Here is a 144,179-nt window from a genome sequence, read left to right as displayed (position 1 = left end):
CACGTTACTGTGAAACCGCCGCTATTCCGCCTGCTACGGCGCATCAAGTGTCGCTTTTCCTGCTGTACTCAGTCATCTTACGACTCAGGCCACCACGAATTGTCATCACTGATCGGGGCCGACAATTCACCGCTGTTGTTGAAAAGCACATGCGTTTATGCGCCGTAACTTCCCGACACTCGACGCCATACCATGCCCAGACAAATGGCTTGACTGAGCGCGTCAACAGAACGCTTATCAACATGCTAGCCATGTATGTGGACGCAGGGCATAAGAACTGGGACACCATACTACCCTTCATTACGTATGCGTTTAACACCGCCAGGCATGAGACGACTGGGTACAGCAAATTCTTCCTGTTGTATGCCAGACCGCCACGCTACTCCCTGGATACTATCTGGCCCTTCTCAATCTGTGAAGATCCCTGCCTGGCTGAGACCCTCTGTCTCGCGGAAGAAACTCGGAGAATCGCCTGCTTACGGTCTGGTGTTTCACAAGAATGTTCCAAAGTACGATAACATGCCAGCCACCGGCGTGCCACGTACTCTATAGGCGATTTAGTCTGGCTGTGGTGTCCAATTCGGCGCCGTGGCCTACATTAAGAACGCTTGGCCCACTATGACGGCCCATATGTGGTTGTCAAACTCATCAGTGATTTAACTTATGCAATAGCCCGCCTGACAGCATCGGGTCGTCGGTCTGTCAAAACCGAACTATGCCATATTGCCCGCTTGAAGCCGTGTCAGCCTCGCACGACTCAGGAATACGCTCAGAGGGCTTCGTCTGAGTGTGTGTGTGTGTGGGGGGGGGGGGGGGGGGGGAATGTCATGCTACTGACGACGATGAAGAATTGTGATGGTGTGGCAGATTAAGAGGAAGAGGCGTTGGTTTCTGGGGCTAGTAGGCTTCACCCGGTCCCGCTGCCACAGCTCTGTAAATAAACACCCCCCTTTCTTATTTCACCATAACAATATCAATAATTTCCTAAAGTTAAATCATTTGAAACATGCGGCGAATTTGATTTCGCAACACACGACATGTTAAAGCTTAACTTCCCTTCCAAGCGTGATGTCATGTTATAACGCGATCGTTGCGGGTATTTGAATTTCCCGCGCGAAATACTGTGGCTGTGATGTCATGACTCTGTCGATCAATCAGGATTTTTTGCTCGCGGCCAATGGCGCCAACGACAACTATGACGGAGGCTTTTCCGCGACACGTAAGTCTGAACCTGTCGCGTTAATAGCTAGCTGAGCATTCTGGAATTCAATTGAATCCAATAATCGCGTTATCAGCTAATTAAAAATTCTGAAATTAAATTGAATTAGCTGTTAACGCGAGGACGTTAAGGGTCTTGTGTCGCAGAAAATGCACCGTCGATGTGGTCTTCGGCGTCCTTGGCCGTGAGCCTCATACGCTGTTTTCATGTTGTGCGAAGAAAAAAAAATATCGGATTTCCTCGTGTGGCAGGGCTTCTAGGAACGAGTTATGTTTTGTGTTTTTGTTCAACTGATACGGGATCATCTTCTCCATGGCTTCGGTGAGACCATGTAAAAGACGATGCCATATCAATTTTGGAAAAACCTCGAACAAAAATTTAAGCCATGAATAAACGGTACCATATCAGTTTTCTAAAAATTATGAAACAAAAATCTTTCCTTGAAGCTCTGCGGCGCAAGAAAATGCAGGGCAGTTTTTTCTTCTTTTTTTTTTCGCACAAAAGAAAAAAAAAAAACACATGAGGCGCATTGGAAGTCCGGTGCAAACGTAACGCTCGCTGATTACTGATTATTTATTGCATAGTATACGAAGACGAATTTAAACAGCATGCGCTGTTTCACCACGTGGTACTCTTTTTCTTTTTCTTCAGCAGTGGGTAAAAGCAAAATCAAAGTAGTTGCCAATTGTGTGTCCATTGAGACCTACGGAATAAAACCAAGTGGATGTCATGTCAAACTGCAGCAGACATTTGAAGTGTGGCACAGTATATTGCAGCTCCAAAGCGCACATTCCGCTCCTAAGCGCACAGTTTCCTATACGCGCCCAACCACCTACGCCATGTGGTGGCTGGCTGGAACGGGTGCTATATCTATGGTAGATACAAGACACGTTTTCGAGAGCAGCCCCACAACAGCCCACTAGGCTGCGAATCAGTTCCGACTTCTCGTGATTATAGAGCGCGCACTAACATTGCACAACACGTGAGACAACACGCTAGCGCGAGAGCTTTATTTTTTTTTACGCTTTTTTTTTTTTTTGCCGCAAGCTTGTGCTTGCGGTAAAACTACGCCGAGTGCTCGGAAGAACATTATCTGCGCAGTTACGCTCGTAAGAGGGTAAAATGTGATGAAAGGCCTTCGCAGTGTACAAGCTCGCGCGTAGTGTCCCGTCCTTCGTGGTCGCTGAAACCTTGTAAGAACCACTTATCTATGATTCCATTAGGTATTTTCACAGTTGCTCTCCTTGTGAGTTGAAAGATAACGACGGAATGATGGTGTAACTACAAGAGAACATAGATACTGCGATGTTAAGCGTAAAATGGATTACTGTATAATGGTATAGAATTAATGAACACTGTGTTTTGCAGGCTGGTACCCATTCATGCGTCTGGCTCTCTCTATTAACACTGACGCTGTTCGGCAAGAAAAGGATCATTTATAAGGAAGAGAAGTTGGATTCAAAAACTTTTTCGCGAGCCGATCCAAGCTCCAAGCAGTCTCATCAAATTATACAAACTTGCCATCGTTTTGATGAGAATGGTGGTATAAGGTAACCTTCGGGATGCACACACAAAAATTTGTTGTTGTTTCTTTTGTTTAAGTTGCAAATTCTATTTGTGGAATTGAACACTGATGGGATCCCTTCGTTACGCTCTTTTTTTTTTTTGTAATTTTCTCACTTATAAAGTATTTGCTTTCGAAGAGAGTGGCCTTTTTGTGAACGTATACCGTATCCTATCAATACTGGCCAACTTGTTTACATGTCCTCAGTGCCCATTTAGCAGCGTGAGAAGACACGACGACACGAAGAACAGCGCTTGCCGCTGTTTTTTTGTGCGCTCTAAAAGCACGGGCGCTGCAGTGTGCGGTCAGACGTGGATTAGGAGCACTGGGCACAGAACCACAGTGCCGTGATTCTCAGTGAACTGTGACCACGCGTTGTATGCAAAGAACTGTCTCGCACTGTATAAATTACAGGCAACCTCGGGTTGTGGTTCAAACATGTACTTATCTATTTCACAGATCGGAAGTGCGATGTGTAAGCGCTAAGAATAGAGGGAGCATCCGAGCTGCCTTTCATCTCGTGCTTCTCAAAGACAAAGAAGCACCTCAGGAGCAAAATGCCGCATTGTTTACATTGTGCTCGGACCCGTGTTCCTCCCTTTCCGCAGGTTTCTTCCTGCTACAAAAACACTCACCTTCGCTATGGCAGCCGTGTTCGGAGCGCTTATGTACTTTCGACCCGTACATGCTATCGCTGTATGCATCACCTCCCAGCCACGCAGAGATTTTGTCCCAGCCGAGCGTGGATGTGTTAAGCGCTTGAAGCGGCCTTCAAGCCTGGAATGCTGGTACCGCTGGCTCTTTCTGGTCACCTGTGCGGGCCTTGCAGGAGTGAATGACCCCACTTAACCCTTCCTTCCCTTCTGTCGAGTCCCCCGCTTCCTGTCTTTCATTTCACAATACGCACTTTTCGTTTACTTGGGGATTCTCGGTAATTGTCCTCAATTAGTGGTTTTTCCGCAGTACTGAGGCGCTGTTATGTCGCAGCAAGACATATCTGACAGAGGGGTCGAGGCTGGCCCCTTGGCAGGCGCCATGGGTGAACATCTGGAGGAAGGAGAGTGAGAGTAGAAAGGGAGTAGATAGCATATCTGGGGCCTCGGACCGCACTCACGCGTCAAGCTTGATGGCCTCGCTACAAGCTGCTTGTTGCATTTGGGCTGCGACGAGACCCTGCGACGGGATGGCCAAGAGCTTGGTTCCTGCATGCACAAAGAAACGCGTGTCCCCGAAAGCAGGATTCCGGCTGGAAGAGATAGCTGTCGCTAACAAACGCAATGTTTTTTTTTTTCTTTTCTGTGTGTGTATTCGTGCGTGCGTGCGGACGTGCACTACTCTCATAGGTGGTTGTCTATAGTCTCACTCGGCGAAGAATAAACCTTTGCCGCACCTTTCCGGGTGCCATGCTCCGCCGCCCCGGAACCGTTCCCCTGCGCAGACCCGACGATAGACTCACCCGATAACGCCCTCTTCCGTCCTAATCCCTTTCTTCTCTCTGAAAATGAAGATTTTGTGGGGTGAAAAAGTTTAACAACGAGTAGCCTTACTGGCGGAATGCCTGCCCTGGGTGCTTCTCGCGAGACGAATGTAAACAGGGGGCGTCCGTAAATAATCCCGCGTGTAAAGACGACGGGCTAAATGCTAATTTGGGGATTTCGACCGGCGTGTGCGCTACCTCGTACGTTATGTGGCCGGGCGCACCACCGCGGCAGCTTCCAGCTGCCGCGGTGGTGCGCAGGAAGCTGTGAGCGCGCGGCTATTTGTATAACCTCTATTTTTACTACATTGTGCAAATAATTGCCGCGACCGCACGCGCGCAGTCTTTTCGGACAGTGCTAAGACACTTGTGCGCGAGCGACGCGCACTTGTTAACAGTTTGTATTTTGTAAACAGTGTACAAAGCTCCCCGTATCTTTTCTTGTTATCGCTCCCCTCTGCACTTTTCCTCGCTATCCTCTCCCTGTCTCCTTTATTTCTGACAGCCACAATTCAGGTTCTTTAGATATTAGATAGCAATTGCCGTAGCCGGCAACATTCTTTTCCTTTTTCTTTTTTTTTTTTAGTGAACCACTACCACCATCATTTAAGCAGCACTCAGGTTTTCAGAGGCGCAAATCACCTGCACGTAAGTGTGGGCACGAAACTATTTCACTGATGTCATCCTTGTGCGACAGAATTGCGCAAGGAAAATATTCCCGATCGGGGGTACGACGCTCTGCCAAAACCATATCAATTCAATAACAACACACGTCCAAGGTGACCTGAACAATCGAGGTACACCGAATGCATCAATGACGTCACAAGCTGCCAGTATATACAGCTAAATAAACGGGTAAACATTTCCGTCATGAACACAAGCAGCCACACGTACTCGTGTACGCGCATGCACGGATGAGGAGGAGGAGGAGGAGGAGGAGGAGGAGGAGAAAACATTTATTCACGATGATATGATTTGGCAAGGGAGGTGCGTTTCGTTGTGGAGCTGAGTGACAGACCCTATTCCGGGACGCCATTGGCCGCCGCCGCTGCCCGAGCTCTCTGGACCAGCACACGCTGGGCCTCCAGGTCCGAGCTGGACAGGGCCGCCCCCCAGCCCTCCCTAGTTGGCTGTTTCATTGCTTTTAGTTTTGTATTTTGCTGGCAGGCCCACACCATGTGGTATAATTCAGCATACTGTCCGCAGAATTTGCACCTACCCGTGAATGTCGGGTCCATGTGTTTTATAGTATGGCGGGATTTAGAAAACATCCGGTTTGGAGCCGTCTAAGGTGGAACTCCTCAGATCTGTCGAGACCTTTGGCGGGTCCCAGGAGCGCCCTCCTGCAGAGGCGTAAATAATTTGTAATGTCCGCATAAGTTATGAGCGGGATTGGTATGGTTGCCTCCGTAAAACTGGAGGATTGAGCGGAACCCCGGGGGAGGAACGCTCGGGCAGCCGCGTGAGCGGTCTCGTTCCCCTCCACCCCACACAAAAGGGTAGAGATAGACCAAAGCTACTCGGCCGCTTCAGTCCTACTCAGTCGACAGCGGATACTCGGTGACGATGCTGCAAAGGTGCCATTTCTGAGCTCAGCGACAAACTTTGAGGCGATGACAGAAGGCACAGTTTCTAGTCCGGAAGGCAGTGGTCTAGCAGAACTGACTCTGTGTAGGTAAGTCGAAGAATATTGAACGGCACGAGGTTCAAGTAATCAATATTTATCGAAATACACACGAAGTGCGGCGTTCCGTTGGTTTTACATCGCAGGACGGCTTACCGTGGCCAAGCGTAAGCCCCGTGTTTAGTGAACTCAGTATGCAAGCTGTGTCAAGGCAGGATGCGAGGACGAGGGATGCAAAAATAATGCACTTTGTCAACCTGTTACAGTTATGTGTGCCCCGAGTGAATGCTAGTGAATTGCGCGTTAGTGCTCCTGCCAGGGAGGGAAACGCGCTAGCCTCGGAGTGAGTTTGGTGGAACGATTTCGGCAAGCTATAGGGAAAACACCCGGAAAGCTTGCACGAACAGATTAGACTTTCTCTGGCGAAAGAGGCTTATCAGAAGAAAGAGCGATTAAAAACGTCACGTAGCCCATCGACCGTTCCCGATCGGCCGCCTGCGCTGTTCGCGCCGCAACCAGATGCTGATAACAAGGCATTGGTGGAAGCACAAAGCGCTGTGCAAGGTGTAATCGGTGCTAAGTATGCATGTGGCGATCCAATGGCAAAGCAGAAAACGAACGCCAAAGAAAATAGAAGTAAACTATCGCGAACCGCAAATTGGCGTCACTCTCTGATAACGACCGACAAGTGGCCTCAGCTGGGCCTCTCGCCACGCGCCCCGCTGTTCGCGTTTCATTTTACGCCGATGGTACACTGACATCGCGCAGCAAACGGACGCGAATGCATAATATGTATTGCGAGTTTTAGTGCTCGCAGTGACTGTAGCATAAGTACAAAATCTGCATAGGAATACAAACAGCTATAAACATCACAGATGCATCAATTAAATGGTGTGTGGTTAGAATGTATCACTCAAGAACAAAAATAAAGTCATGGAGAACGCTGAAAAACAAAATGCAGCGCCCATTACAATCAACGTTGCATCTGAAGCCCTGCCGCGATGGCACTGTGGTTGGGGCGTTCTGGTACTGCAGTGGATTACAGCTTCAGATTCAGTCCCTGCAAGGTAATTGGCAGCATTTTCATGGTCATGTTCGTTCCTAACTACCCGGCTACATACAAAGAGAGGCCCAATTCTCGACACGCATGGCCGCTTTTAGTCGCCATATTGTTTTTTCTGACTGGTTCTCAGAATAGTCACATGTTTCAACTTTGTGACGCGACATTTTGAAATGTCGAAATAGCCTTTTGTGGTGACGTCAAAATGACGTGGCTCTGCAAACGATTTTTAGCAGAGCTATTCATGCTGCCTGGATGACAAATATAAGTAATTGTGGGGGAAAGTAAGGCATATACAGTAGGGAGAGAAGCACTTGTACTTGTATTACGAATGAAGTGAAATTTACTGTTTGCTTTCAAGGGTGCTTCACGAAATCTGATTGGCGGACGTTGTGTAGCCCGAAATATGTCATGCATGCACTTTATACGGAATGTCAAAACGACGTTTAATGACGTTTCAGGATGTGCTGCCATAGCAGTAAATGGCAGAATTTGGGTGCCATGTTTGGGACCACATCGAGGCGAGAGAGAGAGAGAGAGAGAAACATTTATTCCGAGCAGGTGTGCAATATTCGCCCTAGGTGGGGTAGCCTCCTCAGTCCAGGAAGCCGTGGACCTGAGCCATGTCCCGAGTCCGGTCGACCAGACTAAGCTGATCATCCAGGCTGGGGCTTGACAGCTGAGTCTCCCACTGCTCTTCGGTTAAGTCCTTGGTGGTTATGGTACCATGTGGTCCCTTGCATCCCCACACCATATGTTGTATGGTGTTTGGTACGTTACGAAATGCACATTCATATTTGTAGCTGGTGGGCGAGATCCGGCGTAAAAAAAAAAAAAAAAAAAGAAATGGCGAATTTGACGTGGAGTATAGGCGGCTGTTAGCTCACTGCTGTTTGGTAAATAATCACTTTGGGTGGGCAACTAAACTAAGAGATCTCGTTGTAATGTAGGTAGCACTGAAACGACGTCATAAGGATACTTATCAGTTGCGCAACCTTTTAGAAAATTAATTATGAAGGCGCAAATTAACAGCCGCACGAGGGCCCTATAGAATTCCTCCCGATGTAAACGCTCTGCCCTCATAGATAAACAATCGATCCGCGCGGTTGTTGCCAAGCGCATCAATGGCAGTCTGCTAACTCAAGCGGTTGATCTGCGCGACACTATAGGTATTTCAGAGAGCACCGCGATGCTTTGAAAGTTTCTGTGTGGGCGGTTCGTGAGTGCGAAAATCTGAGGAGGCATATGGTGTGGTTGGTGGCTGTGCAAGGAACTTTGCGGCGACAGGCAGCAAGGGATCATCAAGGACTGCCTTAGTGTCAGCGCTAAACATTGCCTTTTCTATCGAGCACTATGCATTCACTTCAATGATAATGAAATGAGCCTTCTCACGATAGAAAAAAAGGCAAGTAAAATTATCGACAGCTTCTTTTGTAATAAAATAATGTATATGCCATACATACGGAACATGTGCTTGGCACATGTGACGTGTTTCACATAAAAGTTTTGCTCAGATATGCACGCTGGCTCATCATTTACTTATTTTTTTTTTAGAAAACAAAACTAAGTACTCGAGAGCAAATTATGGCGATAAGCTCTAATCATACGATGTTGTTAATTCACTTGTGTTGAATGCTTTTTTTTTTTTTTTCAATGAAGCCAGAAAATATTCTTCCTTTTTTGCTTTGCATTTTACCGTTTCCTCAGTAAAGGACAAGCGCGCGCGGCGTTGCCTTAGCTTCGTGCCACGATTTCTTCAGTCATCTTTGGCTTTCCTTTTCCTCCGTTTATCTCCCCCTGCACGTGTACGGTAGCCTACTGGGCATCGTGTCCTTAACTTCCCTTCTATGCCGTTCTTCTGTTTCTCTCTCTCTCTTTCTCAGACATCTGTTGTGTTTCGCAAGAGCCTTTCGCACGCCAGCGCGTGAAAATTGGACCAATTACAAGGCGCAGCTTGTGCTTTCCGTTTAATAGGCTGACCCCCCCCCCCCCCCCTTCACACCCACACACACAAACACACGCGCGCGCGCGGACGCACACGCTCTCTCTCTCTCGCTCTCTGCGCTGCTTTCCGCACTCTACAGAACCAACACCACTCAAGCCGACATAGGATGTTAGAAACTTAAGCATACTCGCTGACCTGACAGTAGCCGGTCATAACCCGGCTCCTCGAAAAAGGTGGGCAGCACAGCCAGTAGCTAACAGTAATTAATACTTTGATACATCGAGCGTTGTCCTCTGACATGGACCATGCCGTTTGCGCCGGCGCCTTTTCGTCAGTGCTGGAGCTACTTCGCAAATCTGCCTATCCCTTCTGTTTACAAGGTCCTTAAACATTTCAGTTCCTGCATTAAAATGCCGCTGATAAGTGAGCGCGAAAATTCATCGGCGCTTATGAGGAGAATGTCATTTTCCGCTCCCATTCTGCTCCAGGCCACTGCGAATATTTCGTTGCCATCCTTGCTCTTCAACTGCAATGCTTCTCGCGCCTCGTAAACCCCTTCAGCCTCTCCGTGCGTAGCTGCTGCCAGACGTCGGACCGCAAGTCTGTCATAGTACACTGAGACCGCAATGCCGCAACATATTTTCCTCGCCCTCGCTGCAACCAGAGGCGTCCGAATCGCGGAATGCACGCGCAGCGGCTCAGTTCCTGGAGCATAGCTGTTTTTCATACTTGGCGCCAAGATACAGTAGCAGAGAGCATTGATTTTTTTCTATCATTTTTTTTTCTCTTTTTCTTCAGAATGCTTCTTTGTTTTGTTTTGTGGGGTTTAACGTCCCCAAGCGACTCGGGCTAGGAGAGACGCCATAGCGGAGGACTCCGGAAATTTCGACCACCTGGGGTTCTTTAACATGCACTTATAACATCGCGCAGCACGCGGGTGCCTTGCTTTTTGCCCCCAACGAAAAGCGGCCGCCGATGCCAGGATTCGATCCCGCATCCTTGGGGACTGTAGTCGAGCGCCGTAACCACTGCGCCACCCCGGAAGATTTTCTTCAGAATGCGTAACCCGCTTGTGTGCTTACGTAACCTGGCACCGTCCTACTGCACACATCATGCGTACGTTACAATTTGAACAAAATGGCGAATTGTCTAAAATAGGTGATTATGCGGCCACAGAATTTCATTTTGGCCTGCACTACATGCTTCACAATCGTCTTGTATTTGCTATAGACAAGTAAATAGAACCACAGATCACATATATGCACGTTACCCTTTGAGTACTTTTATCATCGATACTAGTAAACGCCACAGCAGGATGACCAGTCTGTGCATAGCCATAACATCTACCAAATACCGCCTGTCAGAGCCATGCCCAGGAGTCTTCGGTCATTACGCTGACAACGCTGACACTGAATTTTCTAAAGAACGGGTATTTTAGCGCTGTTCCATTAATAAAGTTGTTTGGTGCTGTTAACTGGTCTAAGCAGTGGACGAAGTCTTGTCTTACTTTTTTTGGTGGTTCAAATGGGGGTGGTGCTTATTTGCATCTCTTGCACTGCCAGATACGCTCCTGTGGTTACTAGGGTAAAGATTTTCAATTCTTTTTGTCTTCTGAATACTGCAAAATAGTACGAAGACTCTGCAATCTGAATTTTATAAAGGCCTACGGGTTATTTTGTCCTTTGCCCAGCCTGTGGGCAATGCTTCAATACTTCTGCATGGTGTCTGAAAAAAGCTGCTGTCAGTGGCCCTCTAATATTGTGTGGACTGGTTCAGTGTGTTGGTCTGATTATTGATTTAATGAAAAAATTTATGCAAATAAGAGATGTGAAATTCATTCCACATACTTCAGTAGGGAGAGTGTAGTGGTGGCGTAGAGGTAGAACATCCGCCTCGCATGTAAAAGGACCGCGGTTCGAATCCCGGTGCCGCGTAAATCTCCACCGGTTAAAAAAAAATCAATAAATCCGCGTGTCAACGGAATTGCATATACAGGTGTGGAGTGCAAACTGATGGCGGTGAACACCTTCGGCAACGCACTTCCTCACCAGAACCTCTCATGGTTAATCCTATAAAATCCGGCCCTTAGTCACCAGTGGCTGTGGAGCAACTGATCACGGCGGCGGTCACACCTCTGACGCAGCGGGGGGTGCTAAGAACTTCTGGCTCCGCTGGACAGGCCGCCATTGGAAACAGACACTGGCAACATTTAACGCTAGAACCCTTGCTAGTGAAGTTAGTTTAGCAGTGCTGTTAGAGGAACTAGAGGGTATGAAATGGGATATGTCACAGGGCTTAGCGAGGTTAGGAGGCCGAATAAGGCATATACTGTACTCAAGGATGGGTGTGTACTGTGTTATCGAGGTTTACCGGAGAGGCGAGAACTAGGAGTAGGTTTCCTTGTCAATAAGTATAGTGGGTAATATAGATGAATTCTATAGCATTAATGAGAGGGTGGCAGGCATCCGAATTAGGCTTAATAAGCGGTATAAACAGAAGGTTGGAAAGGCCTATGCACCTACATGTAGTTATGATAACCAGGCAGTTGAAAGCTTCTATGAAAACGTAGAATTGGCAATGCGAAAAGTAAAGACGCAGTATACTGTACTAATGGGCGACTTCAATGCCAAGGTAGGAAAAAAACAGGCAGGAGACCAGGCAGTAAGTGACTATAGCATTGGCTGTAGGAATACCAGGGGGAATTACTAGTTGAGTTTGCAGAAGGCAATAACTTAAGAATCATGAATACCTTCTTCAGCCAACGGTAGAACCGGAAATAGACATGGAAAATCCTAACGGAGAGACTATAAATGAAACTGACCTCATACGGTGTTCAACCCCCACCATTATGCAAGATGTAGAGGTAATCGGGAGAAAGCGATGCAGTGACCAGAGGATGGCGAGGTTCCGAATTAGTCTAAATCTTGAGAAGGAACAAAACAGATTAGTAAGAAAGAAGTCCATCAATGAATTAGCGGTGAGGGGGAGGGCAGAAGAGTTCAGGATCTCGCTACAGATTAGATATTCAGCTCTAACGGAGGATGGCGACATTACCCTAGAAGCAATAAACAATAATTTCAGATATCGTTACTAAGTGCGCGGTAGAAGTAGGCGGTAGGATAGTTAGAGAGGATACCGGTAAGCTGTCTAAGTAGACGAAAGATTTGATTAAGAAACGCCAGAGTATGAAAGCTTCCAATCCAACAGACCAGATCGAATTGGCCGAGATATCAAAGCTAATCAATAAGCGCAAGGTGGCCGATATAAGGAAGTATAACATGGAGAAAATTGAGCAAGCTGCAAAGAACGGGGGAAGCCTTAAAGCGGTAAAGAAGCAATTGGGCATAGGCAAAAACCAGATGTATGCGATAAGGGACAAGGCGGGCAACGTCATCACTAATATGGAAAAGATAGTCGAAGTAGCCGAGGAGTTCTATACAGATCTCTACAGTAGCCATAGTACTCAGGACCGTAATGAGATTAGCGGTAGGGAAAAACAGTCAGACGTTCCACCAGTGACGAAGGACGAGGTCAAGAAAGCACTAGGAACTATGCAAAGGGGGAAATCAGTTGGAGAGGATCAGATAACTACAGATTTGCTGAAGGACGGGGGGGGGGATATCGTGCTAGAAAAACTGGCCACCCTGTATACGCAGTGCCTGGTGTCATCGACGGTACCGGAACCATGGAAGAAAGCAAACATTATCTTAATTCATAAGAAAGGGGACGGTAAGGACCTGAAAATTTACAGACCGATCAGCTTACTGTCTGTTACGTATAAAGTATTTATTAAAGCAATCGCTAATAGAATAAGGACAAGCTTAGACCGCAATTAAGCAAAACATCAAACAGGTATTGGAAATCATATCCATACCATCTACCAGTTGATAGAAAAATGCTCGGAGTATAACCAGCCCTTATACATAGCATTCATTGATTACGAAAAAGCATTTGACTCAGTAGAAACCTCGGCGGTCGTGCAGGCATTGCGAAATCAGGGTGTATACGAGCCGTACGTGCAAATACTGGAAGATATATACCTATAATGGCTGCTCAGCAACCATAGTTCTGCATAAAAAAGTAACAAAATTACTATAAAGAAAGGTCTTAGGCATGGAGACACGATCTCCCCAGTATTATTCACAGCTTGCTTAGAGGAAGTATTCAGAGACTTGGAATGGGAGCAGTCAGCGATAAGAGTAGATGGAGAATACCTCGGTAATCTGCCTTTCGCTGATAACATTGTCTAGTAAGTAACTCATGGGATGAACTGCAAAGAATGATGATGACCTTGACAGGAAAAGTATAAAGGTAGACTTGAAAATCAATATGCAGAAGACTAAGGCAATGTTCAACAGCTCGGGAAGTAACAGCTGTTTACGTTAGGTAGCGAAGCGCTGGAAGTAGTAGGCGAATATGTCTACTTAGGACAGGTAGTAACCGCCGATCCGGACCGTAAAAGTGAAATAACTAGGAGAATAAGACTGGGATGGAGCGCATTTGGCAGCCACTCGCAGATTATGACTAGCAGCTTACCGGTATCGCTCAAGACGAAAGTGTACAACAGTTGCATCTTACCTGTACTCACCTATGGGGCTGAAACGTGGAGGCTAACGAAAAGGGTTAGTTGAGCACAACGCAGAGGGCTATGGAACGAAAATTAGTAGGTGTAACATTATGAGATAGGAAGCGTGCAGCGTGGATCAGAGAAATAACTCATGTTACTGATATTAAGCTTGTCGATATCAAGAAGAAGAAATGGGCGTGGGCAGGACATGTAGAGCGAAGAGAGGATAACCGATGGTCGCATAGGGTAACAAACCGGATTCCAAGGGAAGGAAATCGTAGCAGGGGGCGGAAGAAAGTTGGGGGGGGGGGGGGGGGGCTGATGAGGATTAGAAGTTCGCATGGGTCAAGTGGATGCAGCTAGTACAGGACCGGGTTAATTGGAGGAATATGGGAGAGACCTTCGCCCTGCAGTGGGTATAGTCAGGCTGATGATGATGATGAATAAGCGTCGCCCGAAAACACTTACGTTCACAAGTTTTGTTCGCCGGCTTTCGTGCCGAGCGCTCCATGAAAGTATATTGCTGCAGACTCTTCACCTCCACTGCTGAAATCAAGTTTTTCTGCTGATTGACAATACTAGCACAGGTCCCTGATTTTGGTCGACGCGTAAATAGCAGCAACCAGCCAGGGAATGAGCTGTTTCCTTGCAGGCCGTCGTACACACGCTTTGACGCGGTCAGCGTACCCTCGCCGCAACAAGCACTGGTTTTGTTTGGTTTGTAGGGTTTAACGTCCCAAAGCGACTCAGGCTATGAGAGACGCCGTAGTGGAGGACTCCGGAAATTTCGACCACCTCGGGTTCTTTAACGTGCGCTGACATCGCATCAAAAACAACTGAGGAGGAGATATAACTGCGCGCTTCTCGTTCTGCTGGATGTTATTGAGAAATCGTAGTGCGTTCGCAAAATTAAATATTACTCATTTAATTTATTGCGTATTCTGTGCGCCGTTTTATAAACAGTTAGCAGACGGTTCCTTGCAGGACTCGTGCCATTACCGTGGCATTGGGCTTTACCGTGAACAGATGCCACCGGGCCGGAGCCATGACCTTTAGTTGGACGATTTTGTAATCCGTCACAATTAACGCCTCAGGCTCACGTCATGGTCACGTCACTTTGACGTCACTTTCACAAAATTGTGACCGAAGTCCAATTCGGCCTCTGGTTGACGCAGCCATCATCGCCATACACACGACAATCTGTAGTTGCTCTGGAGAAGTCATTCAAACGCACATAAAGCTCAGAACATATCATGGAGACAGGCGCGATTGGAATGCACGAAACGGAAAGCTGGCTGATAGCATATGATAGCACAGGTGTGGCAGTTAAAACAAGAACAAACGGTAACCGCTTAGACTTGCGGGAGCACGGAAAGAGTACACACGATAAATTAATAAAATTGATAGATCCACAAGAAGCAGCGAAAGCCGCTGAAACGATTAGCGTTGCTCAGAGGTCGCTAGACTAAACCACACACACACACAAAAAAAAACAACGCATGCGTGAGTTATGACACCAACCACACAAATATAATGATAAAACATACCAACAAAATTGTAGGATATAGGTAGCACCGACAAATATATATCACCTGCCAATGCGCACACGTAGGTCAGCTCACATGCGAAAGCCCAGCGGGAAACGATGTAGTGTGACAGCGACTCCTTGCTGTCGCAGTATGCCCCGCGGTGCATTGCTCATTCGCATAGCGCCAAGCGCTTCGAAAGAAATTGGAAAGCGTGCCACAACGACGCAACAAGACTTCACTTTGGCAGAACGAGAAAGCAACGGACTAGCAAAATTTGTAAGTATCTTACCTAATAGTAATGACTGAGAAGCAACTAGCCTGCCAGGCGAAAACATCGCATGAAGCACATTTAACTTCGCGCCATTCCCAGGAGCGACAGTACAAACAGCGGGAGGGGGGAGATAAGAAACTGCTTCTCTGTTATATGTTACCTGCTTCGCAAGAGCCCGGCTGCGACCGGAAACCGCAAACAGGCCTGCAAAGCCGCACTGCCGTTGCAAACAGAATCATAAACAGGAGAGGAGGGGAGGGGGGGGAGGGAAGCGGAGGGGGGTAATAAGGGTTTTGCGATAAAGTTGAAAAGTTTAGCCCAAGGCTTCTAGCAAAACACTATCCGTGATTACTGAAACGTGGTATGATATATTTAATCTTTTTTTTTTCTTTTTTTTCTTTTTTTTTTAGAGCACAGTAGCTTAATTAGAGTTCAATAGTTCCTTGTAAGTGCATAGCACCCCAGTCGGTGGGTATATTCTGGAATAGCTATAAGCGAATTTTTGGCCCCCGTTTGTCCCACCATTTTAAGTCCGCCTGGGCCATCGCAAATTACGCCAGTTGCAACCAGCGATTTTGTAGACAGCCACGTGAAAGATTCTGAAATAAGGTCGATACGAAGCTCCATCGTACCGTGACCACGCAGACTGTGTCTTCGTCGTAAAAGCGAGGCGAATTCTCGCAAGCGCCCAGCAGCTGAGTCAACCACATCTCCGCGACGTAGGTGACTGTTCGCGGCAGCATTTGACAGAGCCGTATTCGTATACCAGCGCTCGGGTCGGAAAATTTTGCAGTTGCATGTGATTTCGACGCCGTAAAGAATGCGCCCGATACTTGAGAAAGCAGCGTTAGCACCGTTGGGCCAGTTTTATATGCGCCCTCTATGTGGATCAGTATAGAACTCCTCGGCTACTTTGACTATCGTGTCCGCATTAGTGATGACGTTGACCGTCTTGTTCCTTAGCACATACATCTGATTTTTGCCTGTGCTTAATTTCCTCTTCATCGCTTTAAGACTACCGCTGTTCTTCAGTGCATGCTCGATTTTCATGTCATACTTCCTTCTATCGGACACTTTGCACCTATTGATTACCTTTGATAGCTCTGCCAGTTCTATTCACTCTGTTGGGTTGGAAGCTTTCATACTTCGGCATCTCATAATGAAATCTATCCTCTGCTGAGATAATTTACCCGTATCGTCTCTAGCTATTCTACCCCCTACTTTTACCGTGTATGATATCTCTGAAGATCTTCTTCCTCTTCCTTGATAAATGGCACATACCCACGAAAGGAGAGTGGACAGCCAAATGTACTACAGATACTAGATTAGTGTAATAAATCATCTATTGACTAAACAATCGCTTCTATGCTACGGTTGTCTTCCTCGGTTAAAGCTGAATATCTATTTTGTAGCAAGATATAGAATTCTGCTACCTTTCCTCTCACCGCTAATGCTTTGATGGACTTCTTCCGTACTAATCTGTTTCGTTCTCTCTTCAAATCGGAGTGTTCATAGAAGGTTGCGGCCAATTACTACGCAAGGGTGGCCAAATCCTGAACCCTGATCGGGTGAAGGAGTGCGCTTCCGTAGGTGTTCACCGGCACCAGGTCGCACCCCGAAGCTGTTTTCTTTTTCTTTTGACTTTTCTTTTTATACGGGGGAGAATTACTCGGCAGCGGGATTTGAATCACGGTCCTCTGGTACGCGAAGCGGATTTTCTATCTCTACGCTACCACTGTACCTATATTATATAGGTATAATATATCGTCCTGACTACTTCGGCTACAATAGTAGTCGAAGTAGTCAGGACGATAATGAGGTTGGCAGTAGTGAAGATCAGTTCGATGTTCCGCCAGTACAGAAGGAAGAGGTTAAGAAAGCTTTAGAAGTCATGAAAAGCGGAAAGCAGCTTGGGAGGGTCGGGTACAGCTTTATTGAAAGACGGGGGATATCGTGTGAGAAAAACTAGTCACCCTGTATACGTAATGCTTGGTCATCGACGGTACCGGAGTCATAGACGAACGATAACATTATCTTAATTCATAAGAAAGGAGACGCTAAGGACTCGCAAATTACAGCCCAATCAGCTTACTATTCGTTACGTACAAAGTATTTACTAGGTAATCGCTACTATAATAAGGTCAACCTTGGATTTCAATCATTCAAAGGATAAGCAGCTGGTTTTCGGAAACGGTACTCTACTATCGCCTATATTCATACTATAAACCAGGTGATAGAAAAATGCTCCGAATATAATCAGCACTTATATTAGCATTTATAGATTACGAAAAAGCATTTGACTCAGTCGCGACTTCGGCAGCCAAGCAGGCATTGCGAAATCAGTGTGTAGATAAGCAGTATGTAAGAGTACTGGAAATTATCTCTAGTGTCCTCACAGCAACCATATATAGTTCTGCATAAGGAAAGTAATAAAGTTCCCATATAGAAACGTGTTAAACACGGAGGCACAATTTCCGCTGCGCTGTTCACAACTTGCTTATAGGAAATGTTCAGAGAATTGGAATGGGGGCAGTTATAGATAAGGGTTCATAAAGAATGAGTCAGTAATCTGCGATTCGCTGGTGACATTGCCTTGCTAAGTAACTCAGCGGATGAACTCCAAAGAATGATTCATGACCTAGACAGGAAAAGCGGAAATGTAGGCCTAAACATTAATATGCAGAAGACTAAGGTAATATTGAACAGCTTCGGAGAGGAATAGCAGTTCACAATAGGCAGCGAAGCACTGCAAGTGGTAGGCGAAGTGTCTGCTTACGACAGGTATTGTAACAGCAGACCTGGACTATGAAATGATAATAACTAGGATAATAAGATTTGAATATAGCGCATTTGACAAGCACTCGCAGATTATGAATAGCAGATTATTTGTATCACTCAAGAAGAGGGTATGTAATAATTGCATCTTACCTTTACTCACCAATAGGGCTGAAACGTAGAGACTAAGGAAAAGGGTTGTACTCAAGTTGAGGATTAAGCAGAGAACTATTTTACGAACACTGTTAGGTGTAACGTTAAGAGATATAGGAAGCGTGGAGAGTGATTCAGTGAAATAACTCGTGTTGATGACATTCTGGCCAAAATCAAGAAATGGACATGGGCAGGGCATGTAGTGCGAATAATAAATAACCGATGAGCGCTAGGGGTAACAAGTTCGCAGGGGTCCAGTGGAACGGGTTAATTGGAGGAACATGAGAGGCGTTTATTGTGAGTTTTTTTTTTTTTAATGAGTGATTACTTCCTCAGTATATGGGTGGGCATTACAACAGCTACGGAGGGTTGAAATTCCACGTATCCTGCATATGGTAGCATAAGAAGAAACAGATTGCGATGGACCACCAAAAAAAAAAAAAGCATTCTGAATAGAAGAAAGGATTTCAGAGGGCCAGCTAGCGTTAAGGTATACCCAATAAGATAAAAATTCTAGGGGCACTTTGGACCACTTAACTGCGATGAGGCGAAAACCTCTATTGCGCGGTGGTCCGATGCCCTCTGCTACGGCACCTCTTTCTCTTTTTTTTTTTTTTTTGCTCCCACCCTCCTTCTTTTCCTTACGGCTCGATTAATGTGTCCGCGGAGAATTGTGATGATGATGATGATGGTGATGATGGAAAACGTTTATTGAAATCCACATTGGCTTAGATTTAGGGAAGGTTGATCGGGTCCCTAGTCCGGGATACCGTTGGTAAAAGCCGCTGCCCGTGCTCTTTCGATGAGGGCTCGTTGTTCCTTGAGGTCCGAGCTTGAGGTGAGAGATACTGCGCCTTTTCTTTCCTGTAAACCAATTTGAACCGCCGCTGATGCCTGCTGTACTGCGTCTTTTTCTGAATGCTGTGTGGTGTGGCGTTCGAGGAAGCAACAAATGAAAGGCGCTGCCCGGACGTCTGAATCCGACGACCGGCAGCGTCGGCTTCGTATATGCGGGAATTACCTAGAGACGTTATGACCAGTCGCGACGCCATGACCGGATGTGACGTCATCGTGACTTTCAGTTCCGGTTATTAGACATGGCCAGGTGTGACTTCATGACAATTCGTCACAACGGTCATGCCTTGTCATGACGTCACCACGTAATGACGCCGTAGTCTGTCATCTGTCATTATCATCATCATTGTCACTATCACTAACCACCAATAACTATCATTATCGATCACTATTTACCCCTAACTAGTGGTGGCGGTCACTATTGATACTGCGCTGGTATGACGCTAGGACAAGGAGAACTAAGATACGTTTCCCACGTGCCCGGTGTGGCTACCAGGATGATTGACAGGTGTAGTGCGACAGGACGGACGCCGCATACGCATTAGGCTTAAAGGCTTTTACCTTAAAACGTATGAGTGAGCCAACAAATTGTCTGCTTGAGGAGATTTATCTGCTGTCCCTATCTTAAGGGTTAGTTTGTGTGTGCAGTTCGTATTTTTTAAATAATGACGATAATATTTTCACACACAAAATAAACATATTTATTCAGTCCTGCCAAAGCCAAGGAAGGCTAGAAGGGCAGTGCCTGGCATTTGGCTGGTGTCAATACACTTTTATATATATATATATATATATATATATATATATATATATATATATATATATATATATAAAAAAGTCAAGAAGTTTCAGCAGACCAAGAAAAAATTACAGAAAAAAAAGGGAGGGTAGGGAGGAGACGAAACTGAAGGCGATTGCCCCCCAAGATATTGTTTCATAAGTTCACAATACAGATGTTGCTAACTAATCTTTTAACTCCTTACGGCACCTAAATGCGACACGAGCTCTAGACCTTCCTGAACCTTAATTGACTTCATGGTCGTAGTAATGATCAGCATTGTCCCAATTCGTATTGCCCAACAGCCCGTCGTGCCGCGACAAATTGTGGTTTTCGCATTACGACTGCGCGGACATGAAGACAAAATGTCATATACTGAGCAAAGATGCCCGAACCCGCAGTCCTGTTTTGTTTGTTCTTTACTCTTGCGTCTACGTCACTTTTGGGCTTCGAATTTTTTAACCATGGACGCCAAGAAAAAAACAAAATGCATGCAGTGAGCTTCGTGGTCTCTAAATTATGAGAATGGTGCACTCCGGCTTTTAAAGTTTCCTTTCGGAGAATTACACCAGAGGTGCTTTAGACACTCTCGGGATTTTTTTATTTTTTTTCGTCTATTGAGTTAGTCAAGTTCGCAACCCTCCTTCCTGCTTCTGCTCCTTTTCGATGCGTCCGGTTACATTTTCGACATCATGCTACGGAGAAGACTACAGAATGACACTCCCGGTGTCAAACTTGCGGCGTATAAAACTGTGTTCGAACTAGCAATAGAATATGCAGGTATCATATTTGGGACCCTCACAATAAAACCGAAATTAGCAAATTAAAGAGGATCCAGAGGTTGGCAGCCCGGTTGATTTTTTGTGCAATGACAGAAAGCAATCGGTGACTGAACTCCTTGAGAGGGCCGGTCTACCCCCCCTGTCCCTGAGAATAAAAATAGCATGACGTAAATTGCTTTAGACCAGACCTATATCTAAGGCGTCCGCGACAAGTATCCGTACATACACATCACCCTCACGCCATACAGCCTTATACACCCAAGGGTCGGCACATTCAAATTTTCATCTCTCATTTGAACCACATTTGACTGGAATAGACTAGATTCCAGTTTGTTTACAGGGCGCCACTAAGCTGAAATGTTTCAGCGGAGGCTGGAAAACCTTTTCTTCTAAATGTATTTTAAATGCGGCTTTTCTCCCTCTGCAACAGCCCGCAAGGACTTAAGGAAGTAAAATAAATAAAAAAAATGCTATCAACCACAGCAAGCCTTCATGAATCATTCTAACGTACCATAGTAATTAAAAGTGAAGCTTCTGTTTTGCCTTTTCCTTAAAGCGAGATTCGTGGTTTTGCATTTAACGTTTACGCTGACCTGCATTATTCAAGCTTTGTAGCTAGATACAAATGGAATTTCTTTTGTATTTAACCTTAGCACGTGGCGACGATGGCAGTAGAGTGCACACAGATATACCGATGTACAAGCAACAAGGAAGACTGTTCCACAACGCCACTCGATGGCATCAATGAACCTCTACCTCACGCGAGATTCCCCAAAAATGGACCTAAACGTGACAACTAGAAGCAGTCGCTATTGTCGCACTTGGCGCACTTGAACACGCGCCACGGAGACGGCTTATCCCAGCTCCAACACCATAGTATGGTTAGCGAGCTTGGCGTACTTGGCTTTGTGGGTAGCACGTAGCGAGCTACGCAGCAAGTCCGCATCCGTTACGAGAGGTGAACAACCTGAGTAAAGAAAAAAAAAATAGCGCGCGAAAGCATTCTGGAGTGCTCACACATAGTGATACGCACCCCCACCACATAGCAAGGACTCGCGCACATTCACAAGCGAGGCGAGGTGAACGATCGCTGGTCGCTGTCCTCGTGCGCATGAAATAACCTCGCGCTCCGCACGCAGTCCATGGAACGGCGCACCCACGAAGAAAAACAAGCCTAGCGGGAAACTGCTGTAGCCCGACTCGAGCGTACCCCGCGGAAACTCGTTGACGCGTATGGCGTAGCGACGATCGCATGCAAGGTTGTTGATTGGCGACGCCGCGACGAGGGATATTTCGAAACGGCGGATAGCGCGCGTTTCGCCGCGCAGCTGCCGCGTGCTCCGATAGCGCGTAGCGTGCGCGCGTACGCCTACGGTTGCAACCACAAGTGTCAGCGACCGCGCCCACGGTCTCCACGATGTCCTCAGGGTTCGGCGACCTGACTCCGAAGCTACCGCAGCGGGTTCGATGAACCGAAGGGATCCACTCCGTTATTCGAGCGACAATCTGCTTCGAAATTGTAGTTACCACACCACATCAGCTCTGCATGTATTTGAGTGCCAACAGGGCTAGTGTAGTATATACGCATCACATTTGAGGCGCGCTTTGGGAATGCACGAAATGAATATAGGCCCACCATAGAGATTTTTTACTTTAGTCTCGCTGCTGACATTTTATTTTCATTTCTGGTGGAGGCATCTGCAAGGGCGAAATGCACGCCGTATGTTTCTACTGGTCAACCGCTTCTCGTGCTTGACTATACACTGCACTCGTAACCGCGCTCCTATCTTGCAAAGAATCACGAAAGTCCTGCTTCAAAATTGGCGGCAGAGTTAATGGACATTAAGGCCTGTTCGTAATAAATCAGTAGGGTGGACACCTTCCACTGAAGTCAGCTTTAACTCTAGCCGAGATTGGCTAAGCGTTAATGTCAACTTTATGACAAACTCAGACCAAATAATCCCAATGGTACACTAAGTATTTACTAACATTCGACAACATTTTTTGTGGCAGCGTTGAGAAAGCCTTAAGAGTTACTCTGCGCCACGAAGGGCCGCTAATGTTTCCCCTCCCCTTGGTTACTGCTTTTCAATTAACCTCTTCTCAATTGCTCTCTAGCTTCCTTCAGCGGAAGGTAAGCAAGAAATCTGGAAACACACACACTGAAAAAAAAAAAAAAAAAAGCCTAGAGCCGCAACACAACTGGTACGTGGCGGAATTTATACAATGCGCGCGGTATGCGTAGAAAAGGCAACAAAAAAGATCTTGAAGCACTGGAGCGAAAACCTGATCGTTGCTGCTGTTGCAACACTAGACGCATCGTCATTCTTATTTTTTATTATTTATATTTATTGTTTTATATATTTATTTCACTTATTATTATTTTCTTTAATTTTATTACATTTTTATTTTCCTTTACCCCCTCCACTGTCATTACGCTTGACAAGGAGAATTATGGATACGTTCACCGGGAGCCGGCGCAGAATAGTGGTTAGTGCGCTCGGCTGGGACACGTAAGGATGGTAGCTCGACTCCAGTCGACCCGACTTTTGCTACCACTCGAGCATTTCACTGTGGAACCGTTCTGGAATGTGTGACATTCGCTGCAGAGAGGAAAAGCAGGTGAGTGACATCAGAGCTTCGCTGCCGGGTGCGGCCGCCGCTGCCGCGCGCACCGTCATGCGGATGCCACGTGTTAAAGGCCGAACTCGATGGGCGGAGCGAAAATCTTTCGAATAACTGAAGAATTTTCCCCGGCGATGTATCCGCCGCACGCGTGGCGCGAGAAAGTGCTGTTCGCGCCCTATCCAAGGTATATACTATATATGCCCGATCTAACATGGTCGCTCTACAATGGCCGCCGGCACCGGCCGGCTTCGTTCTGTTGCGAGAACACTTTTGCAAATATCGTCAAAAGAGACGTTTCGTATGGCATGAATCAACACGTTTCCGATGGAGCATAATCAAATCTAGGATCGAAGCTATAGCACGTGTCCTTGCAGCGGCCGGCGCGTGGTTTGAAAAAACTGTCGATTCCGAGCGCAGGGCGTTGGCTTCTCGGGTGAAGTGAATGCAAATGGTCCTTTCCTGCAATGGCATAGTGGCTCGCTCTTTGTAATGCAAACGATGTATAGAATTCTTAGAATCACTGTTCTCGCGTCGGCTGCGAAGCACGTTGAAGATTCCAATGCGAGTAAATATGCCCCGATGATCTACGTTTTCATGGCTGGTCGCGGGGCTTCTTCTCCCGTTGCTGCCGCGGTAGTGTGCACAAAAACGTTAAAGCCAAGCCAGCTTGTACAGCTCCACTGAAACGCCTTGTAAGGCTTAATGGAAGGAAAAGCTTACAACGAATATAAATACAAACTTGTGACAAAAGCGGAGAACCTAGTGGCCGGGGCAGCAGCGCATTGGCGCCTAAGCATACAAGGTACGATGCCGTAGCCTGTCATTTTCTTTTCCAGAAGTATGCTGTAGCCGTTTCTTTAACGTTCGGTAGCCATAAGGCGTCATTACGATGGTATACAGTTCTTCAATGTGCGAGACGTGGGAGCGGCACTATGGACGGCTACACACTGTGACCGACGGCAGCGCGCCAGCAGCAATCGCTCTTTGGAGGATCGCGGAAATATTTCGCAGCAGCGCGCCACTTTACTCGGGGCGAATTTCGCCGTGAAAGTTCGCCCCTTGGAGGTCGGCCTTTAGCTACGCCCATAACTGCGCATGCGCCACTGCATGTATATAACGGAGGCGAGACACGGCGGCCGCAGCACAGTCGTTTCGCATGGAGATGGAGAGACCGCTACTCAGCGGCGGTATCGACAGGAGAGAGGCTCAATTCCTGAAATGCAGTAGTTGTCGCCTGGCAATGAGCCATTCAGCAGAGAAATAATGGATACCGAAAGGCCAAGCGAGCAGCAGAGACGTCTGAACAGAGAGAAGAGCGCCTCGCCAAGCGGAGACGCCATGGAGGATGCTGAACGTAACAAGGGGACGCATAGCAGCTCAGATGCAGCCTTTCGGAACCGCCGACAGCGACATAAGAGGATTTAAAGGCATGTTGCGTAACCTGGTTGCTGATGCCAGTCGTCTTGAACCTAATAAGAAAGCCGCGGAGTCTGCATCTACGTGAGACAAGGCGTCGCTGCTGTCAGACATTTGCTTCAATCGCAGTGAACAATGGAGAAGACAGCTCTGCAGGGTTAAACTTATGGAGAGCGGCATAGGAGTATATGTGGCGCCGCAAACGTCTGTCGAACATACCATTAACGTGGTTGCCACCTGTGTGCCAGCCTACGGCACGGTTTCAGAGTCATGTGTGACTTTGGGGGACTTCGACACCGATGAGGATTTGTTTAGCCGTCATGTGGAACAAAAATTCCACTTTAATTTTGCAACATATCCCAACGTCCATACCACACAGTGGGGGACTGCCATACTCATATGTCAAAGAGTATCTGTACATTCAAAATACTGCATACATTCAAGCAAAACGACTGAGTGTTACTATAGTGATAACCAGGTCGTCTTTCTTTTTGTGCACGGAACAAAAAAAAAATATGTGACCACCAATGTCTCTTCATTGCTAATCAATATACGCTCAACAATAGGCTCGGCAATACGTTGAAACCAGAGGAAAGTAGCTCTCGCTACGTATATCCCGGCGTATCCGAGCTGAACAACTTCTAATTATTTTTTTCTTATAAAGAATTCATGGGGGGCATGTGATGACATGCCCAGCTCCTGGTGACAGGCCCTGTAAACGGCACTCAGGAGGCAAGAAAGCTTCCCCTTAAAAATGAAGTAAACCTAATAGCTGACTAGTTTTACAAGAGGGTAAGGAAAGGGGCAATTGAGTAGGAGCAGTCAAACAAAAGAATGAGTGGTAAGCGCCGAGAAGAAAAGAAAACTCGAAACAGTTGCAATCATGTAATGAGAAAGAAGTCACGGAAGGAAGGAAGGAAGGAAGGAAGGAAGGAAGGAAGGAAGGAAGGAAGGAAGGAAGGAAGGAAGGAAGGAAGGAAGGAAGGAAGGAAGGAAGGAAGGAAGGAAGGAAGGAAGGAAGGAAGGAAGGAAGGAAGGAAGGAAGGAAGGAAGGAAGGAAGGAAGGAAGGAAGGAAGGAAGGAAGGAAGGAAGGAAGGAAGGAAGGAAGGAAGGAAGGAAGGAAGGAAGGAAGGAAGGAAGGAAGGAAGGAAGGAAGGAAGGAAGGAAGGAAGGAAGGAAGGAAGGAAGGAAGGAAGGAAGGAAGGAAGGAAGGAAGGAAGGAAGGAAGGAAGGAAGGAAGGAAGGAAGGAAGGAAGGAAGGAAGGAAGGAAGGAAGGAAGGAAGGAAGGAAGGAAGGAAGGAAGGAAGGAAGGAAGGAAGGAAGGAAGGAAGGAAGGAAGGAAGGAAGGAAGGAAGGAAGGAAGGAAGGAAGGAAGGAAGGAAGGAAGGAAGGAAGGAAGGAAGGAAGGAAGGAAGGAAGGAAGGAAGGAAGGAAGGAAGGAAGGAAGGAAGGAAGGAAGGAAGGAAGGAAGGAAGGAAGGAAGGAAGGAAGGAAGGAAGGAAGGAAGGAAGGAAGGAAGGAAGGAAGGAAGGAAGGAAGGAAGGAAGGAAGGAAGGAAGGAAGGAAGGAAGGAAGGAAGGAAGGAAGGAAGGAAGGAAGGAAGGAAGGAAGGAAGGAAGGAAGGAAGGAAGGAAGGAAGGAATAGGCTTGAAGCAGGTCACAGCAACCTAATCATCACCGGCGAGTTACATCGACAGGCTTCGAAGCTTTAACGTTCAGCATGCTAAGACCAGAGCTTCCACTCAGCCACTGCAGCCGTTGGAAGTCTGCTTGTCCTGATACAAGATACAATAATACGTCCAGTGGGCTTTGGACGCAGGGAGACAGGGGAGAGGAAGAAAAGATCAGCTACTCTGGCCAGTGCATTAGACCATTGCGCCATCACGGCGGCCGAGCATGTTAGATATATACATAATCACGTCTCTCATGCTGTGTTTTGTATGCGTTCGTATTCAACTTCCATCAGTGCGCAGTAGGTCCATAACGCACCGCTAGCATCCTCCTCCTAAGACATGCTAAGCGGCCCAAAAATTTTATAATGCGCTACCACTCAGGGCCCCAAATACCCAATTTACCTATCCTTGTCTGAAGCCTGCTTGACCGTTAACACCGAGCGTCGAACCGAAGCCGAAGTGAAACATGACGTGTTAACGGGCCCTATTCGCATTACGCCTAACCATACTTAATTGTGCGTAATTTTTTTCTTGCCCGCTGACTCCAGCTTTCTATATGCGTTCGTTTTTCGCCGCTCTGATCTCTTCACTTCGTTCTTTATTTTTTATTTTGCGGGTCATGAAACACAAGTGTTTGGAATAAACAAGCACCAGAGCGGCAATATAAAACGTAGAGAGTACAAATGCTGATACTTTAATTTCAGCTTGAGTTATGACGAGGTACAATTTTGCAAACGTTGTTGTGGTTGTATCAGGCGGCTACTGTTAAACTGACCAGTAGCGATTAAATAAAACAAAATAAAGGTCTACTGGCACCGGGTCCCTTTCTGGAAAAAATATATGGGTCACCTGCCCTGAAAATGCCGCGAACACGAAACCATGAACGTTGTGATTGGCTTATCAATGTCAATATGCAGTTTCTGCACCCAAAGCAGCCTTCTCTTGTCTGATGGGTGTGGAAAAGCATTAGAATGATGCCTCCTGGCTTCTCCATCTCGTTGGCGCTAACAAAACGGCGCACAGTCGCGCTGCCGTGTTTTCTTTTTGCCCCGAGGACGCTTTTACACAGCACCAGTAGCACGCAGTGTGATATTGCCGAGCGAGCGTAGCGCGCGCTCTTTCCCTACGACATTCACAATCGTAGCGGAAACACTGGGATCTTTTATCCTTGAGTTGCGCCCTCCACCACCGTTAGGGGCGCAACGATCACAAGCTTGCTTAGGGTGCCTCGATACACGCCGCCCCCCCCTCCCCTCCCCTCTTGCACAACGACGGCGGGCGGAAGCGTGAGCATCGAGGCACTCGCTCTCCGCCTGCGGATACGGCGGCGGGTGGTGATCGCCTGGTTCCTCTCGTGGTGAGGGCAGTACCGAAATTAGAAAAAAACGAATGGCAGTTGCTTTAGCTGCATGTCGCCAGTATAGCCCACACGTGAATGATGTCTTTATCAGAAAATTTGCCATGTAAAACAACCAAAAAGACGAATCACTAATGTTCGACGTAAGTATGCAGATATCGCGGTCTTAAATGCGCAAGGTGCGTGCGTTCGTTCATTCCCTACCTGTGCCTCATAGGCCACGCCGCACCGATAAGTGCTGGTAGTTAGTTCAGTTAATGCGATTCTGGTGTGGTTGGTGCGTTTATGGTGTTCAAAGCCTCAAAACGGCTCAGGCTATGAAAACGCCGTAGTGGAGGGCTCCGGAGATATCTGCGAGCTGGGGATGTTTAACCTGCACCCACATGGCGCAGTAGACCAATGCCTTATGTTTCGGCTCTATCAAACCGCGGCCCGGTTTCGAGCCCGAAAAAAAGTAGATGAAAACTTAAACATTTCAAATTCGGGCTCCTATCGCCCATTAAAAACGTCTAAGATATCTATTGTTAACAAATTCTGGTTTCATGAGACGGAGGCCGATCTAAATTTTACATTCTATATTAAGCATGTACATAATTAACCTTAGACTCCAATCAAGCAAAATATTAAGCAGGTTTTCGGAAAAGGTACCTCTACTATCTACTATCGATCATATCCAATCCATCAACCAGGTGATAGAAAAATGCTCGGAATATAACCTCCTCTTATACATACCACATATATATATTGTTACGATGCTATATATATATATATAGTGGCTGCACAGCAACCATAGTTCTGCATAAAGAAAGTAACAAAATTCCCATAAAGGAAGGTGTTAGGCAAGGAGACGCGATCTCCTCAGTACTACTCACAGCCTACTTATAGGAAGTATATACAGACTTGGAATGACAGCAGTTAGGGATAAGGGTTGAGGAAGAAAACCTCAATAATCTGCGGTTCACTGATAACATTATCTTGCTAAGTAACTCAGGGGAAGCATTTCAAATAATTACTGCTGTCCTAGATAGGAAAAACAGAAAGGTAGGCATAAACATCAGTATGCAAAATACTAATGTAATTGTTCAACCGCTTCTAGAGGAACAGCAGTTTAAAATGTAGGTAGCGAAGCTCTGGAAGTGGTAGGCGAATATGCCTACTTAGGACATATAGTAGCTACAGATCCGGACCATGAAAGGGAAGTAACTAGGAGAATAAGATTGGGATGGAGCGCATTTGGCAAGCATTCGCAGAATATGACTAGCAGCTTACCGGTATCGCTGAAGAGGACAGTATACAACAGTCGCATCTCACCTGTACTCACCTATGAGACTGAAACGTGGAGGCTAACAAAGAGGATTAATTCTACTTAAACTGAGGACAACGCACAGAGCTATGGAACGAAAATGAGTAGGTGTAACGTTAAGAGATAGGAAACGTGCAGAGTAGGTCGGAGAAATAATTCACGTTATTGACATTCTAGTGGAATTCAAGAAGAAGAAATGGGCATGGGCAGGACATGTACTACGAAGAGAGGATAACCGACTGTCGCTGAGGGTAATAAACTGGATATATCAAGGGAAGTAAAGCGAAGCAGGGGCGGCAGAAAGAGGGCGGATGAGGTTAAGAAGTTTGCAGGAGTCAAGTGGATGTGGCTAGCACAGGACCGGGTTAATTGGAGGAATATGGGTGTGGTATTCGCCCTGCAGTGAATATAGTCCACCTGATGATGGTGGATAAGCGTGATGGCAGTTTCTGTCCAATTCGGCCTAATGTTTACGGAGGCCAAATTTTGCGCTTTTTGGGAGTTACATATAGCCCAAGCGAAAAATTCTTGGTCGAAATACCTGAGGGAATATCGATTTGTATTGCAGCGAATAAAGTTCCTCTGAGATTGGTACGCTCTTCCTGTTTACAGCTAGAAATGGAAAATGCGGCAGCCTTTTCCATGGCGGATGTATTTATTCAGACGTTTTAACTTCTATTAGAAGTCGAATATGCACATCTGGAGACGATATCGGCACTTTCTAAGCTGTCCAGAGAGGTCATGGGCTCCGCGCCGAATAACTTGCTGCTGGCGAACTGCTTTCGAAACGCGATATCAAAAATGACAGTTCATGCGTTCGCGCCAAGAAACCGCCCCCTTCCCCCCCAACCTCCCTACAGTGAACTTTCCTGCCGCAGATCGTACTTGCGTGTAATAGTGGTATTATTTTGAAGGAATTGAGAAGAATGTTAAATTTTGGTGGACAATGACTTTTTGTTTTTGTTGGCTGCTCTCCTTTCTTCTGCGGACATTTCTGGCTTCCTATTTCTTGATAAAATGTTGCTGCTTATACATGAATTAAACCGACTGCATCTGTTTTAGATTTGCGTCAATCGAGGGCTACATACGTGTATATGCTCTCAGCAGACTAATTTCTTTTTCCGAACGCAAAGCAAATTCATGTAAAAGAAAATAATTCGCTGTATATTAGACAGTTGGAATTATATGTATGAATAAAGTCTTATCTGTAGAGACGCATCAATTTTCGTAAATGCTGCTTTTGCGATTGGGAATCTTGTATCTTTATTTAAGCTTCACATTCCTGAGCAGCTTTCCAAGAAAAAGCTTGATATTTCGTACAATTCTACACACCGGTTAACATCTATAAAAAGGCACACTGATTAGCACATAATTGTTTTTGTGCAAAGTTTTAAGGTAGAGAGAGTTGCAGTCAATATATACATCCTAAGGCACGCGCAACGATGTAGCTACTAGGCGAGCGCGCGCGGAATATTATCTGCGTTTTGTACTTCGCAGATAACAAATCTAAGGCACTGATTAGTGTATTGTAAAAACCAAAGTGGATGAAACATCAGGACGCTGGCACATATCAGGACGACAGCGAAATTAGTGCTTGTAACATCTTCACTTGTGTTGCACCCACTGGAGCAATGAGCGACTCACTGCGTATCATCGGCTGTTTGCTTGTTCCATACAGATGCTTGTGACGCTTTTTGGAGCAGAAAGCGAACGTGTCATATATATACTAGAAAGGCTGTTCATGTTTTGTTAGGAAGAACTCAAACAGCTTCGAGGGCTGATAAAAGAGGTGTGGCTGATATCATGAAAGACTCCAACAGCCTCCAGAACAGAAAGGTTGATACTGCGGGGTCTTTCTTTGCCGAAAAAGCCGATGGAAACGAACATGAATGTCATCAACATGCACATTTGTGGCCATATAGCATGCTTATTTTGTGCAACAGTTCACCACTGAGGATGTTTCACATGAATTTCCTGCATACAATTCAGCCTTCTAAGAGAGCACATAGCACGTTTTGAACATTTCAGTTTGTGAAGATGTTTTGCTAGGGCTTTCCGACCCGTCAATCCGAGCACATATCGCCGGCTGATGACGCCTGTGATCTTCAGCCAGAGCTGAATCGAGCCAACATCAAGCGATCGGATATTTGTCCACATATATTGTGAAGTACACAGGCAGCACGGATGTTAGGGATAATGCTGTTTATGTCACACTCCATGCAGTCTCTTCACCGACATGCAATAAAAAGGCCGCCTATACTTCCCGAGCACATTTTGGACACCGCTCTTTGCAGACGAACGGCTGAAGTTAAATGACTGTGTCGGAGATCCTTGTGTTAATAGATAGAAAGTTTTCATATATGCGTAAGGAAAATGCTTGGTCACCGAGCGTGACAGGGCCTACTAGAACCCTGCCGAGAACGTTCAGTTCTCTACTGAACAGCTCGCTGCGCTACAGTTCTGAGGACCTAGAGGCTTGATGATACGCCAGAGCTGTGATTCGTACCTGTAGCACCGACACAGAGTACAGAAATTTGTAATTTTGAACGGCTACTGGCAAAAGTACGCTACTGCAACCAACAAAAGAACTCTGGAACGATTCGACCAAATTATGATCAGCTATAGTAGCCTCATGTCGTGTCCCCTCCAAGTATTATTCCTAACTTGCTCTTGTTTTTCGCGTTGTGAGGCAACTGCCTCATGTTCTTTAGAATTGCGCTATACCTGCCTTTGCAGTTGTAATTCTATAAGTAATGTTATAACTGCAATGTTATTTTTTCAGGTAGACACACTTCGATGGGTCGCCACTGTGAGATTTTCGAATGATATAAGGGCAAGACCTACATGAGGCCCATTTACTTCAGCGTCGTGCGTACTGAGCACCGTCTTTGAACACAGGGCATAGTCGGCTTCACAGAAAATGTAGCAGCCAACTTCTGCCAGCTACCCCGTTTGCGTTGGCCTATGTACATACGTTCCTGTTTGTTGTCTCGACGGATTCTAGCAGCATACGCTATTTCCCAGACGATAGAGGATCACCAGCGCCTCGTTTCTGTAACTGTTTTTTTTTCTTAAATATTACTGTCGTTTACAGCATGCCTCGCTTTTCGCCTTCACCGAAAAGCGTCCGGCGCCCGCATCCTTGGGCACAGTATTAAATCCGCGTTAGGTTGCCTAGGTGTTCGTGATCCTCTAAGTGTTCGTTTTTATGACACACTCGATTAGGGAGGATAAGAGGCTGGAGCTAGTACAAAGCAGATTTTATTAGAGAAATACTCGAGTGGTGTTTAGCTTTCTCTGCACTTAGTAAGGTTGATGATGACGATGATGACGGAACGGATTGCGCAAAATATGGTAAGGCTTTTCAGTCCGGCTGGCATTAGTTACGTTATAGTCCCGAAAAGTGCCGCAGTGGGGCGAGGCGGTCCTGTGTGTACTCAGCACCGGTTCAGGTAGTACAAAGGGTCCTTGTGCACGTACAGGAACACTACTACCGCAGGGGGAGCCGCGACCCTGGAATTCGACGGCAGTTGCAGAAACAAAGCGCCTGTATAGTCAACCTAACAGCTAAATATATTTGCTCCCAGTGGGCACGTTCAACCAGTCTCGGACAGTCCCGGACTGCTTGCTGGCCCGAGTCGCGCATTCGACTTTTCGCGGGCAGCCCAGAAGCTCTGTCCGCCAATGCAGCTCTTGGTAAAGTATACCACCAGGCTGGCGGCCACATTGAGTTAGACTCCGTGCGCATACTGCGTATTTTTCATGTTTCTGTAGATAAATGTCGTATTTCGAACCATGGCGCGAGCTCCGTAACTGGTTTCTAAGCAGCTGTAACACGTTTGAACCTTGCATCTTCGCTTTCTTGTCTTGAAATTCACTACACACGAACACGTTCACAGCCGCGTGCATGCATTGTTTGTCAGAAATTATTCACCTGACTTGCGCTTTTCTAACGTGCAGGCCTGAAATCGTCGTAAGCGAACAGCTGTGTGCTTGAGCAGCTCCCGCTGGTTGGAAATATTTTTGCAAGCGTTTTCTTCTTCTTTTGAGCACAACGAGTTGAGCTATTTGGCCTTGGGATAACTTCGCGAGAGTAACAGGAAGCAAACCTCGCTAACCTGAGCTCCGTCAAACACTTCGCACTCAGGCTTGTATTGTTCCGTTCGCAAAAGGCATCGATTTATTCGTGCCTCTTTTGTCGACCTATAGTGTGTTACACGCATATCAAGAGATAAACGTGCTTACGACGTCACTGGGTATGTTCGATTTTTAGCCCCGGGCACCTTTCTGACAGGTGTCCGGGGTTCGATTTTCCTCGGGCAGACCACAGCTCCGACCACTAGTGCAGTTTTCGAGCCGGCGACCATATAAGTTGGACTTCGAGCGCATTCTGAGTACGCTTTGTGTTCCTGCAGACGATATCGTGAGCTAAACAATGACACAAGCTCCAGCTTTGCGTCTTCGCTTTCTTGTCTTGAATTTCCCTACGCAAGAAAGCGTTCAGTGCCCCGAGTACGAATTATTTGTTCGTGCTGTCCAGAAGTTCTCCACCATTTTCGCGATATCTTCAGCGCGCAGGTCTGAAAGCGTCGCAAGGCAATCACTGTGTTGTGGAGCAGCTAAAGCTTGTTATAAATGCTTTTGTAAAACACTTTCGTCTGCTTGCGAGCGCAGTGAGCTGGGCGTTTGAAGAACTTCACGAGCAGAAAGGGCAAGCAAATCCTGCACCAAACTGAGTACTGTAAAACGCTTCGCATTCAGGCATATCACGCTCCGTTCGTGAAAGGCGCCGATTTGTTCGCGCCTCTGATATTTATCTTTAATATTATACGCACGCCAAAAGATAAACGTTCGTGTGGCGTCACTGCGAAAGAACTGCGTCGTGGTGAGTGATGATTGACATCGTCTTCGTCTGCTAAAAGCAAACGATGGACCGAGCTTGCAAGGTCATGTGACCACAGCAGACGACAGTGGGAGCCTGCAAGGCCCTGGAAATCAGGTCTTGTGACCGTGACGCTGCTTCCTGTCAGAGTGGAAGCCGGGGTCTCTGAGCAAGTAGAGTCCGGGACTGGTAACTCGAATATACTCAGTGCATCGCAAGCGCGACTGCTATGGCCATTGGCATGCTTTTGCTACACTGCGAAATCGACGAGTTCCACGATGTGGGCTTTGGGGTGTCGCGTCTGTGCGTGAAGGTGCTACTCGTGTGTGTGCGTGGGCGCGAGAATGTTGTAAAGCAGGCCCCACGAGTGTTTCTGCCAGACTGCCTCCGAGGACGTTTGACTGGTTCACTGCCACTGGTAATAAACACGGGCTTTATCGGCTTTCTGTCCAAACGCACTGCCACGGCTTCAACAAATATCCGCTGAAAAGACCTGTCTCACTGCCCGTGCACACGCTCCCAAACGTAAGTTAACCCTTTGATGGATGGTGCGACAAATAAGGCAGACTTTACGCGCTGACTTTCTATACTGAGTGCAGAAGCAAAACTCTATACGCCATTGATTGTTGTGGATTCTTTAGCAAGGCATATAGAGAAAGCACTGAGTTCAGTTTTCTGACCTATCAACAGGTGAACCCATAAACCACTTTTGTGTTTCTTTGTTCACTTTTTGGTCCCAATTTGTTTTTTGTTTTCTGCCTGTTTGGGTAGCTGCATCAGTCGCAATAAGGTCCCTGGTAAATGAGCTTATTTCTTTCCCTGCAGCAACGTTCACAGAAAAAGGAATGTGTATAAGTTATCATTCTTAGTCGACAATAACGTTGAACGTATGAATCACGCTGCAGTGCGTTTTCCGGCCTATCAGCGAGCCTAATGACTGCCCTAACATGTCGCTTCAGTTTTATGCGAAGATATATCATTGTTGTTGTTGTTGTAGTTTTGCACAGGAGAATGAAAATACCTGAGCGCCAGAAAACCTCAGAGCTTTGTTTCAGTTTACCGGACACGTCTAAAAACAGCGTCGATCAGTACTGCATTAAAAATAAAATTTCGTGCATCCCTGAAAGCAGCGAAGAGGACGAAGTGTCACTCTCACTGCGAAAGGATTGCGCGCAAGCTTTAATCAGGAAAAAAAAAAAAAAAAGACAGGAAAGGCCAAGAAGCTTCTGAAGGGATGATATTACAGCCAGTCAACGGGACAAGTTTAAGTTGATTGAGACGATTCCGACAATTCTTAATGCGTTGGGTCGCAAAAGATTTCAGAAAGAAGCACTGCGCTTGAAGGATTTAAGATGTGTCAAGCCTGAAATCGATGGTTGTGCTATCACGCTCAGTATGCGCTGCATCACGCGAATGCGTGGCCGAGCGCAGCGCTGATTGTGCCGTGTTTTAGAGTTATCTGGAGAGCGTGCGGCTGTTCCAGCAACCTCTTGTTCCCCTTTATCTGAAGGACACCCCATTTCTTTCTTACTCATTCTGTTTTCGCTGTAGCAGAATTGCAAGATGATGCAGCGCGTTTGCCTCGGACGAGACATGCCGTGCGAACGTTATCGACAGCGCTTTCTTCGCCCAAGTAGGGCTGCGCGTTTAATGATCAGCGCAAAATCAGAAGCAGGCATAACGTGATCCATGTAACGTTTCCAATAGTGTTAGCATCTACAAGCAGCCACTTTGACGCATATAAGTCTGCGCCCCTCCCATCCAGTCTCTCCCGTTCATTAACATGATGAAGCGAAAGTCTATACTCGGTTTCATACATCAAGTGCAATACTGCCAAAGCTAGAGCTTTTGTTTGCTCTCTCCGCATCCGCGATGAAACATAGTGCCTGCTCTTGACGACAGGAAATAATGTTTGTGAAAGGGGTTTTACTGAGGGTTCAACAGGGAATATAGCACTCTGTAAGATGCACAGCGAACACAAGAATACAGCAAGTCTAGGCACACATAATTTTTTTTAAGCCCTGATTTTTTTTTTATTATTGCCTGACTTTTGCAAGACAATACAAACACACTCAAGACATTGATATAGTAAGCCTGCCAGGGGCTGGCTTCATCGTTCTAAAATTGCTTTAGATCCATCAAAGGTTCTACCTTTGGCAACCACTCAGGATTATCATCGACAAACTTCACAATCTCGATAAACCAATAAACCACGAAATTTTTTCCGCGAGGCTGTCCATAGGCACACATAAGCGAGCTCGAGCAGCGCAGCGGCACTTCGTAGTTCTCTTCATCGTCGTGATATCCGCTCGTAGTTCACTACAGTTGCTTTGTCTGCAAGCTTAGTACATCTTACATTTGCCATCAGCTCCATAAAAAGCACCATTTTTGGGGAGACAAAATCGGATTCGGTGAATTTGTATCTTTTGTTTGTCGTTTTCGTTCGTGTCGCGTTTTCGCTGCCCCACAACCGTGCCAGCGGTGCCCTCTACGCAGCCATCTCTCGGAGCAGATTTTTTATATAAGGTCCGCACTGTGAAGGTGTCCAGACACGTGAAGCAAGTTATTGCAAACGTGTATGCTCGGAATAGAGCCCGTTTCTGCAGAAACCACACGGCCACGAAACAAGCGCGTAGTGATACGCCTCCCTTTTTTTTTCTTGCGGGCTACTTGCGTAGAGGGGCCCTCGCGCATTAAGTTTGGGCGTCGACCGACGGCTACAGTTATCATTTTCGAGACTGATATCAACACAAACCCAACGAGGGTGAAGGTGAAAGCAAGCAAGTGAAGGTGATGTGCAGCTATCTGGAGCAGCTGCGCCCTCTCCGGATAGCTCGGAAACAAGGCACAATCGGCGCCACCGTACACCCACGCTGAGCGCTCGGCCACACGCTCGCGCTGTGTAGCTCATACTGAGCGTCATAGTACGTACTATATCCAGCATACACCCTATGTAGTTAGCGCTGTTCTATTTTTTTTCTCTTTTGCGAGCAGGCAATTTTCTCTCACGTTCTTGCTATTTTTGGTAAAAGTGGCACAGAATCTCTCGTGTTTACAGGAAAAAAAAAAAAAAAAAAGACACGGAACCTAAAACGCCGCGACGAGGTTGTATTCGTCGATAGTAGGTAACGCTACTTGACGCCAAGGTGACAAATATTGCCCCTCCTGACCGCTAACCGCATGTTCATCGCCACTACGCAGCATCATCCAACGGATGCTTGTACTATGCGCACGGAACGCTTGCGTTAGGGGCGAACCATCCCGGCTCTGAGAGACGGACATCTTTTTCGACTTCCTCTACCACAATAAGCGAAGTCGTCTGCACTGCTCTGGGTAGCATGCACGTAGTGCATGCTGCACTTTCAAGCATCGCCTCTCACGTGAGTGGACGACGTACGAGAATTCGTATAAGCCTACATATTGCCGAAACGAGGAAAAAGCCTTTTTCCACGGTGGAAAAAGTCAGGGCACAAGCGGCACCGGACGAACGACGACGACACTGCTGCACTCTTTGAAGCGGTGCGGCCGGTGCATTTTAATTGCTAAGGGCCCTTACGTTTTGAGCGCGTAATCAGCAATATAGGTGAAAGCAGTTTTTATTAATGAAGAACTGCTTGATCTATGCAAGCATATCTGTGTCAGGTGTAATGGAGCGGACTAAGTTATTTAGGCTCATCAACGGGAAATCTATGAGACTTCTCGCACAAGATTTCTTTCTGCAGTGACAAAAATAAGGAATGTAGTGTTCTTTAAATCTTAGTTATCATAATTACTAAACGTTAAATGAAAGATGGCGTTGATTCCAGCTAATAAAATACCTCCAGTCACTCATGTCGTCACGTGTGCTGTAGAATATCTCCACAGTACACGTGCAAGCTGGAGTCCCCGATGATTCGTTTTCTTCGTGATCACTTGAAACAGTGGGCATTTTTAGACACTGCCTGTTAGTGCTTTCGTGCACAACATATTGTCGCACGCAGTAATCTCCGCACGCGTATTCTTTTACAAATCTGTTTTTCTCGCTTTTATTTAATGACTTGCACGATTGTTACCTGAACTGGTCTATGACCTGACCGGGATGTCCATTATATATGTTTCTTTGCCTGCTTCTAATCTTGTTACTGAAGCTTTGTGCCATACTTCAGAGGCTTGGTAAAAGGAAAACATACAATGCGAAATGTTTCACTGCAAGCATCTAATGTCCCCCAGATCCATTTCTGTCCCATATATTTCTGAGGAAGATTCTTTGCGCCAGCAAACACGCGCTCTAATTCCTTCGTATTTATGCCCTCTCCCCGCAATACTCCTTATGTGCGTCATCGGTGACGTGACGAACGACTTCAAGTGACCGACAAATACCCGCAGGTGCTTCACCGGAACTGTGTGACATGAAACACTTGCTGTGAACCTGTCCAGCTACAGCATCCGTGAGACAGTGCTACCTAAGGAAAATAATCCTGGGGTGGGACTTTGGATTTGACTACCGCAAGTGGCCACTATAGAAAATAAGTTTATTGGGAATTTCTGCGAATTAAAAAAAAAAAAAGAACAAAAGACCAATTTGCACTCCTTCTAACTTTCTCCTACTTCCCGCTCCCTTTTTCACTATGCCTGATGGCAAACGTGTCGAATAAAAAAAAAATCAGCAACTAAAAACATTTTGCTCCCTGAATGAATAACTGCAAATACAAATATGGCTAAGCATTTTGATATAATAAATAGGAAAGCAGCAATTTTGAGAAAGTTGGTGTAGATTGTGAACAGTGATATATCAAAGAGCACATACTGGATGCGGCACGAAAGAGCAGCGCTGGTGTTATCTTCTTCCTTTTTTTTTTTCGTATTTCTTTCGTTTCTTTCGCACTGATTTCTACCGGGCTATCGTAAGTACCAGAACACTTCCTTGAACACCATTTTGATGACAGCGTGCTCCTAGCACGTACAATGTCCAGCAACTCTTCTCGGTTTATCTGAGCGCTTGAACTGGGCTGAGCTGGTAGTATTTTGACATTGATAGCGATATACAATTTGACACAAGGGGAGGTGATAGCTTCTCCGCTCACACAGTAGCGACGTTTTCATGGGTGACCCAATAACTTCGATATGAATGCGTCAGAGTCACTTATAGGCGTCAGGCAAGCATTATTGCGATTGGGAAGTCAACATTTCGACACAGCATGACCTATCCAGCATGCATGCCCACAATACACACTTATTGCAAACTATATTTAGGGTTACGCCAATATATCCTGTTTATTCCGAAACGATTTGTGAAGCACATGAGTGTTGATGTGAACAATCCCAGAGGGGTTGTTCCAGAATAATCTGTTCTGCGGAATTTTGTAAATCCCCTTTTGTTGTCAAGCTTAAGAACCGGGAGAGCCATGTGTTTTTTGTGTACTAAAGTTGGATTGTTAGTTATTTGTGCCTTACAGAAGTAAGCGTAAAAATGGCGACAACAGAAAACAAAATCAAAACAAAGATACCACGAGCGCTCGTGCTGTATCTTCTGTAGGTCACGTTTGTTTTTCTCCCTTGCGCTCTCCCGCTCTAGCTCAGTATAGTTACGGCGATCATCTGCTGAAACTAACGACACGGCTTCAATCCCGGCGGCGGCGGCCGTTTTGTTTTCGGTTGAGGCGATGAGCAAGGCGCCCCTGTATTGTGTGATGTCAGGTGGTCAAAATATTTAGAGCCCTCAGCTCTGGCGTTCATCACAGACTGAATCTCTTTGGGACTTCAAACTCTAAAAACCGAAAACAAATTCAACTTTTGCACGCCTCTTTAAGTGACGGGTTTTGCTTTGTCTTTTTGTTCACCTCGGATTTGACTACTTCTGAACCCTGCAATAATGACTAATAAAAAAGGTAAATGTGCCAGATAATAATTGTGCTTACGAAAATTTGGCCGAACATTCTCGGCGAAGCATGAAACCAAGTGCAACGCAGGCAAAATGAAATCTTCACAACACCATGATTGCGTGCTGTTAAAAAGGTGGTAGAGCGGTACTGGGATAGACTGTGTTTGATTGCGATCATATGCTATCAAACTGAATACTTCGAGGCCACAATGGTAGGATTACCAGAGACTTTGCTGTTTTCAGCGCCACGTAGTTGCGAACACGTTACATAAATTGCACTGTATACTTCGTCTCACAAACTGTTTGCAGCACAGCGAAAGGCAGAGGCACCCCGGTCCAATCAGGATCACGCGTACTACAATAGGCAATTGTGCTCCTACGCACCTTTCGCCCCCAAAATTGGCGGGTGTGACAGCAGGAGCACAATTCTCTGTTATAGTGCGCAGGGGCGGGAGGCACTTAGGGGCACAATTGCTAGGGCTCCTCTACCTTTCGCAGTGCTGCAGATATCTTGTAAGACGAAGTATAGGGTGTGGGAATATTTTACCCTTTTTATGAACACCGGTTGTTGTTCAGACATGACGGAGTGTTCAGACATGGTGGCATGTTAAAACATAATGTTGGTCGCGTCTCGTCGCGTCCACACATTGCCCCCCCCCCCCCCCCCCTCCCAAGTCGTGGCGGAGGTATCTTTTGTCAACGTTTGCGACACACCCATTAGAACAGCTCAGGGAGTTTAGGACGTTGAACCATCGTTTGTGCACTCTCCTCTGCGCAGCCTATTATGGTGTCGCTACCTCACCTTAGTTCAAGCCTTTAGTTTCCAACTTCTCAACTCCATAACCACTAGGGGGTTACAGGGGTTCAACAGAGGTAACGCAGGATCCTTCTGGCACCCGATAAATCTGACAGCGAATACCAATGATAGGAGACATGGCTTTACTGAAGCCATTCCCTACACAAGTATTTCGATGCACTGAGCACGACGAGACCGGCAGATGCATTACGTGCTCCTCGCGGCTCCAAAGAGCTTAATTCACGAACTATACTTTTTCCATTGTAGCTCACAACTTGTTTTAGCAACAGAAGTGAAATCTTGGGGGCGCGGGTGAATGGCAATACATAAAACCGGCTTTTCAACGAGCAAACGAAGAGTCAGTAAAACAAGTTGTTAGGCTAGTTGGCGCATTGCATGAAGAAAGACTAACCAGCCAAGAAGAGCCTCTTTCTGCGTCTGTTTTTTTTTTCTGTGTGCGTCTTCTTGGCTGCCCAGTCTTTCTTCATGAAATGAAGAGTCAAGTTGAGCAAAGTACTCTGCTGACCTTTCCCGCCCTCAAAACATGCCAGGAATCCAAACATTCGCCAAGAATGCACGTCACCACGAGCTTAGAGGTGGGCTCTTTCCTTCTTCCTGCATCCGTTCGTACGGAAAATGGCTTGGGTTTTAGGTGTCCAGACTGCAAATTGTACAGGGCAGGTTGGCAGATTGTTGCGTGGCTGACGTGTGTTCATCTGCACGAGGTGAGGTCAAAGGCCGCACTTTTACTCCCAATTCCATCCCAAAAAGGCAGAGCGCCAGGTGAGAACTGGCAGACATTGGAGTGCGCGCGGACAGTGGAACTGAACAAAGCTTCCCTGGCATGCGAGACGAATGCACAAACGACGAGGTCACCCCAGCAATCTTCTGAGATGAAATAACGACTCCTACGAGAGTGTTTCTCATGGCACTGAAGAGAGGAACTACACTTCAACGGAAATCGAACAATGCGCACTTGAGCTTGGTCACTGACCTCAGCCCTATAGCTGCCAGAAGAGAACGTGAATGGGGAGCGCAGGTCGATGGCCTCCCACTTCAGCGTGCCATGCTGTCGCCCGTGACATGAACTGGTGTACAACCACCCTTTACCTTAGAATATACAGTCAGCAATGCATCACAAAGTGGCACCACCAAAAGCAAATACGTCACAAACATTGCTGGCATTCCAGCCAGCACTGGCGTCATGCGAATAAAGTAGTTTCTGAAACTTGGCATATCATGCAAGGGCGTTCAAATTTATTCAGACGCCTCCTTTTTTCTGTCATCGTTCTTCGGAATCTTACTCCTTGTCAAATACTACCACGTACTGGATGTAGAAGAACAGCTAGGTATGTAACTGTCGTTTTCCCCACTATAGATTTACGCTCATTCGGGGCAGTACGGAATACTTTAAGAAGCTGCTGGCGTTCCCTTTTTCGCCGCAATGATAGTCGTGAGCCATGGACGTTAAATTATTGAGTCCGAATACACGGTTTAAGCTCTCTCTCTCTCTCTGTATAATTAACTATGCTTTTTTATACGCAGTTGCGGGTGGGGCGAGATGCAGATATACGCGTGTGCGAAATCAATGCGCATTGTTACATTGTACAGTGTTTCATAATCTAGTATGTATATAATTGTTCAGCAATATCACGATTCATTTCTTTTTTGCTTTTTCTCATGAGCCATTTCACAATTGGGAATGTATTCATCATCGCATTCATATTTTACTTACACTGTTGCCCGCAATGAATGGGTTGTTCTTTCCCCATTCCTTACGTAAATATCATTTTCGGGAATTGTGCAAAACATTCATTTTGAGATAACTATAGCTTTAGGCATTCTTTGGGCAAGCCCGGTAGGTAAGCTGTTCATTAGTTTATTATACAAACTGTGCTCCTGCTCTACCCAGTATCCAATCAACCGTGTTTGTCCGATTAGGCGACAGTTTTGGCGCATTCACTCTTTCCAGATAAACAGTGTTAGGGATATACGAGCGTCACAGTTCTTGCTTCAAGCACCTTATTAACGCCATAAGAGCCGTTCGAGCGGCGCGAAGTATTGCACGCTATATCAACGGTCACATTTAGTCGCAACTCCGCACAAAACTTAATCGCACGATTCATCACTGAAGTTCCACATATTTTTTTTTTTTCATGTGTTCATGCTTGTTTACTTCGCTAGGTTTACAGTGCGATCAATGCCCATGTCCTCGAATTCTCATTGAAATGAACATCAAGCTAATCGATGTCTGTACCCGGCGCCAGATTGAGAAACAGGGGGCACCTATATTTCTGAACTTTTGGTTTCTTCTCAGATGTTACGCCTTATAGTGCTCCATTTCACATTGGTTAAGTGCTGGCTAGTGATATTTCGCTTCATGTATGTACAGTTGGCGGCCAGTCGCATTCAGATGCTGCGTGGCACGAAGAACTATCCGAGAAACACCCATTGATAAGCAATATATCCCAGTGGTGAGATGAAACAGGACATGGAAATTGATTCAGCGGAAAGACATTGTTTCGTTGTCACACGACGTCAGGGCGCACATTTCACATTTCACCACCTCGATATGCCTGCTTCTTTCTTACACGCCAAGAAGCTTGGAATATGATTAATGCGCTAAGAATAGCACGTGACTCATGTAGCAGTTGACGTGGCCACAGCTCTCGTAGTCATATCAGCAAGTATCCAGAATGTTATCAAGTGGACAGGGCTAAGATCTACTCTCCCTATCACGATAGTCTATATATTAAACTCAAGTGACGAAAGTGCGCACTCACCACGGAAGGTGGACGCTTAAAGGCTGCCGGAGTGAAAGCTTTAGTGTGCCGTGGCCAGCGGTCTGGTTTTACGGCGGTTTTGTGTCCGCCAAGCACCCAAGCCACGGAACGGTGTCACTGCTCAAGAAACCTCGCTGAAAAAACAGCGCCCTGAATCCTCAAAAAACAAGAGGTAAAAAGCACTCTTCATAAGAACGACAGCTTAGTTAACGCTTGTGTTCTTCCCGCCGATTACGAGACCTTTAGGCATGTTCTTGATGGCGGTATCAGTATTGCCGCATCAGATAGGATCAAAGGTGGTGGTCTGCACTCGAATCCTGGCATAAGTGTGCGTCAATTAAACGCTCTAGGTCAGACGGGCCGGTTATTTACCTAGTTGTAAATACTGTTCCTCCTCCGGGCATGATAAGTTTGCGTTTCAGCTAAGCGTAGTCTAGAAATCCTGCATCGTCGGTTTTATTACCACTGTATAGACAGTGGTCATACAGCGGTCACTTTCGCTATCTAAGGTACTGAAGGGCTCTGTCATGGCTTTTCTCTTAGGCACGTGTCAACGGGGTTCCAGGTTCACCCTTGCAATTTTTTTTTAACTGTATCAAGCGAACGTCGATTTCTAGGTGTATGTAGAAAGCTTCCTCTGTCTTTCTTGCTATCGATCCCTTCTTTACTTCTCAGTATTCTCTTCCTGTCCATTTCCTTTGCGCCATAGGCAGCTTTGCTATTAGATAGCAATTACCACGGCCGGACAAATTCCTTTTTTTTTTAATTTTAATGGCCCACTACCACCGTCACCACATCCGAGAAGAAGTTAGCAGAAATCTGGAGAGTGAAGGAGTGTACGCACGGATGACGGCTGCTCTAGAGAGCATTGCTTGCTTTCCTGTTCTACTTCGCTCGATGAATCCTCTGCGTGACAAATTTTATGGCTGGGCTCTAGGAGTGATTGTTTCATTTTCTAAATGCTGTCTGCTGTGGCACTAGATTGCTGTAAACACGTAGTGTTCGAAGCATGATGGTAGCATTTCATTGATTTTGGGGGAAAGTCGTGAAAGCGTCTGTTCTAATTAATGTTAACTTTGCCCGTATTAGAAATCTCACAATGAAGGATGCCGCTAAACATTAAACCAGCACCTTTCGAGTGATTCATCAGCTTGCTCTCGCCCTACCATATGATGTGCCAACAGCCTTCCTGGATAGCTCAGACGGTAGGGCGACTGCCTCAGACTGCTATAGAGTATGATGGGTCTTAAAGAATGCAGAATAATGTGTAGGGCACCACCTGCGTGCATGCTTTCCAGTTTCAATTCGTTGTCGTCGTGAATTGTAAGTTATGTTCACAAGTCCTCGAATCTAAGCCACCTATGAGTATTGCATCGGCTTAGAGTAAATACGGTAATTGCTCATGTATAAATAAATTACTGCGCTGATATCAATACTTAAGTACAATGACTTTTTCGTAGTAACGATTGTAATTGGTGGTTTGGGAGCGCGTTAAGGCGTTCATCGGAAATGTGTCTTGTTTTGAGCAACACTGGCGCTACGCCGCTGGATTAACATTTGTTGCCGTTTCTTTGGGCTCTGCAGCTGTTGATGAGCATGGGATGGTTCGCGAAAAATCACAGTTGCCTAGCAGACGAGCAATTTTGTGTGTCCTTAAGGCGCAGAAGCACCAAGTCGACATTCGCCGGATATTCGTAAAAACTTTCGAGGATACGTTTCAGCCGCATCTGAAGAGAATCGAAATGCTAGATTGCAGGGCACGGTAAAGAACACCGCGTGACCTAAATTACCTGTAGTACATCGCAGGGAGGGCCACTGAACCCACAGTGTTACAGTGTTCCTTAAAACTCATTATGTCCGAAGAAGAACATTTCAACCGGTGGTTACTTTAGGTCATAATAAATCAGAAATGAACCCGACTCAGCACAAGAAAGAGCATTGTAGTCCTTGTTAATAATGCGCTTGAAAATGCTGTCCTAAATGGCTACCGCTTGCACTTTTGACCCCGAGCTTCAGCGTTAAACTTTGGACAGAGAAGCTTTCCAAGTCATTGGAATTGGTTTCGGTGGACTGTGATGAGTAATATGCGTGGATTCTTGCAACATACTGGGCCGTGTATCTACTAGGTCAGTATAGCCTCTGCCAGCGGCTAGGCGCATAACCAGCACGTTCTCTTTCTTTGCTGTTTCTGTCTTACGGACACTGACTCCGCACTCACGGGCGCTAGACATTCCAGCAGAGAAGAAATACGAGGGTGAATTAAAAACGCAGTAACCACTCATAACTACAGTTGCGCTATCGTATGAAAATAATCTCCGTCATTCTACTGCGGAGAAGGGGCCAGGGAAGGCCATTATGTCCAGAGCTGGAGTTCTGATAGTTTCTATTATTGGCTGTACTTGAAGACGCACGTTGGCTCGGCTGCGATTAGATTAGCTTGCCTGGGGATCACATCTGTCGAGGTGCTTTCTGATGCCTGCAGGCAAAGGGCTTTGTATTTTCCTATTAAAAACGAAGTCAGTAGTGCGTTAAGTCGAAAGCGCGAAAGACATTTAAGCCGAGCAGAAAGAACTGACGCGAATGTTATTTACTGTTGATGAAGATTTGCAGAGACTTTCCAAACAATATCATTCTAATGTACGTATATTTGTGTGTATCTTCGCCCTCACGGGGTGAAAGTGCGTACCATTCTGTTACAAGGCGGCACACAAGTCGTTGCACTTAGTATTAATATCGGTTTCGTTTCCATCAGCCACCGCCTCTCATAAAAAAAAAGAAAAAAGAGGGAGAGTAGAACTGCTCCTTATTTTTTTTTTTTCTTGCTTTCAAACAGTAAATGAAGCAGTCGCCTTCGTTTTGTACATGAATTTTGGTTGGTTGGTTGGTTTTCGGAATTTAACGCCCCAAAGCAACTCGGGCTATGAGAGACGTATTGAATGTTGCGTCTTAGTCCCGTAGTTTTCTTATTTTGCTGGTTTGCGTACTTACGGGCACTTCGCTGCTGGCCATGCTGTGAACCTAGCCGTAAGTGTAGAACACCCAGACCAGCTGCCCCACGGTCCTAGCGCAGTAAGGAGCTCCTTCGCAGACCCTGTTTTTTAATTATTTGTTTTGGGACGGTGGCGGGTTGAAGCAGTCTTGTCGCCTAAAAGAATAAAATTAGAAGTCTCGCATCCGTCGGCAGCTAGTAATTCAGAGCGTCTTTCCCATCGCGCTTACGAGAGGTGCAAAAAGTGCGCGAACGCAGCTGCAAGAGCGGCACGGGAGGAAGCATATGCGCGACAAGGCGGGCGAGAGATTGAAGGAGGAGGGCACGGGGACACTGTGCCACGTGATAGAGCGCGAACGGAAGAGGGCGAATGGATGAGAGAGAATGCCGTCCAAACGATTGCTCGAAGCTTCGCAGATAGTGCACGGTACAAGGCGGTATCACACGGACGACGGCAAGTAGTAGAGAGGCGGCAAGAGAGAAAGTGCGCTGGCTCCCTCTCTTTTGCTCTCGCCCCTTTTTCTTGCACTTCTCACTGATTTCAATCCGCCTCTCACCAACTTCCCCGGCTATTATTTGACTCCGTTCAACAAAAACGCCCGGCGATTTGACCCAGGAACGCGCGCTTCGCCGTGCTTCATTTTACCACTTTTCGATTGTAGTATTTCTCCCCCTGTGCTTTCTTTCATCCTTGTACTTTTCTCTGATTTCGATGCTTTCTCTTTTTACTCCATTTCATTCTTATCAGCGCTCCCCTATTACTGTCCTGGAAGCGGCGGCATTTCTTTGCGTCGGGTGTGACAGAACCTCGGAGGGCGGTTTCCAGCGCCTTGCCGTGGGTGGCGCTTGGTCCCCGCATGTGCCGGGCACCGGTCAGAAGACGCGGGCGGGATATTCCCTACGTTTCCCTCGCCCGTCATTCCTCCTCCGCCACCCTCGCGACGAGGTGTCCACCTGCCGTCGCGGAGAGGTGTGAACAGGGGTCTCTCCACCCCATCTTCAGAAGCCCAGCGGAGGTCCATCTTTGTCAAGCTTGTGACCCGCAGGAGTGCAGTTCGAGGGAGCAAGCGAAGCCCATGTGGTGCCGGCGCGGTGACGACGGCAGCGTCGCGCGGGGGCCAGCAAGAGCTTGCGGCAACGACGTCGAGAAACGCCTGCGGTTGCCCACGACAGGCTGACCACCGACTAATCTATCCGCCAGGAGTGACCTACAGACCCTGGTCGCCCAGCGCGCGCACGCCACGGACGACTCGAGCGTCGACCGCTGAGAGTGATCCCGCCGTCATCACCACAACAGCGATCGACGCCGCCTACGCGCGTTGCGCAACGCGCTTGACGTCGCGTCTCTGGCTGGCAAGCTGACAATCGCCGGCTCGTTCGGCGAACCGGGAACGGCTTCGTTCACAACTTGTGCAGTCCGGCGCGCGCGCGCGCGTCGTCACCTTCGGTGCAAGAGCGAGGAAGAGACCTCGCCCCTGGTGCATCCGTGCTTTGACCCCGCAGCTTGGATGGCCCGCGACCACTGACCCCGCTTGCGAGAGCCACCTTGGGTTGACAAACCCGCCAGAAACATCCACAAGGACATCTCGCGCTGTCATATAAATCCGTGGCACGGGCGCATTGGCTTAGTTAGTCGGAGGGCACGGCCGCTGATCGTCGACTAGGGAGAGTGCTACTGAACCCCACCAGAGAGGACACGGACTCACGGCCTGGACTTTGTAACCTCCTTCCTGCTTTTTTGGGTTCTTTCGACTCGTTACCAGGCCAGAGGCGCCACTATCTCGCATTTCATCGAAACCTGTCGGCTACCGCTCCCAGTGTACGCCACCGTTCAGTTCACCCCAGCTTCACTCCTGCAGTCAACGACGATCGTCGCTTCAGCTTTCAGCGTCTGACTCAGCTTCAGCGAGCAGCTGCCCCCATCTCTGTTCCTTCCACGTGCTCAGTACTGCTCCAAAGCAACATGAAACACAGTCGATCCTTCGCTCCCTTTCTGGCGGTCGCCGCATTGGCGGCGCTGAGCTCCAAGGCTCCCGCGGCTCGCGCTTCAACCGACAACCACGCGCTCCTGGACCGGCTACAAGATGTGCTGGACTCTCCGGCGAGCCGCATCGGGGTTCGCTGTCGGAATGACACGCTCTTCTACCTGGATCGCCTGAGGAGTGGTTCGCCGTGGGCCCTCAAGAGTAAGTACCTCCTTCCGCGTTCTTTGAGTAACAGCGCCTGCTCTCGCAGTGCGGAGTTTGGGTCAGCGGGGCTGCGACCCACGCTCCGCGACAGGCGATCCGTGTGCGAGGCCGCTCGCAATTCGAGACGATGGCGTCGCGTGTATTGTGTGTCGCTGCGGCCGAATCGCGCGTAGCTGACGAGCTGCTTGTACAGACGCCTACTGCTCGCTTGCCTGGACAGGCTGCTTGATGCTGGGCGTATTTGAAGGCTCACGTATTATGATTGCTTAATATCTCACGAACTTTCAGATCAATCTCACAGGAAGCATGTTGACCTTTTTTTTTTTTTTAATACAAGGCCCCCTCATGTGCCCCATCTTTATAACGAGAGATCGCTGTACGTTAAAAATGTTAATTGCAAGGTCAGGGTGGAAGGTTTAGCCGCTTTTTGACGATTTTTACTGCGGTGCACGCGTCGGTTCCCTGCGAGTATATGCCCGCCGGTCTCTCTTTCGTGGTCAGTGACGCAGATCGCACGTGCAGAAACTGAGATTTCGTTGTTTTGTATGACATTAGTATTACCAGACTGCTCCAACAGATTGAATTATTTTTGACCCCTTTCGCATATTATTTATATTACCCCTCAATCGCTTGTACGTATAAAAAAGCTCAACGTGGATGGGAAATTCAGGCTGGAAAGAAACACCCTATAGTAAATGCTGACATGCATTCGTGGAAATCGCGCTTCGTTCGTTCGAGTTGGCCAATCCTGCAAGGTGTGTAGCATAATGCGATACTGGGCAGGGAAAACATTGTGGTGTAAACGAATTCGAGGCGTGCATCATTTTGCTTTGTGATTTCGGGAATCCATAAACTGCTGACAAGCACCCAGTAATATTAATTCACTTAATCCTGGTGGTGTCGAGAAATATTTTCCTCTGGTTCCACTATTATTATACCCCTCGCTTTGTTAGTGTTTCGAAACTAACACTTCCAAACGGAGGCCGCTTCTCGGATGCATTCTGAGACATATATGTCCCCTAGTGTGAAATGGACGCAGTTTCTACGAGAACAACGAGCAAGTGGTACTGCTCTCGATATGCTCCCGCAATTGGAATGGCGCTTGTATTTTTCTTACTAAAAACCGGAGGTAAAGGAAAACAAAGCAAATTGGCTGTACACAACCCACTTATTGTCCCTGATCAGTGCCGTCGAGTAGGGAGCCTGGCCATAGAGGTGCTCTACCATCAAGAACTTTGTAGGTTGCCGCTAGTGGCTTCGCAACGCTCACATTTCGGTCGTAGCTGAAGTGCTGTTCACGCAGGCGAACCTGTCCGTCGGTGTACAGTCAGGGACAAAAGCTTTTGAGACGTGTACTCGTGGAAAAAATATTTATTTCTGTGTGACTGTGCAAACAATAGTGAATGAAATGTGCTGAATAACGAGGGGGCGACCACGTCCCATTCAGAGAAGAAAAAAAACCACAGGAAAAACAAGCGAGGTAACGAAGAAATACGTGTTTTTCCGCAACCCCGCATGCCGAAAACGTTTTTATTTACTGTACCAGTGACAAAATGAGTCATTTGATGCAAACACAACGATCACTAAGAAAATTTTCGTGCGTTGTGCGGCAGTGAGAGGAAAGGGGTTGAATGAATTGAAAATGTTTCCTGGTTCAGTGCGCATTTTTTCAGGTAATCTAGCGTGGAATTGAACAATGGTGAAAACGGATTTTTTTTTTCTTTCTCCCGTCGGACCTGGCGTTACTACGTACATGCACAACGTATCATTATTTCGAACCCGTTCGGTAGAGTGCAAATAATGGCGTCTGGAGTCGTTCTCAGCAAGGGTTCGGTAGAGCAAACTCCTGGTGTCCAGACGCGTGAGAGCTTCTTTTTATGCCGCTCAATTGATTGACACTGGCGAGTGTGACAGCTGCGAGCTCGATTTCGTCGCGACTAACCCGCGCAACGGCTTCTCCGAGCAGGAAGATGGGAGGAGGTAAAACCGGCGTCAGCCGACGACGTTCCGACGCCCGGCGACCTTGGGAAATAATCTAGCTAGCCGAGCGTAGAAAGAAGCAAAAATAGCCAGAACAATGACTGCGGCGAAACGGAAAGCGCGGCGCGTACGGCGAACGTTCAACGAGGAAACGGGCGCACTCCTCCCCCTCCCATTCTGCTCTGTAATTTCTTTTTCTCGCCGCCTGTCCTTGACTCAGATTTTTGCGATGCTCTCCTCGGGCGCGCGTGTTTGTGGAAAGTCGGAATTGGGCAGCGCGTAGCGTATGTATGAATGCATACATATATATGCACATACCAAGCAGCCGGGGGAAGCTTCCTTTCTCTTTATGCCCCGCGGGGTGCTTCGATTCGCCGTGTTTAGCTGGCGTTACCGAGCGCTCCTCAAGGTTTGCAGGGGAGATTCACATACCTTGACCTGCGCGCCTTACTAGCCTAGTGGCGAAAACGGCGACGAGCGCTGAAGGAGACGACCTATATGTGAGCGTCTGCGAACGGCTGCAGTCAGCGAAAGACGGCGTTTCAAGCGCGAAAAAAAGCTAACCTGCCGAGCTGACTCGCTAGTGGGCGGTGCTTATGTGGATTAGATTGTGTCTTTTTCCGACTGATAAAGCCCGCATGTACACATCTGGTCAAAAACCATTCAGATTTGAGAGTATATGGCTGAAAAAGGCGCACACTAGTGGCATTAGGTACTCATCTCCTTTCAATCTCTTAACGGTCTTGAAAGGGGGTAAGAATCTTTTGAAAGCGTTACGGCTGGAAGACGTTTGCCCATGCTTGTGCAGGCGCAGTGACTCGGTTCCACTATGGCACGTTGCGCATGTTAAAACTGCGCCTGCTCAAGTAGCGCCGGGGTGGGAATAACCAATGCTGCGCAAGGCTCGCACGCGTACCACGATCGCGTGCTTCCTCACTGTCCTGCTTCTTTTGTGACATGATGTGCTGTGAGAACAATGACACCTTATTTCTTTAAATTACCTGTACAGGATTCCGGTAGAGACGGAGTTTAATAGCAAATAAGATTTAAGTCTTCATTGCGAGGAATGAAGAATGTCTTTGCGTCATTTGCAATGCTTCAAGGAAATGGCAAAAAAAAAAAAAAAGCGGAGAGGGAAGACATCTGATGACGTGATCCTACGCTGAAGTTCACACGCGTTGTCCGTGGCATAATCATCACAGGTATGCACACTTCATTCACTAAACCTCCATAGGAGAGACTTGTGGCAATCCGTGTCACACTTCGATCTCTCACGGGCGGCGTCCAAAGCATAATGAACTCATAGCTCCTTCAGAGCCCGGCCTCTAGGCTTATGTCGAACAATAGTTGAAGTACGGCCATCGGGGCTCTTCGAGCTTGACTCTCTTCTCGTCGAGACCGTGCCCTGAAGCATTGGACTCTCACACGCTGGACGGAGGAACTGACGCTGTAACACGTCGACTTCTGTTGAGGTATATCGACGCATCGTGCATGCCATAGCAAGGCTTAACCGGTTTCATGGTGTCGTCGAAACCTGAAATGAAAGCTGCAACTTGCAGCTTTAATCCTGTAAAATCAATCATATCCACGAGCTTGCAAACGCCAGTGCAATTCACCTTTCTCTTAAAGAAGGGTGAACTGCAGTTCTGGTATTTCGGGCTGGTCCTATATAGACGAGACGATTATATGTGCCTTTTCAGCGAATCTCTGCAGCCCGGAAAAAGTGTCACAGCTTCGAACGCACGACCTCCGCCACAGCTAGCGCTGCTTTTTTGCCCCGGGCACGCGCCGTCTCTCTTGGCTTGGTTCATCGGACTGTATTATTGGACTGAGGTACACGCACCGCGGAAATCCGACAGCAATGACGCGGTCTCCGACTGCGAACACAGTCAGGAGACGCGCTGCATCGCGATTGAACGGGGAGGCGAGGAAGATTGACATGTGTTATTCTTTTCTTTCGCCGGGGTGGCTGTTTACGCGCGAACTCATCGGGATGATCTGTACGGAATGTTTCCACGCGGCCGAAGAGCTTTCCACGTATACCTTTAGCCACTGCAAGAAGTCTTGCGCTTTCGACTCTGGATTCTGATCAGCCCTTCCTTTGGTTAGGAAGTTGGGCTAATGCTATGAGGCTATGTTTGTTCTACACGTAATCTGTTTCGGCGACACATCAAGTAGCTGGTTTGTTTGTCGAATGCTGGCACCATTATTTTCTCGCTTTTAATAGAGATGAGTATCGGCGGACCACCGAGAACATGGCCGAACTGTGAGGCCCACGTATTACTTGCATCCTGCCTCTCCATTCTAATTTTATTTTTATTTTTTTTTTTCTGTGTGCTTGTACCCGACTTGGCTCTGTCCCAGGGTTGCTTCGGTATTTCATCTACGTGTGTACGCTGGCTAATTTCTTCTTTTGCACGTAAATATTAAGCTTCTGCGTAACGAATTTGCAGCTGTATCGTAACTAAGTGTTTCGACTCTCCTGCTATGAAAGTATCTCGGCGTCGTTATTTGCAATACACAGCCGTGGCAGTGGCCGTGAAGCGGTCATTTAGTGCGCGACCATGGAGGCCGATTTTTTTTTTTTTCCATACTATGGAAAGCATTGGAGAAGACAATGCTTGCAAGTGTGCATGCAGAAACTATGCACACGCAAACACATGCACGCTTGGATTAACAGGACAATGAATTTAGCTCACGATGACGATGATGGCAACTGTCTCTGTCTGCACACAAATGCGCAGGTGGCATCAACGGACAACTAAAGGCGTCTATTGTGCATGTTATGTACGCGTCATGACATTTTATGTCGCGAGATATGTGAAGATACAAGAGTGTTTTCTATTCTCCGTTCGTATCACACCACCAGCCAAGCAGCGGAGCACGTGGAGGATACACGGTTGTAGGCGGGGCTGTATTCCGGCCTTGCTGGCGCCGCGACCGCAGTTACCTGTTTCGAAAAGCGTTGCGCAGCTCGCACGTAACAAGAGTCAACCTCGTTTCACTTTCCGCCTTTCGATTCACTTGCATTTCGCGGATTCATCATGCTGCGCCCGCGCGCACACATACACACACATGCCTCTGTTGCCAGCCGGATTCTTTTTTGTTGTTTTTCCAGCGCAGGTGGTTGGAGCTTCCGCTGTTTAGTCGACTTTGTACGCGCTACACTCCCCAGCTTGCGCGCAGGCATGCCAGGGCACAAGCTGCAGTTGGGAATGCGGTATTCTGTGTGCGCTCTTGCTGGAGCAGTGTAGGTCGGATGAACATGTGTGACTGCGTTCTTTCTGCAGCGAGCATCACCGTGTGTGTGTGTGTGTGTGTGTGTGTGTGTGTGCGCGCGCGTTGGGGGGGGGGGGGGGGGGCGTGTCGCAGCTCGTGCTTAGTAAGGGGGAGGAGGGGGATAATATATATTCGTGAGAGTGGCGCTAGGTGTACGAGCCAAAGAACGTCAGCCTTAAGATAGCTATTCAAACTTTGAGCTGCCCCGCCAAGGATGCGGGATCGAATCCCGGCCGGAAGCTTTTCGATGAAGGTGAAAATCAAGGTGCCCGTGTGTTGAGCAATGCCAGTGCAAGAACCCCAGGTAGCCGTAAATTCTGGAGCCCTCCACTACGGCGTCTCTCATAGCCCGAGTCACTTTGGGACGTTAAATACCCTAAAACCGAAATCCATCAAACTTTGTGTTGATGAACGCAAATGATCAGGTTCGATCCCGGTCGAGGTTGAAAGGAAGTACACATACGCTTTCAAGTGCAGTATAAATAGCTGGTAGCAGGTGACATTAATAAAAAGCCTACAACCGCAGAAAACCTCGTGACCATGGCAAGTAATAAACATGAATTATGCATGTTCATTGTCATGACGACAAAAAGAAGCCAAAAATCGGACGTGGCGCTTGTATTCGTGTGGAAACGTCGCGCGGCCATTTACTCGGAGCATCAAGCAAATGGTGTGGAAGAGCTCGCAATGAAATCTTTCGATACGCAGTCTCAGAACGAGACTAGATGTCATGACCTTAAGCATGACAGTAGAGTCGTGCGTGTGGCTTCGAGAAGATGGTTGCGACCATGGTCCACAATTGCGATGGATAATTTCATTCTGCACCGTTGACGACATCAGTTAAGCTGGATCGGAAGTATTCGTTGTTAACAGAGCTCGAAAATACAATGATAGCAGGGAAGAAGAGCTTTCGAGCGTTGTGTCGTTTTCCCAATTATGTCGTTTAGCTCGTTAACAAAGGTCTTGCTACAGCGCCATCCCTTAAGGCATTCTTCCCAACTGCGCAACCTTCATGTACATACATACCTGCGTACCGCTTCACTGGTTCGCTTTCTGCATTGAATACTTAGGTGCGTGCTGATGATTTCTCTTTCTTTCTTTCTTTCTTTCTTTCTTTCTTTCTTTCTTTCTTTCTTTCTTTCTTTCTTTCTTTCTTTCTTTCTTTCTTTCTTTCTTTCTTTCTTTCTTTCTTTCTTTCTTTCTTTCTTTCTTTCTTTCTTTCTTTGATTTCGAGATAGAAATGGGCAATCAGTTTGAGCTACCAGATGTAAAAATACTTTGCGAAGAGCACGTCACGTGCGCGTTATGACGTAACAGCGGGTGACGCAGACAGCCGGCCGTGGCTTCGAAACGCATGCCAGGTGTACGAGCGCAGGGTAGTGCCGAATTTACGCTCCAGCCTTCAGCAGCATACTAGCAGGCACGAGCCCGTACACGCTGGTTCTCGTGCTAAGATGCACGAGAAACTTCTTTCTTTGCATCAATTCGTTTATTGTTCATCCGCTTCTGTTTGAAATGCGCACTGACCGCTTTGGTTCGCTCAGCCACCGGCTGCCCTGTTTTCACGGGCAGCATTCAGCGAAATATTTTAGTGTCTCACGCATCAGTGGACAAAAGTGAAGGGCGCAGAGGAGAAACTTAATTTACCGCTAAGGGCATTTTGTATCGCGCGTGAGCTAACAGAGGCTGGAGAGCTTGTTGACGAACGAAATGAACGAAAAAAAAAAAAAAGCACGCTCAGAAAATTTCTTCTGGGTAATTACTACTGTTCCAGATGTACGATATAGGTGGAATGCGTTATGCGGAGTCAATGCCGCTGCTGTGCAGCTGGGTCGGAATATGGTCACCTATTGTTGATATGCCTACACGAATAGGCTATCAGACAGAAACCCTACTCGATGTATGTTTTACAAACTTTTTACCTAACAACACCATGTCTGGTGTTTTCTCTTCGGGAATAAGCGATCATCTTCCATTTTTTGCACTTTTTTCGAATGTGAAGGCAGCGGATGCTCCTGTTTACATACGTAAAGCCTATGACCAAAAGAACATCGCTAAATTTTGTTTACTTATGTCTGAAATTAGCTGGGTCGATGTATTCAAAGCGGAGAACTCATCTGCCGCTTACAACGTATTCATAGAGAAAACACTAGATGCGTTTAACAAGGCATTTCCAATTGAAGAATTTAAGAAATGCAGGAAGGCAAAAAAAGAGTGGATCTCACGGGACCTTCTAAAACTTATTAAACAAAAAAATAAGTTGTTCGCACGATTTCTTGGAACACGTAATCAAGAACATTTGTTAGAGTTTAAGACGTTTCGGAACAAATTAAATCAGGATCTAAAAAAGGCAAAATCGCTTTTTTTATCGCCGAAAGTTTTCATCCATGCATAATGCTAGATCCCTTTGGGAAGGCATCAATAAACTTATTGGAAGAAAGCGACATGTTCTTCCTTCGGAAATGCAAATCGATGGAGTTCTTTATAGCGGTGCCTCACTCGCTAATAAACTTAACGACTATTTTTTAAATGCAGGAAATCCCACTTCATATACTCTTCCCTCAGCTGTAACATCTGTCGATTCTTTTTTGTTTCCGGCATGTCAGAGTTCAATATTCTTATCTCCGACATCAGAAGATGAAATTCTCTCAATTATAAACTCAATGCGCAATACATGCTCTCCTGGCCCAGACGGCATTACTGCACTAGCCGTAAAAGCTGCTGCATTTCAGCCTGGAAAATCCACGCAGGCAGCACTGCTCGAAATCAAAAATAGTTTGATTAATAATATTGAACTTAAGCTTTTCACTGTCGGTGTATTTCTTGACTTTTCCAAAGCCTTTGATTCGGTCAAGCACGACATTCTACTTCATAAATTGCAGAGATATGGTATTCGTGGAACGCCTCACAGGTTACTGCAAAGCTACTTATCCAATCGCACTCAGTACACACGACTGAACAATGCCGTATCTGAATCAGAAATAATAAACTTATAGAATAATAATATTATTCTATAAGTTTATTATTTCTACGGCGTCTATTATTATTCTATAATAAACTTATAGAATAATAATAGACGCCGTAGAGGAAGACTGGAAATTTCGACCACCTGGGGTTCTTTAACGTGCACTGACATCGCACAGCACACGGACGCCTTGCTTTTCGTCTTCATGAAAAAGCGGCCGCAGTGGCAGGGATTTGATCCTGCATCCTTGGGAACAGTAGTCGAGCGCTCTTTTCACTGCACCACCACGGCGGGGGCTATCCGGTCGGGCCCGGTTGATGAATGCCACAAACGGAAAGTCTGTTTCGAGCGTTCCTTTTTTTTCTTTTTTTTCTTTTTTTTTGGCTGAACGTGAGAGATAAGTGCTGCCGTGATCGAATTCACCTTTTAGTGCGAAATCATACAGCTGTCCTATCCCGAGAAAATCGAAAAAAAAAATTACCGACAATTACGTTACTTTCTAATGCGAAATTTTAACGCAGCTCATCAGCTGTTTCACCTTTTCCATAGATTGAGCCAAATATTTCGAGCAATACATGTATGTACAATTACAGACAACTTTTTCCTTTTTTCACACATACTCCTTCAAGAAACACTCCACTAACAGCACCTCTTCCGTAGATTGAGCCAAATATTTCGAGCAATACATGTATGTACAATTACAGACAACTTTTTCCTTTTTTCACACATACTCCTTCAAGAAACACTCCACTAACAGCACCTCTTCCGTAGATTGAGCCAAATATTTCGAGCAATACATGTATGTACAATTACAGACAACTTTTTCATTTTTCACATATTCCTTCAAGAAACACTCCACTAACAGCACCTTTTCCATAGATTGAGCCAAATATTTCGAGCAATACATGTATGTACAATTACAGACAACTTTTTCATTTTTCACATATTCCTTCAAGAAACACTCCACTAACAGCACCTTTTCCATAGATTGAGCCAAATATTTCGAGCAGTACATGTATGTACAATTACCGACAACTTTTTCATTTTTCACATATTCCTTCGAGAAACACTCCACTGACAAAGATTTGTGGTCGGAGAAATGAAGAGAACAATTAAGTTATCGGGAGGTTGCAGGAGGCAGCGCGGTGGCTCATAGGAACGTTGCGCAACGAACAGATAGCAGCGACTGACTGATGCCGCTGACGCCGCTAGCAAGTCAAGACAACGTGGCTCTGCGTTTCAGCTTAGGATGTACGCATCGTGATGCGTTGATAGCGAGCCGGTGTTTCGGCAACCGGAGAACACCATCGCCGCCACGCAGGAAAAAGGGGGAGGTGGACGGAGCACGCGCTGCCCCGGCTTCAGAGCTAGTTACGAGGGACAATGTCGACGACGACGCGAAACTCAGGAACGGGCGCTAAAGAGCTGCACTTTGAAAAGCCTAGCCGCCGCAGCAACACAGTTTTCTTGGCCCGCGCGACCGGCACCCAGCGAGAATATACAGTCGGAGCGCAGTGGATTCGAACACAGGGGTATCTCGTGAGAAACGACTACGCGCAACATCGTAGCTGTCGTCGCAGCAGATTATGCTGCGTGCTAAACAGGAGCACACTCTCGCGTTATGCTTTGCACGTCGTCGTCTTCAGCAACTTCCATCTGTACACGACACCTTTAGCACGTCTCACTTCGTTTTACTACGTTAAAGCCCTACCATATTATTGCCTCGTACACGTCGCGACTAAGTATGAAATGTCGCATTATGGACTCAGTTGCAGTTTCTTTTCAAGTAACTCTTTGTGAAGTTGATTTGATACGGGTGGTCAGTAATGATATCCGCTGAAAAGCGCCAGTGGCTTAGCATGAAATGTATTTTTGGGGTATTATAAACCGCTAATAAAAAAAAAGTGAGAAAGCGATAAAGGACCGAAAAGATGAGGGGACATAGCACTAAAAAAATTTCGGGAATGTTCTAACACCAAACCCCCCTCCTTCACACACGCACGCACGCACACACACACACACACACACACACACACACACACACACACACACACACACACACACACACACACACACACACACACACACACACACACACACACACACACACACACACACACACACACACACACACACACACACACACACACACACACACACACACACACACACACACACACACACACACACACACACACACACACACACACACACACACACACACACACACACACACACACACACACACACACACACACACACACACACACACACACACACACACACACACACACACACACACACACACACACACACACACACACACACACACACACACACACACACACACACACACACACACACACACACACACACACACACACACACACACACACACACACACACACACACACACACACACACACACACACACACACACACACACACACACACACACACACACACACACACACACACACACACACACACACACACACACACACACACACACACACACACACACACACACACACACACACACACACACACACACACACACACACACACACACACACACACACACACACACACACACACACACACACACACACACACACACACACACACACACACACACACACACACACACACACACACACACACACACACACACACACACACACACACACACACACACACACACACACACACACACACACACACACACACACACACACACACACACACACACACACACACACACACACACACACACACACACACACACACACACACACACACACACACACACACACACACACACACACACACACACACACACACACACACACACACACACACACACACACACACACACACACACACACACACACACACACACACACACACACACACACACACACACACACACACACACACACACACACACACACACACACACACACACACGGCGGGGTGGTGGTGGGTGGAGGGGATGCTTTTAGGGCCTAATAAAAAGAGGTACAGCTTTTGTCAGAAGTTTTAGAGCCCAAAGGGTCTGCTTCTGAGCTGTGTAATGGCGTTGATTTAGCATCAGTAGAGATCCTTTCCTTGACAGAGGGTAGGGCAAAAACAATCTTACCATATCAAGAGATTCGGAACACTGGAAATACATTACAAACCGAACGACATGGCTTAGAAGCAGAACCCCTGGGCTCTACACTTCTGACAAAGACATTACCGTATGCGCCCCATCGAGTCGGGCAATCTGGCTAGCTCGCGAACAGGAGATGTACGAAGCGAGCAGGGATTTGCGAGCCGTTCCTCGATACGATAAGTTGTCTTCAGTCGTGCGCTCCGTATCAGAGTGCCTTGATTCTACGGTGCATTGTTATGGTTGCCCTCACGTTCTTCGGGCTGCTATCAGCCGATAGCGGTCCGCGAGGGTACAGCGTTGATCGGAACCGTTCTCGGACACCGCATTGATAGGCGGCCTGTTTACTCGGCTTATCGACAAAAGAAAAGGCGCGGGGCTGTCGTGTGACGTCTGCGATGTGGAATGGCGCCATTGCCGTTCAAGGTCGATCCCTCGTGTGCCCCCCTTTCGCGATCAGCGGGCATATACCAATGCAGGCTGCCGGAGGAAGCGGTCACCTTTGCTCCAGATGCATCTGGCAGTGGCTGCCTGACCAGCTCTAGCACTCTGCTTCACATCGTTGACGAGAATTCTCAGAACCAAGGGATAAAGCTAGTCGTTCTTCTCCAAAACCCCGCCGGGGTGGCGCAGTGGTTACGGCGCTCGACTACTGTTCCCAAGGACGCGGGATCGAATCCCGGCCTCGGCGGCCGCTTTTCTATGGAGGCGAAAACCAAGGCGCCCGTGTGCTGTGCGGTGTCGGTGCACGTTAAAGCACCCCAGGTGGTCGAAATTTCCGGAGTCCTCCACTACGGCGTCTCTCATAGCCTGAGTCGCTTTGGGACGTTAAACCCCACAAACCAAACCGTTCTTCTCGAAGGTAGTGAAACCTTCACCTTAAAAGCGTCGATTATGTGCAAACAAGCTACATCTTAACTGTTTCTGAACTCGAAGCTTCTTGGGTCTAAGCCATTTCTTCACTTGTTTACGCCCGGACGGCTTTCACTCTGTTAGGATATGGTCCAGTTATTCTGCACGCTTAGGAGATTGACCAATTCTAGAGCTCAAAGTAAAAAAAAAAATGATGAGAGACTGCAGCGGAAGAAAATACAGGACAAGAGTACTATCAAGATGTGATTTTACGTCCGGGAGGCAACGACAGCATCGGGAATTGGTATACGTTTCCTTTTGAAATCCTCGAAAATATGCCGAGAGGCTATTTCTACGTTAAACATTCACCAAATCGAAGCTTACGCTATTCCATGCGGGTGTGGGTAAAAACGTCCCCTGAAGAAAAGGCCCTTCAGAAAGCGGTCGCTAGGAATACACGTCCCCAAGGCAGAAACCAACTCTAAGAGTAAATCTTCCAGGAACTCATTTCGCCCTAAATTGCACATTTCATTGCATTTTTTTTATTTCAACAATAAATGAAACCATTGTTTGCGCACTGAGCCCTCTGGATGCTTTACACGTTTACAGGAACTGGATAAGGCTTGGCGAGGAGGCATTGTGAAAGAACGCAGCGCAACGTGGCATCCCGCTAGCATTATGCGATGCGTGTTCGCCAGTCCCTTTCTCCCACGGCCGAAGTGCAAGCAAGGCCGATGTTAACGGGTCCGTTGTTGGAGTACTAGATCCGACCACTATCATGTAGAACAGATCCTGCCGAGAAAAGTCGCTCAATCCTACATTTCGACCAGGGATTTCCTTGATGTGCAGAACGATGTAGAGACACACTTGGCAAGTTCCATGTTTTGTAACTTTCAAGCCGACGAGTAGAAGCGTTATGGCATGCATCATTGAGGCCTGTCATTGAGAAGCTCAGTCCACGCTTTGCCGTCACAGAGCTGCAGAACGTGGAAAAAAAACGACGGCGTTCAAAAATAGAAATAACGTTCGAGCTAAAGCCATAAAGGAAGATTTAAGGTAAAAAGAGTTAAAAAAAGGTATTTTATTCACTCCTGATGAGCCGGGAAGCAGGCGTGGCGAAAGGTTCATTTTGCAGTACGTTTGACTACAAACCTCTGATGGCATTTTTTCCTACTTCCCAAATGGGGACCTTTTATGCGAGGGCGTTTCTTCTGGGGCCATTTTTTTTTCCGTGGACATATACTCCGGGGACGTTTTTACCGGAACCCATATTACGCACAGCTTACCCGTGTATATACACATATTCTTCAGGAAATTATTTTCCATGTGGTATCAACGCTATACACCATGTTTACGGCAACCATTTCAGTTGATAATAAAAATCATTGCCGCCATAACCACGAAAAAAAAAAACGAAAAAAAAAACGCGACAGGAGTGCTCCTTGTTCGCATTGACTGTTGGTCGGTGCTTACATCGTGCACTGCTTTCATCGTGCACTGCTTTCGAGTACGACCTGCAAAAAATCTTTTATCACTCCCTAATAGCATTTTCACTTGTTGTTGTCCAATATTTTTTATTCCTCGTCGCGTGACGGCCGAAATGCGTGCACGTACACATGGTACAACTTAGCCACACTATTTTTCTCTCCATCTGCTGCAGTTTCACATCCCGCTATCGGTTTGAATGTGGTCAGAAGTAGGAGTGAATTCAAGCTGTCGAGGTGGCGCTGCGCGCAGTGCTTCCACTGTGATGTGGCAGCGTTTACCGGTCCATGCAACGGCAGTTTCTTGTAATCCGATAAGAGTATTATCCCGCTGCAAACGCCTTGATGTATAAACTTGCGATTCCATAAATTACTCCTGAGCAGCAAACGAACCTGAAGTCAGCGCTTCTGAACGTCAACTCTTTTCGCTCTTTCCGAGTTGATCAAATCATACGCGCGTTTGTTTCCTTTTCCGCCCTATCGAAATTATGACGTAACACGACAGTGCGGAGAAGTACAACTTGGACCCGACATGTGGACGTTATTATCACCAGCCTTCTAACTCTGCGAGGCTCGTCGCATACGTTTTCTATCGACGCTCCAGCTCTCGCTTCAAAGTGAAAACTTGCAGCTCTTCTTTGTCTTACGAATTGGCACTGCACTAGTGGCTTTCAGGCTGTTTTCGGGCGCGTCCATGCTTATTGGCGCGCTGCCAACCCAGGCTACGCTCGTTATGTTGCGCACCCAGGAGCTAAGTTAGGTACTTGAAGTGATTGCACACGCTGTGGGGGCCAACGTTAGAAATGAGGCAGAAGAGGTTAGAGTATGGCTGGCACAAAGATTGGCTTTTGTTTCAGAAAGCGCATCAGAAGGTATATAGATTGTTTTCTTGTAGCGTGTTTGAGCCGCACGAGAGCTCTTATGCAGAGGAGAGGAAGACGCGGAGGTATAACGAAGTCTATAGAGAGGTCGGATTGTTCTAAGGAGCGAATGTGCAGCCTACCGTCTTGGAAAAGAGAAGGAAGACCGATCGCTTTTAGCAGGCTAGATAACAGTATAATTGAAATCATTAACTCCATAGTTTTGTAAAATGACGAGCTAAGCGAAAAAAGTCCTTATTAAAACGTCGTCTGCCTGTGGCCGCGTCGTCGACTCGATGAGTTCATACGTAATCACTTAAGTGTGAATTCGATTGGTACATTCAAGAACATGATGGGGAGAGCAGTGCAAAACTTCTAACGCTACATAAGAGAAATGCTTCCCATCCTAACGGCACACAAAGACTCTTCCGAACGGGAATGGTCTGCAGTTGGGTTGTGTATTACAGACCTGTTGTCCAGAGTGTGCTGTTGTGCCACTGATCTTGTGTGCCGTGATAAAGCACACGGCTTCGCCTCATCATATCCACTAATGTGCCCATACACCTTCCCTATAAGCGGTCAATGAATGCCGCCATATTGTTCGCTAGACGGCTTTGGGCACCCGATAGTAGCGCGAGGGAAGCAGCAGCGGAACCGGTTTTGCAGCATTTCATTTTTAGCTTAGACCATTCCCACCAACGTATGTGCACAGCAGTATCGTATATTATCCCGCAGTCCCTTGATAATCGAAACGGTGTCCCAAAATCCTGGAACTTGAGCTAGGTCAAGGAGAATATTAAGCGGTTATTGTTTTACGCTAGGTGGGGCGGAATACAAGCACATCACTCTAAAAAATCCAAGCATAAGGTAAGGGTAATCTCTAGAGCCCATTGTAAAGCGGTGGGGGTGCGCAGGGGCTGTCGTAGTCGAACGTTGCTTCTGCATGCGAGGCGAGTACTCAAATCAGGAAGCTCCACTGGGGTAGACGTAAGAGACAGAGCACATTGGACAAACTAACTGAGCTTTGTAAAAACCTGAGCAGAAGACATTATGAAGGCTTAGCTTCCGTGAACTGCGTGCACGTACAGTCTTTGACGTCATCATTGCATTATTCGCTCCGTCTGTAGCCACGGGACCGAGGAGGACTGTTGAGAACGGGACGCGGAATCTGCCGCTTTATTGACGTCCTTTAGCGAACCCCAATAAGCAGGTGTCTCTGCGGCTTCTGCCGCTCGAAGTTACAGAAGCCTGGTGCAAAGGGGGCGAGGGGGCGTTTGGAGAGCTGCTGTCACGGGCTCGCTGGATTAGCACACAACGTTGAAACGGCATGCCAGCCGAATGCAACGAATGTAACGCAAAACCTGGCGCAATAGAGTAACAGTGCGGTCTCGCTCCGCGAAACCTTCGGCAATCGTGAGGTTCACATACTAGAACCATTTGCGAAAGGTTCCGACATGTTTCAGCGTTGACAGCCCGCGGCTTATACCACTACTTATGCCATTACTTGTAAAAGGAAAAGTCGAAGATTGAACCTGCAGAAGTGCTGTAGAAAAGCCACGTATGGAGTTTGTCGGATTATTCAAGCGACAAAAGCATAATAAGGAAACGCGCTATGCCGGCTGTTCGCAGAACCACATCTGACAACCATTTCTATCGCAGAGCTGTAGCGACGCGAACAAGAGCTCATCCTCTTGGATTTCAGTAGCCGATCCAGGCAGCCACGAATAGCTGTAGTTGGTACCTACCGTGCAGCAGTATGCTCGACAGGCGCTCTCTTCTTTTTAGTCGACTTCGGCAACGCGTGCGACCACGGTGCATGCAGGAACGTAACGGTAAAGGCTTGTGGCGCTGCAGTGCAAGCATCATCGCCTGCGGTCAAGCACAGTTTTGCGCTGCCGAAGGCTGAATGCGGAGCTAGAGATAACAAAGATAAAAAAAAATACGCACGAAATGAAAAGGAATTGGGCAGCTGGGTCTTTTTTTTTTTTTTTTTGGTGGGGTGCGTTGCGAAACCTGCGCGCAGCATCCAATTTCAAATAAATGGGCCTCCGTCTCGCGTGTGTGCGCGCGCGAAGCGTTGCGAAGGAATTTGTTGCGCAAAGCAATTCCGCGCGCACGCACGTACGCATTCTAGCACGCACGCACAACACCCACATACAGTCGTCTTGCTCGAGAAGCGTGCTCAAGAAGGGATGCGGAGGAAAGGGGAAGGCCATTTTCGTTTCAAGGGTAGTGAGTTCGACCGTGGCCATTTCTCGCACTCGCGTCACTGCCCGTTCTTCCCTGCTAAGCGGAGATCTGAAATGGTGCATGATTAGTTTAAAATTGAAAGCCTTAATCTTTGACCTGACGCTGTGTTCCTTTTCGCGCTCAAACTGATACGCCGTTACGAAGGCGCCATTTTATGCGTCGCGTTTAGCTAAAAACGCTGCTCACGAAAATTAGAACTTACCCTGTTCCACTAAACAAGGATAAAAAGTAGATGTCGGCCTGCCGCTTCGCTGTCCGGTGTATCGCTCGAGCAGCAAACTGCGAAAGGCGCAAGGTAACCAACTCCCTATCTCCGGAAAAAAAAAAAAAAAGCTACTATTATTATTATTATTTATTTTTTTTTTGTTTTGTTATGTCTCAGCGGTAGCCACATGTCGAGTGAGATGACACCGTCAAACAGCCAGAGCAGCCAAAGTAGGTTCACCCAGAAGGTGGGCTTAATGAGCGTACGAACGCGGGCAAGGCAGCCGGGAGCTCACTTCAGCCGGGAGCTCGAGAGAGGAAGTCGAAGAACCTCCAGTGTCATTAGCATGGCTAAGGCCAGCTAAAATGTCCGGTAATGCAGTCCAGCCGCATGACGGCGCCACAAGATTGATTAGGAATGCGGCATTACTCTTTGAAAGGCGCCTGCCTCGGCGATAACCGTTGGGAAGTCGAGCAACAAGGAACATCGGTAGTGTCGGGTGGCTATGGGGGGGGGGGGGGGGGGGGGGAGGCGGGGGTGCTAAGGCCTCATTCGTGCGGCGTGTGCAACTTCAAACGTCGGCCGTCGAGAGGAACGAACAGTTCCCTGCGAAAGAACTTCATAGTTCGCCGAGTTGGCGGACCACCTCATACGGGCCAAAGTATCGGCGAAGCAGCTTTTCAGGCTGCCCTCATACGGTTTGGGCTCCACGCTCAAATTTGTTCTCCGGGCTCGTAACTAGCATTTCTGTGGCGTAGATTATATCGGTGAGCGTCTTTTTCTTGTTGGCGCCGGATACGCTGTCGAGCAAGTTTGCGGGCGGCCTCGGCATGCAGAACGAATTCATCAGCACCCATGACTGCGGGATTAACACTATCAGGAAGCAGCTTCGCGGCCGTGGACTAAACGAAACGAATACGCGAAGGTGACGTAGGGAAGTATTGCGTCCCAGTTCCGATGGTCCTCGTCGACATACATTTAAATTATGTCCGCGATTGTCTATTAAGCCATTCGGTGAGTCCATTTGTTTGTGGGTGATAAGCGGTGGTTCTTCGGTGGCTTGTGGCACTTAGTCGCATAACATCCTGTGTAAGCGCCGAGGTAAAAGCCGTTCTCCTGTCAGTTATAATGACTGCGGGTGCACCGTGACAAAGTGCAATGCTCTGCATGAAAAAGGTCTCAATTTCAGCAGTGGTACCACGGGGAAGAGCTTTCGTTTCACAGTATCGGCTGAGACAGTCGGTGGCAACCACAATGTGCCGGTTACCGAGCGAGGACTCCGGAAACGGGCCGAGTAAATCCATGCCCACTTGATGGAACGGGACTTGGGGTGGCATACAAGCACAGTTTAGGATAATGTAAAAATACACCCGGCGACCGCGTGAAAAAGAGGCATCGTGGGGCCATAGTTGCACAGCCTGGCGTTTTTGGTGCTTGCATCTCTTTACCCCGCCGGGGTGGCGGAGTGATTACGGCGCTAGACTTCTGTTCCCAAGGATGCGGTATCGCATCCTGGCCTCGGCGACCGCCTTTCGATGGAGGCGAAATGCAAGGCGTCCGTGTGCTGTGCGTTGTCAGTGCATGTTAAACAACCCCAGGTGGTCGAAATTTCCGGAGTCCTTCACTACGGCGTCCCTCATAGCCTGAGTCGCTTTGGGACGTTAAACCCCATAAACTAAACTAAACTAAACTCTTTCCATACGTGTATCATCCGGAGCCCTCAACTGCACCGTCCCCCTCCCCCCCCCCCCTTGTTTATCTCTTCCTCTCTTTATCCTTTCCACTCGTCACCCACAGTGCGCTTTTGCTCACAGCGCTCACTGAGCACTTTGAGCGCCATAACGGCCGCAGCTTACGCCACTGATCAATAGCCAGCCTGGCCATTGATCAGTGGCGTAAGCTGCGGCGGTTATGGCAGCGTTTTCGAAATGAATCGCCCCACGCTTTATCTAGCCCCGCTCACCGCCGCTTCCCGGCACCTCACGATCGTCGCATCAGAGGCACTGGCCGCGGGAGTTTTCTCAGGTGCGCGAAGGCGCACCTGGGAAACTACGTGGTCAGCAAGCAAACTTGCTTGGGCAGCTTGGGCAAGTTGGTCATCCATTTGTGGCAAAACAGCGCGGAACAACGGGTCAAGAGACCAGCGGTGACTTGCGACTCGGTTTTTATTTCGAAAAAACACGGCTTCTCAACACCAGAGCTTCTAGCCATGGTGTGCGACGCAAGGCTGGACCTGAATCGAAAGTGCTATGTGCATTTCGGATATGGTTGATGTCACTGACCGCTATCAACCCTGCGAAATCTGCCAGTGGGAACAACTGTAAGGTACCCCACTTCCCCCCCCCCCCCCAAAAAAAAAAAAAAAAAAAAAAGAAAACATCCCTTGCGTTGCTGGCCTCTGGCAAAGAGGGGAGGAGGGCGGGGGGGGGCTTTGCAGTAATTGCCCAAGGCCTGAACAAAGCTAAGGCGTTAGAAGCCATAAGCTGTGTTGTTGACGAGCACAAAACATCCCCCGTTAAAAACCAAAGTGGGCTGCTATGAAGTTCAGCAAAGCTCTTAAGCTTGACCCTTTTTTTCGAGACATACAAAAAACTTGCAAGCAGACTTACTTGGAAGTGTTTTTCTCTGTGGAAACTGATAAACCTGTCTGGCCCTCGAGGGTAATAGTTTCTGAGGGCCGCACTTGGCAAAAGACTATTGCTGGCTTTCTGCAAGCAAAGCTATACTTCGTCTCACAAGATATCTGCAGCAGTGCGAAAGGCAGAGGAGCCCTTGCAATTGTGCTCCTAGGTGCCTCTCGCCGCTGCGCACTATGATAGAGAATTGTGCTCCTACTGTCACCCCCGCCAATTTGGGGGACGAGAGGTGCGGAGAAGCACAATTGCCTATTGTAGTACGTGTGATCGATCCTGATTGGATCGGGGTGTCTCTGCCTTTCGCAGTGCTGCAAACATCTTGCGAGACGAAGTATAAGTCTACTAGCCGTTGACGACCCTTTTCACTTAAAATCCTCCGACAGCGTAGTAAAGTTCTTAAACGACAATCCTAGCAGTGATTTTCTGTGTGCTGAATCTACGTCAAAGATTTGTATTATTCCATACTGAAGGACGAGCTAATGGTTTACGTTGAATGCATAGGCACGTGGTTGCATTTCAAAAAGCCCCGGATGTCTACTTGGGGATTCGTGCAACTTTTAACAGTGTGCCTGAGGTCGATTTACGTCCGCAGGGAAGAAAAAAAATGTATCTTCAAAAACGCGGTGTGTAATTGGGTTATGTATCCTGCCTTTACCCTCTGATTTGTAATGCATCTGGCTCGAAAGGCAGGTAACCTAACCCTAGCTAGCTCAGATGTTAAAAAGTGTTCAGGTATGTTCACTACTACCTCGTTATTTGTAATGGCCAAGGCCCGAATACTATAGATACAGTGATAGAGGCAGTTGGCCACTTTGCGCAAGCTTTGCAGCCACTTGCAGTCACGCACTAGCTTCCTGTCCAAGGGTCTCTCAGGTTTTTGGACTTGAGGCTCGAGTTCACTAGAGGGCATACCTGCTGGGCCTATGAGCCTACAGGGCAGAAGACAATTCTAGTCGGCTCCCTCAAAGCTGACAAAGAGAGGTATTGTCATTTTGCGCCTGGCAAATACCCTGAGAAAGTCGTGTGTCTTCAAAATGGAAGTTAGCTTTCTTTGTAAAACAGAACGCCTTGGCAGTGTGGGCTACCCCCGCACTTGACGGTATCCGATGCAAAGCAGATGAAAAAGCCCTTGATGCGGCCTAGGCCAGAGCAGCAGGTTGAGTAAAATTTGTCGGGCTAGTTGGTTCATAGTTCAATGCAATAAAAAGCTGCGCTAATAAGACACGGACGAAGGAAAGGTAGGACACACACAAACGCAGCCAAGGAAAAAGAAAGAAAGGAGGTCTGTTGTAGCAATTCCTTATGTTCACAACTTTTCATATCGCCTAAAAGGAATTGGTCGGAAAGCTGGCGTGAATGTAAGGATGACATTCCTGACAACTTGAAAAGTCTTTGCAGACGAGTCAACGCTAACGCTGCAAAAAAGAAACAGGACAATCAAGCATCAAATCCCCTTTGCAGACCGTCCCGAAGGCCTCGTTTTTTTCGTAGCCTGTGACATGTGGGAAAGAATGTACAGGACAGACCAGCAGTTGCACGAATTACTTCTAGAACACAAAATGAATTTCGAGCAAGCATCCAGAAACCTGGGGATTTGTTGTAAAGACTGCCCCCCCCCCCCCCCCCCCCCCTCCTAGAAAAATCAAAGAAAAGCTTGGGCACCTGTGCTCAGCAAATGCAGAACAATTGTCTAACACAAAGAGCATTTGCTCTGAAAAAGTACTGATGCAGCTTCGATAGCGAGGCTGAGCGACATCTGTGTCAGTACTGCGTCGGATGCATTAACAGAGAAGGAATCGGACATGCTAAGCATGTGATTCGCCTTTTTGATTACGAGCCTTTGTCATTCCAAGTCGCTTGAATGATATGGTTGTTAGGAATGTGATTTGAGGTGTGGTTTAGATGTTATGCCGTATTTCTTCTAAATAAAAACTGAGTTGTAAGTCAATGCTTGTCTCTAGTCGTGTTGATCCGCGCTGTTTTGCCACAAATTTCATTCAAAGCAGCTCGATAGAGCTGAAGTCGACTTTCCATTAAACCTTTCTGCGGATCATGCAGCCCGTGACTCCGCTTGTTACCGACTCGGACAGTTTGCGCAGCTGCTTGAACTATGCTATGAGGCAAGGCAAGCAGATTCGTTCCTGAAGAGTAATGGGCTTGAGTGCGCACGATACACTGTGCTAACACCAGGTAAATTTCTCCTCCTCCAAATTTGCACTGTTCTTAAGGCATTCGAGCCAGCGCACTTGTTGTCGATGGACATGCGATTTGGAGTAGCCAGATATTTAATCCTATTGCACGTCATGCCCTGAAGCTCAGCGTGGGCGAACGGCTAGAACTATGCATGGGACCGCTTAATGTTGTGATCTGTAGACTAAGGCTAAAAAAAAAAGGAGCGCTGCGCCGTTGTCTGCGGGCGCAGGACGTGAATACACCTTGGTAATGGTTCGTAGCTTGCCTGGCAAGTCGCACAGTTGTGGAAAGCCATTCTCTGAAAACCTATACTCACGAGAAGGTAGGACGGGACGGAGAAAGGAAGGTTTCCTTGAGGCAGATTTATGAATGTCCCGGGAATTGTTTCAGTTTGAAGGCCTGGTCGGAAAATATTTAGTTGGTTGAATTTTGTCCGTAAAGAGCATATTCGCTGCCCTCCCCTGAGTGCATTCTTTTCGCCACAGTGTCTTAGAAATGACATGGCCTTGTGCAAACGACGAGAACTGCCTAACGTCCTAAGATGAATGTAGAACTAAGCGAATATTATGAAAGTTGGGATGTATTCCATACGTTTCCACTTGAAGAGTCCGTGTGAATCGACCGGTGTGTTCGATAGCTACTGCGCCTCAGCGTTGGTTGTACGGCACATGCGGTGAGTGACGATGGCTTATAGCCGGCGGTGGGATCCACTCTCTTTTGTTTACTGTGACTGGCCGCTCATGGCTTTCATCTGATGCTGCCCTCGTGCTGACCTCCGATCATATGAAATGGAAAATGGAAGCTTATGGGTGCTGCCCTTGGCATCCTAATTAGGAAGCTGCTCTTTGTAAGTCACACGTTATGACTGTACAGAATTTCATGAGCTTTTGTCCTGGAAATATTGATGGATCCCCACTAAAAAAAAAAAAAAAAAAAAAAAAAAAAACCATAGTATGAAAGGCGGCTATGGTGCCTCCTGCATTTCTTAAACGCAACTGCGCGATCATGCGGTGACACTACGCGCGTTGTAATTACCGGGCAGAAAAGAAAGTGCGTCCGCCTCTTTTCGACCAGCGTGTTAATGACCTCACTGCACTCCTCACTGTCGGCCGCAGCGAAACGTTCCCATCACGTGCGGTGCTTGACTCCTGCCATGTGTTGTGAAAGGCGAGCAAGTGCTTGTTTCCGGGAAACCTGCCGTATCTCCGTGTTTCGCGCTTTCTCTTTTGACAGCGCGACGTTTCGGAATGCGAGGAAGGGGTGGAGTTGAAAGGTTGTAGCCGTCAGTGAAACGAAACAAGATAAAATAAAATAAAACGATGTCTTCGTTTTTGTGTTGTACACGCTTTCGATGGCTGTTGCATCTCTTAACTCTTGCGGGGAGATTTCCTTTCGTGTCATGCTTCTATCTAATATTAGCGTTAAATCAAAACTGTACTCTCTAAATATAGCGGCGGTCTGTTTCGTGTCTTCCGAATACGAGCAACTATAGCGCGTCTTTGGCTTCATCTTCCTCTTTCTCCTTTTTGAGAGCTCTCGTTACAGCAATCATGTTTATGAACCAACAAATTCTCTAAAGTGAAGATTTATTTTATTTTGTGTGTCTGCTGCGAGTGTTCCCAGAAGGAGAAAACCAACATCACGCGACTCTTGACCTCTGTTTATCTGCAGCATGTATGACCATGTACGGGTTTGTTGTCACCTTCGTCAGAAAGGCGCGACGAAGCCGGCAATGCTGCTGATTTGGATCGTGCGGTCCTTGTTTATCAATGCATAAATTTTTTGCAACTGCCAACAAGAAAAATATTTCTATAAGGAGATGACATGCCTTGAATTCCTGCTCACCGCATATATAAATGATAAGGCGCGGCTGAGCAGCGTTTCGCAAATTGCTACTGTATAGCTCACAGCTGAAGAATGCGCTATCCGAATTAACTTCAGGTGTGTTTTTCCTTTTCGGTGCAAACTTTACCAGACTGTCGCAAAGAGTGGAGGGGGGGTCTCAAAACTACGCGGGTGGTTTCGGGAAGAAGTACACACGTATGCTGTCGTGGAGGTCGCACGAATGCTGTTTTCGCCGCGGATCACGTCGTTTATTTCTATTTTTGATTCTCTGCCTCAGTAAGATTCGCACTATGGAACGTGTAAGCCATTAGTTGACAGCAGTTCTGTTCCAAGAGTACTGATGTGAGCTTAGTACTATTTGCTAAAGGTCTCTGTTGGAGAGATTTATCGCATGCTACTAGTGCATACTGTTTTACCGGACGCACTCACGTGCAGCGGCCACACCTTCCTCCACCCCCTTCCCTGCCACTGCGCGTGTGCAGCGGGTGTCGGGTAAACCGGTATACACATACACTACCAAGTCTCCGTTACGCTAAATCTCTACTTTCAGCTCGACGAAGAAGTAACAGCGCCCGAATGCGCACTCGTAGTGGTTCCCCTTACAAAGCCACTGCCGATCGAGCACTAAGCGTTCGATAAACCTGTACGCCTCTACGCTAGTATAAAGTAGTATCACTGCTACTACCCTTTGTTTGAATTTACATTCTTCTTTCCGTTTCTCTGTGCAAATATGTATACGAACCCGACGAAATAACCGTCGTAACTCTTTGGCTTGGTCTAACAGTGGCGATCTCTTGCTATGGTGGCACAATTGTTGCGCGTAGTGTTTAACATCGCTGTTCTAATGAAGCTAAGAGGCAATCAGGGGGAACGAAGAGCACAGCTTTTTGGAGGTGCGCGCGATGGAAAGAATCGCGGTGACCGTTTGTTGATGCTTTCTGAAGTTCGTACTGTCAGACGAAGAGAAAAGCTCGCCATCATCAGCGAGTAAAAGTTGCGCCCTAAATAATACAAAAAGAGAATTAGAACCACGGTATGATCGAATAATGTGATGCCTGAATTTAACTTAACTTGCCAGCGTTGTGGTACCAGCAGCATCTTTGCTCACACACCCATATGCAGGAGGCATTTACTCCTTGAACACGCCATGAAATTGGGCGTTTCATGTTTAGACAGGACACTGCGCGATCGCCGGGAACTCGTTCACCTTTTGCGTTTTGTAAATAATGTACAAAGCTCCCCTTCTCTTTTCTCGCTATCGCTCCCCTCTGTACTTCTCGCTCGACATTCTTTTCCTTACTTTTTCATTATTATCTTTAAATAAATAACCACCGCCACCACCGCTTCATGTACGCATTTCAGTTCTATTTTGTGGCACATAAATTATTTTCTATAATTCTAGGGCCCCGCCGGGGTGGTGCAGTGGCTACGGCGTTCGAGTACTGTGCCTAAGGTTGCGGGATCGAATCCCGGCCTCGGCGGCCGCTTTTCTATGGAGGCGAAAAGCAAGCCTCCCGTGCGCTGTGCGGTGGCAGTGCACGTTAAAGAACTCCAGGTGGTCGAAATTTCCGGAGTCCTCCACTACGGCGTCTCTCATAGCCTGAGTTGCTTTGGGACGTTGAACCCCACAAAACAAGCCAAACCTTAATTCTGGGCAGTTAGTTCTCGCATTTCTCTCTTGTTCTATATTAAACAATTTGTAGACTTCCATACCTACAATTCGTGGAAAGCGAAGAAAAGAGCGATCGAACGTTTAACTGGAATCTGACACGGTCAGGTTGCCTTCACGGTTACAGTATTCGCATCGAAGCTCACGTGCTCACACACGCTCGTACAAACATGCGCCCGACTGCTCTACTGTGTACGCTTTGAGCAATTCCTAATCCGGGGAATTCTGCATACACGCGTAGCTGAAACCAGAAGGCATAAGTGAAAAAAAAAAGAAAAAGAAAAAAAGAGTGGGAAACCAGCTTATTCTGGGCGAAAAATAGGCGCCATTCGTAAGCCGCGCAAGCTTTACAACGCGTTAGGAGGAACAAGAAGCTCATGCCCCTCGCTCAATTGTGTTTGGTGGGTCAGGTAAGCATTTTTCGTTTGTGCACTGGCAGCACACTGGCTTAGCTCATTGCGGAAACGAAACAACAAGTCCAGCCGCCGCATGCTCTGACATAAGACAGCTTGCCGCAGAAGTACTAGTGTACACGTATACCGGTTTGCCAGATCCCTCCTGCGCACTCGCATTGACAGGGGTGGTTTCAATCGCAGCCACTATAATAACGGCACGACTGATCTAATTCATGCGGAAACCTGGCGACCGCGCTGCCGTATTCCGAGCGGTCTTGTTGCTCATATTTTAGGTCCAGGCACGTGCGCGGCAGTCAGTTCGTGTTGCCTTTCTCAATCAGAAAACTGCCAGAGTCGGCAGGAAAACAAAAATTGAGCGTCCATTGCTGCCATGTCATCCCGTGTCTCCCCACCTCTCAGCGAAAATTTTCGGATCTTTCTATCCGTCGACTCACTGCCCCGTCACGAGACAGCTGCATTCGTAATTTGGACCTCTAATTATAACATTTTGGGGTAATTGTAACATCGCGTTCGGCCGCTTTTCAGGAGTGACCGTCGTTGCTCGTACGCAGTGCGCCAGTCGCATGGTTCGACCGCCCTTCCTCGAATGCTGTTCCGGCCGGTATTCGTCTGGAATATTCCTCTAGTGGATACCTCTTACTATTAGGCAACAGGAAAAAAAAAAAAAAAAAAAAAAAAAGCGAACATACTTTTCTATTTGAGTGGGCACGTGAAAAGAAAATATATACAAGTATACGGGAACGTGATGGGGGAAAGGCGATCGAAGGAGGTCACGCCTCACGTAATAACTCTATTAGCGGGGCTGTGTGGGACTAGAACTGGGTGGCGCGGCCTTCGCAGTCCGCATACTTTGACGTGCGCTCGTTGCCCCGGTTGACTGCGTGATTGGTTGTCAATAAAAATACAGCAGAGCTGCTAGATGCGCGTGCTATAGCCATGCTGTTGCACGCGAAAGCATCGCTCAATGCAATAATTCGAAGCGGTGCTCTTATAATTGACCTTTTTTATTATTATTATTATTATTATTATTATTATTATTATTATTATTATTATTATTATTATTATTATTATTATTATTATTATTATTTTTACTGTCTATTGCCTCGAGAATTATCATTTAGAGCGAAAGTTACGTGTCCCGGTCTCGATGCAACTTCCGGGACGCGTACCGGTCCACGACAAGCCTACACACCATCACCGCCATATTGACATCTGCTGCTGAAAAAAATCGTCGTCCGCGCAAAATTCGGCCACATCCTGTCTCACCAAACAAACCTAAATATCCATATCTTGTATTTTATCACGTACCAGGCGTACGGTTTATCCTCGTTTATTGCTCGTTCGCGTGCCCATAGCACAGCTCTTACAGGCGCCCGATCTTTACAGGCGCCCGCCGGTGCTGTCGGCATAACACAATACCTGCCAGCGGTGGCACCTGCCACGGCTAGCAGGTGGCAATGAGGAGAGATGAAAAACCCCGCCCCGCATTTAGGGGTGAGAGGCAAAGGGTGGCTTTGGGGCTTGGGCTGCGCGGAGCGAGCATGTGCAACCGGAATGGGGCTGCCTGGAGATGATGCTACAAGAAGCTTCGGAAGCAGAAGGTTATGGCGCAGGGATGCAAGGGCGGAATGAAAGGAGGAGAAGATGCCAGGAGGGTGAGTAGGGCAGTGACGGAAGAGAGGAAGGTGCAAGCGTAAGATGGAAAGGAGGTAAGGCGCTGGCAGTGGGCGTTGTGAGCGAAAAATCAAAAGCATGCCTAAGGCATATGGAAGTTGGCAGGTCGCATGGATTGCAGGCGATGTAGAGTGATATCAGATTGCTCTTAACTCGGCAGCTGGTTAATGAGAAGGTGAGATGTATGCGTGTGAGAGAGAGAGAGAGAGGTGGTCGTTCACATAATGTGGTTCTTAGCTGTACGCTGTGCATGTTTGAAATTAAGATTGAGATAGCAGGAACACAGATTAAAGAAGTAGTGATTAAGCGACTAGTGCAAGGAAGTGAGCATATATATCAAACGGGAGGGATTAACACGGTCGACCGAGGTCGACGGAGCGTGGCAGCGGCGCCTAATTTATAGCAATCAGGAACTGGGAAATGATTGAACGCCAGTTGGAGGATGCCTATGTGGGACAGTATAGAGCAGACTCGAACTGCATGCACATGGAAATGTCTCTCTCCAATTCTTAACCGCAGCTTATCGCAAAACTAGAATACATGAAGAGCTGCCCCTAAATTTCTCATTACCAAAATTCGCAATCATCGGCCAATTGTTGCAGTATAGCCTGCCTCATAACATGGACAGTCTGATTAATTTTTATTGCGATAGCTTGCTCTGCAGCATAAAATATGCTTATCTACAAATAAATGTACCTGCCGGATTCCCGAAGGAAAGCTACTATAACGGCCGGTCATGAGGACCTAGTATCTAGATGAATGAATACAGATGAATATTCCCTACTGTGCTGCTGGACGACTTGACCTCTTTTTCGCTACGTGTTGGAAACGAAACTTTGGGTTTTTATTCTCACTTCAGCTTGAAATATCTGCACCTATCACTTTGGCACTCCTGTTCGCGTGCCTCGACGTCTGAAATGCTACTCGTATGCTGCGTTGTCCTGTTCGTCGACGGTTGGACTCACTACGGCCGGAACGGCTGTGGGAAAGACGGCGAGTTTGTCTGTTGTGCATGCACTCACTGTGATCCGGTTTGTACTGAGAGAAATCAAAAACATAAGTGGAGAAATGTGAGACGTACTGAGAGAAAAGGGGAGAGGATTATCCCAGACAAACCCCCGATGAAAAATATATTACTACCGTTTCAGGACACCAGGGAAAGGGGGGGAGGGGGGGTGCATGCTTTTCACGGCAGGCACTTGTCACCAGTATTTTCTAACACGCACCTCAATGAACATCTTTTCAATTTTTCATTGAATAGAACCAATCCGCAAGCAACACCCATAATGTTTAAGACTTGGCGCACAAACGCTTCTCTGTCCTGTTGTTTTCATGGGTAAACAAAACCTCCTTCAGTAAAAAAAAAAAAAAAAAAGAAATACGAGAAAATGGTTATGGGATAACTGCCGAGGAATAGAGAAGGTAATTCGCGCAGATGCCTCACGTAAAGTAATACACTGACCATTTTCGCTTTACAGAGCAGGTTGTACAAAGTATACTGATCGGCAAGTTGGTATGTAATTGTAAGGGTACAGCAGGGCACCAGCACAAAGGCGAAGGAAGATGAGACCAGACATAGCTGGTCTCTTCTTCCTTCACCTTTGGGCTGGGGCGCCCTTATAATGAAGCGGCAAGCCTAGCGACAGTTAGGAATTCATGCGCCCAAATTGCCGCGAATGCATCGCCTCTTAAAGCTCTGTGCTTATCTTCATAGCTGCCGTTCAATCTCCACGTGACCACCGGCAACTAACAATCCGGAAAGGTCCCGCTCTACTCCTTACCAGCAGCACGGAAAACGGTATTGCCTTGCTCGCATTCGGCAGCAGCGCGGCTGTTGTCACGCTGAGAGCGTTGCATTGTAGTATCTGTCCCTTTATCTACTGGGACCGGGAGAGCGGTGCAGTCCGCGGCTTCCCTCTCGCCGCAGCGAAGCTCTTATTATTGTGCGGTGAAGAAAAACGAAGGTATTTACTGGAAGCGGGCGAGGCGGTGGGGGCGTACGTGTCACCACCCTCGTGGTCATCCGTGCGGCCTTGTCCCTGCTTCCGCGGTCGCCCTCTTGCCGACCTCAGCGCGGGGCTATTGTCGCCTGCATTCGGCGGTGCGGTGCGCTGTGCAGCTGCGCTGGCTGTCCGCCGCGGGGAAAGGGTCGTTTGACCGACAGGCGCCGACTACTTCGCGCAGCACGCGCCCGCGGGCGGTCTGTATCTGGAGCCGTGTGCGCGCTTGGACGAAAGTTCAACGGCCGACCTCGATCTGGAACAGTATAACAGCGTCGCTGTCGCGCCTCGTCGCAGTGTGTTCCGAGAACGTGACGATAAATGCATGGTCCCGTGTCAGCCGGCGTGCGCCGGTATATACTCCACGCTCATCCGCGAGCGCAACCACCACCCTGCCTTATCGGCGACGGCCGCACGCCTGTGATGGGACGAGCACAATTGCAAAAATTGACGGCGGCGCAGCAAAACCATGCGCCACACGGGAAGAGTCCTCATACCCTCTCCGCTTCAGTAAGGTGTTTTTCCCACGCTCGCTTTCCGCGCATGTTACCTTGGAAACAAAGTTATGGATTGCTTTCTTTCTATTCCATCTAGTTCACTGCCGGAGTTTGGTGCGGCGCCGAGCAGCAATAACTAGATACCGTTTCTGGCTAAATGAACGTGAGTTCTTCGGTTCCAGGCGCCGAAAAATATTTGACCGTGGCGCGGACACCTTGACGTTGTCAAAATGGCGATGCAAAGCTGGAACCACTGCTGGAGCCGAACCATGGCCTCGGTCTTCTGAGCGGATCCATTGCTTACCAGTCAATCAGCTTTGATCTTATTTCTCGCTGCGTGGCTTTGGACATTGTGGCTCTGGGCCCTCGCGGCCGTGGAAAGCAAGCCACAACAACACGCCGGTTTCTCGGTTAAGTATAAAATGGCATTGCGCGAGTCGCCAGCAGCGGTCGACACACTGGTGAGCGGAGCAGGTGGAGCAGTCGGTATCGATGTTCACAAGCCTCGAGCATCCGGCGCGTGCCAGCTGGCATTTGGGATGTCCTGGGACGTACAACGAAATCAGCCTCAGCAGCCCGTGACCGACTCTGCCGCCGCAAAGCAAAACAAAGACAGGGACGGATCGCCACAAGCGATGGAATTAGGCGGAGAGATGGAGATACTGGAGGTTGTTCAACCTGAGACGCCAAGGAGGTTGCCTCCAAGTGCAGGAGCGATGACCCCGCGAGGCAGACGGGTCCTGCTGTCGCATCCTGCCGACATGCGCAGGTGCGATCACTGGCGCAAGATGCTGGGTTCCCGGCGGACTCGCCCCAGGAATCCGCCGAAAGTAGGTGACGCGGAAATGGAGCCTCCGTCTGTCCCCGCCAGCCCGGGAACATCTGTTCTACCGGTGCCTCGGGGAGCCGACGTCGACAGGGAGTGGTGGGACGTCAACGGCCGCGTAAACAGAGCGCCCATGCCCCGGCATGGCTTTACGCGTCGCGTGAAAAAAAAAAAAAAAAAGAGATTGCTAGGTTCCGGGCTTCCTCTTCGGTCGGTCGATTCGTTCGCATTGTTTGTTTTGTTAATTGTCACCTGCGGCGCGTAACAGCCGCCGGTGCGCCGCGATCAAGCTGCCGGGGGAGGCCTTGCATTTGGGTGCTCCGGCTGCTCGAGCGCGGCGGCGTTTCTCTGGCCGCTCTCTCTTCTCGCCGTCCGCGTCTTCGTGCTGTCTCTCGCGTAATCTGTTAAGGGCGGTGTGTGAAAGACAGTCGCCGGCCCGTGACCTCGGCGTGCCGGGAGGTGTGTGTCGCTCTTTTCTGTTTAATTACTTCGGTAGCGTGAGCCTAGTGTGGTCTCGGCACCACCTGTTTCCTCAGCGAGGTCGGTCACTGTCCTGCATGGTATCGCAAGTGGCTGGCAAGTCTTTTTGAAAGAAACGCAAGTAAAAAAGAGAAAAACAGACGACCCACTTCGCAGACAATTTAATCTCTCTTCGGATCGTGATGGAAACGACGTAGTATGCTGCGAAATATGATCACGTTTTATTCTGGACCTTTTATTTAAAATCCCTGAGCGTATATTTGGACTTTATAGTGACAGCCTTCCGAATAGGAATCGCCTCTTTTATCTGCTGCTCCGGGGACTTGACAGTTGGGAAGAAATAAGACCCGCAGTGCACAAACGTTATTTTACGATCTGGAGTTCTGAGTGTGTTAGAGGGCGGTGCAATGACAGCTTAATTTTGTGGTTAATGCACTCTGTAATCTCAAGGATCTCAACCCAAGGGTGCTGGATTGAATCCCAAGGACGTGGGATGGAATCTAGATCGTGGCGGCCACTTTTCGATCAGGCGAAAAGCAGGGCGTCCGTGTGCTGTGCGATGTCGGTGCACGTTAAGGAACCAAGATTGATGAAAATTACTCAGACACCTCTACGATAGCATCCCTCCTAGCTTGGGTGGCTGTGGAACACTAAATAATAATAAAAAGAAACCTAATTTCTGTCAACCCTACAATTCTGAATTTGGAGGTGAAGCCTTCGTCAGCCAAGATCTCATTTATGTCCGCCTTTTGCAGTAGTTAGAAAAAAATATCGCGGCTTCTTTCACTCCTGAACGTAGTTTCGGGAAATTGAATAATGCATTCTCTTTTCAATAACCTACACGTAAAAAAATTTGGTGAATGAGGATGATGAAACATTTTTTTTTTTATGATAGAAGAAATTCATTTGTGCGTGTATGTATATGGGCGGAGGGGGCAAACGAATATGTGTGTGCGTAGGGGGGGGGGGGGGGGGGGGGGGGGAGGTACATGGTTGGGTTTGCGGATATGGAATGAAACTTTATAACTGTGTTAATAGCGTGCCGAAATTATCAGTTATAGAGCGTAAGTTTCGCGTGCGAGAAGCGCAATCAAGGCCAGCAGTCAACAGCGTGCTGTTATGTTATCTCCGCCTTTCCGTCAAGGTCTCACCGCCGGGCTGAGGCCGCCGTGGATGGAGTGGAGTCTATAACCTCGAATCGGTGAGCACGTGGGTAGACGTTGAAACTTTGCTACACGAGGGCGTACTGTTGCTCGCAACGCAACTATATAATGTAACTACCTATTGCGATGTGTCTACACCTTATGTTCGCACTGATTGCGCAGCTTAATTTACGAACTGGCATATGAACATCCGCGAAAGGGAGCAAGAGACATTCTGCCGAATACTAACTCTGCTTTTTGCTCTGGCCCACGGTGCAGTTCCTTTCAGAGTGGCATTTGTACAGTTCCAACGCGTCATGTTGCTCGGCTCTTCTTTTTTCTTCATTCTCTGCATGCACCGATGCCTTGGTTATCGCAACTCTTTGTTACATTCCTTCAGTCTGGCTCCAATGCCAAGCAGTATGTACACGGAGGTAAGAGTAGTTTCACAGAAGTGCTCGCGTGCTCTTTTCTGCATTTATTTTTACATTTTGCGAATAAAATTTCGACACCACGTACTCGAGGAGTCACATTGCCTTCTTTTATCAGCACAACAGGAATTTCGACTAATAAGGGCACTGCGCTTCAAAAGCGGCTCTAAGAGAGCCTAACGTGCCCCCCCCCCCCCCCCTTCCCCATTCCTTGCCATTTATTTTTTCGTTTCGCTCGTTCACTCCCTTTCTGCGCTACGACAAATGATGGACACCGCCGAGAAAGCATTATGAGGAGCCTCCTTTTCCGACGAACACCCGTCGACTGAGGGGCGGGAGGGGTTCCGTTGACCCTCGCCGTCCCGCTTTTTCCGGGAACGTAGCGGGTGCCCCGATTGTTCCGAGGCTATATGTCTCGCCACGCGACAGCACTGAAGAATGCGAGCTTCGAACTCACGCATCCCCGTGGCGTGGCCGCAAAACAGGACCGCGCGCTTCGACGGAACTCGGTCGGGGCCCTGGTCGTGTACGCCGCCCGGGTCGCGGCGGCTATGTAACAGCGGCGGGTCGACAACGAATGCCAAGTCGGCCTCGCCAAGTCTCGTGTCGCATTCCATGATTGGACACTTAATCTCTTTTCTCATGCACACTGATAGATTCGATGACTGCAGCCGGACATGCTGAGGCAGCGACTGTAATAACAGCATTTCCTCGTTTAATAGTTATCGGCTAAAGCTAACCCGCCGGGTAAAGGTATATTTGTGGTTTATTCAGTAGGCGGAGCAGGTCCGAGGTTCCGTCAGCGAATGTAGCGTGGAAAAGAGGAACTAGGAAAGTTTCGAGCAACCATGACACAAGCAGGAGGAAGCGGTACCAAAACGCCGTGCTCCTGCGGTGACGCCACACGCCGGTTCACACAGGTGTGCGTGAGGACAGATTGACTGTGTGTCTGCAGTCACACAAGCCCGTCTCAACACTCTGTTGGCGAGTTGGACTTGTGCGACCCCTGCGGTGCGCTGAGAGGCACAGATTCTTGCTTCGACGTATAAAAAACAGCGGACGGCGCGTATTACTGCTAACGCACAATTTATTCCTCCTTGTAAAAATCACTTGGTGTTATATTGGCGTTGTGTTTGTGTCTTGTGGACGCTGTGCCCACGCATTCAGTGCTGACGGTTACTGATGGGTCTTCAAGCGCCTGTGTTGTCTACCTTGTGTTCATGAGCCCCGTTCCACTGGCGCTGTGGGGGCACGACTGCATTGAGCTGCCAGGAGTTTGGCCGGGCTCTTGTTTGAGTGGACCTATAGACAGCCGTGTACGAACCTATTTACAGTGAACGGGTGACTGCAAGAAAAAGACGAGAGGAAGAAAAACGACGAAACGGCGGGAAACGAAGGGCTGATTAGAAGTCCCAATTACGGTGTAAACAGTGGAAAAGAGCGCGTGAGGGGCCGCGTTTGGCGGCGGCGCTTTTTTCCTTACGCTGTGCGCGCGCGTGCCACGGCCGGGCGGACGCCACAATGGCGGGCCGCGTGCCAGCGCTCTGATGGAGCGCTTCGCTCAAGCGCAGCGCGAAGGACGAGACGTCGATAGCGAGGGCCGTACGGAACGGGGGCTCAGGGCCGCTCGGCTGAGCCACGCGGTCGACGGGAGGCGCGGCGTGCCGAGCAGAGGGATGCTGATGTTGCAGCTTCGCTCTCTTTGTTCGCGCTGCCAGGCATAGAAGAGGAAGAAAGAGCAGGGACTGAGTTTACTTATTTACACCGATTTCGGCGCTTATTGTTTTCTGGTGACACTATGCGGTATTACATCGGGCGTTTTTCAATACCATCGAGTCCGGTATAAGGGCCTTTCCTTGGCGTTTAGTTATGCCCCGTGACAAAATGAGTGCGGAATGTTTCTCTGCACTGTAGTACCAGCACCTTCGCGCTGGTACTACAGTAAGCAAACAAGAGCTGTTAGTGCGTTGTAAACAACGTCAGTGTGTGTCGTGCGCATATAGCATTCTGTCAACATTCCGAACGTGCAAGTCGCCGCTCGCTATCTCATTCACTGCTCAGGAATTTCGAAGCTTACGCCGATGCAGCCGAGACTCCTGCATCTCTACGCGCCCCATCCTTCCCCTCTTGGTCGCTTCCTCCAAGGCCAGGCGTTTTTTATGACACTTTATATCCCTTCTTTTTTTTCTTTTTTTTTTTTTTGGTGCCCCCAACCTTTCGACATCTGCGTTCGTGAAGATTCGAAGGAGCGCTTGCCTTTCGCATACTTGTGTAATACTTCACGCAACTCGCTCGGTGTGTTTTCCCGTTGAGCTGCAGCGAATGGCGCCCCAGCGTGTCTCAGGAATACCAAAAGATGGGCCTGTCTCAAGAGCTGAATCTGCGAGCTTCGGCACTGTGGCACCTTGAAGAACGGGTTGTGGCGACTCGATGTGTGCCTAACGCTCTCATCTTTTGTCGTTGAGTAGACGATAATGTAGGGAACTAACATTGTGCACTCCTCGCGAACATTTGAAACGGCACATAACGGGGCTCACGGCTTCAGGTAATTGGAGAGGTGATTATAACGTACAAAGGCAGGGGGTGTACGAAGTTGTAACTCTTTTAAGGTGTGCATGCCTGGCTGGTCTGCAAAAAAAGTGCTATGATTTGTGCGGCGCTGCCAGCCAGTACCTCGGGCTATGCGCTTTAATGTACATACGCAAGCCTTGCTGTTTATTGCTCGTTCTTTCTGGTATTTTTCTTTTTTTTTTCCTGGAAATGCGAAAGTACAGACAATTTCGGTGCTGTATTAGTACGAACTGTAAGTTTTAATTCGAACTTCGAATTCTTTCTATCCTTCTTTGTTTTGTATTTTGTTTCTTGATAAAATTGTCTGCGTATTGTGCAATGAAATAAGCATCTGCTCGGATGGCCAAAATGTTTAACGATCTCACTTACCCTCACCCGTAACTGGGTCTGAAATCCTCCGTGAGTTTTTATTACTGGCCGGACTAGCCTTGCACATACACCTGGCATGTGTCCTTGCAGAAGAAATCGTTTTTTCTTGCGGGAAGCTTACGTCCTCGTACTACTGAATTAAAGGGCAAGCATCGAGCGCTGTATACACGTGCAAAAAGGTGGTTACAAAGAGTGTTACCGGAGACCTCATTTCCACATTTCGAGGTCGTTTACTCACGTCGACAAAAATAAAATATTAACCAGTGTCCGTCGGTTTGTTGTGAGGCGTAATGGACAATGATTTCATAACTGTAGAAGGCACGTTGGAATAAGTAGTGCACCAGAGCGACGTTTCTTCTTAGTTTTCTACTTTTCCAGAACTTTTATTCAATTCCGCCATAGTGTTCGCGAGCAACATTTCTATGGCCATTCACGACTTGCCGTGCCTGTGCAAGCACTGTGAGGCATTTGAGCGTGACAGCTAGCATTCAGAATTGCTAACAGCGCTGAAGCAACGTTAGATCTACCTAGGTGTTGCGCTTGATACAGTGCCTAATGTCTTGCACTTGAAGGGCAACTCTGGAGATTTTTCGACATTAGCATATTCTGGCAAAAATTTTACGGTTTTCTCTGCGTCCTGGCGCATTCTACCAAATTTAGGAGCCGTAAAGATAAGTCAGTGGCGCGCAGCTCGATTGTAAAATATGCAGTTTTCGCGGCCTCAATTCAAACGATGTCAGTGGGCGACACTGCGTTTGGGACATCACGAACATTATGCACGCTTTACTGCCCACTTCCGGCGTAATCATATAATTTTCAGATTTGTACTAGGTTACCATTTCTTGTACTGCGTCATGATTTCCATACTTTATTTCCGTCCGACGCACGTACGAGTGTTTTTTCAATACTGTATGTGACGTCACCGTTTCGTCAGCGAGGCTTCGTTTCTGGCCGTGAAACCAGTTTCGGTTTCGATTTGCAGTATCTTCCTTTTAGAAATAGTTCCACTTGGAATTTCGGAAAACGATTTTTTTTTTTGTTCGAATTCGGGACACACCGAGGAATGTTGTGAAATTAAAACGTCAGAATGATAAAAAAAAAAAAAAAAACGCCGGAGTTGCCCATAACGAGTGAGGTTCGACTCCATCCGAAAGTACCGCGTTGCCTTGAATGTTGACTGCCACACACAAGCAGGGCATCAGGAGTTAGGTTCCAGCGAAACAACTGTGGATGTATTTTGTTGCACTCCGGTCTAGGTGTTGCAGCGGGTAATCTTTTTTTTTTTTTTTGTAAAATGCAGTTTTTGCATTGTATTCGGTTCAGCCCGTCTTCCTATAAATCAGCCTTGGTAGGAATAAATTGTTCACAGGCTGGCTTTTCCCAACAGTGAAGAGCTCCAACAGGGTATGATCAGTAAGTCGGCTGGCTGACGAGCTGCATTTGTACATTCAACACGCACGGTCCTCGGCAGATCTTCTGCAGTATATATGTGACATTCATGGGGATCTCACAGCTCGCAAATGCATCGCAGACGCATCTCGGAGCACTGTCACAAAATGTTCATGCTTTGAGACGTTCTTATGGCATGAACGTGCCGGATTGTTTGGACCAGAGTGTGCTCATTGTTTCTGCCTCAAACTAGTGGCAACAAAAATAGTGATAGCACAAAACAACAGCGGTGGTCAGGAGCGTAGTCGGGGCGCACTGTGCAATTAGTGAGAACATGTGACTGAACGTGACTGGCCTCTCTTTCCCACCCCCTATTCAGGCAGTCTGTAGCGAAAAACTTTCTTGCCGCTGATGATGTGTACTAACGTAGTGCTGAATATTCAGGCTGATAGCCTGAAATGTCCTTAGAATGGAATGAAGGGTTTTATGCAGTGTCCATTGTCGATACTCCGTGGAGGACACGCGAGCATGAACAGCAGTCAAATCGTATACGTAGCCCCAAAACGAACCTCAGTGTTATATTACGCAGGTTATATTATCATTCTTTGAATAATAAATAAATTAATTGCTGTAAAAAGTTTCTCTGGGGTAAACATTTGCAGTGTTGCGTCAAAAGTATAGTTTCCTAGTTAGTTTCTTCGCGAACGACCGCTTCCAGCTTTCCGGCGTCCGTACCAAAGAGGACTCCAAGGCCCTATGACAGAAATTTAGCTCTTGCTTCTTTGCCCGTAACAGTCCTAGAAAAAAAAAAAGAGCAAATAAATAATGTCATAACCGCCACAATCGCGACGCACGGTTTTAAGCTGGCTAAATGAGTGGGAAGAGCACTGAGCCACGATTGGGCTACAGTTTTTCAGCTTTAGGCTAGCGCTCTTGATCGTTGAGCCCTTTAAGCCACTGCAACACCACTCCCTCGACACACACGAGAGCGCAGTGCGGAAGCAACTCCAGTCAACTGAATACAACCGCCCTTATACCGGACAAAACGCTCTATCTTTTAGGCCTCAGAGGCTGTCATTGGGCCTGCCCGCCACGGGGGTAGTTGGAGCCATCCTGAATCCATCTCGCTCTTCCTGGGAGGACGCTCTGCTTTCCGTCGACCTGATGAACCAATGATGACTGATCACCCCGGCGATGCGGATGCCAGAGGGCTCCTGGACGTTTAGGAGCCCTGCCACGGTTCAATAGATAATTTCCATGTAAAGTTTATTGCTCCGGCTCCTACTTTTCATGCCGCAGTTGCGCTTCATAAAATAAAAATTTAGCATATGCACTTTTGAAACCGAATGCAGGGTAGAAGTACCAAACGCCAAGTGAGCGCATTGATCAAGTCCCTTGCAATTTATGAATTTCTTCCACAGTCTTCCAACACGTGATTTTCTCTCTCTCCCAAGAGGGAAGACCGAATGTAACCTGCGTTTTTGGACATTTCTCCACTGCGTGGGAAAAATGTCAACTGTGCTACCGCTTATGCGGCAAGCATCTAGTGGCTCTTCATTTCAGAACATGCCATTGCGGTATTATTCCTAATCGATTAGTTATTCGTAAGTATTCAGTGCGCCCACCGAAATCAACGCGCCAGCTTCATGGCAACGCATCTTGCAGTTTTGTTTGGTATTTTCCTGAAAACGTTTTCGCCCGGACTGTCTCCAGGCATACCTAGAACGTGTCTGAAAAGCTGCTAAGGTGAGCACGAACAGGGCCCTATTCCTGGCCTGTATACAGCACTTTCCGCGCAAATTTTAAGACGTTTGTAGAGCAGCCACGTGCCCCGCTCAGTTGCTCAAGAGAATCGGCATTCATTCGATCGTTTCAACATCTCGATAGTCGTGTGCATTGCGAAGCGCACACAAAATGCTGGGCGCCATGGAGGTGCACTTTCAACGCGTCGCCCTATATGACCTTTCGGTGTTCTTTGTAACAACGGGGGTCCTTTGCGTGTATTGAGAGTGGCGCTTCTTGGAAGCTTGCCACTTTAACAGCGGTCGTAGCTTGCAACACGCGCGTGTCTATAGTTGCCTCGCGTGCAGCCCTAACCACTTCGTAATCACAGGCTGTGAGCACGTCACCGCCGCTGTTGCACTAGTTAGGTTGCGAGTGAACGCGGTTTTCTTGCTGCAGGCGCTGGGAAACCACATCCTGGAACAACCTGGCGCACATAAGGAGAACTCCGGCCAATTTTCTGGGAAAAATCCTGTCGTTTTTAGGCGACAGCCATCAGCATTGCTTCGCAGGCAACACGCGGAGAGTGGCTGCTTAAAGACGCAGCATGCTTGTGATTTATATTTGACCGTTGAGTTAGTGCATCGGCGTAAAGGCTCTTTACGTGAATAGCGCCACTAAAGACTCGGTAAAATGTATCTGAAATCACAGCAGCGAAGAATTTCAGGCAATTTTTATACGGAGCGTGAACTGATGATGATGATAAGTGATACGTTTATTTTCCTACCGCAATGGTGGCAGGATGGCCAAAGTAAAAGCTATTAGGATAGTTTGACATGGCCATGCACAATCTGCCGCTAACTTTGGCGGCAAAACGGTGGATGAGAGTTGCAAATGCTAATACATACTGTTCATACAATATTACACTGGCTCGTGACAGGTAAACCGGCATGAATTATGACATGATATACATGCACAAGCAAAAGAGAATATATATATATATATATATATATATATATATATATATATATATATATATATATATATATATATATATATATATATATATATATATATATATTGTAGTGAACTACACGAGGATATACGAAGACGAGGATTAAGTAGGTGAGAATATCACGAAGACGAGGATAAGGACGACGAAGTGCCGCTGCGCTGCTCGTGCTCGCTTGTGGAGACAGACTGGCTGTGTTCTTGTGTGGTTCGCCGCGAAACTTCGACAGGGCTATTATCCCTGTTAAAGCACAGTAAAAAACCCCTTTCACTTGGTGGAGGTGCGGGGTATCGATCCCCGTACCTCTCGCATATATATATATGCGCATATATATATATATATATATATATATATATATATATATATATATATATATATATATATATATATATATATATATATATATATATATATATATATATATATATATATATATAATTATACTACGCTAGAAAAAAACCCGAACAAGAAAATGTTGCAAACTAACCAGATTGTTTTTTTTTGTTTGTGCATGTATGGCGTGTTATAATTCGTGCCGGTTAATATAAAATGTTACAAGTTAATACCAAATTGCTTTGCAATGATTTCTGTCTTTTTAGAATGAATTTAGCGGTATATATTCCTATCGCTAGAATTATGTTACTAAGTCAATCCCTCCCCTCTCCCGGCGATATGCTAATTTCCCTGCGTTCAGTATCTGCCAGTTTTCTTGCTGTACTGTTACTCCATCCCACGTCCGTCTCGCGCCAGTTCCACCTACTTACAGAATTGATGTTATAGTTTGCTGCTTGTTAGCTAAACAATGCTGCTGGTTTTCTGACCAGAGGTTACGAGAGGACTGGACGGTAATGTAGGCTAAGCTCAGAGATCAATAAAAGCAAAAAAAACTTCGCGCCTCTGCACCTTTTCTCTTCAAATTTTGAAAGCTTTGTTCATTGTGCAAAATGTAAAATGCACAAAAATACAACTACAGGGATCCAACAAAATTTTCTGCTAAGGGCCCGCTCGGACGGGACACCTCAATTTAGTTTTTGACGATTTTTAGTTAGATAACAGAGGCCTTGTTTTTAGGGAAAGCAGCAATTTGCCATGAGAACCTCGGATCCCTATCAGCTTCCTAGTCACGTCCCAAACCTGCACGGGAGCTATGGGAGACGGTGTGTAGTGAACGGCTCGGAGTTAATCGCGTAATTTCGATCCCCGCTTTCAATGTGCCCTGTCATTGGTCAGCGCAAGAGGTTTCAGCATTTGGGTGTGGTCGAAATGCGGTCACAGTGGCCAGGACTGGCGTCCTGGAACCTTGGCTGTGAAACGAATGACATAGCCACTGAGCCACCGCTCCCGGTGCCTCTTCATGAGGGACTGTGTCCTTTTCGGTAAAATTTCACTAGCGCCGTATTCCAGGCTCCACTGCGTTGTCGTGTTGCGCTGTGGCAAAGCCCTCTGGCGTCTATTTTTTTTTGCCTTTATCTTGCACTGCGTGCTTTAGTCCGCTAGCACTAAGTGCTTTGTTAGTGAAAAAGCCGCCCTGTCTGAGGATAAAGCCTCGGGGCAAAAGGAGCCCCCTCAAAGGAGTTAATTAACGAAAAATACTTGCCATGCTTGACAGGTGGGAAAATAGAGAGGAATATCTCTCTTTTACCCTCTTACGAGAAAGGTGTGAGAGAGAAAGACACGGCTATAACGAATAATACGTGTATAACGAAATACTTGGATATAACGAAAATATTTACTGTGCTCCTCATTACTTTTTAAGCGGAGTGGAAAGGCTTATGCTTCCACACTTCCTCCGCATAAATTAAATTGATCTCTCTAAATTTAACCCCGATTTATTCCCAACAGCGCAATCATTTATGTTAACGAAGATATACAAAGTTATGTGATGTGACTGTGCTAGTGCAAATATGTCGCACTCAGTTTAACCAAGTAAATCGGACAAACGTGTCACTCTTTCCTGACACGGAACTGTGAGATCACGGAGCAGGTTCTCTCTTTAGAACCGTTCTATCGTGCCCACGGAAACACTAGTTTGAGAACGGCAAGAGCAGAGTAATGTGCAGTGCTTGCATTTGTGTCGCCGCCCAAAATGCCGCATGGGCCATTCAAATCAAGGCGCGAATAATAAGCACTGACATCTATCACATATCTTGGCATTTCAACGAAAAATGTCAAAACTTACTAAACATTAGGAGTTCGAATTAAATATATATATATATATATATATATATATATATATATATATATATATATATATATATATATATATATATATTTCTAGGAACAAACTCTCAGCCGTGGCAGAAGCAATGTGCTGCCGAACTTTTCTAATCATACAGCTAATTAACTGAAATTCATTATTATTTTTTTATTAACGCAGTCGTGGGCCAGGCGATGTCATATCGGATCCGAGGCAACACAATATAATTTGCTGAAACCCTGAAACGGGAGAATTCCGGCGTTTTTGTTTGTTTTGTTTTTCCCACAAGAAACCGAAACTTGCACAATACAGTATATGGATCTAGAAGTTCGAATTTGGCGCCGAAGTCAGTGCAACGCGTCATCCCTTCAACACCGAGCTTACTGAGCGTCCAATGCACTCAGTTGCGCATTCGGTGTCGTGCGGGAAAAAAAAGAAAAAAAAAAAGCCAGGTTTTCTTGTGCTGCGGGTCTTTATAAAATGAGCATTTATTCGTTTCAAAAACGGATGGCACGTCATCTTGTTCACGGTTTCGAATCTCCCATTGGCAGTAATTACTGAAACGCGTTAATTAAAAAGGTAACTATAAAGCTTTAGTTATAAACATGTATAAATCGAAGAGTTTCGCGCTAAACTGTAGTCAATTAGATTTGAAGTTTGTTACTGCAAATATGTTTTCGATTACGAACTTCTTATTTGGAAAATTTTAAACATGTTCGCTGAAGCACCCGGTATAAACCGCTTGGCGACAAGCTAAGCACGTGGAGCAGCTTCCGTTCTTATAAGTCACGCACGGAAATAGAGCACATACAAGTAAAGAATCTACCCATTTCGGTTTGAAATGTGACCGAAGCCAGTATGGAGTATACAAACTTTTTGCCAAGTTGTAAAAGTAATTATTTCGCTGTACTTTGTGCGGGTGATGGTCTCACTGTTATCAGTAAAAAAAATTATTTTGGTTTGCATGACAAAAGCAATGAAAATCGCAATGAAAAATGGAAAAGCAATGAAACGTATACGCTATAGCATTTCGGAAGTGAACGTGGGGTCGTCAGGTATCCGTGGTTACCGCAGCGGACCTGTCCAGTCTTAGTAGCCGTGGTATACCGTGTTGTCCTTGTAACACCTTGATAGATTCAGGAGCTGCTCTGGGTTCGCACGTTAGGTTTTTGCCCTTGCGCATGAGAATGATAAAGCAACGATTATGTGCAATTTGACTGCAGCATGTGGTTTTCTTTCGCCCGCCGTTTGAGAATGTGTTCGCCGTTATTTCTCCTGGCCACGAGGGGCACTTGTGGAACGTTCTGTATGTCAGATTCCCGAAGTATGCACTGTAGGGCTGCAGGAGAGGGGTTGAGGACGAAACAAGGTTTTCTATTTGTTTGCCTAGTCTTGTTTTTGTCCTGAAATTGGGGGTCAGGCTAGGAAGTTTCGATAGCTACATCAATATCGGAAACATTGAGGCAGACGTTATCCGAGGTCCTCAGCGGTTGCTCGCAGCCACTCTTCTCGAATTCCATTTCGTCTTTTGAGAAATCCGGGAACAGTTGACAGTTTGCATGGGCAGCCCCACCGCTGCCGCCTGAGGATAGCGGAGAGCAAAGGAAGAAAACTGATATAAAAGCGCCGGAGGGAGTTGTAGCGGGGGTGGGGAAGGTTGTGTCGCGCGAATGGACGAAGGGCTCCCGGCAAAGTTCATCGATCACTGCACCAACCGCCACCGCCGCATGCTAAGCTGGGTCAACTGAAATGGGGAAAAGGACAAGAACTTGCCGCGGGTTGCCTTGTTTACGCGGTAGTCGGGGGCCCACCCTGCTCCCCTGGTATCTCCCCTCTTCCCGCCGAGCTCGAGGAGCACGTCACGACGGCGTGGCGCCTTTTTGACCGAGAGAGTAAACAGCAGCGTGAAGAAAAAAAAAAAAATCTTGCTCCACCCATGAAAAGGAAAAGACTGCCTGCCACCTCACTCCTGACACGTACAACCAATGCGGAAATTCATTTGTCAAGGTTTTCTTCATTCGTCTCGCCCTCTTCTTTCTTATTTTGAAGGAGATTCCGCGCAGATTGCTATCCGGGTCACTCCCTGCGTCGGGCTTGCTTATTTTTTTTTTATTTTCATACCTCTTTCCCGACTATCTGTCTGCGGCTGACCACTTCTTTGGTGGGCGTGACGCGGGAACTCCACGAAACGGGCCAGTCAGGGGTCGGTCGAAGACCTCCGACGGACCTGCGTTCCGACCCATTCAGGACGTGGTGGTTTCGAATCGCCACTTCTCATGTCAACAGGAGTTCCTGTGGGAATGGTACCCCAGGAATGAATGAATGGAGTACGCGCTATGAAAGGAAGGGAAAGCACAACTCTGTGCGAGGGGGCAGTTCACGTGAATGGCGGCTCCTCACCGGCCTCATGGCCCGCCGACGGCTAGCCCCGCTTTCATGCTTACTCGACCCCCCCCCCCCCCCCCCCCTTTGCATCTTTTGCGGTTCTTGCAAACACGGTATCCGCGAGATGTGACAAAAGAAATGAAAAAGGTGCATAGAAAGAGAACCACAACTGAAATGGCGACCAGGGCGCATGACGCTGTCTTGTCGGCATTCTGGGACGTGAGAAACGAATGCATAGAACGTGAGAACCCGTCATAAGTCCAAATATGGCCGCCACAATGACCGATGTATGCTTATTGCCGGAAAGACAGGAGTTTATTTGAACTTTACGATATTCACTTGCTGTATCATGCTTTAAAAATGAAAACACCCTATTCCCGCTGACTTTATTATTACGTGCCTTTTTAATAGGTTTGAATAGACGTGTACAGGACTTGGAATTTTATCCATTGTCCTCACGAGGACCTGGAATTTCAGTAGTTGGTAATGTGATATTTTTCTGAAAAAAAAAAAAAACCCAAGTTCTGAAGTACCAATTCGCAAACACAAACAGGAAGCTTGAGTCGGTAAGGATGCTTCTGAACCACGTGGCGCAAACAAAAAAAGGAGTGGGGGGGGGGGGGGGGGGGGGGGGGGGGGGGGGAGGCTATGAAAACATATTTAGTAGCGTCAGGCGAGCCGCTCCCTTAGCGCGTCAATTTTTGTTTACGACTTCGGTTTCAGCGCAACCTTGCAAGTGACGAGCGATATAGAATGATGTTAGACTCGGTCACTCAGATTGCCAGGAATGGAAGGCAAGCCAGAGCTACCTGGAGAGTGAAAGTACTTCAGGCTTAAGAGGCACGGTTTGGATATTAAAATTTTAATAAATTTTAATAGAGAGGGCCAAGTCGTGGTTGGCAGAGTGTCGGTTCTGATCGAATCTTGCTCTCGCTCTATTTTATGGGCACAGTATTTCTCGCGTGGTTAGTGCAGGTTTTATTTCTTAGAGTATTCAATTTCACCGACGCGGTTTCGCTGCCCTGATTTCTTGGAGTAAACGCTTTCATTTCTCTTATCCCTCCAGTCTAAACAGCTTCCTGTGGCAACCTGGTCGCTGCCGAAAGAGAGCGAGCGGACCGTGTGTAAAAGTGCTTTCGAGATATGCTGGCTACCTGGATACTTATCATCCCCGTTCAGTGTGGCTGCGTCGAAAGAACTGCGGTTCTCGACTCGAGTTTTCGCGCTCACTGTCAAGGGCACCCCTTTTCTCAGCTAGGCTCCTACGATGCCCCGATGCCCGCGCGATTCTGGCCAATAAGAGGCATTCGACAAGCTATGAGCAAGAGGCTTTTTCGATCCGAAAGGGCTATTATAGGGGCTAAACAATGAAAAAAAAAAAAAAAAAAAACCACACACACACACACACACATAGATGAAAGCAGCCCGGGGAATGTTCTGAAGTAAATCACTGTTTTGTTCCCAACTTAACCCACAGTTATACAACGCACTTTGCTTTTCGTAGCTACTTTCCATTATTTTTATATAGTGGCGCAGAGCGCTATTTAGTTCTAACGGCTTTTTGAGCACAGGCTGGCGAATGTCAAGGGTGAGGGAAAATAAGTCTAGCTTTCATGGCCATCAATTTTAAGTGTGAGGTAAATGTGGGGTAATATAAGGAACTGTCATGGAAACATTGAAGGTGATGGTAGAATCATTCGGTGCACAGGAAAATATTTCTTTTATAGTTTGTCTTTCTCTCGCATCGAGTACTTAATAGTGACACAGAAAACTAATGAGGAATGTTTTTGACGATAGTAAAAAAGCATAATAGCCAAACGCTACGAGCCCCTCGAGTGGAGCTATGCGGATATGTGATTTTGATAGTGAAAGATTATGATCTGAGACAAATGCCCTTGTCTACAATTTCCAGGCATGAGTAACTGCGCCGCTTATTTCGTAGAGACTTGCTTGTCTTCTCTGACCAAGGCAGTTTACGTGCTTTCTATTTCCCCAGTTTGTCCTCCATCCGAACCTAAAATCTATACTTACACCGCATTTTCTTTGATTTTCTATCTGCCATTTTGTCCATTCATAGAGAGATTTTCCGCGCCCTTCCTAGCTATTTTGATAACGTCCTCCTACTTCGTAGAAAGCACGGGCGAGTGGAGGACGCAAGCGAACAAGTGGTGTGCGCCGTGTTCGAGAAGGTGGCAGTAAAAGGGAAGGGAAACGGAATGAAATGATTGCGCTGGAGCGATCCCGCGGACGCAAAATAGTGCAACGGAGCTTGCGTACAACGATAACGACATCTGCCGACGGCCGGAGTGGCTGTCACAGTAAGGGAGCATGCTCGTTCTGCTAAAACCGATAGCACGGTTAGGCAACCGGTGCAGACAACGTGCGGGCGATTGCCAAAGCGGCGTCTATAGCGAAGATGGAGGAAAACGAACAACATGCCTAAGCGCGTTCACATCACATGAACTCGAAGAATAGCGTTAAAGGTCTCGCTCTTGATTCTCCACACTTTAAAATTCACCGGTTACACATTAGCAGAGGTACGGGGGTTAGGGAGGCAACAACAACAACACCGAAAATAACAGTGTGTGGAAAAAAAAGCCAGGCAATCGGGTCGCGAAATACAGCTTCGTATGCATTTTAAATTTTCACCTTTATGTATACACGTCACACCAACAGCAACTGCTCATGAATGCATTCTACATGCTATAGAATTCGCAACTGCTCGTCCTACTCTATGACGGCACTCAGTTTTCTAAATGTGCATCGCTTGTGTCAGCAGTGCACTAAATCGGGTGCACCGAACTCGCAGTGTTTGACAGCACGGCCAAGCCCGAGAGCGGTGTGCTGACGGGTGGCCTCACGTTCCTGGGGTACTTCTCGGAGTGCATAGCAGCGCTACAGCCGGGCCACCGGACTTCCATCGTCAACGCCTCACAAGCGCCGCAATTCACCAGCAGCTACTGCCTGTCCACCGTTAGCTTCGCCAATGCGCAGCTCCGGCCGCCCAAGGTGAGTGCCTCGCACCCAAGTTCCCGCTGAGACGTCGTAGCAGGTGGGATGAGTTCCATCTGCTGTCAAGAGTAGCCGCTTTCATATTTAACCGGCGGTCAGAAATTTCATGCAGCAAAATCGTGTTGGTACCTTTTATTGTTATCCTACGTGTCGACTGCTCGCCGTTCTCTGTGAGAGAGAGAGAATAAAACTGTTTCAGGGATATTTTTTTCTTCCAGTGTTAGCTTGGTGCGCATTTCATGCCTTTTGTAGACAAAAAAAAAACTACTATCATGAATATTACGGTTGGAATTCATGAACTACTTTCTTACCCCCGTGTGCTGTGCGTTGTCGGTGCACGTTAAAGAACCCCAGGTGGTCGAAATTTCCGGAGTCCTTAACTACGGCGTCTCTCATAGCCTGAGTTGCTTTGGGACGTTAAACCCCACAAACCAACCAACCAAACCAACTACTTTCTTGCCACCAACGATTGGAGTTGACTGCCGTGGTGATATTTTAGCGGAATTAAGCACAAACAGACGCGCACGATCTTCGCCAAAAGTATGCCAATTGAGAATGGTTTGTCGCTTAGGCCTTTGGCGCGGTACTTATGGCACCCGTTCATCTGCTGGTCTCGAAAGGAGAGGACAAGGGCTATTCTTACCTTAAATAGTAGTTTCTAGGGGTGCCGTAACGGCTTAATCCATTGTACGGCTGAGAAGAAAGCCCTGTTGTCTGGTTATACCTTTTGCAGAAATGGTCCACAGCAGAAAAGGCCACCTGCGTACAAGCGCTTTCGACGCATTTTCCTGCATACGCTGAATGCCCCGAATGACAACGCATCTGTTGGCATGGCCGAATCTCTTGCTCACATTCTAGGTTCTTCTTAAAACCCGTGAGCCGGTACCCGTAAAGATGGCGCAGGTGGGCGCTATCACTAACGGACCTCCATGTGGCGCAAGATTCTCCCTCTTTCGTATTCAAAATTGTGTGGGAACCGTTATTAATGCAGTGTGCCGGGTGGTGCCATACCATTGCGCTTCCTATTTAACGTGCATCGGCTAGTAAAATTGGAGGCTAGTTTGTGATAGTGGTTTGAACTGACGTATACAAACCACCATTTGTATACCTTAATCGTCTGAACAGACCACGTGATGCAGCGCAGTGGGAGCCGTCAGATGAGGACGATGCGTAGACAGGGCGCCGTCTGAGAAACAGAGATAATGCACATAGCATAGCGCTACAGATCACGTGGTTGCACGCGCCACAAGAGAAACCGTGGGGAGCGGGCATCGCGGCGGCACATCACGCGATTCAGCTTTCGTCTTGGTACATGCAGGCGGTCCTAAGAAGACGCGCTGTTATTTTTTTTTATTTATGTACTTATACAAAGTGGACTTCAGCGCCACCACTTTCAAATATTGCGTGAAGGGTTCATGGCGCTAGTCACAGTACAAAATTAGAAGCAACAAGAACGATCAAGCAATCGGTAATATGTCTGGCTAGTTGTAACGTACCTGCTTTTGTTCGTGTTTTGACAGTCGGTTGGTCTTGCCAGAGAGGACAGATAAATGAACTATATTTTAGGCCGCTTATTCCTCGCTAACAATTTGGCTTCTCCCAGTAGCTCCAAGCATAAGGTGTAGCTCACTTAGAAGGCTTCCCCACACGCACACATGTAGGCTAAAGATATTTGCTGCGTTGCCCCGCCGCAGACTTGACCCACTTACGTTTAGCGGCGCTTGGCATTTGGCTCTATGTATAGCCGATATTCGGCGACAAGGAACAGGAGAAATTAAGTATGCAGTCATTATAGTCTTACCCGAACAACCACTTGAATGTATACTTGTTCCCTAAGACGCTGGACGGATCCTTTCCGCTTTGAAGAAGGTTATAATTATTCTACTTCTAGAACAAGGCTAACATTCTTGTCACGGAACAGATTGGGCACGAATAGCATTGCCCAATAGGAATTATAGACAAGCAGACAAATAGAAATTCTAGCATGATAAGCCGTTCTCTTTTTTATGTATATCTTATCGTAGAGCTACTTTAATCCGGCTTCCGATTATCACTGCCTATTACAGATAATTTCGTGGTGCTCAGCGCATGCATTATTTTTATCTTCTCTTATCTTGAAGAAAGTCCAAAATAAACCGAGGGACGGCAACGCTGCCCTACCCACGAACAGGCACTGACAAGCGAAACAAGCTGACAAGGTGGCACCGTTTGTGTCGAAAGATGCGAGGCTACCCGTATCCCTTACCAAGACCACAAAGACACCGCACTGAACACGAAATAACTCAGCTATCGAAGGCGTTTGTATCGGATCAAAGAAAATAAATTGCACGCTATTCGGCCTCATGTGTGTGCCCCGATTTGGACGGTTTAACTGTCGGTTTGCTGAAGTGGTCTTCAGTAAGAATAAGGAGAGGCCATACACGCGGGACGCACTCATATCTGCCCACGTCAGCGCCTCACGCTATACGCGATAAATGTGGACGTTGCATCATCACTGTGCACGCTTTTATCAAGTCTAGTGGGCGTAAGAGTGACAGGAGAGAATGCTTCACTCGAGTGTACAAGCAGTGCTCTCCACTTTAGCCTTAACTCTCCTTGCACAAGCTTCACTGATTCAACTGGCAGAAACTCAAGTTTTTACAGAAAATGTATTGCAATACTGTCTCAGTAAGATATTTTGGCGGCTAGTTTGGAAGGACCATCGTGGAGCGCGGTCAGATCGAGGCATGCAAAAGAACAAACACGAAACGAACAACACTGTGTGTTTCATGTTGTCTCCGATCGTACTGTATGCTTTAGGATGATTATTACCACCCACCTCATTGAAGTGAACAGTTGACGCAAGTGCAGGATTATTATGTCATCTTCACAATAGTTCATTTGATTCTCCTTGCCTGCACCGTACGCCTGCTTCTTATATATTTTTTAGTGTCTCTTATATTCATTTCGCTCTCATAAACCAAAATAACCGTACGTTCCTTCTGTTTCTTGAGGCGATTGGGAGTACGTTTCTGGTGCTGCTTGGCCCTGGATACAGGTCTGCCAATAAGCGCCCACGAGTATAACTATCCTTTACGATGATTTTCGTATACTATTCAGCGCATATGTTTATCAGAGTGCTGATAACCGTTTGGATCGTGAGCGTGAATTTAACTTAGACCTACAGATGAAAACGTGCCACTTGACTCTTGAACAAGCCTTGCTGGCTTAAAATGAAATCCGGAGGACAGGATTCAATAGTAATGGCGTAGCCCCATAACAAACCACATCTTTTTCTAAAAAGGTGAAAACATTGAGATATCTTTATTTCGAGAAATGGTACAGTGCTTTGGATAAATCACAAAAACGCCATAAAAACCTTTTCGATGCATTTTTTTTTAGGGGGGGGGGGGTACTGTACGAGCCCGTACTCGCTTATAGACAGGACGTTGATTGCCATAAAAGGCATGACGAATTGGATTCGCCCAAACCCAGTGATTACCATAGGCGGTTAGGCGGTCGGTCCGCTAAGCAGTTAATGCAGTATTAATCACATTGCATGGTAACGTGTTTAGTTTATTCTTGCAAATATTTTTTTCTATTGCGAAATTGTTATTTTTAGAAATTTTTGAAAGTGTTCGCTCAAACACCCGGTATATAGCAGCCCGTGCACACCATCTTCTTTTCGGAGTTTATTTTCGACCCGTAGGAAATACATACGACTCTTCTATTCTCCCGCAGGGATTTCCGGAGTACCTCTGGAAGGAACTTCACGGCAAGAGCTTGCGCTTCGGGCTCTGTGTGCCGTCTACTTGCAGCGAAGCGGAAATCACCGAGGTGGCTGGCGAATGTAAGTCTCGGAGATTATAGCGCACAGCGATTCCGATTGTTGATAGTCGTCGACCTGTAGGTGTGGTGTGACTGTGGAAGCTGATTTAGTGATTGAATGGTTTGGTCGCATGCTCTCAAGCAACTTTAGACAGAGACTCGGGGGAGCACTCTGTTTCGGTTGCTTTTCAGTCAGGAATTACCACATTCTGGCATCATCTGCCGGTTGAGCTACGTCGAAAAAATTCGTGCTCCTCTTAGTACTTTTCAATAACTGGAAGACTATAACATCTCAAAGTTTGAAACTGGGCGCTTCTCAAGCTCGGCAAACCTTTAGCTAGGCGCGGAGAACCACTGATTGAGCTAATCGCGAGTAGGACACCGGTGCCCTTCAGAAGAACCTGTTCAAGAGCTTCAATTTGTTCTGAGAGAGAGCGTATGTTGTAATACGAGCAATACACATAACTAGGTTTTTGATGAATGTTCTTTTCTTGAAATCGACTCGTTAAAAAATAAAGAAAAAGGGTACATTATCAAAAAGCAAAACAAAACAAAGTCAACCTCCAGTCTTCGCGTCGGTGCCCTACGCGAAGATGTAACTATATATACCGCACCCATATCACAAGTATGATCCACGAAACTTCATCATAGAGCTATATCTGACTCACTACCTGCAGCATTCACTTCCCGGTCTATGTGGCTGTCATGGATGAGAAAACGTGTCCTGGTGGCCACGAGAGCCCGAGTTTTCATTTACGACGTAAGGCGGCGGTGCCGTTTTCTACAGAGCGCGGCTTCCGTGCACGTCTACAATCATCATCATCATCGTCATCATCATCATCATCAGCCTGATTATAACCACTGCAGGGCGAAGGCCTCTCCCATATTTCTCCACTTAACCCGGTTCTGTGCTAGCTGCATCCACTTGACCCCTGCGAACTTTTTAATCTCATCCGCCCACCTAACTTTCTGCCGCCCCCTGCTACGCTTTCCTTCCCTTGGAATCCAGTTTGTTACCCTCAGCGACCATCGGTTATCCTCTCTTCGCCCTACATGTCCTGCCCATGTCCATTTCTTCTTCTTAACTTCTACTAGAATGTCGGTAACTTGAGTTATTTCTCTGACGCACTCTGCACGTTTTCTATCTCTTAATGTTACCCTACCATTTTTCGTTCCATAGCCCTCTGGGTTGTCCTCAACTTAAGTAGAACTCTCTTGGTTAGCCTCCACGTTTCAGCCCCATAGGTGAGTGCAGGCAAGAGGCAACTGTTGTATACTTTCCTCTTGAGCGATACCGGTAAGCTGCTAGTCATAATCTGCGAGTGCTTGCCAAATGCGCTCCACCCCAATCTTATTCTTCTTGTTATTTCCTTTTCATGGTCCGGATCTGCGTTCACTACCTGTCCTAAGTAGACATATTCGCCTACTACTTCCAGTATTTCGCTTCCTAATGTAAATTGCTGTTCCTTCCCGAGGCTGTTGAACATTACCTTAGTCTTCTGCATATTGATTTTCAAGCCTACCTTTCTACTTTTCCTGTCGAGTTGCTTAGCAAGGCAATGTCATCAGCAAATCGCAGATTACTGAGGTATTCTCCATCTACCCTTATCCCTAACTGCTCTCATTCCAAGTCTCTGAATACTTCCTCTAAACAAGCTGTGAATAGTACTGGGGAGATTATGTCTCCTTGCCTAACACCTTTCTTTATGGGAATTTTGTTACTTTCTTTATGCAGAACTATGGTTGCTGTGCAGCCACTATATATATCTTCCAGCACTTTCAGGTACGGCTCGTCTACCCCCTGATTTCGCAATGCCTGCATCACCGCCGAGGTTTCAACTGAGCCAAATGCTTTTTTCGTAATCAATTAATGCTATGTATAAGGGCTGGTTATATTCCGAGCATTTTTCTATCACCTGATTGATGGTATGGATATGATCGATAGTAGAGTACCGCTTCCGAAACCGTGCTTGATCCTTTGCTTGATTGCAGTCTAAGGTTGTCCTGATTCTATTAGCGATTACCTTAGTAAATACCTTATACGTAACAGACAGTAAGCTGATTGGTCTGTAATTTTTAAGGTCCTTAGAGTCCCCTTTCTTGTGAATGAGGATAATGTTTGCATTCTTCCATGGTTCCGGTACCGTCGATGACACCAGGCACTGCGTATACAGGGTGGTCAGTTTTTCTAGCACGATATCCCCCTCGTCCTTCAGCAAATCTGTAGTTATCTGATCCTCTACAGCTGATTTCCCCCTTTTCATAGTTTCTAGTGCTTTCTTGACCTCGTCCTTCGTCACTGGTGGAACGTCTGACTGTTTTTCCCTACCGCCAATCTCATTACGGTCCTGACTATTTTGGCTACTGTAGAGATCTGTATAGAACTCCTCGGCTACTTTGACTATCTTTTCCATATTAGTGATGACGTTGCCCGCCTTGTCCCTTATCGCATACATCTGGTTTTTGCCTATGCCCAATTGCTTCTTTACCGCTTTAAGGCTTCCGCCGTTCTTTGCAGCTTGCTCAATTTTCTCCATGTTATACTTCCTTATATCGGCCACCTTGCGCTTATTGATTAGCTTTGATATCTCGGCCAATTCGATCTGGTCTGTTGGATTGGAAGCTTTCATACTCTGGCGTTTCTTAATCAAATCTTTCGTCTACTTAGACAGCTTACCGGTATCCTCTCTAACTATCCTACCGCCTACTTCTACCGCGCACTTAGTAATGATATCTCTGAAATTATTGTTCCTTGCCTCTAGGGTAATGTCGCCATCCTCAGTTAGAGCTGAATACCTATTCTGTAGCGAGATCCTGAACTCTTCTGCCCTCCCCCTCACCGCTAATTCGTTGATGGGTTTCTGTCTTACTAATCTGTTGCGTTCCTTCTTCAGATTTAGGCTAATTCGGGACCTCACCATCCTGTGGTCACTGCATCGCACTTTCCCGATTACCTCTACATCTTGAATAATGGCGGGGGTTGAACACATTATGAAGTCGATTTCGTTTTTAGTCTCCCCGTTAGGACTTTTCCATGTTCATTTCCGTCTACTATACTTAAAATAAAACAACAATGACGTACACCCAGTGGCAGAACATTGGAACATCCATAATTGGGATAGTGCGCTCCGTATTGACAACGTTATTGTCCACGACTTTAAGGTTCCAAAACATTGAAATAAGCGCGGTTTGCTCGTGAAATGTTAACCATGACTACTTTGACGGCACGGGCGCCCCACGTACGAGTGAAAATTAACGGCCTTAATTTCTTGCACTGACGCCCCGTGTATCCTGAGTCCCCAGCATTTTCTCTCCACGCAGCATGCTTTGAAGTGATGCCAAAGAGGTCGTGACACTGGCGGATTGGGAAGCCAAGAAAAGGAGGAAATGAGTGCTTCAGAAATGTAACATTGAAGAAGGCCACAGACTACAGCGCTGCCATTTCTCCTTCTCTCGTGTTCTAAACGCTGAACCGATCAATCTGTTTGGCAGTTTGCTGATTGCTGCGGTAGGTTACCGGTATCTCTCAAGAGGAAATTATATAACAGTTATATCTTACCCGCACTCACCAATGGGGCTGAGACCTGGATGATAGCGAAAATGCTTTACTTAAGCTGAGTACGATGCAGAGAGCTATGGAAACGAACATGGCGGCTGTAACGTTAAAGGGCAAGTAGAGATCAGATAGGGTCAGGGAACAAACTCGAGTGAGTTAATGATATTCTAGCCGAAATGAAGAAGAAGAAATGGGCATGAGTAGGGCATGTAATATGCACAGAGGTGAGACGAAGAAGAAGAAGAATGGAGGATACCGATGGACCTTGAGGGTAACTGAGTAAATTCGAATATGAGGCAAGTGCAGCACTGGGCGACGGAAAGCCAGGTGGTCGGATGAGGTAAAGAAATGGATGGGCTCGAGTAAGGTGGCAGCATCTGGCACAGGTTAGGTTCTATTGGAGCTATATGGGGAGTCGCCTTTGCTCTGTAGTGGGTGCATAAAGCTACTGCTGATGATGATCAATATAATTCCACCCTGCTATTCAGTATCAGGGAGTGCTTTTCGTAAATTGAGTGGGCATGTTACCTAACATTTGGGAAAAAATAGATAACTAGTACAATAGTGCTTTTCGTGGTGAATTCCATAATATTTGGGGCCACCAGAAGGGTAGGACGCGATTTCATTGGTAAGTATTTACGCTTGCCAGAATGTCGTTATGCCTCGAAGTAGAGTGAACTGAACAGTAGCGACCTTGTTACTGCTGCTGAAAACGTCCTGAATCGAGCATAGAGAAGGGAATAGTTTGCTCCCACAGATGACTTGCTGAGACAAATTTTTAAACGTTGCTTATGGTTGATTGCTTTATTTGCTAAAACAATAGTGTGGGCTACGAGGCACGCTGTAGTAGAAAATTGTTTTATTTATTTATTTATTTATTTATTTATTTATTTATTTATTTATTTATTTATTTATTTATTTATTTATTTATTTATTTATTTATTTATTTATTTATTTATTTATTTATTTATTTATTTATTTATTTATTTATTTATTTATTTATATCATTTGCTGTCAATTAAGCGCACGCGGTCATTTCTGGGTTTCATGTCCATCAAAATGCTGTCGTACGTTGCAGATGGCTGAGATCTGGCGAGCTCATTTTGAGCAGCCAATAGCCATGGCCGCCGAAATATCGTAGTTGATCTTAGACGTAAATCTGGAGAAGGGACTGACGGGCCCACATCTGAAGCGCTGCCTTTTTTGTGACAGGTATATGATTCGTGCATTTTGCAGACAAAATGCAAATGTATTCATGCATATATATATATATATATTTTTGCAGTTGTCCACGCGTTCGACAGCGGTGTCAACGCGACCTCCACTGCCTGTTCGCCTAGCCAGAAACATTACATTTCCAACGTGCCTGCGATTGCTGTTACGTGAGTAAATTACCGGCACATTGAATTTACCGTGTAGCGGCTGCTGAATTCGTAAGAATCAGTTCTGCACAAATGTTTCGTGCCTCATGTTGTCTCCCGGTATCGTTACTTTGAGTATTCTGCGAGATAATCGAAGGTGATTGATCAGCGTTGAAGCGTCGAGGAGAAACAGCTCATAATTCACGATAAAGATGACACATAATTGCCTGTCTGCTGAAGTGTCCCCCGAAAGTCGCACATTTGCTTTTTTTTTTGTTTGCTGCTGCTACTGCAAATATTTATACCGCATAAAAGTCTAGCCTTCCAAGTTCCACTCCTTTCGTTCGCTTTCCACGTTGTATTTCAGCCTAGAGAAGTTCAGTTGCACAGTGCATCGCGCATTATTTTTCTGAGTAAAATTTCGTGTGTTGAACTTAATTTCCTGGAATTCGCAAGTTTCATTCTGGTTTTAAGGAACATATCTGGAAGACATTGGCCGAGATATTTTAAAGCGGTCTCATTTCCTTTCAGGTGTGTCCTATTCTTGTTCGTTGCCATGGTAGCATTGGGAACGGCATACGACGTAGCGCGCTCCTATCGCTCGTCGCACAAGAAGCCTTCGTCGTCTCGAAGCGTGGACACCACCATGGCTTCCAACGAAGGACTCGTCAACGGGGGATCTTCAGGCGATGGCGGTACGAAATTTGCTAGTGGTGAGCTCTTGTGCATGACAGTTTTCGTTCGTCACCTTCCTCAACATGAAATTAACGTGCACCAACCAGAGTACATTGGGTGACCGCGCGAATGGCAATTATTTAAGGGAACGCGTTTGCCTCTGTTAGCAAAACACTAATAAATTCATTTAATTCCTTTCTGTAAACTTTGTATACTTCGCATGTATATTTAAAAGCGTTTGCTACCATTTAAGCACTAAACGAAGTGTCGAGACTTTTACGTAAAGCTCAGTGTATTCTTGCGGTCGAAATATAAATAAGCAGTGCCTTTGTTTCTAGTCGAGGAAGGGATTTGCAGGCGCTAACAGAAAATAAAAAAATATGCACGTTTACTTTTACAGTAAAAAAAAAAAATGCATATATTAAGTAGTTGGTAGTCCCCTTATTATTGGAATAGAGTTTATATAGTGTCCAGTTTAAAAGAATTTAGTCGGTAAAAAAAATTATGCATAACGAGCTCTAGCCTCCGCAGTATATAGCTCATGTTTTAGTTATTGAACTAATAGGGAGAACAAAGAAACGCATAAATTAGCCATCCATGATAATTGCCTTTCACTGCTGCGTATGATCTTATTATTGTTTTTTTTTACAGGGAGCACATTTAGCCGCTCAGTCTTAGCTTTCTCCGCGCTCACCAATGGAGCCAAGATATTCAACACAAGTGGGTCAAAGGAATTCATCCAGGTTATCCATGGTCTCCGTTTCTTCAGCATGGCCTGGATCATCTTGGGACACACATTTTCTTTCTCCAAGCAGTGGATCACCTTTCGTAAGTCGATCTCATGTTCAAGTCGATCTCAATTTCAAGCTCATTCGCTGTTGTCGCAGTTATATGAGTCAATTCTTTCTACATCTCTGCGATAGCAGCTGCCAAATTTCGCCGACTTTTGCTAGCAGTAGAAGCGCAGTGAATGAAGGGCGCTTAGTAGAATAGCGGTTGTGTTTTTAAAGCTTACCCTAGCATGCCACTTCACCCGTTACAGTGTGCAAGCTTCACAATTTTGGCGATATGAACAAATAACTGGCGTGTAGTTGGTGAGCGATATTTGCAGGGGTTTTTACTGGCTCGGCTCATTGACCCCGAGTGCAGTGCTTGTAAAATCATGAAATAGGATTATTATCGTAATGTAAAGCGTCTGGTTTCCAAGAAACTCTACAGGAAACCGAATTTCAGATCAGTAATTTCAATTCTCTTCTTTGAGTAACAAGCAATGGAGCGGGCAACATATTTTGGGATGCGGGCCCAGATATTTTCGTAGCATGGAAATCTTGCTGATTAGGCTGCTCCTTTGGTTAGTGCATGTGTCCATACAACAAGGTACGAGAAAATAGCAAGTTTTATGTCTTTCATATTGATAGCCTTCATGAGCGTTCTTATCAGTCTTCACGGTTACTTTTCAGGAAATATGGATGATATGCTCGTCATTCACAAAGATATCATAACCCAAGGGATTGCCAATGGCACTGTGACTGTGGACACCTTCTTCTTTATCAGGTAAGTACAAGGTAGCAAAACATATCTGGCATATAGAAAATCATTCAGACTATAACTATACGTTCAGCTAGCTTGAAAAAGATTTTTTGGGAGTGCTTAACGGAGCATGTGTTGCAGCCACACGACACTAGCCTAAAGTTGTAACTCAAGTCAGTTATTTTAAACTATTGGCCCCGAGGTTCTAGTTTAGCCTCATTTCTTTCTGAGTGATGGTGAGTAAAAGTTACGCTAGTTCTATGCAACTGCGCCTGAATGTTGTGAAGGCTTAGTCAGTATTTTGGCAAGAGAGAGCTGGCTCACTCCTTTCTAAACTTCGAATTCAATACCGTCTTATTCTTTTTTACATGGCCTTCATATTAAACAGTTTCCAAAGCGCTGTTGCCCAACCGTTTTTTTTTTTTTTTACTACAACGACATTCTGTATACGCAGCAAATGTTTCATTAGGTCCATCTGGATAGTCGAGACTTTACAGCTTTAGCCCAATAGTTGCATACTTTCAGCTAAAAAGAAAACCGAAATTTTCGAATGAACACCTCATGTTAGAAAAGCTCGACGTGAGGTACCACCGTCGGTAAATACGCTGTAGTTATGCATAGTGTAAAATGAGTCAATTGCTTGGTGTTCGTATACATGTCCAGCTTTATAGGATGGCTTTCAATTGTGGAGCAACTGCAAGGTGCCGTTATACATATATTGATGAGAATTGTCGAAGCTTTGGAGGAACAGCAAAGATTAAAAAAAAAAGCTTTTCGTGAGCTCACTAGGGTTAGTTAAGTCTGCCATAGAAAATGGACAGGCTGCGTTTTTGGAAATAATTGTGAGGCAGCTGTAGGGTATTATTCGACACCTTTATGAATAGGTGATAGAAATAGGCACAGCTTCCGATCCATAACAAAAGGTTTCACTTGGAGTTAGTCCTGCTTTCGCAACAAGTAGCTAAGACTGCTATACAAAAACAATGGGGTGCGTTTTTGAAAATTAATAGATCGAAGCTACAACCTTTCTGAGGGAAGATCTACAGATAGTTTGACTGCAATGGTGCAGTTTTATATTCTGTGATAAAAAAATACTCTTTACCTGAATTCGTCTCAAATTTGTGGGTATGTTGTCTCTTGGCGTTTCTATTGGCAGTTATTGAAATGGTGCACCTTCGAAGCTGATGAAAGCAAAAAAAAAAAAAAAAAAAATCGAAGAATGACCATATTTCTTCATAAATAACTTTAATGTTTACGATACCAAATTTTATTTTTCTTGTGAAGATTTACTCATATGTGAAGAAAAACATCGGCATAGTTCATTTAGAACGACAGGTGCCTATTTCAGATTTGTGATCCAGTATTGGTTGATTTACGCCAGTGTGATGTTCTTGCGCAACTTGCAGCGGCCTCCTGGTCGTGTACGTGACACTGAAGCAGATAGCGTCATCGTGGACTAGAAGTCGCTGGGTGCAGTTCTACATCCACAGGTACTGGAGGTAAGTTCTCCGATGATGCGATATAGGAGGTACAAGAGGAAACAAATAGCATTGGGCCACGTAAAATTTCATGGGGCACCCATTAAAATATACAATCACATCTTGCAGAGTACATGGGCGTGAGCAAAACACTCTGGTTTTGTGATGAAACTGCCTTGCTTTGTGTTGATCTATCTTCAAGTCTGACTTCCTGGTTTTACTTTGTGTGAATTTATCAGACGACATTTCCGGACAGCTTCAGACTTCTTCCACGCTAAAAGTGTTACAGAGAACGGCTTTATCTAGGGCAATATTGCCCAACTGGAAAATTACTCACCTTGAAGCCACCGATGTATATTTATTTGTTGCCTCTGGGGCATTGTTCTGCTACTGCCCTTTATGTCACTAAGTTGGTTTACAAAAAGGATGACCTTATTTAAAAGTGCACACAGGCGCACTTGATACATTACCATATGCATAAAAAATAAAGTAACACCACTCTTCACTATATAACCATGAACTATGAGCTTGCTTATAAATGCATGATATGGTTGTGTGAGCGTCCTTTAAGTAGAGAACATGCAGAAACTCACCCAACAGTTCTATTATGAAAAGTTAGCACTGCGTGTATAGGTGAGCACAGCCCGGTTCTATCGAGGTGCCTTAGTGGTTGCAAGGAATCGCAAGACGTCAACACTATGCTTGACTACTTACCGTCTTGTTCTCTCTCTCTCTCTCTCGTTTTATTTCAGCAGCACACGCAGAAGCTACCGTAGTTACATAGTGGTCGATACGTGGTGATACGTGGTTCAGGCCTACCCCCCTCCTTCACTCCATACTTTGGTAACCGAGAAAAACACACCAGGCACTCGTTCCACTTGAAAGCTACTGATGCAAAAAGGCACTGTGGCCACCTTATGCTTGAGGATGTTCAACATGTTGAGACCCGGTGCCCTGCGCGTGAAGATTAGGCCATTTTGTACTACTTCGGCTGAATGATGCCTTGAAATATGCACCACTGACATACTAAATGCGAAGTTTTCGACCAACTTCACCTGCTGAGCAGGATCAGTTGAAGCAAGCTTTAAAGGTCATTGTGTTGATTGAACTTTGTTAGTTCTTGCATTTCAGTTCGACCTTTCGCCTTTTTGTTTATTGTTATTCATCCTGAAGTAAAGGCGTATGCGTCACTGAAGTATGAAACGTGGCGCATCACTTCAGAGCCTGTTTGGAAGCTGCGGAGATGTATCGATTTATGTTCTAGGTCTGGGAGTCGATACCTGAAATTCTTCAGCCATAACGAAGCGGAATAGATCTGAAACGTAGTCGATGAGCCAGCAGCATCCCCTTCCATCTTCCTTAGTCCTGTTGCTAACTGCATCGACGTAAACTCTGCTGAAACCATGAAAATCGCCTAAGGGATGACATGAATGTATAGAGTTCTGAACTGCACTTAATGACAATCCGGGCGACACATAACGGTAATGAGGACAATTAACACACTTTCCATGACGGTCACTCCACATGTATCCTCACATTCGTCTTCAGGGCAACTCTGGTGTATACTGGCAACCTGGGACGTCGTCCTTCGCGATAATAATTGGTTCACAGGAAGGGGAAAGGCTCAATATCTGTCACACTTGTTCCTATGCACACTTGAACCGCGCCGTAGGGGGAGGGAGAAAGGTGGGAGTGAGAGTGGAAAGAGAGAAAGAGGAGCCGTAGAGGGCTACTGAATAATATCCAAAGTGAGAAACCTGAATGGATGCCAGTTTTGACTGAACTGGCCAACTTGAAGCGTTTTTGAAACTTTGTGAGCCCCTTACTTTTGCTAGAGCGCTTTGTGGCATTATACTTTGCCCCACTGTAAATATCATTGTTAACAGAAAATAATAAAAAAAAAACTCCACCACGCCTGGGATCGCGAAACACACGTCATAATTATTCTTGTCTACAGTGACAATCATGTCTATAGTGTCTACAGTGACAGTGATGACAATGATAACATTAGAAATTATAATGACAATGCATTTAGTTGATAATGAGAGCAAACGTGATGCACCGTGTGCACCAGCAACGCTCATACTTTCTCATTTCCGCACTGTAGATACGTCTTTATTTCATTTTCTTAAATTTCTGCGACGCCTTCAACGCCCGCAGTTTCCTCGTAATCATAATGTTATTGGCTGCAATCATCCGCAGCTGTATGGAACGCTAGCCACTGCTGCTGCACGCAAAAGTGTGCTATCACAGCTATATTACGAGAGAGCGTATACATCTCATTCGGTCGAAAAGCCGTCGCCGTACTCCAGTTTCGGCTCGAGTTCTGTCGGGAGTAGCTGAAGTGTTCGGAGTGTGGTAGGAAAAATGGAGGCCTGTAGTTGAGGCGGTGTCCACTCTCATACGATGGAGTCCAGGTGTCTAACGTAAAATGTGAGACTGCGTTTTACTTTCCTAAAATCAAATTAAATATAGGCGTCCACCCAAAAGTAAGAGGCATGTTGCGTCTTCCTTTCCCCAAAAACCTGCTTAGACAAAAACTATGAAAACTTTGCTGAGTAAAGAGATGGTTTTAAAGGCGCTATCGCGTTCACTCAACTAGAAGCTTTAGCGCCCTTTATTTTTATTTTTTTTTTCTGTTCAGCTGTGATTCGTGTATTGGTGTTTTTGGAAAATGACAACGGCGCAAGAAAGATGGCAGCGGGTGAAGGCGCTGAGTCGAGGACGGGTGCCAAACGTGACCGATTCTTGAGTTTAAAGAGTGATTTTGAAACAAAGCAGCTTGACCTACATGCGAGTAAATATGCGTTAGGCTTTTTAGAATGATATACGTGATCTAGTAATTTTTGACAACTGTAATTTTTGCTTCAAATAGACTGTTAAAATATTACTTGTCTCACACGAACAAGGCACTGCATTATACTGATTTCAGCTATAATGTGCTTTTCAGTGAAGTCGCCGACTGTGGACGACAGAGTGATTACTGTCACTTAGCCTCTGGCAGCGACCGTATCAAGTCCGTCTGTCTTGTTTTGTAGTAATTGGTGTTCGTAATTCTCTGATGACTTCTACGTACTGTGCTTGACCGCATGCGGTTGGTGTAAGAGGACTCTAGGAATGACTTGTTCTGTTTTCTAATCTTGCTCATTGCTTCGCTTTTTTTGCCTTCCTTCCATGCCTGTAGCTGCATCATTACATGAGGTGTTTCGAGAAATGGATATGACAGTTTGAACGAATTGTCGCTAAGAATGAAACCCTACAAATAAGGCAGGTGCTAAGCCTCTATTTTTTGAAGCAGTACGAATCAAAGGAGAAAGGAAGAACTAATGCTTTCAAGAGCAAAGGACCCCAACATACAAACCATAGGGAGCGACGAGGAGCAGGAAAATGAAAGAAAAGAAGAAAAGTGCCAGCGCTGATATAAGCGGGAAAGCCGCGTCCACGGACTTTGTAATGCGCGGGCACAAATAGGCAGTCATTCTGTAGGAGAGAGAATATCCACTTAAAGCCTTTCCTTCATCGTGAGCTCTTCTAAGGCATCTCTAAAGCACAAAGGGGTATCTTCATAGGGCGCATTCCTGATTCGAGAGGGGCTTGTCACTGCACGGGGAGCACCAGACAACCAAAATTGTTCTAGATGTCATCTTCGAACTCCTTCGAAGTGCTGACCCCCGGATTTCGTACACCGTCCTTGTTTAGTTGGGAGTAGGGAGGAGTGTTTAGTCCAGCCTTTCTTTTTTCTGCAAACTCCATATTGAGGACACACAGCTTATGTACATTTCGGCGCAACTTTTCTTAAGGCTGAATTGCATTTCTACTGGCAGGGGACGGCAGAAAGTTAGGTGGGCGGATGAGGTTAAGAAGTTCGCAGGGGTCAAGTGGCAGCTAGCACAGGACCAGGCTAATTAGAGAAATATGGGAGAGGTCTTTGCCCTACAGTGAGTATACAGTTCGGCTGATGATGATGATCGCATTTACACGGTCTTGCGATCTCTCGAAGGAAAACAAACGGGCGTTCTTTTCCTTTTTGGCAAAGTTTACGGAACAACTTTGGCTTCAGGTCATTGGAATTCGTCGGCAGTACGTTTTCAGTCCGAGAAGCACATTTCTTTTTAAAGCAGATTTTTGCACCAAGATGAAACTTCCGCCAGTTTTGATGCTAGATCGACGTGTGGAACATTTCTTTTAAGCTCACTTGCAAAGTGCCCCTATAGCCCGCACAGCTGAGGCAAAGCACGGCGGCGTTGCACTGCTTAAGGGTTCATATGCACGTGTGCTTTCGTTGCTTGCAGGATGACGCCACTGATGATGGCGGTGATTGCTTTCTGCGCTGTCCTGCTGCCCTACTGCGGCGACGGGCCGCGCTGGAAGGAGTCTGTTGCCACCTATGATCTGACCTGCAAGGCCAACTGGTGGGTCAACGCCATGTACCTGCAGAATTTCATCCACAGGACAGACATGGTAGGTGACACGAAATATACAAACTAGGATAACTGGCTAGCGTGAAACTGTACAATGGTGAGGATCGGCGCATGCGCACAAAATGAAGAAATACCACAAATTGTGGCTAGTGATGTTTGCGCGAAAAAAGCAGTGCACTGCTCGTTAGGTATATTAACGCGATATCATTAAAGGCCCCGTTGCGTTGAAAACCACGGGCACGTCTCCGGCAGCTGGCAGGTTGCAGGAAACATGCCTGGATGTTGATTGGTCGCCAGGTTGCGTGACGTCACGAGACCACGTGATATTGCCATCTTTTAGGCGCTGCTAAATCAGTCGGCGCCTTTGAAATGGGAGGATTAGTTCGGAATGCAGTTTTCCAGGAGCCTTGGATCCCCAGATAGACCACTGCTCCCAGGCCACGCAGACACGTTCGTACGGGTTGTTAAGCAGGGCTTCGCATCTATGTTGGATAGCCTTTCACATAATGTTTTAACCTATGAGTGTATGCTAACGAGCATGTGCGAAACATTAGCGGCATGAATTAAGGGGTTAGCGATTAAAGGAGTAGTAATGTTATGTACACGAATGAAGGTCCGAAAGGGAAGCCGGCAAAAGGGCGCCATTAACACCGTCGCGCTATACCCTCAAAGGAGGAGCTTAAGTGTCCTCTCAGATTTTTTAAGCGTCCTCTCAGATTTTTTTACCGCCTGTAGTGGTCCCAATTTAGAAGAAGCGCGAACGCCAGAAGGTCGGATGAAGATCCCGAATGCTAATTTTTACACTACTCTTCGAAACCGAACGTCTTGCGTGTGTAGTACGCATGAGTGGGTGGCCAGACCTGCAGTTGTAGATCCGGAGATATCTCTGAAATAATTATATCCGTGAGCGAAGACGAGACCTATATACGCCGCCCACCCAGCCTTGACTAAACAGTCGCGTGTGAGACTTAAATTGCCCCGTTCTTCTCGGCCTCTTTGTGTTTGTTCTGCGGCGGTTGGCTTAGAAACTGGATTATTATCTATGACGCTCCTCACGTTTATTTTCGCTATGATCGGCTTGATGTATCCTTTTTTTTGTGGTTTAATTTTGTCACATAATTTTTTTCAGTGCCTTAACCACACTTGGTACTCTGCTGTGGACTTCCAGTTCTACGTCATATCGCCAATCATCATTCTCGCTTTGCACAGGTGAGACCTCCTTGCATCATTATATCCCTGCGCTTCAGCCTGGCGGGAATAAACTTCACAAAAAAAAAAGAATGGCTCTCATCACTGATGCTTGAAGTGGCCGTCGACATCTGGAGTAGAATCGTGGGCGTAAACGTGCGCAAGGACGCTAGGTTGAGTAACTTAAATAATGAGTGAGGTTTGAGTCGGCTGAACCTCGTTTGCAGAGCAGAAGCACGGTCAAGCATGGTCAGACATGGTTTGTTGTCTTTTAACTCCTCAATAGCTGTATGTGAACGTCGAAGGAAACACAGCCTAAGCACTGGTTCCAGCGCGCGACTCCTCCATGGATGTTGGCGAGCTTCAAGGACACCACAATTGGGTCTAGACAACACGAAGGTGTCGAGGGCGTTTTGAGTGGGGAGGTCCCAGGATGTGAGCCAGACCCTGGGGACTGGGAGGCTAGGTAGAATTGTGTCAGACAATATTGTATATTTGCGAAAATATGTACCGGTAGAAATAAGGTTTGGCAGGTGTGTGAAGAAGCAGCAGCAGTTGTCCGAAGTAGAAGATGAAGCGAACGCCGCCGGCTCCGTGCGACGCACGTGCGAAGAAGGAGAAGCGGGTGGCGCCGGCTCCTCGCGCTGCACCTGAGGTCAGATTATCATACCCGATGACTTTGCGAAACATCGCGTAGTGGAGCTCTTGCTCCAATAGTGTTTCTGCTTTGTTAAAAGCCCTGCAGTCTTCGAGACGGCAAGCTCGTGGCGTCGACATAGTCTCCGAAAATCCCTAACCGCCGGGAACGGGGTCCTCTCGCAACTTGGTAAAATGCGACAGATTGCAGTTGCTGAACTCGGCGTCAGGGAACGCCACTGCTGGTATATGATCGGCTCAGTTTGTCCTTCTGTTCGCACAGTGTTTTTTTTTAATTTCTGTTTCTTTCTTACGTAAGCATTGCCTGCTTAATGTGATAATCCACAAAATGGTATTCCGGATTGGGGCGAAGTAGCGTCACGGCGCTAACAGCGTGTGCGTTCTCGTTTTTCAGGAAGCCGAAGTTTGGGCTGTTCCTGATCGCGATCCTTCTACTTGGAACCACGAGCTTCACAGCCTTCTACACGGCCCTCTACGATTACCCAGCAGCACCTTACATGTCGGACATAGTGTATGTATGAGTTCATGTCACTAAAACTCAACTTGGCTCCTGTGGAACGAGTGCGTGGAATGATATATTGCAGAAACAAGAGGCGTACCTCTTCTTTTTTTTTTTTTTTTTGCGAGAACGTTGTTTGATAGCTAAGCCAATGGTCTAATTTTGCAACCGAATCGTATATGGAATATGCATATGGATTTTGCAGTAACGAATTGTATATGAAATATTCTTGCTATAAAGAAATGGGGACCCACTGAACAAAATTTGATTAGGAGGAGAACTTTGTAAAATAGAGGGTTTCAAGAAAACAATGTCACTAAATTCTAAATATTTTTGGACTTCTTGGAGTAAGAGCACATTACTTTTTCAGCAGAAGAATAGGAATGTTGACGGACATTGAAAAATAGGCGATGAATGTTAACTTGCAAGATGAACACCTAATTTATGGTAATTAGCTTTTGAAATATCACAGTTGCAATTAGAGATTTTTAGCAACCCATTAGCATTAGCAGTATCAGCTTGTAGAACTTCGAAAAATACCCTTGGTGTGGTGGCCCAAGAAATGCTTGCCATTTCGTGCCTAGAGACACTTGCTTTCGAAAAGCCCGCTAACGAAGCAACGCCTCCCAGCACGTCACATCGTGGCACATGTGCCACGCGGCCTTCTCTTCTTGAGCTGGGGCAGTAAGCACCGCAGCGCGGGGCATGCTGCCCCAGCTCACGAAGGGAATAGAGCTCACGAAGCCCCAGCTGTGGCCACGCGCTCAATAATAAGAGATTTCTTGCAACTGTTTTCCTACTTTCGTTGTTCATTGCAGTATTATGATCTTGTTTATTCGATTTTAGAGAATCATTGTGGCAGAACTGTATAGCAAAGATCCGCTCTTATTTTGGACAGCCCTTTGGACAAAATGAATGACTTCATGGGCAACGTTTACGTGAAACCCTACTGTCGCATCGGCCCGTTTCTTATTGGCATGGCAACTGGCTACGTACTTCATCGCACACAAGGGTCAAGCATCATCAGAAAGGTATGTGGGACAGCAGGAGGCATATTATGTTTATTGGCGCATAATAAATTGCAAGTTCGGGTACACGCATGCAGCACACAGAAGAGAAAATATATGATGTAGCGTCATCGGACAGAATTAGCCGCGCACACAAAGGCCTCCATGTGTGAACCTGAAAGGACAAGTGACCACCGATGCGTGCTTCGAAGGGAAAAAAGCACCATCGGTTAAGCGAGAGGCAATCATAGAAGAGTTAAAATAATAAAGTGTTTTATTCGAATTCATCATGCCGTTTCTCCACCTTAACTGCTGTTTAGCGGCTCAAGGAAACACTTCACGTTTCTGCTGATGATTTTTTTCCTGTTAAATATTCCGTGCCGCATATTGAGAATGTATTGCTTTCTCTAGCTATTGACATCTCCGCTGTTTATGTTATGCAGATATGTACTCGATTTTGTATAAAGTGTCGTTGTGGTCGAGAAATTGTGACGTGCTTATGACTAAAGAAGGATACAGATACGTTAACGTCAGCTGAGGACAGCAGTTTATTTATTTGAAATCACTGCAGGCCAACAGTGCATGACAAGTAATACAAACAAAGCAAATGCAAGGACGGCACACATAAATGAGTTTAAAGGTCTAATTAAAACAACCAAACAATATAATGTTGGATCGATAACACAAATGCTATTCAAGAGCGCGGACCGAAATTGGCCCCCAAGAAAAATGTTGCGTGGCTTGCGGAAAAACAAAAAATACTGCTTGAACGTTTTGGTTACTGAAAAAAAAAAAAAAAGACAGGTTTCAGCTAATGGCCACCCATTATTCCTGATTACCTCAAGACTTCCTGAATACTTTCGACTAAACTTTGCGACACTCTCAAGCAACCGTTAAATTGACTTTGATGTTTGGTTTGGTTTGTTTTGTGGAGTTCAACGTCTTAAAGCGACTGAGGCTATGAGAGACGCCGTGGTGGAGGACTCCGGAAATTTCGACCACCTGGGGATCTTTAACGTGCGCTGTTCAGAGTTAATCGCTCATAGTCGGCGCGGTCGTGCTAAGTATTACCTTTCTCTCGGCACGCCTGGCTTTCTTTATCGAGAACGTATACGCTAATAGGACGCGTTCAGCCATACAGCAGTGCCTCTCTCTCTCGTAGCGCAGTTGCGCCGCGGCGTCAGGGCCAACATATGTGCACGTTTCGCTTAACACATCTGCTAACACATAAATACACAACACCCGGGTTGTTACGGTCCCAACGGCTTGGCCGGCCCGGCGTTGCAGAGGCCTGTTCTGACTGCAATAGGATTTAACACTTTTTGTTTGGTACTGTGTCTACCCGGGAGTAGCAGAAGTCAGGTAGTTGAAATTGGCCCCCTACTTTCCCCAGGGCCGAATTCTTTCCTCGAAATAATGTCCTTTCGCTTCTTCTGCCACATCTTCTCAGCTGGAAGAAGTCGGTGCCTTTCTCTTCAGGATATTTGTTCGAAATGCTTTACCGACTTATCTCAAGTCGAGGGGGGTATAATCCCGAAGGCAACTGTAGTGATTCCGAATTTTATGAACTCAAGCGACGAAGAGCTGGGATAAAGGGCAAGGTTGTAGCTCGATCAGCCACTTAGCGGGCAACACAAACTCTTATTTTATTAAACTGATGTCTACAGAACTTTGGCCATTTACAAATTGCATGCTCCGACATCGCTGCTTGCTTTCAGTCATGACATTTTTCGAAAAGGCTTGGTTTGGGTTGTAGGGTTTGATGTCCCAAAGCGAGTAGGGCTATGAGAGACGCCGTAGTGGAAGGTTCGGGAAATTTCGACCACCTGGGGTTCTTTAACGTGCGCTGTGACATTGCACAGCCCACAGGCGCCTTACATTTCGCCTCCATCGAAAAACTGTCGGCGTGATTTGATTCCGCGTCTTTAGGTTCAGCTCAGCCGAGCGCCGTAACCACTGAGCGACCAAGCCGGGGCCCAAGTGCAAGGAAGTGCGTCATTATACAATGCCTGGTTAAACAACGTCGAAATGAAAGAATAGGCAAATTATTTTATCAGCATTAACGTGCGTTTCAATGAAATGGTAAAAGCGACGTTCCGTCGGTAATAGGCAGGCTACGTGCGAGGCTTTTAGCGCGACTTGACTCCATCACTGTCCATTTCTTGCAGCGCTACGTATGGCTTGGCTGGGCTTCGTGCGCATTCATGATGCTGGGCGTCTTGTACGCCATGTGGCCGGCCAACACTGGCGAATCCAAGCCATCCATAGCATGGGCAGCCGTGTACGGTGGCTTCGCGCGCTCCATCTGGGCTCTGGGCCTTGCCTGGATCATCTTCGCCTCGGTGGCTGGCTACGGAGGTAGGAAGCGAAGGCCGCACAATATCAACTCTGAGCTGGATGCAGATGTATGGACGTTCGAGTCTGGTGTCATATATAATACAAGGCGTCGTTTGTCCCTTGATCTCCTGTCGTGAGTGTGGATGAATGATTTTTATCGCAACTTTTCCATTGCTTGCCATTAGACGATTAGGCGTAAGAGCACTAATTTTACAAATGTTGTTTGTCATAGCCCATGCGGGGAAAATAGTTATTCGTTTGGAATGATAACGGGTAATTTAAAAACCAGATTTATTATTTCCTACTTTGTTTTGGCTATCCAGAGTGCCAGTACTTAAATTTTTTACGTATTGGTAAATATGTGCTGAAGTTATCTTTAGCTGGCCTACTAGTCACCTCCATCTACTCACTCTCTTTCGTCTGTCTTGCAGGTTCTAGCTAACATATTTTTTTTGTGTGTGCGCGTTTGAGTACGCCTATCTCCTCATATACTTTGAGCTGCATAGGGTAATTTCATATCACCTACGATGGGGAGGCCAGGCATGCACTTGTGCACTCCTTCCTTGTTACGCGTCCTCTTTTCGCTGGTTTTCACCTTCAACTATGCACCAACTGGCCTGACAAGCTACGCTACTTGAGATTTATATGCAGGTCATTATAAACATTGCTGTGAATAACTTGAGGTAGCAAATGGAATTTATTGTAATTCGTTGCCTCTACAGAGAAGCACTAGAACATATATATAATGATCTGCATTTCATTTTAAACGCAACTCCCCCATCTAAATCCAGTAATATAAAATGAAAACGCTGAATAGAAGAAATATTATTTCTGCGCAATTGTTTCAGTAGTGCAGTGTGGTAGACTATATTGTATTTTAAGAATTTCAGTTTGTGCAGATTTCTTTCTTATAACCTCCGGAGCAATTGCAATATCCAAGCTGCGCTCCGCATCCTGTCAGCTATGCTAAGAGCTGCTTTTATGAACGCCAGAAATTATGCACCTGCTTTAAGTGCGCGATCTGGATAGGGCCGTTGGAAGTTAAAATTGTCATCGAAATTTGTCCCTGCATTGGATATGTTACTAACATAGTAAGTGCGTACTTCCTGCTTTTTACTAGTTAAGAACATAATAATTCGTGACTGCGGACACGAATGTTTCTAAGGAGCTCACGGTATCGAGAATCGCCCTTTGCTACATTCCAAAGCCAGTGAAGAGGCCTAAATTTCTAGCCATGTACGCTTGCCAGTAAAAGCCACGTCCATCTATGCTGTGCTGCAGTGTCCACGAAGATTGTCTGCTGACTCATCATGCGTGATACCTTGCTCTCGCGCTTTTCAGGTGTGGTGAGCAAGATACTGTCGTGTAGAGCGCTGGTGCCCCTGAGTCGACTAACCTTCAGCGCCTACATCATTCACCCTGTGCTGATGGTCATCTTCTACGGCTCGAGGGAAGAGAGCTTCGACTACTCGCCCTACCTTCTGGTAAGTTCCTGCTTAGTGGCAAAACGATCACTTCTCGCCGCTGATAGAGCAGGAGAGAAGGGAAGCATGAAGTGCTGCGCTGATTGATGAATCAATGCGGAAAGGCTGAAGTGAATAAGACGAACTTCAAAGAAAATACTACAGTAAGTTAGGTCGATTCGAACATTATATATTTAACGCCTTAACTCAAGATGTCCGGGACAACTAAATCATAGCAGCATGCTCAGGAACCATAAGTTAAAGTAAAAAGTTTTTTTTTTTTTTTTGGTGCTGAGTACCTGCATCAGCGTCTGGAGTATGCAGGATTTTGCGCACTACGACGCCACACACCTCAGCGTGATCAACTTCGACACAGTGAAACCCTAAGCTATATTGTATTGAGCGCGAGCAAAAAAAAAAAAAAAATGCTGATGAGTATGGTTGAGTGACTTTTCTTTGAAATATACAACTACGCACGTATGTCTGAGTAGCTTCGGACAGAAATCTTGGAGTCTACTTTAATTTCTTTCCTGTTAGCACTGTTCAGAAAGTCCATGTATATTTTACGGTAGAGACAAACCCTCAGAATGGGAGTCGTTTCGAAAACTCTAGAGCTCTGCGAGAACCTAAACCATAGAAATGGCAGCTTCTTCATCTTTCTATTACCGACAGAAACGAAAATGACTTCTGAAAATCGTGAGTGGTTTCGCAATTTAGCAAAACGTGTGCAATTTAAGTGTTTACAACGCAAACGGCGTTTCTTGATTAAGTAATAGGCTTTGATGGGCATTTATTCCTAAAGCTCTTGCTAAAACAGTGTTTTTTTTTTATCGCTGCTGTCGCGAAAGCCTTTAAATGAGCTCCAAGATCCAAGTACATTGACTACCCAGAGAGAGAGTCAAGGATACCTAGTAGGACTTTCCAAAAACAACACCAGTACGGTATGAAGGAGAACTGAGCAAGATTTGAGGGGGAGCCTCAATTCGCAATCCAAGCCAAAGTTTCGATGAGTCTCCTGGTAAAACGTTGGCTTGGCTTTAGAACTGAGGCTCCTCCTCTACCCTAGCTTCTTCAGTTTTTTTTTTCATGCTATGTAGTCTTCTTTCTCTCATTCTACCCTGGAACACCAATACGAGACATTGAAGGAATGCTCACACCGTCTCACGTCTGTGCAGTTTTTTTTTTTTTTTACATTAAACAAATATTCCTTCTAAGCTTTCTGGAGTGAGCATTGCCTGTATCTTCTTTTATGGGACTCAGCGCAAAAATAAACCTTCCTGTGTTTTTTTTTTACCTTTTACCCCAGATGTACTTCGCGGTTGGAAACCTGGTTCTAACATATTTGGCATCGCTAGTCCTGAGCCTTGTCTTTGAGGCACCAATCCTTGGCCTGGAGAAAGTGCTGCTTGGCAGGAAGTGAAACATTCCCTGTAGAACAGAACAGCCACGTCGACGCTGCCTTCCCCGCCACCGCACTCACCGGAGACTTCAACCCAGCAGCTCACTGTGATATGTGCACCGTGAGCCTTGTGACTAACAAAATGACTGACGGGCTGACTGGCATCACGCTGTGCAATTCTCGTGAACTCTATTGCAGTGCGTGCTGCTATGTTATGCGCTCTTGTGCTTGAGGAGCGGAGGCTGTTTTATGTCTGCGTTGAACGATAAGAGCGTCGCGAACTTTGAGCCTCTTTCGAGACAATGCTCGCGGAAAATATTTTCTTACTTCTGTGAAAGTGAGCATTCCAAGACAGCCAACATTGCTTTCTTCATGCCAGGGATGTCTGCTGCAGCCTGTGCGAAGAAGAAGGTACAGCAATGACCGGGCCATCTTCATAAAGGGACGCTGTTTACCCTAATTTGACTTCGGAAAATCTTGTAGCGTGAAACTCTCCTCAGAGCTACACCGTTTGTTGTTTGTTGCTGGTGCTTGACCTTGGCGAAGTGTGACCATTTTTTTTTTTCATTATTTTTAAACCTTGACTAGTACTTGTTCATTTCGGTTGCCTGATGCGCTCACAGAATACAATATTTTTAGGCGCACGGATTCATTGCGCACATATTACATTTCAGTTTTGTATTTTTTTGTGCTTGCCAAGAGCTTGAGGCTGAAGCTAGCCAGCCATCAACTATACATGTCGCGAAGGTTGTTCTATGCAACATTCCCCAAATTATACCCAATTTAACATTCACTATGGTCACTTTGCGCGAGTTGCTTTATCTTTGTTTCGAATGGGCATTCAGTGTACTCCTGTGCTCGCCTGCCGGTTATACGTTTTATTTACATTGCTCGAGAAAGGCGCCAAAGCCAATACAAATAGCGTAACCGCCCGCAGCAACTTACGCAGAAAGGGATGCTTTCACAAGTGCACTCTGCATTTTCATGGCCTTGATCTGTGTTGAAATGATTAGCAGCAAAGTGAGTTCGTTAGTTTTACGGAAATGTGCGAAATGGTCATGCTGGAGTCTTCCGCACTTTTCACGAAAGATTCTACGCCTTTTTTTCTTGTCATTGAATTACTTGGTTATTTAAAGACAACACACTGCTTCTGGCGATATGTGCATGCGTTGTTGCATATATGTTTTGTAGTACAAGGTTGGTGTGAAAATCAAATCCACCGTCTAGCAATTCCGTCTCATCACTCGTGCTTGTAGATGTCAATCTTTTCATTTATTTGCCGACCATTCTGCGTATACGTACTTAAGGTTATCATTTTATATATCTATGGCAGAGAATATGCAAGTCCAAAGAAGGATGTTCCTTGATGTTCAAAGCAAAACCTAAGCGCTTCAGATATCAGAAGATCGCGAGATCATGAACACTGTTTCTCTTTGAACGTGACAGCATTTGTTTTTATTTGCTTAACCGGCGTCATTTTAGCTTGTTTTGTTGAGAACATTTAGCTACACTGTCATCGCAGTGAGTGCTCGTGGTCTTAGCCCGAGCTTATAATCCATCCATCGTTGTTTTTGTTGTTTACCTGTACCATCACCTTCATTTTCCTCCGACGCAAGTAGCTATGAATATCAGCAGATGTGCGCGGGAAGCTCATGAATAAAGTGTAATGAAGAAAGTGACTTATGTTTATATCAATGTCGTCATTCGTGTTAAAGCAGCGCACAGGTTGAAATGAAAGAAATTGCAAAAGGTTTAGCATACAGACGGCCACATTCACGGCAGCAGCCGCAGTCAAGCGCGCGGCCCGTTTACGGATATTTCTTTACTGCATGGCAACGCCGCTTGGATTAATGCTGGTGTATGGCGTCATGAATGGTTCCTGAGCATATTAGTAGCATTTTGCGCTAATTAATTACTGCTAATTGCATAATTGTGAATAAATATTAAAATACATGCTATAGCTGCAAGTCGTAAATCGTTGGATAGCTTATGTCAAGTCCAACAGCACGACTAGCTGCACGTCTTATTTACTTACCGCTAATGGCGCTAATTAATTACTGCTAATTGCATAATTGGGAAAAATATTAGGATGCATGCTATAGCTACAAGTCGTATATCGTTGGATAGCTTATGCCAAGTCCAACAGCACTAGACGTTTTAATTATTTACCGCTAATTGTGCTATTAATTACCGCTAATTTTAATGACATTAGTTTAGTACAACTGTACTTAATATATGCTACACTACGATATATGACTTGAAAGGATAGCATTCAATTGACTAATTAGCGGTAATTAAGACGTGCAGTTAGTCTGGAGCACTTGTACTCGGCATAAGCTATCCAATGATATATGACTTGTAGCCAATGCATGTATTTTAACATTCATGGACAATTACCTAATTAGCATATTTAATTAGGGAATAAGTCAAGCCAGTGCGCTTATACTCGACATATGCTAGCTAACGACATATGACTCGATGAATTATAAAATATAAGCAGTTAATTCACCGTGTTTAATTAAGACTTGCAATTAATTAAGACTTGCTCAGCTGGCAGCCCACAACATTGCATTAGAATTTAAAAATCCTTTAAGCACTTGAAACATACTGGCAACGCCCGCGAAATGTGCTCCCAAGTGCTTGGCAGTCCACTTCTTGCCCACCACAAGATGGCCGCCGCAGGCTTCAGCCCAGCTGATTGGCCGGTATACACAAGCGTCAGCCCGTGACGTCAGTGGAGATGCGGCGGCGCTGGCGACAGCAGTGACTTTCGTGGTGTAGGCAAAAGCATAGGCCGTTTGCATTGGATGCGCGGCTCTTGCTGCGTTTTCGAGCATAATTCCAGATATTCCTGCAAGCTGCGGTGGGGTTGGTTGCGCCACAAGGCACAAAAGAGAAAATGGTGCCTGTTTACACTTGTCTCTTGCGGTTGGATAAATATGAGAGCGAATGACAGAGAGGTTGAGCGCGACAATTGTAGACCCTTCGGCGACAGGTTGCCTTGGCAGTTAACGTGCGTTTCACTTCTGCACTGAAACTTGATCAGTTCGTTTGCAACTCTTAATTGTCATGATTGCTTTTCCGCCACATGGCGAATAGCGCAATAACAAACGCCTGCAGCTCGTTCACGTTTTGGTGTATATACTACAAGGCCGTAAGAAGTTTAGGCGTGATATTCCGTGCGCGTATGATTTTAATCGAACGCAGCTAGGAAACAGCGCTGTGAGTTCCATTCATCTGCAGTACTACCAGTACATAATTTCGTACAGAAAAGGACACAAAATCTGCTGCAAAGGCAACTGCAGTGACCTTGAGCGGTCACTCCAGCGATATATTGACGAAGCAGGCCAATAGTTGCGAAGTAGCTTTTCTCTGTTTTCACTTTCCCGAATGTCAGCGAGTGACGTGCACTTCATCAACGGTCCTAGAAATCGAGTACACATCGTTGGGATCCGGACAAAGTCAAGCAGCGCTATTTCTGAGTATTAAATTTTATTTTTGAAGGTAATTAAGATCATTATGAATGAACTAACTATGTACAACCAGCTCTGATCAAGCAAGATATTTATTTGTGCTATATACGGTACATTACGCCGAGTGCATAATGTACCGTATATATATGCTGAGTGCATCATGAGGAAGGTCGGTCTGGACGAGTTTTCAGCTGGAGTGAAGATTGCTGGAAAACGTATCAACAACCTTAGATATGCGGATAATACTACTTTAATGGCAGAAAGTGAAGTGGAACTCAAGAGACTTCTGATGCGCGTACAAGAAGAGAGTGAGAAGTTTGGGCTTATACTGAACGTTAAAAAGACAAAGATTATGACGTCTTGCCCTATCTCGTCCTGGAGCATCAAGGAACAAGAAGTGGAAGCTGTGACAGATGTTCTCTTCTTGGGCTTCAAGATTACCCCGGAAGGAGACTGCAGCCAGGAAATTAGGAGACGCCTGCTTCTGGGAAAGAGAGCCATGGCTAGCCTTGACCGCCTAGTAAAGAACAGAGACATTAGACTGCCAACCAAGATCCGTATAACTCGTGCTATGGTCTTTCCAGTTGTGATGTATGGATGCGAGAGTTGGACTGTGAAGAAGGCTGACCGCCGAAGAATTGACGCGTTTGAATTGTGGTGCTGGCGGAGACTCTTGAGAGTTCTTTGGACTGCCAGAAGATCAAATCAGTCGATATTGTCGACCATAAACCCTGACTGCTCATTGAAGGGTCAAGTTCTAAACTTGAAGCTCAGCTACTTTGGTCATCTGATGAGAAGAGAGAAGTCGCTGGAGAAAGATTTGATGTTGGGAAAGGTTGAGGTTCACCGGAGAATGGGTAGGCAGCGAACGCGATGGTTAGATGGCATCCTCGAAGCGCTGCAGATGAAGTTATGTGATGTTAGGAAGATAGTGAGAGACCGGAAAGCGTGACGTGATATGGTCCATAGGGTCACGAAGAGTCGGACACGACTGAACGACTGAACTGAACTTAATGGTACATTAAGTTTAATGTCCCTAAGTGGAATTGACTATGAGGGATGAAAAATAAGCAGAATAAGATGACGCACATTTCAATAAAAATTTCCCCGATATATTAAAAAATCCTCAGCAGATCGCGCAAATTGCGTTGCAAGTGATCGTGGACATCGTGGAGAACATTGCATTTGCGCTCATAACAAAAAAAAAGAAAAAAAGTACGGCATTCTTACGAGCCTTCACGTATATATTAACCTGTGAATGAGCCTTACTACGTCTGTGCGATATTAAACGATAGTAAACAGACGTCGAACGTCTATTTATCGAGCAGGATAAAACAAGGTGGCAGCGTGCCCACTAGGCGAATGTTACAAAGAACTAGAAGATTGAGTTCTTCGTATTCAGTGAAATTCTATGACTTAATTTGCTGGTATACAGTGAGCTTAATATATGATTTCTAGTTCAGTATTGTTACCGGTAATATCGTTTTTTAGAGTGAAGGTGCTTGCAGCAGCAGAAAACTACCCATCAAAATAGTCGTCATATAAAAAATGCACTTCCAATCATTTATATCATCGTACTAATAGACCCGGAAGTTGGACAGTATTCACAATATTTTTGTTTTTCTTATGCATTGTGATTTCTCGTTTTCATTAATTTAATCAGTCACTACAGTCCAACGTTAACTGCTATAGTCGCCCACCGTAGCCGCGCGCTGTTGAGGCCACTGAGAAGGAAGCCTATGCAGCGCTGTTCGCCAGGTAATTCCAGCAGTAATCCGCTAGCAAAGTGTTGAATTACTCTTCAGATATAGACGAAACTATTTCTACTCACAATCAAAGCTTACGCTTCAGAATATTTGAACGCGCGAACTGGTTTTGAAGGCGGCATCGCTTGGCGCAGTGTAGGCACGCTGCGTTTTTGCCTACACCCCTTGTCGCTGCCGATCGCAGCGCCACCTCTGTCTACAAACATGACGCTTGCCTATAGGCGACTTCCACTCCAGCAGTTTTTTTTTTTTTTTTTTTGTATCCTCCTTGGTGCGCATGTTAGACATCGTGAAAGAGTGCTTACGTAATAATAACAATAAAAAAACAGGCGCCTCTGCTTACCTTCCTCGTTTTACTAGACGCCGCGAAGCGGTTTTCAGTTAAGGTCTGAATCTCTGCTGGGAAACACTTCACCCAACTGCGGCAACCTGCAAGCGCAAGCCCTATCACTTGCGGATGAGGAGAGGTGGTGCTAACAATCCGCGTGCGTACACTCAAGTGCAGGGCGAAGGACCTTCACGGGAATGTGGTGACACGTACGCATTTCAGTGTAGTATAGTGAGTGTGAAGGCAGCACTTGGCCCATGAGAGACACCGTGGTGGAGGGTTTCGTATTAATTTCGACCACTTGGACCTCTTTACTGTACACTATCGCACATCACAGGAACGTCTTATACGCATTTCGCCGCCGACGGAAGGCTACTGCTGAAGCCGAAATTTGATTCCGCATCCTTGAGATCAGTCACGCCATAGTCACTAAGCCGTAGAGTCACGGACGTAAGCAAAAGGAGGAGGGACGATGAGCATGAGGGAAGTTGGCAGAATTTGGGTCCATGAAACGAACAAAACTGATGACTGTGATAGGAGATAAGGCCAGAAAGGTACCGAGTAATATGTTGTTTCCAACCGCTATTTATAAGAGCAATTACAAACGGGTGGTCTCCGTGAAAGTTGTAATAGCAGATAAAGGAGGATGGTTGTGTTAAATCATGTTCAGCCGGCTGCAAGCTAATAAGGAGCGTCCTCACACGGTTGGTCGTTCAGACGATTGGGGGTGATTGGGCTGCTGTGTTCAGTTACAACGAATAATGCCGGTGCTGAATAATCGATACCTTTGGATAGAAACCACCCTCCTCAAATGCTCTGCACTCATTCAAGCGAGTCCATTTTTTGGCGTCAACAAAATTCAACAAAAAGAGTGAGTGGACATCTTCTCTTTCACAACTATGTTTTACGAACGTTGGCTGTGCAATGATAAGTTGTTTAGCGTCCATGCAGTGCTTTTTTAATGAGGTCTAACGTCCCTCTGATTCCATATTGGAAAGGTCCAGAAGATTTCGACCACCTACAGTTCTTAAGGTACACTGACATCGCGCAGTACACGGGCGCCTCGTATTTCGCCTCCATAGAAACGTGGCCGCCGAGGTAAATAGCGAACCCAGGTCTCCCGGCTCTGGAATCGAGTACCCTAACCTCTGAGCTACCGCGGCGAGGCGTTCTTTTTAGCTGTTCGCGCGATACTAAGAAATTCACATGAGTACACTGCTTGCAATGGAACTAGTGTAATCAAGTTACAGTATTTTATTGTGAAAGCATTACTATACCGTTAAAAGAAATTTTGTCGGTGGCTGTTCTAGTTGAGGCCGTGATGGTCCCAAAAAGACGACACATCACGCCGTATAGGGCACAGCATACACAGCGACAGAGCAGCTATATAGGTAACAGGAGGAATGCGGTCGAACGAGGCGCGTGCGTTACGTGAACGCCAAGCGCTCTGCAGGAGGATTAGATGGTGTTGCGTCTAGAAAGAACAGCCCTTCGAGGCAAGGCGCGCTGCAGCGCGCTTCACAGACGATAGGGCGCAGCAAGGCAGTTTCGTCGCCAAGGCGATGGGAAGCGGCCAAAGCAGCATCTTTCGCCGAGATGGAGGCTACGCATTCACGTCTATACTGCGGCTGCACTGCCTGCATGCGGCCGTCCTCGCAAGGCGCAGACGCGGCCGAAGCAAGCAAACGGAAGAATGAAGATAGTCGTGCGAAGAGAACTGTACTCCAACAAAGTTGTACTTTGCCCCCCCCCCCCCCCCCTTTCCTCGTAAGTAGTATTCAGTATCGCTACCGCGTCTTTACAGCTAAAGCTTTTATGCTATTTATGTAGTCTTGCTGCCCTGCATTCTAACCTAGACCCTGGCTTGTCGGCCGTAAGACATTAATTGCGTAATGAATGAATTAACTGACAACTTGAATTAATTTACTGGAACTGATTTTAATTATATTGGACCTGATTTAAAATTAAACCACATAACATGGTTGGCAGGTGAGAGGAGAATTTTCCTCTCTACTCATAGGAGAGAAGATGTAGAGGCCGTAAGGGCAGATCTCGTGAGGTGTTTACCTTGGAAAGAGGGAGTTCTGAGGTCGGCGGTGCAATGGAGCAACTTTAGGGTGCTTGCACTGGGAACGATCCGACGGGTGGCTACTACAGTGGAAGGCAGACGTAACCCGTAAGAAGCGGATGATGGCAAGGTGCGAAGAAATGCGCGATGTTATTTCGCCTAACGTTTGCGACTTCAAATCTACACCCTTGCACGTGAAGAAAAGAATGGTTGCGACAAATTTGTGCTTCTGAATGGTAAAATCAAAGCTAAAACAGCTTTTTTTGATTAATGAGCTACTTTTCAGGCGCTTACGTTTTTCGACATAGCTATCAAACCTGATTTGAGAGCCGTCTTTGAAAACACAAGTAGCGAGGTTATTCGAAGAAATGGTATATATTTTTGAAAAAGAATCGGGCCGAAAAAAAGCGTGAATTCTTTTTCTTCAAAGGTTACAGGAAGCAGCACGCATCAAAGCTCTCTGGAATGGTTCAATCAGGAATTAAAAGGGCATTTAATGCAACGCCGATGTGTTCGAACAAGAAATAATCCACCTAACTTTCACGCGCCGAAGCCGAGGAATGTTTTTTTACTCATACCAATAGTAATGGACTTCAGATTAATATCAACGACTAGGAACTCTTTACACTTTGGCGAATTCGCAGCACGCGAGGGATTTGCCCCTCTATCCGAATACTGAAGCCGCGGTGTGGGTCAAAACTAAACGCCATCCTTGAGAGAAGAATGCCAAAGACTTAGGGATAAGGTACGTGTGCGTCAGAAGTGCGCAGTATAGTCAGGACACGACAAAAGCTGTTTTACTCCACTCTAGCAGATTTAACACAAACCATTGGTACATACTCGATCTGGACAAACGTTACTTGCCGCAGCGGCTGGTGCACCATTTGACAAACAGAATACCTGATGTACCGAAGTGAGTATTAACCGGATCAAATGGAGTCGGAGTGGTATCTAATATTAAAGACATTATAGTACGGCTTTGGAGTACATGTAATAACAAAATACAGATTGCTTGTCTTCTATTAGGTCGCAGTCAGTGTTACGCGCATTTGTGGAAAAATAGAAACCGACGCTGTGGGCGTAGAGAGATGCACGTCGTTGTTGAGATCTCTAACCAGTAGAATCGGTGAGAGTCTGTAGAGGTCTACGGCGTACCTGATGAGGAATGACACGACTTTGGCGGGGTTGTTGGCGGTTGATGGTTGTGAACTGCTTTATTGCACCGCTCGCCTTTCAACCCCCATCGCTGCCGAAATCAGCGTCAAATCAAATCAAATCGTTTTATTTCACCAGATGATTGCTGCTTGGAGCACATGGGCTAAAAGCTGCTGGAGGCAGCTTGACACGACACAAGTGACCATTGCAAGCTAGGGCGTGGTGAGTGCGAAAACACTTCAAAGTAAGCCCCTCGAATTAAACAGTAAGATGACAACGAAACCGAAACCGATGGAAGACGCGTGCTCAACTCGTTCGAAGGGGGGGGCAAGACATGAACACTGACCGCTCTAAGCATGGGGTAATGCGAGTATGTTCGAAGCGAGTGTTAGAAATGCTTATTTAGGTTTGCAGTTCAAAGAATTCGTAACCACCAGAGATATGCGTGATTTCTGTGAATTACTAAAGCTGCAAAGATCGCAACCCTTCCCCTCTCCCCCACCCCCCCTCCCGTCCTTCTTTTTCTGATCATTTTTTGAAAGCACGATCAAAAATTAAGTTCACAAAAGCATGAAGGACAATAAAAATGCTAGCGACATTAGTTCCTGCTCGAAAATTCCTTGCCATGAGAGGCAGATTTACGGGGTTTGGCAGATGTTACAAGCAGGCGCGAGAGGCCACGACCTCGGGTTGCTTAATCGAGAAAGCTCGAATTTGAATTTTCTCATCCTGCCACTGATTTAAATATACGTTTTTTTTTTTTTTGTTAAATTGAACTATTTCAATCAGGCGAGAAGTACTGTGTAGTGTGCATAGGCGACCACTATACAGTCTGATGTTCGCGAAATAAACTCTATATTCTTCATCCCGGTGCATGATATACATGAAATAGCCTGTACAGTCACATTGACGTGAGTTGCTAACGTGGTTGCTACGGTGCTTACTTCTCTAGCGATTCTCGCTGGGTTGTAAGCTGCTTAGCATGACAAGAGGCTGATGAAAAATTATTGTCTCCTGAGAATCGTGCACGTTCTAGGAGAAAAGAAGAAGGTTGTCCCGCTCTCCGTATTAAACAGTCGCCGCGGATTTTGTTCCCTTCATGATCAGTCAGTTCAGTCGTTCAGTCGTGTCCGACTCTTCGTGACCCTATGGACCATGTCACGCCATGCTTTCCGGTCTCGCACTATCTTCCTAACATCACATAACTTCATCTGCAGTGCCTCGAAGATGCCATCTAACCATCGCGTTCGCTGCCTACCCCTTCTCCGGTGACCCTCAACCTTTCCCAACATCAAATCTTTCTCCAGCGACTCCTCTCTTCTCATCAGATGACCAAAGTAGCTGAGCTTTAACTTTAGAATTTGACCCTCCAATGAGCAGTCACGGTTTATGGTCGATAATATCGACTGATTTGATCTTCTGGCAGTCAAAGGAACTCTCAGGAATCTTCGCCAGCACCACAATTCAAACGCGACAATTCTTCGGCGGTCAGCCTTTTTCACAGTCCAACTCTCGCATCCATGATAAGTTCTACCAGTTGATCTGTTTTCTGTTATCAAGCAACATTCACCTAGCATACTTCGTGCTGATAATCACCTGGAAAGCTGGGTGGTTCCTCACACGTAATTGATTACCGTTGACGCAATGCGCTTGCTGTCTGCCTGCATAGACATTTTCTGGCAAATTCTGGTTCTCATATAGCGTCTGCGGTGGCGAAAGGACCACAGAGAAACTTAAGTACTGCTAGACACTAAGTGCAGTATTATCTGAAACACTGCTTCCTAATTTCGGTTCGGTATGTCGGGGAGGTTGGCCGTTGCCTCACGTAAGGATAGTTAGGCGAGTACAAAACACGGCCTTAATGTGGAATCAACAATCACTGAGAAATAGAACAAATGAGTGCTAATGTCGAGGTTTTCTTTTTGTTTTTTCCAACCAGTTCAGAACTCGTGTCATCTTCTCCCAGTCCTGCTTTGTTCGCGTTGCGTTTCCAATACGAATGAGCATTAACCAGTGGCGAATTGTTCGACCTTTGCAAATTCCATGGATGCCTTATCCCTCGTCTAGCCTGCAGACCCTCGAATGTGTTGCTTTGTTGCGTAAAAGATAGGTTTGGCTTGGTTAATTGGGCTTAACGTCCTAAAGCGAATCAGGCTATTACAGACGCCGTAGATGAGCGTCCGAAAATTTCGACCAGCTGTGGTTCTTTAACGTGCACTGACATCGCACAGCACATGGGCGCCTTGCTTTTTCTCCTCCATAGAAAAGCTGTCTCCACGGCCAGGGTTCGATTCTCATCCTTGGGTAGAGTAGACGTGTGCCCTAATCGCTGCGACACCGAGGCGGCCGGAGTGTTAAGGGTAGAGTGGTTTGACTGCGAGAATGCCCGGCTTTCCTGGTCAGTCAGCAATTGGTGCCACGTTGACCGCCAGCAGGGAATACTGAGTAACTTAATGAGGTTGATTTGAAATTGTAATTTTGTGGTAAACTAGAAATTCACGGGATTTTTCCCTCCTTATGCCCACTAACCACAGCGAAGAAGGGCAAACCCGAGCCTGCTCTGGATAATCTCTTCGCTTCGTCCTTCTGTTTTCTTCCACACTTTGAGGAATGCACATAGATGGTATAGTAGATATCATACTCGGATTAAATTTTAGTTTGTATGGCGCTATCCTTGCATTTTTCCCGAAAACTGACTTTATTGTTGTGCAAAAGTCCTTTGACCATAAATTGAAAAGTACACGAGTTGAATTGGCACAACGTGAGCACTTGAGCACTAGTCAGCGCTCTTGCTCAAGTTCATAAACAGCAGCATCATTTGCTATTGTTGCTTGCGCTTCAGTTGGCGATAAAATGTCAAAACTCGAAGCTTTTAGATGACTTTTAACTAAAAAAAAATAAATAAGGCAGATTACACTCTCGCATAAGACTGGTGATACACCGATGCTATTTTCGTTTAGTTCTACTAAGTCATCCGTGATTATACTTCGAGACTCGTCATTTCTATCTGTAGTCGTCGGTGGAGAAGTGTGACAGATACTGCTCTTGTTCTTTCCTGTAAACCAATTTCAAACTCCGCTGATTCCTGCTTTACTGTATCCGCTTCTGTATGCTGTGGGGTGTGGCGTTTACGAAAGCGACAAATGACAAGTGCAGCACGGATGCCTGGATCGGACGCCCGGCAGAGTCGGCTTAATATGCGTGAATCGCATGGTGAAGTCGTCGGTCATGACCGAACGTGACGTCATTACCGGATGTTACATCATAATGACGTCAGTTCGGGTTATTAGACATTACCTGATGTCACGCCATGGTGACGTCACATCCGGTCATGACATCACTTCTGGTCATGGTGACGCAATAGACGGAACAGCCGCATCGCTGTAAAAATGATTTTCAGGCATGAGGAATTGGTAAATTTGCCGCTGCCAAACGTCAGCGTACCTGACTTGAATTTGACGAGCCAAATATATAACAAAACTTCAAGCAGCGCGAGGTGCATGAGGTTCTCGATATTTACAAAAGGCAGTTCCGCGTTAGGTCGAGCTGATATGCCCGCATGCTGCTTCACTGCATGGAAGAGGATAGCTCTCCTAGCACACATCTGCACCGACCCTGGTGGGAGGCCCACAAATAAAGCGGATCAGAGCGAAACAACGAGCAATGCAATGCTTAGCTCAGGGGCGTTCGCTTAGCCTAATATCCACATATGGAAATGGAGGCAGGCATAACAGGGCGTATTTCCGGCAGCGAAGCATGCGCTTAAAGGCAACACCGACGCGCGCATATTGAGAGACTACCACTCTCTCAGAATACTCTGGTCTCATGTTTACTCATAGAAAAGATGTCGACATAAAATAAGTGGCGCTCGCAACGCTTACAGTCTTGACGATTTAATTAAGCCTTGCTCGCGTAGGAAGCGTCAATGTCGTCCCCAATGCATCGCCACGCAGCGGTTGCTATACTCAAACAGCCGATGTCAGGCATGTTCCAGAGACCACCCGCTAAGTATATGAGCCCTCTTTCATTTCTCTCCGCGTTGGAAGCCTGAAGGCATGGCATAAGAGAGAGGGGCCGAATAGTATGTATCCAGGTTGAAAGGGCCCTGAAAGGCCTCAATGAGCAAAACGATAAGATACGATCAGTTTAATCGGAGGAGCAGATTATGACCATCGGAAGATTGAGGAAGAAATGAGCAGCTGTAGGCCTTGTCTACATGGCGCAACTACTGCAGGTGCCTCCTTCGTGCTTGCTGTACTGACTTGTGGTATCGACTGTGTGTATGCTTTTCTCACAAATATAATTTTGAACATTGAAAAGTTTACACTCATCATGAATGAACCCTGAGGGAGGTTTTGGAACGAATTTGGGCTATACATCATTATAGCTCTGCTCTTTGAGGTAAAAGTTTAAGGTTTTTCTGCCCCGTTCTCTTTGACTCACGTGTACTTGTATACCCTCTTCAGAGTGAAAACAGAGCATCAGGCGCATCCGACGGACCTTGCTTCGATGGGTCTCAGTCGCTACACTCTAACTGAAAACAGACGAATTAGCCGCTGTTAGTTGCTGTAGAAGAGCCGCATGTAAAAATACTGGAAGATATGCATAATGGCGGTACAGATCCTATAGTACTAGGGGGCTTGACAGGTTGGAGAATGCCAGTCGGTGGCGTGGTGCTTCTCCTCAGACGTTGGCAAGGGACACAACTTGTTACATAGCGCTTCGTTGTTGTGTACAACATTGGCCAGTAAAAACATTGTCGAACTCTCGCAAGGGTGCGGGCAAAGCCAAGATGACCTGCAGTGATGTCGTCATGCATCCCATGTAGAACAGCATTGCGTAGAGAAGCCGGTACAACAAGCAGAAGGCGGCCACCATCAGTTGAGTATAGTTCTTTTTGATGAGTAGACCATCTTGAATAATAAAAAGTGTAGATGCTGAATTGCGCGCCTTATCAAACTACGGAGTAAGTTCATGGTCTTGACATTGCTTTTGCCGGAACTTTACGTGGTCTGTTATTGTTTTGGTCACAGGCGCCAGGCAGTCGCCTAGATCATCTTCACCGACTGACGTGCATGGAAGAGAAAATCGTGACAAACAGTCAGCGTCGACGTGGCGGTGACCACTCTTTCGGACACAGAAAAGTCGTACTCCTGTAGACGTAATGCCCAGCGAACTAGTCGACCGGAGGGGTCGCGCAGGCCGACGAGCCAACACAAAGAGTGATGGTCAGTAATTACGTTCAAGTGGCGGCCGTACAAATAGGGGCGGAACTTGGTAACAGCGAAGACGACGGCAAGACATTCCAGTTCTGTCACAGTATAGTTGCGTTCTGCTTTAGTTAATGTACGGCTTGCGTATGCGATAACATGTTTGGCGCCGTTCTGGAGCTGGACGAGAACCGCGCCGACGCTCACGCCGCTCGCATCAGTGTGAACCTCGGTGGTAGCAGCCGGATCAAAATGGCGTAAAATAGGGCCAGGTGTGAACAGAAACTTCAGCTGTCGGAACGATGACTCGCATTCCGGGGACCAAACAAACGGAGCCGCTTCTTGCAGGAGGGCAGTAAGCGGATGAGCAATTTGGGCGAATCCTTGAATAAAAAGGCGGAAATGTGAACTTCGACCCAGAAAGCTCCCTAAATGTTTTACGTTTTTAGGTTTTGAGAAGTCAACCACTGCAGCAATCTTTTGGGGGTCGGGCCGAGTACTCTCCTGGCCTACTAAAAATTCCAACACCATGGTCCGCCGCTCACCGAAGTGACACGTTTCCGAGTTCAAAATTAGTCCGCAGTTTTGAATACAGTCCTGCGCAAGACTAAGCCGTTGAGTTCCCGAAATGTCTTTCCATAGATGATGACGTCATCTAGGCAGCACATGCATATCTCCCATTTTAAGCCACGCAGAATTGTGTCCATAAATTGTTCGAAAGTCGCTTGTGCATTTAAGTCCAAAGGGATCACATTAAATTCATAAAGTTCGTCAGATGTCACAAGGGCTGTCTTTTCACTGTCCGACGGATGCATCGGTATCTGCCAATAGCCAGACCGCAGATCTACTGATGAGAAATAAGAGGCGAATTGAAGATAATCTAAGGTATCGTCGATACATGGAAGAGGGTAAACGTCCTTTTTAGTAACTGCGTTTAACCGACGATAGTCAACACAAAATCTCCATGAGTTGTCCTTCCTTACTAAGATGACGGGGGAGTCCCAAGGACTGGAGAACTCTCGTATAACACCTTTCTTGAACATGTCCTGGACTTGTTTGTTAATTACTCTGCGCTCGGCTGGCGAGGCTCGGTAGGGCTTCTGTCTGATCGGGATCGCAACACCAGTGTTGACCTTATGTGACATACATGAATGTGGCGGCACTGAAGAATCCGCTTCCTGAGCAAATTCGAACACATGCAGATGCATAGGATGCCAGAACAACACATAACTCTCGCTGGTCGGACGATGAAAGGGATTTGTTTATCATCCGGGTTATATTCACGCTGTAGTCAGGATCCATCAGCTGGTGCAGATGAGGAGACACAGACCGAAAAGTAAGGAACTCGTTGTCGTCAAATGTAGCCAACTTGAGGCCAGATGGTAAACAAACGGGTTCTGACGAAAGGTTCACAGTCCACACGTGGGTACAACCATCTACGACCTTGACGACGGCACGAGGTACTAATAAATGTTTCTTCGCGGCGTTGTTCCTGTCGGCTTCAATAAACACAGAGTGGCTGCCTGCTCGTTAGGAGGAGTTGTGGACAGGCACAAACACTGCAGCCATGGATAGTAAAAACATGTCGCTTGTGACATAAAATACTGGGTCGGAAGGGTTAGATGAGTCTTCTACAAACGCAGAAATAGTATTGCGCCGCAAAGAAATCTCGCCTGCTCGACCGCTGCTCCACATTCGCGCAGAAAACCGATGCCTAGAATGACATCATGCGTGGCTCGGGCTAAAACAGCAAGCTCTACGCGAAACACTTAACCAGCAATGTTGACTGACACGCAGCAGAGACCCACAAGACGCAAATGTTCTCCCCCAACACCGCGAAAATTGACACTTTGGTCCTAAGCAAACATTACTATCGGTCCAAGGCGATTTTTGAAACTGAGACTCATTACAGAAACTTCCGCACCGGTGTCCATTAAAACAAAAGTATATACACCAGTTACACTAACGCGCACTTAGTTCTTCAACATCAAAGCAGGTAGAGGAGTTGGCTAAGATAACTGTTCCGCGACCTCAACTCCATCGGCCGCTCCTGCTAGTTTCCTGGCGGTGGCGTAGGCGAGCGCTGACGTGGTGACGGGGACCGTTCTCGGCGCGGGGGTGGTGTGAAGCTTGTCGTGACGCTGGGGCTACGTCGACCCGGCCTTCACTTGGTAGCGTGCAGAGACTCGGGGTTGAAGAAGGACTGAATCTTCGAAGTTGGTAAAATATGTACAAGCAGGTTTACTGGCACTTTGAGAAAACGTATTTACAAGAATATTTACATGAAAAAGAAGGGTACATCAGCAAAATGACAAGCGTTAAGAGTTCATAGCGAGAAGCGACTGGATGAGCCGTTTACCCAGGGCCCAGAGCGACATTTCGTGCTCTGCAGCGTCCTTAAAACCCCCCTATGTCCAGCCCCTCTCTGAAGATGTTGACCAACCAAATCCAGGGCACGCCCCTCAGGTATCGGCATCCAATCGAACACATCACTGCACTGATGGTCTGAAGCACTGACTGGTCCGGCATTCATTCGTTGGGCGTGATCACTTGTTGGCGGGAAAAGCTTGGGAACGGCGAGGAGAGGAGGTACATTTCTATTCTTCAGCAAAGAAACCACAGGCTGGTTCTGAAAAGGGGTTTTACTTCTCAGAAACCCGAGTGCACGTGGCGCCGCATAGGGCTCCCAACATGGTCCCTTTTCGACAATTGCAAATCTTTCCTGCATTCCCGGGAAATCACTTAATGGCCGTATGAGTCATGCTCCTTTCTTGTCCTGCACGTCAGCGGACATGTCACTCTGTCGTCTCCTTTGGATAGGAGGCATTCATCACTGGAGGATAGCACTTCTCGACTGGAAGGGTGAACAAAAGAAAGAAAGCACTTCCTGCTATTTCCCGCAGGGGGACGTTTCTTTGTGTTTTTCCAGACGTTCTCTTGACAGGGTCAATTTGGCATTTGCAGGTTGTCCACAAAGCAAAACATGCTTACAAAACAGGATTCCTGGAAACAGGCTCACTTAGAGCCATTGGACCATCACCACATATTCACAAAACTTATCCATGCCCACAGGCGAACAATAGAGCGCGCAATTGCGGATGCTTGGTCGTAACAGCCTCCTCCCCCGCCAGAAGAGTCTCGGAGGGCAGCAGTCCCAGCTGCTGCATGAAGAGACGACTTAATGGCCTGCACGTGAACGCTTGAAGCTCGCTGTTGCTTGTCGCGTTGTCTTGATTGTTGTAGGCCAAATTGCTCGAGCTGTCTGAAACTCAACCACATGTCCAAACAAGCACTCGGCTCCCGTCTGAAGAGACCAGGTCAAAAGAAAACTGCCATTGTTGTTCGAGAAAAGCCCACTCTCAAGACGTTCAGGACCCACGTATTCCTAGAAAACCAAACGTGCTGCTTTACATAGTCACACATATACAAGCGCACGAAAAAAAAAAAAAAAAAAAAACCTGATTATCAATTTGGATACATGGTGAGGAACATCTCGGACCGCTTAGAAAGAGCGGCTAAGCGCGTCCGCATTCCCATTTAACTTCCCCTTTTTGTATCTTATTTCAAAATTGTACTGCTGTAAAATCAAGCTCCACCTAAGAAGGCGACTGTTCTTCGATGTCGCAGTTTGCAGCCAAGCTAGGGGACAATGGTCCGTCTCTACGGTGAATTTGGCCCCTCCAAGATAGCACTGCAATTTTTGAATGGCCCATACAATGCAAGCGCATTCTTTCTCTGACGCGCAATAAGCCCTCTCTCTAGAACTCAGTTTTCTGCTCAAGTAGAGTACGGGGTGCTCATTACCGTCGTCATCTCTCTGGCAGAGAACAGCACCTAGCCCTCGATCACTGGCATCACACTGGACCGTGAATTCTCGGTCATAGTCTGGAGCTCGCAATACCGGACGGCTAATCAGCACAGCCTTCAGGTTTACGAAGGAGGCTTCCTTTTGTTCGTCCCAGACTACATTTGTCGGTTCTGTCTTGCGGAGAGCGTCGGTCAGAGGGCTAGCCAAAGCTGAATAGTTAGGGATGTAGTGATTGTAGTACCCAGTCAGACCCAGGAATGCTCGAATTTCCGTCTTCGTGCTCGGCCGCGGGTAGTCTGCTACCGCAGAAATCTTAATCTCGCTGGGTTTCCTGAAACCTTGACCTACATTGTGACCCAAGTAGTCCACGGTCGCCCTTGCCAGGCAACATTTCTCGGCCTTTACGGTTAGTCCAGCTTGACGCAAAAGGCTCAGTACAGCTCTTAGATGTACCATATGGTCCGCCCATGAGTCGGAAAAAACCGCAATGTCATCTAAATAAGGCACCGCGAATGTTTCACACCCATTTAAAACCCTATCCATGAGTCGGGAAAAACAAAATGGAGCATTTTTGAGCCCGAAACTCATCATTGTTGGCTGGTAGCTGCCCGTCGGAGTGACGAAAGCCGCGTATCTGCTGGCGCGTTCAGTGAGCGGTACTTGCCAGTATCCTCGAGTAAGGTCCAGCGTAGTCACATATGCCGCTCTACTGACCTGTTCTACTCTCTCCTCAATATTCGGAATAGGATACACTTGATCCCTGGTGAGAGAATTTAGCTTTCGGTAGTCTACCACAGGCCTAGGGTCTTTACCTGGAGCTTCTACTAAGATCATAGGCGAAGCATAATCGCTTTCCGAAGGTTTTATTACTCCCAATTCCAGCATGCGAGTTACTTCCCTATCCAGAATTTCTCTTTGCCTTGGAGAAAATCGGTAGCACCTTGATCGCACTGGCACGTCTGAAGTCAGCTCAATATCGTGCTCAGTCAAATCAGTTCTGCCTGGCCTGTCCACGAAGCAGTCCTCAAACTCTGTTATTATCTCGCCCAGATCGGACAGCTGGGATTTCTTTAGTTCTCCTCTCTGCTCCGTCTTTTTGAGAAGCTCCTGAGCGTTGCTTCCTTTTCCGCTGAGGCAAATCAAGTTGTCCCCCATCTCCTCGGGAAGGTTTAACGTTAGATTTACCACGGCTTCCCTCTGCACATAAGGCTTCATAAGATTGCAATGATAAATGCGCACTTCTTTACGCCTACCGGGAATTTTCACTGCGTAGTTAGTGTTAGAAAGTTTTGCAACGACTTCAGCCGGTCCTTCCCACTGTACTTCGAGCTTATTCTGCCTTGAACTTCTCAGCAACATCACCTGGTCCCCGATACAAAACGTCCTTTGACGGGCTGTCTTATCATAGTACACCTTGGAACGAGCCTGGGCTGACTTCATGCTGGCCTCAACGAGTTCCTTAGTGTTATGTAAGCGATTCAAGAGGTTCAGAATGAATTCTACTACTGTTGGGTCTTCTCCGCGCCCCTCCCAGGCTTCGCGCACCATTCGCAAAGGTGAGCGCAGCGACCTTCCGTACACCAACTCGGCTGGGCTAAATCCAGTGGATTCGTGCGGCACTGACCGCAAAGCGAAAAGTGCTGCAGGCAGGCAGGTATCCCATTCGCGCTTGTTTTCATAGCACAGTCCCCTCAGGACTCGTTTGAGAACAGAGTGCCATCTTTCTACGCTGTTGCTCTGCGGATGATGGATCGAGCTATGCACTACCTTAATGCCGCATCGCTCGAGAAATGAGGTGGTGAGGACACTCGTGAAAACGCTACCCTGATCACTTTGGACCTCGGAAGGGAACCCAACTCGTGCAAACACTGACAGCAGCGAATCCACTACACTCTCGGACGTCACCTCGCGCAGCGGAACAGCCTCTGGAAATTTCGTGGCTGGGCATAACATAGTGAGGATATAACGGTACCCTGACTCTGTCACAGGAAGTGGCCCAACTACATCTATTACTAACCGGTGAAACGGCTCGGTAATGATTGGTACTAACACCATCGGAGCTTTCCACTTATCTTGCGCCTTTCCAACCCGCTGGCACGTGTCGCATGACCGTACAAAATTTTCCGTGTCCTTAAAACATCCAGGCCAATAGTATTCTTGCAACAGCCTCTGCTTTGTTTTCTTTATTCCAAGGTGACATGACCACGAGCTGCCATGGGAAAGTCGCAGTAAGTCTCCGCGGTACTTTTGGGGAACGACTAATTGGTCCCGCTCTACTCCGCGCTTATCCTTGAATAAGCGATACAGCACTCCCTTTCTCATCTCGAAAGAAATATTGTTTGCTGTCTTAGTGGCGCGGTGGCGCTCCCTTATCTCCTGTATATTGGGATCATTGGCTTGCTCTATAGCTAAGTCCTCTCGGGTTCCACTTAAAAGTCTCGTGAGATTACTAGACACTGGCGGCAAGAGGTTACTCTCAAGAACGTCCTCATTCCGCGTCTCATCAAGCTCACTTTCAAGTTGACATATCTGAGATGCCTCGCTCTCAAAGTTTTCTGACCTGCTATCTTCCGCATTTACCACTGTTTTAACTGCCGTTTCCTCCGCTGTGGATTTTTCTGGAATGAGCAGTGTAGCTAGTTCTCGCGCCTTTGAACGTGTTAAGGCTTGCACAACTCTGTCTCCGAAAAGGATGCCCCTCTTTCGCAGCAGCATGTCCGATTTGTTGGAGAACAAATACGGATAGCACTTAGGAAGCTTTCCTGAAACGGCAGCCTCGGTTGTTAATTCGCCGAAAGGGCCCTCGATGACCACGTTCGCGATCGGCAAGCACACACTCTGTTCCTCAACTACCTGTCGGATCCATGCACACTGTCCTGTATAGTCGGAAGGCGATACATACGCCGGATGGACAACATCCATCGTTGCGGCCGAATCGCGCAGTACCTTGCAAGGCTTCCCGTTGACTACTAGGTCATGCAGGTAGGGTTCTAAAAGCTGCATATTTTCATCGCAGTCCCTGACATACGAGAAAGCAATCTTTTCTTTCCGGCAGTTGACGGCAATGTGACCCTGCTCATTACACCTAAAGCATGTGAGCGGCTTCCTAGCCTCAAGCTTATTCTTTGTGTTCTGCACGTTGGTCACTTCCCCACTTTTCTCACTGCCGTCCTTTCTAGGGAATTTGCCTGAAGAAACCTTCATTTCTTCGTTTCCAACTCTAGCAAAGTGCCTTTCCTGACGGTTTTTCACACTGAACTTGGGATTGCGGGGCCTATCCACTGCTGGGTTGCTGAATTGTCGGCGCGAAGCATACTCCTCAATAAGTTCGGCAGCTTCAGTTGCCGACTTAATTTCGCCTCGGTCCTGTAACCAATTTCTTTCTTTTTCTGGGAGGCAGTTATAAAACTGCTCCAAAAGAATTCGCTCGACTACAGCGTCCCTATCACTGTAGGAATCTGTGCTCTTTAGCCACTCGCCCAAATTTACTCTTAAATTGTACAGGAATTCAGGGTAACTCTCGTCCCTGGACTTAGTAGCGTTCCGAAAACGTTGTCTGAACGCCTCGGCGCTAAGCCTATATTTTCTCAGAAGGCAAGCTTTGACCTTCTCGTAGTTGTCCGCGTCCTCCTTGCTTAGCCGCGCGACAACCTCCGCTGCCTCGCAGGGCAGAACCGTCAATAATCTCTGAGACCACGTGTCTCGCTGGAAGGACAGTTTTTCGCAAGTTCGCTCAAAGTTAGCCAGATACAGACCGATATCCCCTGATATCACATATGGCTGCATGTACTTTGACATCTTGAAATCTGCCTCCTTGTTGAGACGAGGTACCGCTAGCTGGGGACAATCGCCCGACCTCTTGCTCAACTCTAGTTCTAATTTCCGGAGCTCAATTTCTTGGTCCAGCTTTTTTTCTTCTCTTTCACGCTTCTTTTCCTCTTTTTCCCACTCACGTTCACGCTCACGCCTCTTTTCCTCTTTTTCCCGCTCTTTCTGCTGTCTGAGCTGCTCCTTTTTTTGATCGATGAGGTTCCATGCTTCACTGAGCTCCTCATCATCGGTTCCCAGATCAGTGATTGCCTTTATAATCAAGGGTTTTCGTGCCAAACCACTTGTATCAATTCCCAATTCCTCACACAATTGCAACAGTTCCGGTTTCTGCAGCTTTTGTAGGTCCATGATCGCTCCGAGTGTCGGCTACTTCCAAAACAACAGTGCAAACTACCAAACCTAAAGGCGTTTCAACACTTTTTTTACCAGTTCTAAAATCTAACCCTGTTCTAGAACCTGGTCCACATCAGAAGAAAAGCCAAGCACTCACCCACACATGCGATCGATGTTCCGAGCTGCTGTCTTGTTGGCCGATTGTTGCGCCTGCTTGTTGCTTGAGATGCCACCTCCGATCACAAGATGTTGTGGCTTGTAGCTTCAGATCCACCTCCAATCACCAGATGTTGTGGCTTGTAGATTCAGATCCCAACGCTGGTCACCAGTGTTGGGGCTTTATCCCACCGCTGCCACCAGTTGTCGTGACGCTGGGGCTACGTCGACCCGGCCTTCACTTGGTAGCGTGCAGAGACTCGGGGTTGAAGAAGGACTGAATCTTCGAAGTTGGTAAAATATGTACAAGCAGGTTTACTGACACTTTGAGAAAACGTATTTACAAGAATATTTACATGAAAAAGAAGGGTACATCAGCAAAATGACAAGCGTTAAGAGTTCATAGCGAGAAGCGACTGGATGAGCCGTTTACCCAGGGCCCAGAGCGACATTTCGTGCTCTGCAGCGTCCTTAAAACCCCCCTATGTCCAGCCCCTCTCTGAAGATGTTGACCAACCAAATCCAGGGCACGCCCCTCAGGTATCGGCATCCAATCGAACACATCACTGCACTGATGGTCTGAAGCACTGACTGGTCCGGCATTCATTCGTTGGGCGTGATCACTTGTTGGCGGGAAAAGCTTGGGAACGGCGAGGAGAGGAGGTACATTTCTATTCTTCAGCAAAGAAACCACAGGCTGG

At 46.7% G+C, this 144,179-nt stretch overlaps 1 protein-coding gene across 3 annotated transcripts; it reads left to right on the top strand.

Annotated features, from left to right (window-relative positions):
- The first annotated feature begins 33,930 nt into the window (after positions 1-33,930).
- On the top strand, positions 33,931-123,025 carry LOC146184665 (nose resistant to fluoxetine protein 6-like). Of its 3 annotated transcripts, none has more exons than XM_084609440.1 (16): positions 33,931-34,385; positions 47,037-48,474; positions 95,770-95,969; positions 99,693-99,801; positions 104,621-104,717; positions 105,228-105,409; positions 106,023-106,199; positions 106,832-106,925; positions 108,308-108,400; positions 112,672-112,840; positions 113,930-114,009; positions 115,040-115,156; positions 116,043-116,175; positions 118,320-118,509; positions 119,830-119,972; positions 121,258-123,025. In XM_084609440.1, the coding sequence occupies exons 2-16, from the start codon at positions 48,252-48,254 to the stop codon at positions 121,369-121,371; spliced, it is 2,121 nt and encodes a 706-aa protein (XP_084465566.1). In that variant the 5' UTR covers positions 33,931-34,385; positions 47,037-48,251; the 3' UTR covers positions 121,372-123,025. The 3 variants fall into 3 exon arrangements, with proteins under 3 accessions (XP_084465566.1, XP_084465565.1, XP_084465567.1); XM_084609439.1 differs by lacking the exon at positions 33,931-34,385 and adding an exon at positions 43,339-43,471; XM_084609441.1 differs by lacking the exon at positions 33,931-34,385 and adding an exon at positions 43,340-43,471 and having other exon boundaries at positions 105,228-105,391.
- Positions 123,026-144,179: the final 21,154 nt, after the last annotated feature.

This window comes from Amblyomma maculatum, chromosome 7, assembly GCF_055883805.1.
Source record: "Amblyomma maculatum isolate TAMU_Amacu chromosome 7, ASM5588380v1, whole genome shotgun sequence".
In the NCBI taxonomy this organism is placed as follows: domain Eukaryota; kingdom Metazoa; phylum Arthropoda; class Arachnida; order Ixodida; family Ixodidae; genus Amblyomma; species Amblyomma maculatum.
The sequence above is the reverse complement of the archived record's forward strand: the minus strand, read 5'-3'. Positions and strand labels throughout refer to the sequence as shown.

Excerpts from the sequence above, each read along its gene's own strand:
- LOC146184665 (XM_084609440.1), top strand. The coding sequence starts at position 48,252 with ATGAAACACAGTCGATCCTTCGCTCCCTTTCTGGCGGTCGCCGCATTG. Across the intron at positions 106,200-106,831 it reads CAAGCAGTGGATCACCTTTC|GAAATATGGATGATATGCTC; the intron begins GTAAGTCGATCT and ends GTTACTTTTCAG. Across the intron at positions 115,157-116,042 it reads CCTTACATGTCGGACATAGT|CCCTTTGGACAAAATGAATG; the intron begins GTATGTATGAGT and ends TATTTTGGACAG.